Raw genomic sequence first — 121,896 nt, forward strand, 5'->3', positions numbered from 1 at the left:
TCTTGTTGAAGTTCTCGGCGTACTGCTGCTCTCAGATTGCTCATTGACAATCCAAGGTTGCACTCAACGGCTCCTTTAAAGGCAGATTCTTTGGCTAACTTATCAGCTCTATCATGCATTCGGAGGCCAACATGAGATGGATACCACATGAAATGGACTCTGTTACCATCTTTAATAATTTTGTTGTTTTTGTGTCTAGCTTCGGACACGAGCATGTTAGTTATGTCTTAAAGAGTTGAGAGCAATTAAGGATGATAACGAGTCCTTTACAATTAATGTATCAAGTTTGGAGACTTGTACACATTTCAGTGCAAGTTACACGGATCAAGGCAAATATTTCAGTCTGAAGGGTAGAGGCCCAGTTGTTTATACGGACTCCCCACTCAAAGTACAAGCCATCGCCCATTGTCAGAACAACGGCACTTCCAGCTGCACCCGTGGTGCGGTGTAGGGAACCATCAGTGTATATGATTTGAGAGAGAGAATGCTCTGTGGACAGAGCATCAATATGGCTTAAGGCGTTGATCTTTGCCTCAAGACGAAGCTTGGGCTGATCTCTTATTTGCTTCTTGGGTGGAAAGGGAGGGATTAAAACTGGAAAGGGTGTAATCTCCTACGGTGCAGGAAAATGCCATTGTTGTTTCTCTTGGTACAAATTGTGAACCTGATTCATTCTGAGTCGAGTTCCAGTTTTAGTTATCCATTTGGAACAATGCTGATCTTCAATAAAGAAATTCTGGAGGGCTTCTGTGCAAGGGTTAGGATGAGTTAGCCTAAGCATTTTTATACCAATTTGACAGTTAATTTCAGTAACACGATTAACAACGCTCGGAATATTAAGTTCCTTTCTTATATTAAGTATCTTTGTGGTACGAGGGCACCCAAGGATTATCCTCAAGGCTTCATTCTGCAATTTTTCAAGCCCTCCAAGCTTCAATTCCTCAATATATGTACCTATGCCATATACAACTATACCATTGTAATCATTGCTGTTATCTTATATCATGTTATACACATAGTTTATTACCTTGCAATAATCCTCAAATTATGCTACAATGTACCTGTGGATAACCCTTAAATTTACTTTACTGTACCTACTTTGTTTCTGTCAAATTTCTTATACAATGTATTTTTTATACTTTCTTACAATTGCATTTTTATATTTTCTTACAATGTATTTTTATACTTTCTTAAACTGTATTTTTATACTTTCTTACAATGTACCTGTAAACATTTTTTTTTTTAATTTTTTTTCTAGAAATTACCTTCTCAAAATTATATGTTAGATTAAGGATCTGCCCGAAACGCTATGCGTGCTAGTGGCTTTACAAGAAAGTAAAAACTTCAATGCCCTGTATTCTTATAAACCCAATGTACCTTCTTGTATATAAATAAACAAATAAATATATAATCAATTATATATTATATACCAAACGTACAAATTTTGTGTCCGAAATGGTCAAAATGTGTGTGTGTGTGTTGTGGGGCGACTCGTACCCGGCCCCAACACGCTCCTTGTTGTTCCTTAGCTCCGTGAGAGCCGCCAGGAACCCCAGAGCCAGGAACCAGCAGGCTCCTGCACACGCCACACACACCCCTCTTAGTGAGTAACAAGTGACAGTAATAGTGATATATATATTCTCCGTTATAGGGAGGGAATAAGGGGGTAAACCAAGGGAGACGGTCGCCTTATTTATGCCTGCCCTAATGTACACTTCATAAGTCTCATTAACAATAATGTTTCGTATTTTGTGTTCTATACACTCACTATACTGTAAGCATCACAACAATAATGAATAATAGCTATGACCAATTCAAACACTAGAGTTTCGTACATATATTGTTTGCATTTTTTTTATTCTGTTGTGTTAGGTAAAGGGTTAGGTAGGTTTACAAAGATGGTAAACTAGAGCAACCCAACCACTTTGACTGGACAATAGAGCGACGGTCTAGCTTCATGCAGGTCGGCGTTCAATCCCCGACCGTCCAAGTGGTTGGGCACCATTCCTTCCTTTCCCCCCCACGTCCCATCCCAAATCCTTATCCTGAACCCATCCAAGTGCTATATAGTTGTAATGGCTTGGTGCTTTCCCCTGATAATTAAAAAAATTAGAGCAAGACAGTGGATCTACACGATGATACAGTGTAGTTGGTGCCGACAGCCTCGGTCATTATGGACAAAATGGATGAACCTGTTATTTGCCAAAAAAATCTTTGAATACAAGTGCTTATGGATATTTTGTGTGGAAACATGTGTAGTCTTTCTGTCCCCGAAAAAATAAATATATATGACAAAGTGCTTTCTTGACACAATGTGTTTTTATAATACACATTTCTGATATCTCTTCGATGTTCTGCAGATTCAACCTCAAGGTCTAGCTCCAACCATAGTATTACTCTACAACAAATCACTTGAACTGCAGTCTCCGTGGCGTAGTGGTAAGACGCTCGCCTGGCGTTCCGCGAGCGCTTTGTTCCGAGTTCGTATCCTGGCCGGGGAGGATTTACTGGACGCAAATCCTTAACTGTAGCCTCTGTTTAAGTCATCAGTAAAATGGGTACTAGGTTGTAAAAACGATTCTTCGCGGGGGTCGTATTCTAGGGAACATAGAATTAAGGACTTGCCTGAAACGCTACGCGTACTAGTGGCTGTACAAGAATGTAAGAACTCTTGCATATATAAAAAAAAGAAAATCCAAACTTTTTCTGATATTCTAAAATACTGCTAGATAATCCCAGTCTATAAAAGTGGTGATCTCACTGAAGCCAACAAATTTAGACGAATATCAATCCTGAATTTACCTTCCCACCTTATCCAAAATATGTGAAAAACTAATGCTCCAACAACTCTGCTCCTATCTAGCTAAATATAAAATGGTTTAAGACTTTGTAAAAGCACCAGCAATGTTCTCATTAATTTGCTTGACACGATACACTTAACTCTTGACAAAAAAGAGTACTCTGTAGGATTATTTGTTGACCTGCACGAGGTTTTTTTTGACACCGTTAAGCACAATAACCTGAAATGGCAACACTATGGAGTCGAAGGTCAATCTCACGTATGGTATCTGTGCCTGGGGTTCCACTACCCAAAATTAGTACATAGCATTGATGTTTCTACATTCTTGTAAAGCCACTAACATGCATAGTGTTTTGGCAGGTCCTTCATTGAACAGATAATTTTAAGTAGATAATTTGTAGCAAAAGTGAAAAATGTTAATTGGTACATTGTAAGAAAATTTGAAGAAAATTAGTAGGTAACATTATGGTAAAATTTGAAGATTATCAACAGGTACATTGTAGCATAATTTGAGGATGATTTCTGGGTACATTGTAGCATAATTTGAGGATTATTTCTGGGTACATTGTAGTAAAATTTGCATTCAACATAACAACCATGATATAAGATGATAGTAATTACAATAGTGAAAATATATGACTTAAGCACATATACAGTATTGAGGGAGTGGGTTATCTTGAGGTTATCTTGAGATGATTTTGGGACTTTTTAGTGTCCCCACGGCCCGGTCCTCGACCAGGCCTCCACCCCCAGGAAGCAGCCCGTGACAGCTGACTAACACCCAGGTACCTATTTTACTGCTAGGTAACAGGGGCATAGGGTGAAAGAAACTCTGCCCATTGTTTCTTGCCGGCGCCCGTGATCGAACCCGGGACCACAGGATCACAAGTCCAGCGTGCTGTCCGCTCAGCCACTGGTGAGTGGGTAGCACAAGAAAGGAAATGAAATAAAAGAAATGCTTCTAAATGAACAGTTCCAAAGTGTTTGTGAAATATTAGGATTTCAGAGCCAGACCCAATGCCAATTCCAGAAAACACCATAGAGTGCATAGAGGTGTCAAGAGACGAAGTGGAAAGTTTATTGAAGGGGCTTGGAAGAACTAAAGCTGTTGAACCAGATGGAGTTTCACCCTGGGTGTTGAGTGTGTGCAATTGAGCTGAGGATCCTACTCCAATTGATATTTCAGGCATCTTTGTCTACAGGAATCTTAGCAGATATTTGGAAAAAGGCAAACGTGTCTATCTGGACCTGAAAAAGGCTTTTGACAGAGAGTCCCACACCAGAGGTTTTGGAAACTGGAACATGCTGAAGGGGTGACAGGAAGACTTCAGACATGGATGAAATTTTTTTTTTTTTATTGACATGTCCAAACTTGTCTGTCTGTCAAAAGTTGGGATATTCTCGGTTCCAAATATGTGATTAAAACATTGCCAGTTAAATTTATGTGCAAGTTCACAAGTATTTGTGCACTGTCAAAAATTACAAATCACTTTTATAAATCCATTGTTTTGTAACTTTAAATATTGCTTAAATATTTTTGTTTCTCAGGTACAGTAGCTAACATGAGACTGACACCTATTTCATTCACCTCGCTGTATTATATTAACAATGTTCGACCAAAAAATGGAAGAAGACCTGCTCGTAGACCCTTCGCGTTCACCGATGTCCTTCCAATGTTTCTAAGAGATCATGTATCTGGGAAGAATGATAGACAGCAGAGTAAGTGAAAATATATATTCTACAGTACAATAACATATTAAACAATAATAAATAGCATGAGAAAATCAGTGGGATTCTTGATGAACATTTGAACCTATGCTCTGGGTACTCTCAAGCAAATGCCTTTGACCACTACACCACGACATGGTAAAGCATTGCAACCTGGGATTCGACTGAAACCTTTTAGGTTCCTAAGGCTTCCACTAAAACCTAATCATAGGTTTTACACAACTCCCCCATGCACTCTGGCTTGTAGTCTAGGAATTCTACCTCAAATGCTTCTCTACAAATGCACAAAGAAATCACATTACAGTGATGCTTCAGTGAGAAAATCAGGAGCTGTGAGTAGGTAGTTTCATTGTGTGAAATCTTGATTAGGCTTCTTAGGAAGCCTCAGGATCCCTAGAGAATTCAGTTGAATCCCAGGTTGCAATGCTTTTACCATGTCATGGCATAATGGTCTAAGGTGTTTGGTAAGGAGTACCCAGAGCATAGGTTCGAATCCTCCTCATAGCTCCTTCTGATTTTCTTATTGATACATCATGCTAATGGGATTTCTTTGTGCAATAAGTACTATACTGGACTAATAATTGTATTTGTTATGTAAGAATTAAATGTATTGTGTTCCAGGCTGGTTTAGAGCCGAGAGTTACGGAAGAGACACATTGGGTTCTTGACATGTTAATTGTAATTACACAATACTTGTACAGTACCTGTATAAAGAATTTATAGAATTTATATGGTATGGAAGAATTTACTTAAATGTAAATAATGCAAATGAATGTAGTTTAGTATGATTTTCCTTGTGAAAAATATAAAGACAGTATGCTGAAATTCACCTGAGTGTACACACTCTAGTGGCCTTGATGAGGATAGGACACCACCGGCTTGTTAAAGGCCCCCCCCCCCCCATCCATCTGTCCTGATTTTATTGGGCTTGATCTTGAATTGCACCAGTGTTCTGACATCTGTGGCTTTGGATGGTAGTAGGTGGTTACATGGGTTTTATAATCATGTAGATAAAAAAACATGTTTTCTGGCCTACATTTTGGCTTGTTGATTTTTATAGTCTGGGAACACATCCCCTATTTATAGCACATCATCTATGGAATATCTAGTTAAAGAGTTACAGAAGCTCTTTTGGAACTCATCTGATTCTTAAGTTATGGAACTGTCTTTACTACTTTTTTATAGGATATGGTTTAGGGAATGAGTTTATGAAACTAAGGGGGCCTTTAGCTCAAAAAAAAAGTTTGGAAATTGACAGCTTATATTGTATTTCTGTTTGAAAATCAATTTACAGGGGTCACAGCATTGAGCTTATATGCCAACACCTGTATTGTCACTAAGCTTTTTCCTTAAACATATTTCTTGCCATTGACATACTAGAGCTTTGTTCACAGATAGGTCAGAGTCTGCTGATGGTATTGGTTGCTCTTGTCTTTTCTGATCAAACCAATGTGTGTTACCTTCCTCTGGAGACTAGCATCTTCATGATTAAGCTTGTGCAATTTTGTAAACTCCCACCAATTGCTTTTTATGACCCAACATTCTTTTGTTATTATGGTTGATTTTTTCTGTAACCCCATGGCTCTAGTCTTTTAACTTTTCCCATTCTGTGGTGGTCAAAATCCAATAATGGTCTTTTTTCATCTATATTACTTAAATTTAGACAGTCAAATTTTGCTTGGTACCCCAACCATATTGGTGTTCTCTCTAATAAACTTGCAGATACTGCTGCTAAGGGAGTCCACTACGGGCTCACCATACTTAGAACATGGTACTTTTGTTTTGAGTAGCTGAATCTATAACAACAACAACATACTGTTAAGGAGGCCATTCATGCCTGTCTCATCTCCCAAAAAAAGGCTTTTCTTATTTAAATTTCTACCCAATCTTAATACGATTCTTGACTATTGGCATGATAGGTGTTCAGGTATTTCGGATAACAAACTTCCTACTATTAGGCTTGTAACTTGCTCATTGGCCTTCCTCCTGGTACCATAATAGGCAGTGGGAACAACTCTGGCTAGGTTGCACAACAGTCACACATGCTTAACTTATGGAACAAAGGTCTGCTGCTTATTGTTTGAACTGCTTGATCCTGATTTTCAGGATCTTAATTTTTCATGTCTCAATGTTTCCTTAAGTCACTTGTCCCTCAATGATATCTTTGGTGAATTAGATACCTTTGACATTGCTCATATTGGATTTTTTTGGTTTAGTATTGGCATCCTGAGTGACATTTAGGTCTTTTTTTATTATTCTGTAACACAAATAATGCTGAATAATCTTCCTGGCTTGGTGTCTTCTTTTGATAGTTACTTAGTTGGAAGGGGTGAAAAGAGAACTTAAGGTCTGTGGAGTGAATTGTAATTTTCCCCTATATTGTACAATTCTGTTTCTTTTAAGTTTGATTTACACTTCAGCTTTACGCTGATTTCCTGAAAGGCAGACAGAAAGCAATCTGCACAATGGTGTTCTCTGTTAATCAATATTATGTTTAGTGTCTTTGTATCGTATACTATACAGTATTTCTAATTGCAGATGTTGCTTGTCTTCAGGAGATGTCCATTCTGTTTGCTTGTATGAAAAAAAATGAATTCACTCAAGCATTTTGCTCAAAAGAAATTGAAAGCTTTCAAAGTTGTCATAAGGAGTTCATGGTAAATATATTAACTTTTGTTTTTCTTCTTTGTACTACTACAGTAATTTGTCATAATATATTTCAGCTTTGCCACAGCAATGTAAAATAGCACTTTATTTTTTGGTATATCTGTTTGCTATACGCTTGGTAATCTGCATCATAACATGGGGCCCACCCCATCAGTTATCCAACTTTTCTGAAGGGAACCCTATCAGCTTCCTGAAGCTATAACACTAACATGCCATACTACATAGTGCCATCGGTTGTGGAGTTCTGTTTGCCTACCAGGAACCATGAACCAGAACCTGTCCCCTCTTAAGAGAGGTGCAGGGAGTGATGGCTTATGAACACTTTACATTTAAAGGTTATCATCTTGCCACCACCTAGGGAAGGCACCCAGAAAGATAATCAAATCAGAACAGACCACTGCATGGTCAAAAATAACACTGCAGCACAAAAATTGCCAAAAGAACTCCCCAACAATGAAAACAAACGTTTGTGAAACTAGCCCCCTGCTAATTTGCTTCACCTTTTTTCTTGTTTGTGGGGAGGAGGGAGCCTGCCCGAGTCAGCTGGGCTCACCAGCATCAGTTCTATGCTGAAAACACATGCCGGTCTGGGAAAGGGAGGGTGTCAGGGAGCCTCTGGGGCTCCCCAGAACCTGCAGTTTCATTACATTCAACCTTGGTTTTTTACTGGGAACATAAAAAAATTAACAGGTTTGAATTTATCAAAATGTATGAGCTGTAATGTAGTTCTTCCCTCATACCTGATTCTGGCCCAGTGACATATGAGGGTTTCCAGGGTGGGACAGGGTTTAACTTTCAAAACACAAAGAAAACACGACTTCACAAGAAAGAAAAATAAATCTGAACAGGGAGATAGAAGAAATAGAGCAGATGCCGAAGCAATCATACCAGTCTGAGGAATTGGAACAGAAAGCTGTACAAGAAATAAAGAAATCCCCGAATATATTTTCATATATGCAAAATCAAAATATAAAACTCCATCAGTATAGGACCTATACTTACAACTGAAGGATTGTACACAGGATAATAAAGAAATTAGCAAAATCGTAAAGGCCAGTAGGAGGCTATGTTTAGCTGCCCAATAAACAACAAAAGTTGAAGATCCAGACAGCATCTTTATGAATGAGAGGACAGCACGCTGGACTTGTGATCCTGTGGTCCTGGGTTCGATCCCAGGCGCCAGCGAGAAACAATGGGCAGAGTTTCTTTCACCCTATGCCCCTGTTACCTAGCAGTAAAATAAGTACCTGGGTGTTAGTCATCTGTCCTGGGAGTGGAGGCCTGGTCGAGGACCGGGCCGCGGGGACACTAAAGCCCCGAAATCATCTCAAGATAACCTCAAGAATGGGTCCTGACTCATGGAATTCAATATTCATAAAGAAATGTAAAGTAAGTACACTGAGCGCTTGCCAAAAGTGCAAGCGCTCAGTGTAATATGGAGAAAGAGCCTCGATACAGAGGAGATACCAGAAGCATTTAAATCAGGAGATGTAGCTCCACTACACAAGGGAGGTAGTAATGCTTTGGCAAAAAAATATAGACCAGTTACACTAATGCCACACACAATTAAAGTTTTTAAAAGAGTGATTACAACTCAAATCTCCAGTTTTATGGTAAACAATGAACTTCACAATCTAGGTCAACATGGATCAGAGCAGGAAGATCCTGTCTTTCACAGTTATACAACCACTATGACAAAATCATACAAGCATCAAAAGAAAAACAAAATGCAGATGTTGTAGACACAGACTTTGCGAAGGCATTTGATACATGTGAGCATGGAGTGATATAATAATTATAACAACGTACTGGAGTGAACGATATGGAAGAAAATGCAAGATTGAACCAGTGAAGAGCAGAGGTGCCATAGGCACAATCAGAGAGCACTGTATAAACATCAGAGGTCCGCGGTTGTTCAACGTTCTCCCAGCGACTATAAGAAATATTGCCGGAACAACCGTGGACATCTTCAAGAGAAAACTGGACGGTTTTCTAAGAGAAGTTCCGGATCAGCTGGGCTGTGGTGGGTATGTGGCCCTGCGGGCTGCTCCAAGCAACAGCCTGGTGGAACAAACTCTCACAAGTCGAGCCTGGCCTCGGGCCGGGCTTGGGGAGTAGAAGAACTCCCAAAACCCCATCAACTAGGTATCAACCAGGTATCAACCAGATAGCCCATTAAATGAGATCAGTAGGAATACTGTAACGGGTAAAGTGGGGCATTGGATTTTCAACTTTGTCAAACAAAATGCAAAGAGTAACAGTTAATCAAATAATATCAAGTCCAAGGGCAGTGAAAAGCTTTGTACCCCAGGGCACAGTCCTTGGGGGTACAATCCTCTTTCTCATCCTTATCTTGGAAATAGAAAAAATTACTAGTCACAGCTTTATGTCATCCTTTGCAGATGATAGAAAAATCAGCATGAAAATTTCCTCTGTAGAAGACACTGAAAAACAACAAGCCAATATTAATAAAGTCTTTGATTGGACAACAAAAAGTAACATATTTAATTGAGATAAGTTCCAGGTACTTTTTATATGGTGGAAGTGAGCAACGTAAATGAAACAGAGTACAGGACACAATCAGTCATACTTATAGAAGGAAAGCACCATGTGAAAGATCTGGGAATTATGATGTCTTACGATCTGACATTTAGTGAACATAACCTAGCAAATAAAGTGGCAGTCGGGAAAATGATAGGATGGATCCACTAGTTGTTTGGAGCTGGCTGCTCCAAGCAACAGCCTGTTGGACCAAGTTGCGGGCCAGGCGGGAATAGAACTCTACCCCCAGGGTAGCCCTTTCTGATTCTGGCATAGTCAGCTGAGCCTGCTTGTCCTGCCGCGGCATCTGGATATTCCTTTCATCCAGCCTTTCTTCCTTCCTTGGTTGGAAGGAGGGATTCCTGCATAAAACAAATGTAATAGTAATTAACTCAGGTTGTGAGCAACTTTGGCTGGCAGGATACACTGGTGGTTCACACTTCGCTCATCCTGCTGAGGCTGGCCCTCATAGCCATGTGACTCAGGCTGTGTCGGCTTACTTTTAGGACCGGCATAGCCATCCCAGTGCCTGGGTGTCCTGCTTGAGTTTACCTTTTCAGGTCCTGGAAATCCCTTGCGGGTTTTGTGGTCCTATGGATATTCCCCCTGACCCTGAACCTGCTCTCGCTCTGTGAGAGTTTCAGGGTTGCTCGTCATCTGTTCCATGTGGTGACATTAATTCATTCTGCCCTCCACCATGCTGCCTGTTGGGTCACTAACACCTTTGAACCTGGATCCTGTGGGATTTCTCTCCCCATGCGACTCTCTTATTGTCCCACTTGATCAGGTTTGGGCTTACCAGACAGCGACCATTTTAACTTTTTTTTGTTATTTTAGATTGCTGTGGTATGTGTTGTGTTCCTGGTTGGATGTCCCAGAGCTGCCCCATTTGGTGTTTAGGGACTCAGATTGGGAATTTATTGGTGAACTTCGTTGTTTTCATCAATACACCTATGGGTGTGTTTCACACTTTCTCTACTTCCTTCACCCCCTGCTTCTGGCCTGAAGGTTCGGGCATCTGACGGTTTCTGGATTGGGACAGGGTTTAGTTTATGATGTGGCTCAGTCACCATTGGGGGTTACCCCTTCAAACTTGGATGAAGAGGCAGGTGAGCCTGTTGGTCCCACCTGGGTCCCAGGTTGGTCCCACCTGGTCCCTTCTGGGTTTTCCTTTGAAACCTCTCCCTTTGACTTTGCTTGTCTCTCCTGGGTGGTGGGCGAAGACATAGGCTCTGCCCTGGGTCCCCAACTGCAGCTTACAGGGCTTGGAAGGAATCGGGTTTGTGCCCCCTTGGATCTTGTTTTTTGACTATGTGGTTCCTGATTTCCTCTGAGAATGGACTCCTTTTGCAGGGGAAGAGGATTTCTTATCCTTCCTCCCTCTATATGTATGGTTTGTGTGCAGCTCCCACCAGGGATTCAGTTCCGTGTGCCTTTGAGCCTGTCAGGGTTTATCCGGAAGTTTCCTGCCTCTCTGGTCCCACCTGCGGCGGCTCGGGTGGCCCTTATTTTTTACGTACCTCCTGCGAGACCCGATTTCACCTTATTACTGGGCCCTTCCTCTTTGATGTGTGGGTCTTCCTGGCTGGCAGACAGTCCCTCATTTTGATTTGGTGCTTGATACCGTTTTGTCATATCTGCACACTTAGGTGGCATGAGGTGTCGACCATGTTGCAGGTGTTTACTGGAGGGCTCCTTGTTTTGTGCCCTTCCATGTTTGCCTGTTTACTCTTGCTCATTCTCGGGATGTGGGTCTTGTGCAGCTCCATGTCCAGGTTCTCTTGTCAGTGGCGCTTGTGGTGGATGGATGTGCATCTTGTGCAGCTCCATGTCCAGGTTCTCTTGTCATCAGTGTCACTTGTGGTTAATGGCCTTCATACCTATCTACATTTGAGTTCTGTTGTGCATTTTCTGGGTCTCCTTGAGCTACATCCTTGTTGGCTAATGATGGGTGTTAATATGCTCAGCAGGAAAAGGCCACTTGCTGGGTTCTTAACCTCGGCTCTGGGTGCGTTGGTTGTGCTGGCCAAGCTATATGCCCGCTTGCTCAGGAAGGCTACAGCCACATTCTTTGCTGCCCAACTTGCATATCGACAGGCTGTGTTGGCCCACTCTATGGATTTGGCTTGTGCCCTTGCTTCCCTGTCATCCTCTCCTTTTTCTTCGAGTCAGTTAGATGGGGCTTGGGCATCACCTGCTGTTGGTTGAGGTAGGCTAGTCAGATGAAGGGTTGCAAGTGCTTCCCTTCACACTGGGCCTTTTGCAGTTTGTCCCTTTCATGGGATGGTGGGGATGCGACTTCCCCAGTTTGCTGACTCTTGGTACCATGATCTGTGGGCTTTAAGAGTCATTTTCCATGGCCTGCGGTAGAATTGGTCAGTTCTTTCCCCTTCTGGGGGTTTAGATCTTTCTGGGCAAGCATCCTCTTCTAGCCAGTGTCAGGTCATCTTGAAGTGGGTTGTTTCTGTCTTTGTTGGGACAAACTTTGTCACTTTGGTGGAGGTTTTTACCTTTCCCAGTCCTGACACAGGATTTGCTGGACCTTTGATTCAACCTAAATTTTGTTTGGCTGACCCAGTACTTTCCTTGCCCCCTCCTTCCAGATGACCACTTTCACTTGGGTGATTTTCCTGGTCCTGCAGGACATGTATTGGCACGTCCCTGTCCATACTGGGTTCAGGGATTAGTTAGGTTTTGTGGTGGAGCAACAGGCTTACTGCTCTCAGGTTCTCCTGTTTTTTCTGCATCTAGCTCTACACTTATTCACATGCTTTGCTCGAGTCGTTGTGGCTCGTCTTCGGTTGTTGATATTTCTTTTGGCTTATCTCAATGACTGGCTGGTGTTGACTCCTAATCAGTCAATGTGTCTAGCCAAGGTTCTGGTTCTTTCCCAGCTTGCTGGATTCAGATTCCTGGTGAGCTAATGGAAGTTCCATTTGGTTCCGTCCCAGGTTCAGTCTCGACTGGGCCTCGTTTTGAACTCGCGGTTAGCGTCACTTTCCCTGCCTCTGGCGGCCTTGACCCGACTGCAGTAGCACCACCATCTGTTGGTGTCAAGTTGGCCCCTGGTGACCCAATGATTGCTCATGCAGTTGTGTGGGTGCCTGAACATTTCTTCCAACAGTTTCCTATGGGTAGGGGTTTGGCTTTGGGAGCTGTCTGGTATCTCTGGGGCAGCCCCTTTCACTGCCACTGTGATAGTTGGGTGCAGGCCTCATTGGTTCTTTGCCGGCTTTCTCTTGGGGCTTTTTAGGGTCGAGTTCCATGGTGTCTACCTCTGCCCCTCACTCGACGTCATCACTGATGCCTCAGCTCTGTGTTAGGGTTTTGTGACCAGCACTCGCCAAGCTAGTCAGGGTCTTTGGTCTCCTCTCCTTCGTCTGCCTCACAGTACGGACTCAGTGAGGAGGATTCAAACCTATGCTCTGGGTACTCCCAAGAAAATGCCTCAGACCACTGCCCCACAACATGGTCAAAAGCAATGTAACCTGAAATTCAGATGAATCCTCTAGGGGTCCAGAGGCTTCCAACTAAAGCCTAATCAGGGTTTCATGCATTACCCCATGCACTCTGGTCATAGTCTAGGAGTTTTACCTCCAATACTTCTCTTCAGCTGCACAAAGAAATCACATTAATGTTATGTATCAGTAGGATAAAATCTGTAAAAAAATGAGGAGGATGCGAAGCTATGCTCTTGGTACTCACAAGCAAACGCCTTAGACCACTACACCACCACATGGTTAAGAGCACTACCACTTGGGATTCAACTGAATCCTCTTAGAATTCCTAGACTATGACCAGAGTGCATGGGGGCAATGCATGAAACCTTGATTAGGCTTTAGTTGGAAGCCACTGGACTCCCTAGAGGATTCATTTGAATTTCAGATTGCATTGCTTGGGAATATCCAGAGCACAGGTTCGAATCATCCTCATGGTTGCTCCTGATTTTCTCATCGATACATCATGTTATCGCCATTTCTTTGGGCATGTACTGTACTTCACTGAGTCGACTTTCTCCTCCGGTCTTTGCATATGGTGTTTTTTATGTATGTTTCTCACCATCTTTACATGGAACAGGTGGTTCTTTGGTTTCCCACCTGCATTCCTCTTCTTAGCGACAGTTTGTAGTTTTGTGGCACTCCTTTTGCCACTTGCTTTCCCTTCGTTGTTGTTCTTTGGTTTCTGAGTGGGGGGATGCTCCCCCTTCTTTTTTTTTCTCACTACCTGAGTCTGCTTGGACTTTGGGTCACGTTCTTGCGTTTCTTCCTCTCAGTTTATGGTGTCCCCTTTGGTCTGTGATTGTTTATTTACTTTGTTTTTGTTGTTTTTGGGGCACTCCTGCTTTCCTCTGGAGGTAGGGCATTTTGTTCTTTGGCCCTGGTGGGTGTTCTATTTAGCTGTCTCTAGCTTCTTTTCTGGTGAAGACAGAGTCAGTTGGATTACGGGGGGGGGGGGGGGGACGGTTCGGCTGGAGAAGCATTGTGTGTTGTGTTTAGTGTAGGCTGTCTGCCACTACATTCATACTACTGATTCTGCTTTGGGGGCTGCCTCGTGTGTTCATCATCTTTCCTTAGTCCTCTGTTCCAAGTGTTGTCTTTCTTGTGGTGTCTCCTCTTCGTTTTGAATCCTTAAATTCTTCCTCTTTCATGGTGATTTAACATCTGTTTTCCTCCTCCGTGGGTAGTTAGTTTCCACGGAGGAGGAACCCAGCCAAGCCTAACACAGCATAATTTAAGGTAATACACTCTAAACTAATGATATTTAGGGTTTTGACAATCACGTTATCGGACAGTCTAGTGTATGGTTTGACCATATCCCATCTTTCCCCCCATTGGGCCATGCTGACATTTTTATACCATCCTATGCCACCTTGTGGTCATTGTGTGAACGTTTTAGAGCTGCTTGTAATACTGGAGATGGCGGAATGAGTTTGGTTGGAGAATGATGGATGAAAGGGGACTTAGAGGCTGTTTGGATGGACGTGTGTTCATTTAATGGATGTTCATATAAAGGAGATCTTCTGTTTTCAATTTTGTTTCGTAGCCTAGCTATTGACTGGCATCTTTGGAATAACACTAGAATTTATAATAAACTCTTAAAATCATTTTCAGAATTATATTTTATGGAATGTTGAACACACGTTAATTTTCATGGTGATAGGCATAATTGGTATTGTAAAATCTGTCATTAATTTGGTGATGAACAATCCTGAATAACTATCTTAATTTATCACCACAATTTGGAGTCTTTAATAAATGATTCGAGAGATGTGTGGACCCTGTAGCACATGATTTATGTACCAGTGGATTCTCATATTTAATAATAATCAAGAAATTTGATTTATATTTAATACAGTAATACTAAATAAGTAAATTAATACAAAGTGGAATAAGTTTCCACAGATGGTTATCTACAACAAGTAACAAATTATGTACAGTATTGCATTATCAAATGTGGCCTTCCACTTCTTACTGTAAAAGTCTCTGATTAAGTTATTTAATAGCCACACAGTATTAACTCCTGAGCACTTAACAGACCTTCACCGTACTGTCAGAACTGCATTGTTATAGTCAATCATATCCTCGTAGAATGTTCCTTATTTTCTGGATAATTTTGCTTTCCCACTGTACTTTTGAGTCTTATGTCCCTCGCTAACATCCTCTGTGAATCTGACAAACTAATCTGCTCAATGCAATTAATCTGATCTTGTTTTGACATCCTGTATGATGTCTTCAAACTTAAATATTCTGTAGTGCAGACAGTGTTATAAAGCCATCGTGCTGTATATTCAGAAAATTGTGTTAATGATATCAATATATGTAAGTTAGTGAAGTTGAGTGAATTACATCAACAGGTTCAAGGAGAGTATTTTTATGTACCAATACCATTGTAAAAAAAATATAATCTTTTTCTTTGACTTTCTTCTTAGCATTCACAAAGGATGAAGAACGCTCAGGAAAGACAAGGGCTTCTCGTACCTGGTGAGAAGAATCTTTCCCACAAGCAACTTAATGTACTTTTGAAGAAATACCCTCAGCCTAAGTAAGCAATTTGTATAAAGTATTGTACATATAAATAGTATAAATAAAATGTAAACTAGTTTTATTTTCATTGAATTTGTCAGATCATGACTAGAAAGGTCTCCAATCATGAAATGGTTATCATTAAACCATCATGCAACTTAAATATTTGGAAGTAAACATTGTCCGAGTGCATGTTACAGTAATCAAGCTATAAGGTACCTGGGTATGAAATGCAGTACTTTTTTTTGAAAATAATTTCCTCTGAATTGTATGCATAGCTTCTAAATTATCAAAAGAAGGCGAATCAAATTGCCCAAAGGAATTAAATGGGCTGCTCATTGCCTCCTACCGTAACAGTATAGCGAGAGATGTGAAATATTAGGGTTTTTGTTTATTTTGGTCACTTCATTCGGGTACAGTATTATCTCGAGATGATTTCGGGACCTAGCGTCCCCGCGGCCCGGTCCTTGACAGGCTTCCTTTTTGTTACACACCCCCAGGAAGCAGCCCGTAGCAGCTGTCTAACTCCCAGGTACCTACTTACTGTTAGGTAACAGGCATCTGGGTGAATGAAACTCTACCCCATATCTTTCCACCTCCACTGGGGATCGAACCCGGAACCTCAGGACTACGAATCTGAAGCGCTGTCCATTCAGCTGTCAGGCCCCTCAGACAGGTGTGGTAACATAAGTTGCATCTTGATTTTCTGGGGAAGCCCCTTGGTGGTTACATGAAGTTATTTTGCAGAGATTGATCCAAACTATTGGGTCACATCAGTAGCAGGAGTTCTGTTTGGCCTGCTGGGGACCAAAGCCAAAACCTGTTCCCCTCAGAGATGTAGGGAGTGACAATAACCCAACCCACTGGGAAAGCATCCTGAAAGTCAACAAAGTTTTACTGACAACTGCACAGACAATGAAACCTTAAAACCACTAAACTCTGCAAACTATTCAAATGAAACTATTTGGGTTTGAATTACTATATTTTTGAGTGAACCATAGTACCAATAGCCATCACCAGATGGCACTGGCTCTGGCCCAGTGCCAGCTTTCCTGGGACAGTTATGTGGTTGTATCAACATCCTGTAGTGCTGTTGATAATTAGTTTTCACAGCAAACCCTTCTGCTTTCAGCTGCCCATCCTTTGGACTCTCCTGTGGGGGCCATTTGCTAGGGTTTCATCCTTTTTATTGTAGTGCTTGCTTCATAAGACTGTTCTGTGGGCTTGGGTGGTTTTGCACTTCAAGCACTTGTACTCACGGTTTTCTTCACCTGAGTGCTCATTAGTGCTGTCCCAGTGACCCAAGATGCCAGGCCAACGGGATGGAGTGGTTGGAGGATAGGCTATTTCTAAGCTACTCTATCCCTTTGAGATGCATTTTATTGTCTCAATAAGCATACTTGAACTTCAACAGAGTGCTTAGCCTTGGGCTATTTGTGAATCCTCAATTACTTGGGCTCTTGGTTGGGGGCATTCTGATTCATGCTTAGGGTGCGCTGCCCCCATTGCTCCTGTGGGCCCTGATCCCTTTCATCAACTTCCTTTTTCTGTACGGTAGTCGTGCTTGCAAGATTCTCTCGGTTCGTGTTACAGTACCAATATTTCTCCTAGTGCCATTCCATCCTTGCCCCTGTGGAGGGTCCCACTTCTTAAATTTTGCAAAACCTTGACCCACATGGCAAAGGCTTCTACCCCTCCTACCTTCTCCTTGCACACTTTTCTTCATGCTCCCACTCTGTTGCAGTCTTCACAGATAGTAAAAAAAAACAAGTGATTTTTACTATTTTTTACTATGCGAAGAGGCTAATGATGACCACCACGAAGGGTCGAGTGAACGTATTAATTTGGAGGATAGAATGGCCTTGGACCTCGGGGTTGTATTTAATATCCTCATGGCAGTCCGAGTTCTCAATCACCACTACCTGAAGTGTTTTTCTAGAGTTGTTCTACTCCTCGAGCCCAGCCTGGGGCCAGGTTCAACTTGTGATAACTTGGTCCAACAGGCTGTTGCTTGGAGCAGCCTCCAAGCCCACATATCCACTACAGTCTGGTTGGTCCAACACTTCTTGCAAGAACTTGTCCAAGTCCCTCTTAAAGACATCCATCTTTGTTCCAGCAATATTTCTAATGCTTGCCAGGAGGGTATTGAACAGCTGTGGACCCAATGTCAACCAGTAGCAACATGGTGCGGGAGAATAACTGTGCCAATGCTGACAGTTAATGCTGACATTTAACCAGGCATTTTTTTGAGATCCTAACTGCAGTCTAAGCTAGGCAGTTGGCCACTTGGTGAGAAGTGGCTGCAACTACACGTGTTCCAGTATGGGTGGGGTTAAGTGACAACGGTCACTTTTAATTAGATAAACCCATTAGGTGTTTATGGCTGAATAAATCATCAGGACATGCAGGATCAACATGATTGAGATTAAAATACTTAATCCACTTAACAGGATCAAACAAATTCTGGAATGTAGTAAATCGGGAAGGAATCGTGCACGTTGGAGTGTGGTAGCGGCGGCACTGAGCACCCACAGTAAAAATGGGGAGTAGAAGGTGCAGTTGTCACAAGAGATGGAGCCACTCCCAGTGATGAGGTGGTTGCCACTGGGGGCTCGAGGCTCAATCCTGCCACAGGGGTAGGAAGGAAACAGAGGGTCAGTTGGGAGAGTCAGAAGCAGCTTGGTCTGGGCCCAATGTAGCTGGGGCTACAGAGCCCCTCCTTCCACCACAATCCAACTCTGGTAAGCCTGGTTGCGTACCCCACTAGCCTTGGGTAAGAGAAGTCTGTTCAGTACCCATACAGCATTACTTGAAATTTCAAGTGTCTTGGACCCAAGGGATACCACGTACCTTGGAAGTAAGTGGCTAGGGAGGCCGAGCGCTGGCCAGTCCAGGAAGGGGGTGCGTTGTCGCCGATGGTGCTGCCCCTTTTTAACGGAAATCTTACCGCCTCACATTTTCCCACACTGCTGTAAAGACCTCTTTCCCCCCCCCCCCCCCACCTCCTGGACACCCAACCATCCACCAACAGCAGTGCCTCCATGACCCATCATTTGGGTCAATGAACCTTCCTACTCCATGGGAAGGTTCATTGACCCAAATGAGATCCCTATGGGGGTTTACCTTGTCCTTCCTCTATGGGTGTTGTACGTGCTAAGGCAACCCTCACTGGCCCCAGGGAGTCACATGTGAGCCCCCTCAACCACAACAAGGTGACACTTTGGAAGGGCCCTTTAACACAAGCCAGCACCCTAGAGGGCACCTCCTCAATATCCCATTTTAACAACTTTACAATGTTCATTTTGGCTTAGAAATCGCTTCTCAAATACTGACCCAATTATGTTTAGGAGTTTATATAAAACAAGCTTAACTATAAAACTTTTATTCCAACACATACAATTATCCACAAAAAGATTTATATGCAAACCTGATAAGATTACTGGGACTTCTAGCAAACTCTCCAACTGCTAGTCAGTCAGGATACTGGGTTAAATAGTTGAATGAACTGTTTTCCTACACATGGATGTGGCATAAAGTTGAAACTACACAGCTAGCAGTGCTTGTGGCTCAAAACTGTAATGTTGACAATGAGACTACCAAGTAATTTTGCATATTATAGTTGGGGCTACTACCTTATCAGCACTTATCCTGCAACAAAACAGGATGATACAGAAAGCAACCGATACAGATTATTATAACTGGAACAGAATGACAAATTGTTGGTGAAAATTAGGGGCACCTGCCTCCTGAAACTATTGCATAAGCTATTGAGAGACATCAAAATAAACACGTTGCTATGAGGTTTCTTTTCCCCACTCTACATATAGGTACACTTAACAAATTTGCTTCCTAGAAAAGTTAGAACTTTGCAATGTTTTTTTCTGGCCAACAAGGAAAATGGCATTATATAAGTCCTTTATGACCATATAAGGGTTGCTATCAAAATCTATTTGTGTCCTTTGGTTTTCTAGACAGCCAAAGCCTAATCCAGTACCAATCAAGTTCAGTGAATATGATTTACTATTAAGGCTATCCCTGTTTCTCTATTACAGTACTTGGGTCTTTCTTTTTCATGAACAAGAGTGTCCACAGCAACAACTACATGACAGGAATATTTAAATCTAAGGAACTTGGAGAATCACACATTTCAACAACTCTGCAAGCTTGAAAACAATGTTCGGACTGAGGGATATAACGTCTTGAATGGATAAAGCTTTATGTAGTATCTTTAATCTTTATCTGGCTCAATGACCCACAAGCAAATCAAATTCTACTCGAATCACAAACCCATTTAAAGTAACAATTTTAATGTCCAGAAACTGTGTAATGACATAATGCAAGCAAGATGTGTCCTCTTAGCAACACTCCATTACTTTAATTGCCAACACTTTGCTATTATCTTTTCCCAATTAATTGAATGCTTTTGTAGCCACTTTCAAGTCATCAATTCCAAACAATAAAACTCTACCTTTTCTTGGTGTTTTTACTAGTCCTCAAAGTAGGCCCAGAAGCCATAAACACCATTAAATCTAACTTGGCTGTGGCAAGAGTTTCCTAATTAGAACAATACTTAATATTAAGTTATAATTCTACATTACTCTAGAAACAAGCCACAGGTTTGTTGAATCAAGAATCTTTCTACTTGATACATGCCTTGCATTAAGGGTAAGCATTTAATTAAACATTTTTGCAACTAGATCCAAGCAGCACCGTAGTGTGATTACTTCTAAACTTTTCTGAATAAAGTTCTCAATTTTATGATGAAAAAATCCTAAAGCAACTGTAAAAAAAAAAAAGCTGCTAAGCATTTTCTTTTAAACAAGTCATATGCCCGTTTATTCTATCTTACTATTTAAAATACTATACTGTACTGTACACGGTGTGTGTATGTGTATGTGTATGTGTATGTATGTATGTATGTATGTATGTATGTATATATATATATATATATATATATATATATATATATATATATATATATATATATATATATATATATATATATATATATATATATATATATATATATATATATATATATATATATATATATATATATATATATATATATATATATATATATATATATATATATATATATATATATATATATATATATATATATATATATATATATATATATATATATATTCCTTACATGGTTACGTACTGCCTATGTTCAATAAGTATACTATAGAATTTGTTAATGGCTATCAAGATATTAATAAATCTGCAGATATAAATGTGTGTGTTGTAAAGAAGATACAACTACAAAAAATCCAAACTTTGGACCTTCACGGCTGCAATTCAAATATGAACAATCACTAAAAACTAATCTTTAAATCAAACTGCTTGTTGAGTAAAGCATATTAATTTACATATTAAAACAAGCATTTGTATACTTATTGAAATGGATCAATTGTAATTTGATACTCAAAAACTAATCCCTAATTACATTTGTAAACATTAAAAGTGAAGTTGTTGCACATGTTGCACAATAAGTGCACATAGAAAACATTCATTAGTTAGCTTCCAAACAAAAACAAACTTATTTATTAATGAACAGAAACAAGTTTGATACAGCAGATTATTTCAGTATTGATAAACCATGGGTAGATTCACCATTAAGTTGTGCACACACATTACTCTTTCCTTTTAAGTTACTGTCAGTGTTATCAAGAACACAACTTCACAATTCCTGCTTCCAATATAAACACTCCATCCTGGTATGAAGCCAGTGATATGAAAATAACTTGATAAACTTAACTGGCATAATATTTTAAAATACTGTTTGGGCTTGTGCTCACTTACAAAGCTGCAGGTCAATCCACACTAAATTAATGCAAAGAGCAATACAAGCAGACTGATGATTCACAAGTAGGGACCCAAAACCATTCCATCACACCTAATTCACAAATACATACTCAGATTTAAAATCAGCTTACAGCTGCAGAAACTAAATGTTAAAAAGCAAAGTAACAAAATTATGATGCTCCAGTTGTAAATAATTACGCAAGCCAACTCCCATGTATGAAAATGAAGGTCACTTCCTGTTCGTCCTAGACTTTTATCAAACCAAAACTGATGGAAGGCAATAATGCTGGTGAGGCGAGAGGCAAGTAGTGGCGAGGTTAGAAGTGGCAAGGTGAAAAGTGGTGAGGTGAGAAGTGGATAAAGGAAATTAAGAAGACCATTAAGAAAGCCAAGCCAAAGGCAGCTGCTTAATTGAAGTGATCAACAAAGCAAGCAGATAAGGGAAGGATGGCAAACAAATATAACCAATACTTGTATAACTGCTACAAATCTTATATATATGACAAATATTAGCGCACATTTTCATACTCCATCCACCAAGTTAAGAAATTTAACCAAAGAATCTAGTTCTGAATTTCAAGTACTGTATAATTAAAATGCACAAAATTCACATGGTTACACAGAAGTTTGCAAAAGCAAGCAGTTTTCAAAGTACAAAGCCCAAGTATGCAAAATATTATTGTCATGTCTATGATTTTGAGTAAAAAAATTTTTATAATAAAAACAGGAATTTTTTTTTTTTATTTTCACTTACACTTTATGGCAGAGTGGAGAGTAAATATTGGTAAGCACCGAGACTGAACTACTCGTCCAAGTTTAACTTTCAATAGTGTGAATTACTAAGCATGCCGTAGTACCTGATGGGCAAATGTCAAATGCAAGAAATGGTACTTAATTGGTAACTATACAGCAACTGTTCCCTTAACCATCCAACTACTACAATGTTTATAACATCACTTGTTACTCCTGACTGGTATTGACCAGCCATTCACATCTCTTTCATATAGCTCCTATATTTCATTACAGACTACACATTACAACACATTTGCATAGTCACAGGAACCACAACACACAATATTTACCACAGCTTATTTGCTTTAATGCCCTCATAATTCTAATTTCTTTGGAATTTCAAAAATAGCAAGTAAAAAAACTGCATTTTGAAATTAAAAATTTAACAGGCTTCAATTTCAAGACCCAGAAACAGTCATTATTTGTAGAGCCAGATGTGAACAAATTATTATTACTACATACTAAATCAGATCATGATCCCAAGAACACATACACATTATGCACAAAAGTATATAATGTGAACTTCAAATTAGTCCAGATAACTTAATAAAGTCACATATTTTAACAGGGCATTACATTGGGTCATATGAGCTCAACTCAGTGTGGAGAACATCACAACTCTGAGAAACTACAAAAGTTCTTAAAAGGAAAACAGTCTCAACATTTATAAGTTATATATAATTTGTGTTTCCTATTACTCTTAAAACAGCACATTAATGAGGAAATAAGGTTAAGTAAAGAAATCTTACTTCTGCCGTGTACTTCCATTGTGAAAGTCTCAACACTGGGAAAACATCCGCCTGGTGAGAACATGTGTGTCTGTGTGTGTGTGTGTGTGTGTAGTTGCAGTATATTGTATACCATTACTTTCTGGAATACTTCCCCTCTCTTGAATAAGATCTGCAATAGAAAGAACATATCCAAAGCGTAAACAAACAAATCACAGGGAAGACTGAAGTAATAAATATATACTACACCATCTATGTATTTCAATACCCTTTTATCTACATATATATATATCTCTTCAAGATACTAGACATTCAAACACAGAAAAGTACTCCAAATCACAACCATTCAATAAGTAACATTGAATTTTTCTGCAAATTTAATTTACTCCATTTGCTTCAAAGCAAAAAGTGATCAGGGGCCTGAATGTAATTCAAATAGCAAATTTACTAAAAACCAATGATTAACTAATGCAATTAGCAGACTCCAACTCTTGGGTTAATCCTCGATTGTGTTTGTAACCCAAAGGAGTAACCCAAGTCCTTTGGGTTATTCCTCCTACAAGTCAAAGTCTACCAGACCACTGTCCTCATCACTGAGGGGTTTAACAATAGTTAAACTATCAATACACACAATAGCCTTTCTCAACTTTTATTTCATACTAAACACTTCACAAAGTTGTCCATCTTACCAGTTCTCTCATTTTTCAATAAGACCGAGTTTACTTGTATAATACAGTACAGTACAATTCAATTATACATTTACTTGTAAAATTTCCCACCACACTATTCATAAATTATTCTTTACAATTTTCCCCTCCTTGTTGATTTTTTAAACTAAAGTTTCAGAAACCCCATGTTAATCCTGTGGCATCAATTAATGCATACTCGAGTCATACCTGAAATGGTTCCAATATTCGACAGTTCTTCTACTCCCCAAGCCCAGCTTGAGGCCAGGCTTAATTTGTGATAACTTGGTACAACAGACTGTTACTTGTAGTGGACCACAAGCCATGTATTTACTACAGCCCAGTTGGTCCCGTAAATCTTGCACGAACGTGTTTTTCTTGAAGTACTGTTTTTTGCTCAGGCAATATTTCTCATTGTTGCTGGGAGGGTATTTAGTAGCCATAGACCTCTAATTGCCTATGGCACCTCTACTCCCACAGGCTCTATTCTGCATTTCCTACCTTATTATTCACTCCAGTAAGTTGTTATTTTACTGTGTAAATTTGGGACCTGGCCTTCCAGTATCTTCCATGTATATATTATGAGATATTTCCCTTGTTTCCTTTCTAGAGCGCATTTTAAGAGCTTTCAGATGGCCCCAATAGATTAGGTACATTACAATATCTATGCATGCTGTACATATTCTCTGCATTACCTCTATATCAGCAATCTCACCTGCTCTGAAAAGGGAAACAAGTACTGAGCAGTACTCAAGGAGGAACAGCAGAAGTAATTTGAATAGTATGTACATTGTGGATTTGAATGGATTCAAAAGTTGTTATAATCCATCTTGCCATTTTCTTGACTGACACTTATTTGCTTAATTATGCTCGGGAAACATTACAGTTTCCCCAAGTCTGAAAGATCAGACATCCTTTCCCAGGTCCTTTACATATTTTCCTGGTAAATCTTGCAAGACAAGTTACACATTTCTGAAAACAGCAAACACAAAAACAATGTTCCGCAAAATAGGGCTATGGAAAATTAAAACCGTAGTCACTCTGAAAATGTTCACTATTTTTTTCAGGTACAGTAATGTTATTACTATGTTATTCTTCTCCATAATACCACTTGCATAACTATGCTACATACATATTCACTACCCCCCCCTCTCCCCCCATGAAGGGCAGTGCTCTAGTCATACGTGGATGCTATACACGAATTCACTTTAAAGCACATTTTCCTCACGTAGGATAACTAAATAGTTGGTAGGAGAAAGTAGTGTTCGGTGAGGAGTTTATGAAAGCCCAACTTTCTTGCTTGGTCAATCACAGTAAATCATTAATTTGCACGAGGAATAAAATCTGAGCAATCAAAAGATCTAGAGCAAGATCTCCCTCCCATATATGACAGGTAAGCATGCACATCTTTATAGCCCAGGCAAAGGTTTCAACACGCACACACACACACACTATGTTCTGGTGAGCCCCACAACTTAAATATCATGGGTTTTCTGGGCCTCAAGGCCTATGAGGGCCTTCAAGATAATGTTAAGGTTTTGTTAAATTCGATTCGTATCAAGTCACAGGGTCTTTTACAATCATGTGGAACAGTATGATACATTCACTATGAAATGCCTCATCTCTATTCTATTCCCTTTTCTCCATAGCAACAATAACTTCTGCATAAACCTCATCAATGCCTGCGACTTTCCTGTTCTCAGCTTATGCATTGATACATTTCTCTCTTCCACGGATGGATGGGAACGGATGGACGGATGCAAGAGCACATACGCTCGCGCAAAAATAGTAGCCAAGAAGACCCTCTAAATTATAGACCTATGTCATTAACAAATATGGTAGTCAATACACTAGAAAAACTAGTTAAAACCAGATGGGTAGAACACCTGCAGAGTAATGACACAATAGAGTGGTTTTCAAACAGGAAGATCATGTGTAACAAATCAACTTAGTTTTTATGATAGAGCCACAGAGATTCTACAGGAGAGATAATTGGGTTGACTGTCAAAAGTTTTTTTTAGGTCTAGATAGAGTCCCATACAAGAGGTTGTTTTTGGAAACTAGAGACATGCTGGAGAGGTGACAGGAAGACTTCTGACATGAGTGAACCATTTTCTAACAGATAGATGAGGGCAGTAATCAGAGGCAATGTATCTGACTGGAGGAGTGTTACTAGTGGAGTACCACAGGGTTCAGTTCTTGCACCAGTAATGTTCATCTTCTACATAAATGATCTACTAATTTGTGGTCACACTAATTTGTGACAGCCATCCCCCTGTTCTATAAAATATCAATCAGGCACAACTTTCACATATAGACAAGCATTAACTATAAGAAATGATTTATACATACCTTGTTAATGTGGTTATTATGCAGCATCTATGATCAGCAATACATACTCAAACATTACCAAAATTCTTATCACTGTTATTCATACTAGAGAATCTAATGTTACCAAACAATATAGCATAGTTTGACAAAAAATTGACTTTTCATTTTAACATGAAAAAGTTTGAAATTAAATTTGACAGTACAAGACTGTCAAATTTTGACAATACCAGTACTTATAAAATCCCACAATAATTCAAACGTAAACAAAAAATCTAATCTGATCTTTCGAAAGGTATCGAGCACATGTATGTTTCAGAATTAAAAATACTAAAAAAAAAAAAACTATGATGATGAGGCAGTTATTACAAGGGATATAATTTTATTACTAATTCAATTAATAATTTGTAAACAACAGTGAAGAACAGTGGCATTACATTTCAACCATTTAAAAAAGTTTCGAGCATACGGAAGCAATCCACTGGGTGGCACATCTCTTGATACAAACAGAGTGATGTATTAAGTACAGGGGGATGCAAATATTACTAGGTATAATGGGCTCAGGTTCGTGTAATGAATACAGGCTAGCTCAGGCTTGTGTAATGGGCAGAGTAAATGTAATGAGTACAGTATAGAGTTAGAGAAGGCAGTGAGGAAATATAAGCATCAGATGCCAAATTAGGGATGGAGAGTTATTGGTGGTGGTGGTACATGGAGGAAGTGGCAGAAACTGGGTGGTGGTGCTTGCCTAACACTGGCCGAGAAGCAAGGTCTAGCCCTTCATTTCCTGCCTACTAGCTTTGATATACCTAGCATGTTATTTTAACTATAATTTGAATTCTACATTTGTTACATATGTAACAAAGAATCCCGGTAGCACAGCCGGGTTCGTTCTAGACTCTCAATTGAGATTTCCAGGTTCGAATCCCTGGGGGGTCAGAAATGGTTGGGCACATTTCCTATCACCTAATGCCTCTGTTCACCCAGCAGTTAATACTCGGCTTGTTGTGGGGTTGCACCCTGGGCGGGGTCAGTAATTCAACCTAGGGGGTGGGAAGGCCACGATATAAGGCTAACGTGTATGAATACCTAAGGAGTGCCTGTCCCCAGACACAATGAATTACTACTGAATTATGTCCCTAAAATTTGTGGATGAAGGTGGCTTTCAAGACTACTTTTACCCCATACAAGATATAAATATTTCTCTACATATATTTAACTCATTTGGGTTTCTACTTTCCACCTAACCAAGCACTCACGTTTAATGACAAGTTAACCAAATATTGTCTATCCTGTCCTTGTCCATTTTATTTCCCTCCGTATCCTTTATGCAGTGATCATATTCTCCCCGTTCTGTCCTCTAGGGGGTTGTAAGATTTAGTTCCCATCCCCAGTACGTACTTGTAATTTAGCCCTCTTTACTCTGGCACAAATCACATTAAAAGCCTTTCTACATCTTCTATTTGTCCTTTATGAGGCATGGATTAAATGTTGGTGCTGTATTTTACTATTGTCTTAACATAGGCTGTGTTGATCTTCAATGAGTCCTTATTCAGATTTTAAATGCCATTCTAATGTTTGCTAGCTTCCCGTAAGCTGGCAATGTTACTAATTTGTGAACTAGCTGTTAGTATTGAATTACATTCACTTGTGTCTAGCTTACCAATTCCTGTACCTGCATTCCAAAGATTTATGGTTTCTCCCCCTTTCCCTTTCCATATTTTCATTACACTTGTTGTGACTGAACTGAACTATATGTCCTCTTTTGTTATTTGTCAATATACTCCTGTAATTTACTGCAATCTTCCTCAGATGTCACTGCTCTCATTACCTTCACATCATCTATGAGCATTGACATATGAGCTCACTTCCTTGGGTAGTAATTCACAAATTAGGAACATTAATGATTCTATGACTGATCATTGCAGTCAAGCTTGTCGGGTTCTCCCCAGCTCGACCCCACTGATGGTAACATTTGTTTTCTGTCCATCAGTTATTCCCTTGCCCAATTATCCAAGCTCAGCTATCTTGTACACTAACCTTTCATGAGGAACACCATAAATACTTTTTGAATCGAGAATGAGGGTCACTACACACAGAAATGCCAATAGCGTGATGCATCAAATGAACAAATCCATAAGGGCCGTGACGAGGACTCGAACTTACGTCCAAGAGGATCCCAGATGCTGCCTTAATCGACTGAACTACGACATGGTCAAAAGAATTGCAACCAGAAGTTCTACTGAACTTGCTTGGATCCTGCAGCCTCTCTGAGACACAAACCAGGGTTTTACACAATTCCCCCCATGCACTCGAGCTCTATCAATAAGCTGTTCTACCTCTTTGTAAGTTCAGTAGAACAGAAGTAGTTCAGCAGAACTTCTGGTTGCCATTCTTTTGACCATGTCGTAGCTCGGTCGATTAAGGCAGCGTCTGCGATCCTCTCTGACGTAGGTTCGAATCCTCGTCACGGCCCTTGTGGATTTGTTCTCAAGACTGATGGAGTTTACCTAGCCTTCTTCTTTCTTCATATTTTGGTTAACTTGTCATTAAACTTAAGTTGTTAGAAATGACTATCCCTCTAAATCCATGTTACCCTTCCATTACAAAGTTTACACTCTTGAAGTGTTCCATTGTTCTCATCCTGATTATTTTCTCCAGCACTTTACAAGGAATACATGCCACAGACACTAGTTTATAATTTGGTGCTCCCTACGTCTCTTTTTTTTAATATTGTAACTACAATTGTTCCAGATTTCTGGGAGATTGCTCGTCTTGATTCTATATAATTTAAAAAATTTGTAAATACAATGACAAATTACATCTAGCTATTTTCAGCAGCCTTGACACTATTAAGCCTAGCTTCATTGTTTTGTTATATCCAGACCACCTAGTAGTTTCACCTCTACTTTGGCATGGTTCTGGTACATCATCTAATGATGTATCCAGCCAAATATTTTTCCCACCCTTCATGTCTCCACTTTTTTTTTTTTTAAATAAACCACCTTAAATTTGTTTATGCACACCTTGCCACTCAGCCTGAGAATACCCCTGTGTTTCCTCAGCTAGATCACATGGAATAACTGTCTGCTGTTGCAGTTTTTAAGCTGATTCTTGGCTATGATATATTCATGCATGACTTTCTTTCGAGCTTATTTTCCTCTATGCAAAATTTTGTGTTCTTTTTCTATGATCCAGTAGTCTCTTTTTTTCTACTCTGTATTGCCTATTTAATAAAATGTTAACTTTGTTTTTCTAGTCCACTTCCTACCTACCCGTTGCAAATTTCAAGGATCAATGTCCCCACAGCCCAGTCCATGACCAGGCCTCCTGGTTGCTTGTCTGATCAACTAGGCTGTTCAATGCAGCTGTTCGCAGCCTGATATACAAGTCACAGCCTGGTTGATCAGGTATCCTTTGAAGGCGCTTGAAGAGTTCTCTTTTGAACACTGCAAGAGGTCAGCCAGTTATGCCCTATACGTGTAGGGGGAAAAGTGTTGAAGTCTTGGGCCTTTCATGTTGATTGAGTTCTCTCAGCGTGTATATTTCCCCTCTGCTTTTCAGTTGGGCTATTTTGCACATATTAACATGCCTTTTGGTCTTGTGTGGTGTTATTTCTGTGTGCAGATTTGGTACCAGTCCTCCAAATATTTTCCAAATGTAAATTATTATATATCTCTCCTGCCTGCACTCTAAGGAATAAAGATTTAAAATTGTTAGGTTGTCCCAATAATTTAGATGTTTGAGTGGATTTTAGCAGTAAAAGATCTTTGCACACTCGCCAGGTCTGCAATTTCTCCAGCTTTGGATGGGGCTGTTACTGTGCAACAATAATCCTATCTAGAGAGCACTAATGTCTTAAAAAGTATCATTGGCATGGCATCTCTTGCTTGGAAGGTTCTTGTTTTCCAACCTTTGATTTTTCTCAGTTGTGACAGTAACTTTGTCGTGTTCTTTAAAAGTAAGGTCTTCTGACATGATTACTCCTAAATCTTTTACATTGCTTTTTCTTTCAATAGTGTGGTTAGACTCTTACATGCAGTTTCTACTTTGATGTTTGGGTTTTCCATGGCGCAGTACCTGGTATTTATCCTTGTTAAAAATCATGTTATTTTCTGTGGCCCACTGAAAGACTTCATTAACATCGGATTGGAGGTTTGCTGTGCTCTGTATTGTCTACTCTCATGAAAATTCTAGTGTCATCTGCAAAGGATGATACAGTACTATAGTTTGTATCCTTGTCACTGTCTGAAATGAGGATGAGGAAAAGTACCATAACAAGTATGGTAGGAGAGTATATGTCCCAAAAATAACTGGAACCTTCTTTGCACCACTATACTGTACTAGTCTTGCAAAGTTTTTAACTATTACGTGAGGGCGTTCTCCAGATACCATAGACATTGCAAACTCTGGAATTTTTTTTTTTACAAAAGCCTAACACTCCTACTAAGAATATGTAAAAATTATTGACAAACTGAAGTGTCCTACACCCACATTCCTTGACATCCCCCATCACCTTAAACCTGGTTACCTCGACCTGGAGCGGGAACGGGAGCAGGAACGCTGAGACCCTCTCCTCTTCTTACTGGAACGATCCCGTGACCTACAATAACCATCATATATAATGTCTAGTAATTTTGTCAATATAAATTATCCTCTCAAGAGGATTACATGATATTCAAACAAATTTTTTGCTATAATTCAAATTACATTCAATTGAAGTAACAATCCTGTACTCAAATTCACATAACAGCACAACAAATATGCACAACAGTTTACACTAAATATGTATACACTTACTCACAAAACTTCCCTCCCCCAACATTTTTTTTCTTTTTTTTTCTGCACAATCAACATCAGACTGATACTAGAATACAAAAACCAAAATTGAATCTGCACCTTATGAAGCAAAATTGTTTACACAGTAACTCAACTACTGGCCAAATAAAGAGGTCTAAGCAACAATGAAGGTGTAGGGAACCAAATCCAACAATCAAGGAAAGAAGGATAACTGAACAAAAACACTTTTAACCCTCAAACCGCACATGTCATATATAAATGATATCAGTGACAAAACCGAAACCGCGCACATCATTTATATATGATTTCGTGTCTAGCGCTATAATTTAAACGCCCCGCCTGGGATAGGGGCAGCTATAGTACAGCCACAACCGATAGTTGCCAGATGCCACCTAGAAAAAAAATCCAGGCCAACATTCTTGGGTGTTACAGCGTCAGTATTGAGCAAGCCACCAAGGCTGGCGCACGCAGCACGAGCTCACAGCACCGCTGTTCAGCTTGTGACCATAGCATCGCCTACAAATACCATAATATAAATGATACTGCTATTATTTAGCAGTGATAGTATTACTGAAGCCCCCTGACTGTGATAAAACTGACCAGGATTCTGATAATAGCAGGATTGTGGTGATATTTAGCGCTGTGCTCCATGGAGGGAGGAGTAAGGCTGTGGGAAGGAGGGTTGTGGCGTCGTTTTCTGACTCTGTGTGGCCACCATTTATTGACTGCACTCACCATACCAGCTTAGTGGTTCGCCATGGTGAACACAAATGTAGATACTAATATATAACGTGTGTATAGTGTGAGATAACAGCGAGAGGAGTAGGTTGGGAGCCGCCATTTTGGTGAGGGAGGAGCGTCGTCTGCACGACTTGGCATGTTGTTTACTGATGGCCACTATGATCTTTCGGCACCATACCAGCTTATTTGTTCAGGTATGGTGAATAAAACAGGTAGATACTTATATATAATGTGTGTATATAGCGTAATAACACCACAAACAATATTGTTGGAGGACAAATATTAGTGCGTCTGGCCTTGAGGGCGGCCGCCGATCAGCTGATTGTGTGAGTAGCTACGTCTTATGGCCTTTACTCACCATACAAGCCTAGATGTACAGTTATGGTGAACAAAACATGTAAATACGTATATATAACGTCTGTGTATAGTGAATAAATACAGAAAGAGTATTGTGGGGGGTGAATGAGGGTGAGTAAGGTGGTGTTGAGGGAGGGAGTGGCAGTGAGTGGCTCGCTGGTGTGTGGCGGTCACTCCTCGTTGCTTTTTGACTCAAGACCAACTTAGTAGTTCGTTATGGTGTACAAAACATGCAGATACTTATATATAACCTGTGTATATAGTGTAACAACAGCAAAACTTTTTGTTTATTGTTTTATGAAAATAATTGAATCACTAATATGCACACCATAATTTTGAGTACAGCGATGGTTCACACATTTTATAATATAAATATACCACAATTCACTGTATGGAATAATATTACTGCAAAAACACTAAGAAAAAATCAGAAACATTGAAATAATTAGGTAATAATATATTTGTGGCAACTGCCGTCTGACAGCTCGGGCGGAGTAGACCTCGTCTGGCGAAGGCTCTGCCAACGCCCCTTTTTTGCCACACTTCCCTACCCTATTGCGGCTAAAATATGCCACCTACGATTTTTTTTGTTATTTTTTCCGTGATCAGGGAACAAAAATGAACACTTCTATAAGATGAAAGAATTTTTTGGATTTTATTTTTTTGTTGCGCCTGTGGGTGTGAATTCCATTTGGGCCCCTAGCGGTTTGAGGGTTAAGGAATGGACAAGAGTGGGTAAGAACAGTCATTCACAATTTAGAGCAATTAAAACAATAGGATGTGGATGTTTGGAAATGCAGGTAAATCCAAAAAATTAGATTAGGTGCTTGCAAACTGGTCAACAGGTGGAATGCACTGAAAAAATACTGGAAGTCACTGCCTCCACAGCCTCGAGAACAAGTAAAGACTGTTGGCATCTTCCTAGACTGCAAATGCATTAGAGTATCTGACCAACTGGAAATAGGGTATTTACCTCTTGTTGATTATGAGTTCTACATCCACAGCCTGTGTATGTGATCTCTAGTCTCTTTTTCAAGGACTTCAATCTGAGTGTTTTGAGTCAGTAGTACAGTAGTTAAATGCTTCATTGATTCTGTGTGAATAAAGATTCCCTGCACACTTTCCAGCTATACAATCTCACCTGCCTTTACAGGAAACATGAGGACTTAACAATATTATATACCACACAGCATTAGCTTTTTGAAGAAACATCATAATTGGTGTGGTATTCCTTATTTTGAAGTTTTCATTACCCTTTTCATTTTCATGGCTGTTGCAATGTATATATTTTATTTTATTGTGCTCTATAAGCATTAGGTCTTCTGGCATTATTATTATTACAAGACCTTTGTCTTGATTTCTCCTCTTTCTAAGATATGACTTTCTTTAATATTTTATTTCTGTTAAGGTTTTTAGTTTTCCCATACGAAGTAACCACTGTGTCACCACCGAACGTCATTTCCCATTGCCTATTGTAACCCACTGAGACCGTGTTACTACCATTGCCTATTGGAAGACCTTATTACTATCTTATTGTAATTTTTCTGCATCTTTCTCCAAGGCAATTTCCATACTGCCTTTACTTTAGTGTCATTAGCAAAGAATGACACAAAACAAACTTTTTGTTTTCCAGGAGATGTGGAACAGGGCGAGGGCTATACTGTGGAACCCAGCTCCACACCATACTAAAGCTGGATTATCTTGGGTTTACTACCACACGTTAATCTACCCCTCAAAAAATTAAAAACCTACCTCCTAAGTTGTCCTGTTTTTCTCTTGGCTCTCATTTTATGGGCTATTATTACAAGATCACACGTATCAAATGCATCTGCAAAATCTGTATTTCAATTTACTTGTAATGCCTCTAATTTTGTCAGTGATTAAGTAGTTGGAAAAAACCAGCATTGAATGTAATGAAACACCAATTTCTGGGGGTCCTTTGTGACTTCCTGAAGCTACAATGCTGATAGTGCCAAACTACTGGGTTCCATCAGTCGTGGAATTCTTTTAGGCCTACCAGGGACCACGAGCCAGAACCTGGTCCCCTGTCTAATGAAATGCAGAGAACAATGGCACTATGATAAAATTGTCAGTGAGTTTTAATCATATCCACTACCAACGGGGAAGCACCCACAGTCAAAACAGACCACTACTGGTTACAAAAAAATATTAACACCTGAAAATCACAAAACTCCCCAAAAATGTAAACAAACGATCGAAAACTCGTGAAACTAGCACTAGCTCATTCACCCCACCTCCCCTCCTCTTGTTTGGGGTAGGAGGAAGACAGTAGGTCAACCGGCTGCTCCACCCTCGGTTCTATGATAGGAACCCCCCCCCCCACCGACTCCCTGGGAAAAGGAGGGTGTCATGGAGCCCCCAGGGGCTCACCCAGACATTGGCATTTCATTATATTCAATGCTGGTACCCACGAAGCTACCTACTCACGAAGAAAAGAAATGAACTCACCAGGGAGGAGGAAACACCACAGGTATCTTAAAGAAGAAAATGCAAGCTGCAACACATGACCCAAGGTCACACAAGGCCAACAATGAGGAGGAAAAAGAGGGAAGATACCTGGCTGCCAGGACCCTGCCTGACCGCCAAAATCCCCACACCCGTTTACCGGCCCAAGATACAATAGCAAACACAGCTGAGTGAGCGACAAATTTGTCAATGTCATGGGCATGAGGATAGACTGCAGGCTGGCTAGACTTAATACTGCATGCAGATGACTTAAGAAACATGAGCTCTGGAACAGGGGACCAGGAAACGGGATCAACCTACGAGGAGTCCACCAAAGCAGCAGTAGTGGCATGAAAATCGCAGTGCAGAGCCACCACTGGACTCGGCACACAATGCACCCCAGCCGAGCCAAGCAAGCATCCACCACCAAAGGACTCCTTCAAAAGCCAACCGACTCATTCTTTACCAGAAAAGGAGGAGCCGGCAGCAGACAACCAAAATGACCCCAGGGCTGAAAGAACAAAAACTCTGGCATCAAAGGAGAGTATGAAGGCCACCCACATGACAACCGGAGGCGAGGAAGCAAAAGAGCCATACGAAAGCAATCATGGTCCGAAGAAGACACCATAAAATGAGAAGAAAAGAACATGGTGCAGGCTCAGGAAATGCATGAGCAGGCCGGAGAATTAATAGTGCCCGAGAAAGCTTACAAAACGGACCCAAGGAAATATCGACCCCAAATGGAAGCAGCAACAGCAGCTCTGTCAGTGTGACAATACAAGTTTGACAAGTACAGTATTTGGCAAAAGATGCAGATTAAAAAAACAAAAAACAAAACAAAACAAAAAGAGGACAACTGAATCCGACACTGAAGAGGAACGACAGAGTGGCAAAAAGCACGCCAGGAGACTTCAGTCACAGAGAGGAGGAATACAAGAGGGACACCAACAAACCAGCCACCTGATCACTATAAAAATGGCAATAAACATGTGTCAAAAACTCCAGATACGAAGATCAGAAAAGGCAGAACCAGCAAAGTGTGTCACTGGACCGATCTTCTGATAGAGGTGGAGCTGCAAAAAAATGGCCAGGTCCAGACACCAAACACGCAGCGCCTGAAACCAAGCCAAGCCAGTCACCAGGGAGCCAGAAGGCCCACCCTCCCCTGAAGGACTAATTTCACCAGGACCGAGTAGAAGCTGTACCTGGGATAAGAAGTACAGAAACCCCACCTCAACTAATACAGTAAAAAGGCATCCACAAGCCATACAGTCTGGGAACAGTGCTGCGGAAAGGAAGGCACTGACCAAGCCGATGTGAAGAGGTTCACGTTTGGGCATCCGAATGTCCGGCAAAGCCAAAAGGAGGAGTTGGTGTCGACGATCCACTTCGTGGAGATGGGACGGAACCATGACAGACAACCAACCAAGACACTGGACACACCCTGGATGTGAGCAGCACAGAGCGAAACCCCAAGAAACCAGAAGACGAACTACATGTAGAGTCCAGCTCCAAAGACATGGACCGCAGAGAATCCTCTCGGGTGAGACAACAAACCATAGGGGGAGAGTTCGAAAGAAGCCAGACTAAAGAGTTCAGAGGGACCCAAATCCTCTTCAACACATGCCACACTGCCACAAACACCCGCACAGTACTGTAAGCCTGACGAAGGGAAAAGGACCATGGCCCCCCTGACCAGCTTGGTAAACACTTGTTACAAAGCCCCAACCGAGGTCGAGGCATTCGTGAAGATGGTGAGCGAAGGCATGGTAAGGTACCAGGGAACCAAACCCCCCGAAAAACGAAGAGGAAGCCAGCAACGTAGCAACCAACGACAGGCATCCTGAGTCTGCACCCACCAATCGCAACAGCAGCGGAAAGCCGCCCGCACACAAACCAAAACACTCGAGCAACTGGCGAGCCACCTGGTGCCCACTTGACACCAACAGACGACTGTATTAATAGTGTAGCTGATCACGAAGGAACCTGAACATGGATCTGCAACAATCCCTTGGAAGAGTGGGGAAAAACGGAGAAAATGCCAAGAAATCAACCCCCAGAAACCTGTAACATGGAAGCTGCATGCCACTCAAGTGAGTGCAAACGACAAAACCAAGCCCAGCTCCCAGATGAAAATTAATGTAATAATTTTTTTATTTATTTATTTAGTATCTCAATAGAAGAGAAAAAGGGGAGCCTGCGAGTCAGGATGACTCCAGAACCTCACAGTGCATCCAACCATGATCAAGGCAAAACCCAAGTCAAACAGGAGGTATGCACACAGCCTCCTGAGCCTCCACTGGGTAAAGTGGGAAGCCAGAACTTCCGAAAAGATGAATCTAAGAAACCTAAGGGCACCCAGAAATGAGTCGTGGGGAAAGCCGCACACAAAGCACATCACAGATCCCACTGCCGGCAGAAACAGATGTGAAGAGTTTCTTTCACCCTGCTGCCCCTGTTACCTAGCAGTAAATAGGTACCTGGGAGTTAGACGGCTGTTACGGGCTGCTTCCTGGGGAGGGGGGGGGGGGGGTTTGTATGGGGGAAAAAAGTTAGTAGTAGTTAGTATAAGTTGACTGACAGTTGAGAGGCGGGCCAAAAGAGCAGAGCTCAACCCCCGCAAGCACAACTAGGTAAATACAGAAGGAACATGCATCCTCAAAGGATCAAAAGGACCCAAGGGCATATGGCTGAACTCCCCCCCCCCACCTCCCCCAAGCCCTGGGAACCATAGCAAAGGGCCCCGAAGGCAGATCCATGCCCATTGCCCAGTATAGAGAAGTGGAGTCCAAGGAACAGGATTTGATCAGTCTGTTAATATCCTTATGCAGATTTGTAATGACCTCCCTCTAACAACTTTTCCAGTTCACAGTGTATCATAAATCAGGTGTAATCATAAACTTCATAAACTGCAACACGCAAACAAATTCAATTCCTCCTTGCAAACTGTATCCATCCAATCATGTCCCATACTATATCCTGTGTTATTTACACTTGCTCCAAACATTCTCTTCTTAAAGGAGATTTACGTCTTAAATAATAATAAACTTGATATTGTTTCTCTCTTAATTCACTCTCTCATGGTTGACTGATCACCTTGCATAGCCTTTCACTCACCTCACTCCCATTTTCTTATTGCCCTTTTCCATTCACTTTTCATCCTCAAAATTAAATTGTTGTGCACCACCACCACCACTCTGGCCACTTCATCTCACAAAGTAGTTCTTCATTCTTCCACCAGCTTGTGCAACTCCGAACACTGTCTTGGTATGCTTCTCCAAATTTGTCTGACATACTTTGCCGTCAACTCTTATTTTCCCTCACTCAACCTAATTTCTTACTATTCAGTATCTTCCACTCAGCTCCCCCTCCTCATTTAAGATATAAGTAATCACTTTTTATCAAATTTTTTATTTGCAAAATGTTATTTAAACACCAGAAGTTCCCATTGAAATTATATCTGCAATACAAAATTAATGAGACTTAAATGTTCATGAGCTATGTACATATACAGAGTATATAAATGCACTACAAATATCACTGAAAATTTTCTAACATGATAAAAAAATGTCAAAAGTTTCAAAATTATGCAGTAATGTACAGCACTTTGCCATTTTCAAGTTACGTTAAAAGTGTAGCTAAATGTGAGTGCCAAGAGATAAGCTGTGGTAATGAAGCACCATTAATGGTATGGGCACCATTACTTCTAGCTTGTGTTTGCTCAGGTGCAGTGCGCGCACACATCATAAATGGCACAAAGTGCAGGTACTAGCTCTTTCAAGTTTATTCATCTCTATTTCCTGTAACTATAATAAATCAACTGAATGAGCTTTGAAAATACGATTAGAAACCTAGTATCAATTCTTTATCTGAATGTATGTAGACCTTCCCCCCCATGTTTCACATTGGCCAGGTCTACTCTGAAATACAAACTTCGGCCATTTATTGAGCAGCGTATTATGTTTACACAAGATACAGTCGACTATTCCTTACCTACTGTACCACCCAATCCTCCTCTTTAGGTAGTACTTGTAGCAATTAGAAATCAGTACTATTGAATTTGGAGAAACCGGAAAAGTTTTGTACTGATGTTGCATAGAAAACTTAACCTAACCCAACCTTCCCAGGCCTCAGATACATGCTACCTCAGGCCTAATATAGTACATATATATGCTATACTAGGCCTAGGAATACTGTATTTAAATATGGTCTTTAGCTTTATTTTTTTTTGGTCTATAAAATGAATAGTGCCAAATTCTACCATCTATTGTCCAATAGATGTCCAATAGATTATACCATGTATTGTCCAATACATCACCACATGTATAATGGTTCACATCGTTACAAAAGGTACTAATCTAAACAGGAGGCTGGGTTGCAATGTCAACAAAATGTCACTAATTTCATTATGACCCATTTAACCCTTGATATAATTACTAGTATAGCTATTATTATTGAGAGTCAAGACCAAGCCCTAACCTGACAGCTATTCAGCACTTATAATGCCAATAGAGCATTATACATTACTGAATTATATATGTATCACTATATAGGTATAATATTAGGCATTACGCACACAAAAAATTCAAATGCTGTACAGAAATGAAAATCCATACCTCGTGTCTGGTATTCGGGAGAAAAATAATCCAATACATAAAGAAATACTTTTAGAAGTGATATTAACCTTTTACCCTAGTTACCCTTTTACCTTGACCTAGATCCCCGTCTCCTCAATTTGGGGGACCGAGATCTTGATTTGGAGTTGCTCGGCCTACGCCGCGACCGCGACCACGACCGTGAAGACCTAGTAGATCTGAAATATAATTGGTTTAAAAGCCTTAATAAATTTTATATACATTAAAAAAAAAAGTTGACATTGCACAACACATTAAGTGAAGTTTCAAAGCCATAAAAAATACATCTCTCTTATTGGGAACTTCACTTACACAAGCCATAATTTTGCACCGCCTTATAATTCACTTCCATACACATCTTTTTAATCAATTAATCTTTAAGCTTTTATGTCTCCATTAGAATTGTGCACGTTGCACAAGATTTACAGCCATATAATTACCAAGTCCATATTGAAAACAATTATAATTAACACTTGTAAATTTTTGCGTACAAGACAATTGGCTGAAACAATCAAAATGTTACATATCAAAATATGAGTTATAAATAAATTACCAATTAAACCCATTAAAAGTGTGTATTTATAAATTACCCAATAAACCCATTAAATGTATTTATAAATTACCACTGAAGTGAAAAAATACATTTATTTAACACAATCTTTAAAATGTTTCCCACTTTGAGGGAACGGAGAAAATTAACCCCTCGGCTACAAAACTGATTATACCATATGTGTATAAAATTAAAAAAATCTAAATTTTTTCTCTTCTAAAAATGTTAAAATGCATTCCCTCACCACAGCAAAAATAAGGAAAACACCAAATCCATTAACCATGGGTGTAGCAGGGCTGACAAATGTGGCCATGATGTCGGCACAATATGCTGGCTCAAGCAGTGAGCATACCATGCACGTCACACACGCCACTCAAATATCACCACTTGCCATAATAAATTTGTTATTTGTTTACATCATATTTCACACATTTTGCTCAAATTTTTCATACAAATTGTTCAGTGTTGTCACTTGATGTTCTAATATAAGAAAACGTGCAGAACATGGCTACCACACATTACTGGTGTGCATCAGTGTTTTGTTTTACAGTAAATTTCATGGCAAATAATAATATTTTACACTTATGCACACTCGCTCACTCATTATTGACATGTTTATGCTGCACTATATAAGACTCAGAAGTTGGAGTGAGAGTCAGTGAAGCAGTCCACATAACAGAGGGATGATCTACTACAGGGAGCTTCTGGACCTACCATACACATAAAATGGCAGCCACCCAGAGGTGAGTCAAATGATCTGCCACAAACTGTTAAGTGAAGAGCATAGCCTGACTTACATAAAGCTGCCAAGTGCCCAGATCATGGGGTGGGGCTGATTCATGCTAGCAGGAATCCACCCAGTCTTAAGACAAACCACCCAAAAATAAAAAAAACAGAAAACTGACGCCTTCTAATATCACTCAAGCAAAAAACGACCCAAACTCAAAAGAGGCCTAATCCATCAGAGGCACAATCACAGGTGTGTAACAAAAACTGTACAAGTCCATTTGCACAGCCCATTCCAACCCACCAGGTGGTAATCCATGCTCTATACAATACAAACACAACCTTCACTGCATAGAACCTTGCCATTACCTCAGATTGACTTAGAAATTTTAGTCCTTGGAAATTTGGATTTCTTATCCCACACTAACTGAACTTTTAGTTTTTTTTCAATTGCAAATCTAAATTTACTACCATCTGTTGATGGAAAACAGCATTTGAAGGCTTAACAAATAGCATATACAGATAACAGGCAAGAGGTGTCAATAGGTTTGAAGCTGAAAAAAAACAAATTAAGAGAAACATGGAAAAAGTAGAGCAAGAAATACTAACCTGGACCTAGAACCCGATGATCTGGAAGAAGCCGAGGATCTCGAGACAGACCTGGAGCTATGCCTGCCTCGGGAATATGAGCGTGATCTTGACTTTGATCGAGATCGTTTAAGGGACCGGGATCGTGACCTTGATACTGTTCCACTCTTACGAGGAGAGTCCTCGGCTTTACCATTTTTTTTCTAAAATGTAAAAAACAAATTAGAAACTAGCTATATAGTTAAGCCTCAGTAAAATAAAGTTGAATTTTATAGTCAAAATCATCATTACAGAATATTTCCTTTAAGGAAAGGTACCACCCATTATCTTATAAAATTTGAAGTGCTGTTGAAGCCTTTCTGAACATGTTTAAAAGCATCTAATTAATAAGAAAGACACACACACTTGCCTTGTCATCTTTCACATCATTTTTATCATCATCGTTTTCATCCACATCATTCCAAATATCATATTTAGAAAGATCTCCATCGTCATCGTCATCATCATCGTCGTCGTCATCCTCTTCAGTCACCTTCTCTGCCACTACTTTCTGTACTACAGGTTCCTAGGGGGGGGGGAAAGAAAAAAGCTAACTTGCCATTTCTAATCTTTACTTTAAATTTTGAAGATTTAAGTATAGACACAAGAGGTTATATCTAATGTGTATTTTGTGCCACACACTATTGTGGCTGCACACTTTCCTCCTCAATTATCAACCTTAAAACTTCAATCACACAACCAGGATATCAGTAAACCAAAACCCTTACTTGGCTCCTTTGGACCCTCCCTTACCCAACAAGGACCCACCGGAGAGAAGAATTTCATAACGTTTAATGCTGGTTTTGTGGGAGGGCTACATGGTGCCTCGGTGGTGCTGTCACCCTGGTGACACACACCAAAGGGGTACTCACAGGGGCTGAGGAGAACTGCAGAACATAGCCCCCCCCCCCTCCAGGAAGTATAAATTAAGAGTTAACTGCCCTGAAAGTCACACAAGCCTGGTGCAGTTAAAGAATATTTACTAAATGAGCCACCTGCACCCTGTTGGACAGCTAAAACCTCACTGCCCAAATATCCACTCAAGACATTCTGAGACACTACAAAAAATTTGCAACCTTACGATCCTCATGGACCTGAGGGTAGATCACAGGCTGGCTAATCGTTATGACATTGCAGACAACCCGAGACAAATGACCCTGGAACAAGAAACCAGGGACAATGGACCCGCAAACGGTGCATTCCCTCGAGCACCATAAATGGCACAGCAGTAACAGTTTCCTTTTAACCAGAAAGGGGGGGAAAAAAAAGGGGAGGGCTGTAAATGAAGAAAATGACCTGCAGGGCCAAAAGAAGAAAACCACCATTTCTGGAAAAAGAGCATGAAGCTTGCCAATCCGACAACCAAAAGCGAGGGTGGAAAAAAAAGCCTTGCAGAAACAATCGCAGACTGAGCGAACAACATAAAATTGAGAAGGGAAGAGAATACCAAAACCATGTCCAAAGACCAGGATGGGACAGGAGAAGCATGAGAAGGCTACAGGTGAACAAATGCAAGTGAACTTATGAAACAAGGCCAACCAAACATTGGCAATGAATGATGACAGCATCATCTCCACCAAAGCCAAAGGATATGAGGAGACAGTTTTTGGCATAAGCAGCTAAACACAAACAACCAAGACAAAAATGAGAGAACCACAGGTACAGAAACCAAGGAAAAGTGATGGAGAAGAAAAAAAAGAGGGAGTGTGCCAAGAAACTTCAAACTGCTGTCACGATGAAACCGACAGCTAATATACCAAAAGGTTGGCCACCTGTGGCCAACCTTTTAAAGTCAAGGGTTAAAGTCATTGACTGTAAAAGAAGCAATATACAGGTCAAATGTGTAGATTGATAATGAGCCTCAAAACAACATGAAATATCTCTAGACTGATCATTGAAAGGAGCAGAAAATGAAACTGGCCCAAAAGGATAGAAATCCAAGGCAGGGATTTAGCCAGAAGGGAGCAAACAGAAGAACCCTGTTGGAGAACTTCTCCAATCTGGACAGAACCTGGAGCAACATGCCAAACCAGAGGGAGGAGATAAAGAAACTCCCACCAACCCCAGTCCAGCCAAAATGCATCCAAAATGCATCCAAAACAAGAGCCTTGCAATCAGGAAATTGAGCCCCGTAAATTAAAGTCACCTATTCCATGCCGATGTGAAAGGGTTCATCTCAAGAGCAGCTGAATTTTTCATAAAGCCAATGGAAGTTTGCATCACTGACGGTCCACTGCGTGGCAATGAGGTAAAAATTAGAAACCCCATTATCCGAACATTGGACATGTCCTAAATATGACCTGCGTAAATCATGAGAAAAATCCCAAGAAGCTAGAAGACAAGCTACCCATGGCATCCAGCTCCTCAAGGGAAGAGACCAAAGCAACCCTATACAACCAAGCTCCCCAGTAGACAATGAACTACCGGGGAGCAGTTTGAGTGGGGTCAGACCACGTGGCCCGCTAGAGATAAATCTTTCCACTACATGACATGGCTGGGGATAATCTTGCTATTAAACTGCACGATACCATTGGGGAAGGTTTAAAGTACTGCACTGCTAAAGATTTAAAACTCCCGCAGATATATGGTGTTTACATCTGCTATCTAAGGCCTCCAGTAAACAAACATGATCTTTTAATATTTGTTCACCTCACTCTGGGTGCATAGGCAGGGCATAACAAAAATTATTAATTTGTATGCAAAATTTATGAACACACAAAAATAAGTGAATATTTATCGTTTCATTGGGTGGAGGCACTCTGCAAGGCTGTGTTTGGCACTTGTCAATGCCTGGTGCTTGACTTTGCCGACGCTTTGTGTGTTATGTTTCACGGGTGTTCACCGATTGTTTTATCACTTTTTCCTTTATTTACATCCAAACAGATTATATCCATATTTGCATCACATACGTAAACCCCAGGCAATAATTGTTTAAATCGTTGTATGACGATAACCGCATTACCCCGTAAACCAAAGAATGATGATAACCACTGTCTAAGGGATAAATAGTCATATGATGATAAACGCAGTGCCCTAGGGATCGTAAATACTAGAAGATAATCACAGCCAAAGGGTTAAAGTTTGATTTGGAATCTTCTTAAATCCTTGAGAAACAAATTAATGTGTTACAGTAATATCATTGCTCTACTCGAACATTTCAGCTAGCTATGTTAATTCGTTGAGGGCCGAGAGTGGCCCTTTAGTTTGGATATTGAGCGAGACTAGTATAGGCAGATTATTATTTTTAATATGTATACTTTTCTCTGTAAATGTTATAAATTTGAAACATTGTGTTTCTGTTATGCTTCTATTTAATCTATACCATGCTTTGACCTATATGGAAGCCCCTAAACACTATCGCGCGCGCCGCAGAAATAACGTCATGCGCCGTTTGGTGCAGGCGAGCATGCCCGACACCAAAAAATGTATACTTGTTTCAGTTTTCTCACCTTAATTCTCACTCTACGTCGTTCATTTTGGTATTGTGTTCGCAATAGAATTCTCTACAGGGGTATAAGCATATAAGGTCTAAAAGCCCGGTGTGACTCCCCACAGCAAAGCCTAAAAACAAGTCCACTTTCAAAGGAAAAGGCTAAATATTAAGAAAGATATGAAAAATTATTTTATTCAAAATATGGGAGATTGGTATCAACATTACACGCCGCTCTGCGTTGATAGTTTTTACGAGGACATGGTCGAGAACATAGAGAAATTAGTACAGAGGGAAAATAACGGGGGCAGGGGAAGCAAGACGCACGGACCTAAGAAATTTAAATATTCCAATGATCAGCAAGTCAAGGGATGGGAGAGAATGCTACGGGGTGCGCATAAAGCATGGTTAAAAAATGGAATGAGGGATGAAGAGAAAAATACAATGTTGGAAGTGGCTAGGGAATGCAGTCAGGTGAGGAAGGAGGCGCGGGACAGATACTGGCAAGACTTTGCTCAGGCCATTGGTAATACTAAGAACCTTAAAGACATATGGAGAGCAGTAAATAAAGTCAGGGGTTGTAAGACTAAATTCATTGCTCACTCAGATCCAGGGAAAGTTGCTAATGAGTTAGTAGATAAATGGGCAAGTGCTGCTGGTATGGAGTCCTTACCTGCAGACACGAGAGTCACCATTGAGTCATGGGAAAATATTAGAAATGGAGTAACTTTATGTGCCTTAAATACAAGATCTATAGCATGCACTGAGATAACCCACGATGAGCTACTGGATGCTATAAAAAGTGGCAGCTCCACTGCTCCGGGAAAAGATGGAGTAACGTATGACATACTTAATTATTTAGCCGGTATGAAACCTAATCCCTTACTTGATTTGTTTAATATGAGTTATAGAGAGGGAAAGTTACCAAGAAAATGGAAAGAGGCTGTCATCATTCCTATCCCTAAGTCAAACGGAGGCTACAGACCTGTCTCCTTAATATCCTGCTTTTGTAAAATGATGGAAAGGATTTTGTTAAATAGGCTACTCTACCTTGTAGGTGATAACATGTCCAATAATCTCTTTGGTTTTATCAAAGGCAAAAGTACTGCGGATTGTCTCTTAAAGTGTTTGTCTAATGTGGATGACAATTGTAGAGTTTTTGTTGATCTACAAGGAGCGTTTGATAAAGCCAATGGGGAAGTAATCTTATACGAATTAGCCAATCTGGGAATAACAGGGAGATTGCTACACTGGATAAGGGATTACCTGCAAGGCAGAAAAGGTCAGGTGTATTACCAGGGATACATGTCTGAGGAACGGAGGTTTCAGTTAGGTACCCCACAAGGGGGAGTATTAAGTCCCACCTTATTCAATGTATTAATGAACAGATTAGCATCAGAGATGTATCCTCCAGGGGTCACGACGATCATATATGCTGATGACATTCTTATACAAGGCACTTCTGGGAACAAAATTCAAGATGCTCTTAACATACTTGGTACAACCTGTCACAAGTTAGGCTTAGTTATAAATGCAGATAAAACCAAATACGAGTATAGGAAACGAAGAAATATAACACTTACTCTAAATGGTGTGGAACTGAGCCGTGTACAGAAGTACAAGTATCTGGGCATGTATGTTGGATACACATGTGAGAGTAAAAATGCTGAAATAAATCATATCAGCACCTTATGTAAAGCCCGTCTGCATCCTCTAAAAGCACTGGCTTTTTCTGGTAAAGGTGTTGGGGTACCTATCTTGCGGATGTTATACATAAGCACTGTTCGATCCCTGATAGACTACGCAGCACCCGTATTGTCTTACACAGGCCAAGGCAGAATTCAAAAAATAGAGCTGATACAGAACGAGGCTATGAGGATTATTCTTGGATGTCAAAGAAATGCAATGATTGAAATAATGAGAATGGAATTCAATTTACAGAGTGTGTGTGATAGAGTCCGTGACATTAACACTAGAGTATCTATTCGTTTCATGCGGAGAAAAGGAGGGGATAAGCTGTTTGAGAGCGTTCAGACCTGCTTGAGTGACGTACACACTTCCAGGAAACTGAGGGAGACTCGCTATACGAGAGGATTAGCTCATGACCTCAGGGAATACGACGTATTTGACTGCTGTAAACCCTCTCGAAAGTGTAATATGTCTGCTCCCTGGAAAGTACAGAAAATAGACGTCGAAATTGTACCCCTCAAGGTGAAAAAGATTCATCATGAACCGGGACAATTACGGTGTTTGTATGGAAGCATGATATCTCGGTTACCAAGAGGCAACAGTTTACATGTATATTGCGACGGGTCGGTGGCGGAGGATGGCAGGGCAGGGTGTGGTGTCCTAATAAGGGATTATACGGAGTTTGGTACTGTGGACAGGATAATTGAACTCCGGCTTAGTAATTATATATCATCCACACAAGCTGAACTGCAGGCCATTCTGGCGTGTTTGGAGGAAGTACGTCATGACGACAAAAATGTTTTTGTATTTGTCGATAGCCGAGGAGCACTGGAGTCCTTAACCCCTTAACTGCGTTGCCTCCAAATGTGACACCCCCGCAGTGCGCAGGAAATAAATTCTCTGGAAAAAATTCTTTTTTCTTTTTAAAGTGTCAAAAACCCTTCCCTCAGTATGGGTATGTAAAAAAAAAGTCGAGATTGTACTTACTTTGGCTGCTATGGGGTCCGGAAGTTGGGGCGTGACGTCATCATTCCCCGTGCGCCCGTGCCGTAAGCTCTTGGGGGCGGTGGGGCGCTCGGGGCGGGGCGCACGAGTTGCCGCGAATATATTTTCGTTCATTTTTTCCGCACCTTTCCAAATACAATTTCATCGTTTTTATGTGCCAATCCAATGTATAATGAACACGTACACTATAATATCGCAGTACAACATCCGTACTGTCCGTCGACACTGTGTTACGTGCATGAAACTTGTGTACACATATGCAGCACATATTTACTATATACCATGCTAATTTGTGTATATATACAATCTATTTACACACTATACACTGTCACACACTATATACATTCACCATCAACACATTCAGAACACCGCGTAGCAGCTGCTTCGTATGAGCCAATAGCAGCTGCCTCGTATGGGCCAATATCAGCTGCCTCGTATGGGCCAATAGCAGCTTCCCCGTATGGGCCAAGAGCAGCTGCCTCGTATGGGCCAATAGCAGTTGCCTCGCATGGGCCAATAGCAGTTGCCTCGTATGGGCCAATATCAGCTGCCTCGTATGGGCCAATATCAGCTGCCTCGTATGGGCCAATAGCAGCTGCCCCGTATGGGCCAATAGCAGCTGCCTCGTATGGGCCAATAGCAGCTACCTCGTATGGGCCAATATCAGCTGCCCCGTATGGGCCAATAGCAGCTACCTCGTATGGGCCAACATCAGCTGCCTCGTATGGGCCAATATCAGTTGCCTCGTATGGGCCAATATCAGCTGCCTCGTATGGGCCAATAGCAGCTACCTCGTATGGGCCAATATCATCTGCCTCGTATGGGCCAATATCAGCTGCCTCGTATGGGCCAATAGCAGGTGCCCCGTATGGGCCAATAGCAGCTGTCCCATATGGGCCAATAGCAGCTGCCCCGTATGGGCCAATAGCAGCTGCCTCATATGGGCCAATAGCAGCATTTGGCCATGAACACATTCAGAACACCTCGAGTGAGAGCAGCCACACCCAGCCAGTCTCCCTCACTCCAACATCTTACTCGCCAACATTGCTCCTCCCACCATATTGTTATAGCTCTTATTACACATGTTCTATATACCTATCTACATGTTTTATTTACCAGAACTATGCAAGTAAGCCGGTATTGTGTCCAAACAGTACAGTGGCCACCATACACTGCATGAAAAATCACACAGCAGACGACGCTACGATTACGTCACCTCCCTCACCAAAATAGCTCCTCTCAACATTCTCCGGTTGCTGTTCTTACTCTATATACACACACTATATATACCCATGTACATATGTGTTGCCCATAGCGAACCACTAAGCTAGTATGGTGAGCAAAACAAGAGTGGCAGCCACACACACGATGAGGCTACCTCAATTCTCGCCCTCCCTCCCTCATCAAAATTCCTCCTTCCACAATACTACGCACAACGCTAATTATAGCCACAATCCTGCTATTATCACAATCCTGGTCACTAATTCCTGTAAATGAATAATTGACCACACGTTTATTTTGAAAAGGAACCTAAGAAATCATTTGAAGATTCCTAGATGAACGAAATAATGCTGTGGCTAGAGCTGTGAACATCGTGAACAGCATTGAATCACTGATATTTGAACATTGTACCCAGTCATTATCACACTCGGGCTCTAATATAACACTATCATAGCTAAATAATACAAGTTATATATATATTTTGACATTATTTGGCGATGCTGTGGTCACATGCTGAACAGCAGTGCTGTGCGCTCATGCTGCGAGCGCCAGCCTTGGTTGCTCACACACTACTGAGGCTCCCACACCCGGGAATGTGGACCACGATTTTTTTTAAAGATGGCGTCTGTTTACAAGAGCCCTGAGGAAGCTGATGTGAACCCCATGTAGCCGCGGGAGTTTTGAATGGAACGTGAAAAATACAAATACCCGGAGGCGCGTTGCGCAAACCAGACGTGAGCCTGCAGGCGCGTTGCGCAGTTTAAGGGTTAAACAGTAGAAACCCAGTCTTCATGTCTATAGTGGAGGACTGTAAGAGAAGAATAACTGAGATACAGCTGAAAGGTTATAGTGTGAAATTCATGTGGATTCCATCTCATGTTGGAATAGTGCTCAACGAGGTGGCGGATGACTTGGCCAAACGTGCCACATCAAAACCACAAGTTGACATTGAATGTGAATTCACAATGAGACAAATAAGAAGCAAAATCAGAAATATTCAGGCACAGGCGGGAGTGGAGAGGAGAGAGATAATGTATGAGAGTAGTCAAACCATGCAACACTACATGTATGTGAGTCAAAACACCCATTTCACTTATGGTAAAAGGAGAAATGCTTGGAGTGACTCTGTGTACATGCGGCTCAGGCTTGGGTACAAATATTACTGGGAATATGGGATAGATGTTCATGGTAATGACACGAAGTGTAAACTATGTGGTATGTTAAGGTCTCACACCCTTGCCCATTATATTCTTGATTGTCCGTTGATTAGTGTATATAGAAACACTGAGATAAGGACTGTTCCTGAACAAATAGCCTGGATGTGTCACAACGGAAAGGTTGATGATATTCTTGAGAGATATAAGAATTTTGCACCAAGATTGTAATATTTTGTTGAATTATCTGCAGGTGTCTTGCAAATTGTCTATACAGTATACCTAGGTCATAAAAGTATTTGTGTGTACGTCTGATACCATACTCCTTGTGAGGGAGGAAATGTATATTTTTACCTCTCAGAATGTTTGGTAATATGTTTATTTGTGATGTGTGTATATGTATATATTAACACGTTGTACTGAACGGGGTGAGAATAGCTTGAGCTACCTCATCCCTTTGTGTGTATTTTACCTCAATAAACTTATTTCAATTTCAATTTCAATTTCAAGCCTAAAGTCGGCTCAGTTACCAGTGAACGATCACCAATTGGCACACCTGCAGACTAATGTATACTCTCGTTCAGTTTGATAACAAATTTGTGTGTTACGTGTTTCATTTTAGTATCAAATTGTTTGCAAAATAAAGGTGAGTATTTTAAAACTAGTCCCATAATATTAGAACAATAAATGGAATTTTAAATATTTTAACTTTTGGACGCTCATCACCACAAAATTATTTATATCTTTCCAGTGTCCTGACAAATTTTCGTGTTACGTCTTTCATTTTTGGTATCAAATTGTGCACAATTTAAAGGCACTTGTTTTGAAACCACTCCCAGATTGATCGGATAAAATTAAAATTTTTAACTAATATTTTAACGAGTGACTACAGACCTCGTCACCCGAGACGTCTCGAGGGAAAAATGAGTGAAGACGGGCATAGGCAACAGAGTGCGATAGTGTTAATGGAAATACATTAAACACTGAGTAAAGATGATTCAAGGTTGAAGGTATCTATGACCATAGCCTCAAATTATTTTGAGGGTATGGTGGACCGGTCGGTCCACCGGTATAGGGAGCCGGTCGGCCGAGCGGACAGCACGCTGGACTTGTGATCCTGTGGTCCTGGGTTCGATCCCAGGCGCTGGCGAGAAACATTGGGCAGAGTTTCTTTCACCCTATGCCCCTGTTACCTAGCAGTAAAATAGGTACCTGGGTGTTAGTCAGCTGTCACGGGCTGCTTCCTGGGGGTGGAGGCCTAGTCGAGGACCGGGCCGCGGGGACACTAAAAACCCCCGAAATCATCTCAAGATACTGACCACCAGTGTGACCTGGTGGACATTATTGCCACTGGTACTCGCCTTCTCAATGCCACACGTTCTACCTTACCACCCTCCAGGGACAGTGTGAATGCCTGGAAAGTCCTTAGGGGAGTTGCTAAGGTCGCTGTGTTTCTCTGGTGCACATTGGGGTCAATTGTTGATTTCGATATGGGGACTAGAGGAGTGTGTGAGGGAGCATCATGAGGCCCCCCCCCCCACCCCCAGGTAACACAGACAAACCAATAATCAATTGAAACATTATCATGAATTATGTGATTTATCAAGTTACACAACACACACACTTATAAATACAGAGAAACAAGTGATAATCAATGAAACATCCAAGGAGGACACAATAATTCTATAATGAATTTTTTTCTAGAATTTGTGTATCTTTTGCGCGTAGGCAGGTATAACCATTTTCTCATGGCCACTGTCCAATGGTTAAGAAACCTTTCTAGAATGCATTCCACTGATACATTACTACTACTGTATATATAAGACTGATTCTGGAAACTGCCACTAGAAACTATACTATCCACTTTCAATGAGAATTTTTTTATTAAATACAAGTTATCATCCAGAAAGAAATCTGAAGGAAAAATTAACAAATACAAATAAAAAAGCATCCACAACCCTTAACAGGTATTTCTAACCTTTTTTGTTTCACTGGACGACACTGGAATTTTATTCCTAAATTTCTTTTTCTTCCTTCCAAACTCGTCATATTCATCATCCGATTCTTCACGGTGGATGTATTCAACACCCTCTCTTTCATTAAAGCCACCTCCGTAACCTGTGCGCTCCTCTAAATCACCAAATTTTGGAGCATTGCACATGTTGCAAGTTTGTCGTCGCGCCCAGTTGACATTGCCACACCTTGGAAGAATAAAAATATTAATTTTAAATTACTGCAGAAGTAAGGAGGGGAAAGAGTTGCATCAGTGTGGAGGGGGTGTTTGGAAAGGAAAAAAGGTTGTTTGGGAAGGGTGTGTGTGTGTGTGTGTAATATAAAGTTGGTCAGCCTACAGCAGGAACAAATCACGCATGGCTATGTATGGATACACGAAGTCTCGGGCATTTGTAGCAGCAGTCTTTTCAGTGTATATCTGATAAATTAGTTCTGTATATTTACGTTTCGTGCATGATACTACGAAATTTGTTTTAGCTCTATAATAAATGTGATCAAAATATACATAATGAAGACTACAATGGTGAAAAAAAATATATATAGAGAGTTGCAAACCTTGAATAAGAAAAATTGCTAATACCAAGGATGTTATACATTGTACTAATCATAAATTTATTGTAATACCTGTACAATAAATTCATTGTATTACTACTGTACTATATTATTATTATTTTAATTTTCTCTGGAATACAAAATTTATTCTTTACCCATTAGATGTCATTCCAATAATTTTATATTATTTTGTTGAATTTGTTGAATAATACTTACGCAACACTTTACATAACCCCCCCCCCCCCAAGACCTCCCGCCAAGCCAGCTGCTACATCAAGAAGCTCAAAAAACAAACCAAACTACCAAAGTATTGTAGAACATGTTGAGCACCGTGAGTCATGTCCTAAACAATCATGGAGCTTGAGGGAATTTAAAAAAAAAAAAAGACGATAAAGCAAATATGCAAAAGTGAGTGAAATATTTGGACAGGTATAGTTGTTATTTCAAAACAAAAGCAGTGTAAGTAACAAAGATGGTGGTTGCCATATGGAAGGACAACAGGTGTTAATTTCAAGGGTTTCACTGTGGATGAGCAGTGAAACGCCGTGGATGAACAGTGAAACGCTGTGGATGAACAGTGAAACGCCGTGGATGAACAGTGAAACGCCGTGGATGAACAGTGAAACGCCGTGGATGAACAGTGAAACGCCGTGGATGAACAGTGAAACGCCGTGGATGAACAGTGAAGCGCCATGGATGAACAAATGAAAACACTATGGATGAAGAAAAGAAAGGAGGTTTTCTTGCAGGTTTTGCAGTAGGATAAGGAAATTAACTGACTGACAAAGTGGAGGTACAAATCAAAGAACTAGAGAAAGAAATGAGATGGAAAATAAAAGGGACAGTGGTGAATGTGAAGAAATGATAGGAAAATATTTGTATGGAGAACTTGGAGCAACCTTACAGGATAGCTAAAATGAAGTTCGGCAAAGATATAACACAAACTTCATTGACAGCTCAAATGGAGGGGGAAGGGGGAAGAGTGAGCGAGAAATTTGTAGCAGGTATGATAAGACGAAAATGGATAGGGAGTTAGACGAGCGATGGTTAGAAAGGAGGGGTTCACGAGTTTACAGCTTAATCCTGCAGGCATATAGTAAATACACCCCACCTCACCACCCACATATAAGATGGCTAAGCAACAAAGTACAGGCAGTACGGAGAAACTACAGAAATAACAGGACACACAGAGCAGAGGAAGATACCAGAGGGCCAGGAGTGAGTACCTCAAGGGGAGAAGAGAAGCAGAGTGAAAAACGACATAGCTAAAAAAGCAAACCCAACCCAAATTGTTGCAGACATATCAGCAGGAAAACAACAGTGAAGGAACAGGTAAAGAAACTGAGAATAGGGGCACACAGGTTCACTACAAATGACAAAGCGTACGAAGAACTCGATAAAAGATTCCAGGAAGTTTTCACGATACAGTAATGAGAAGTTCCTGAACTAAGAGAGGGGAAATGTCTTACCAGGCACCACTGGACCAGTTCAAGAGTATCAGTGGGGAGGTGAGGAAGCATTTGCTTGAATGTGATGTGGCAAAGGCTGTGACCAACATGGAATCTCACCATAGATATAAAAAGAGTACAGAAGCACTATGCCTACCATTCTCAATGGTATATAACAAGTCACTGGTAACAGGAGAACTGCCAAAAATTTGGAAGATGGCTAATGTGGTCCCAATATACAAGGAAGACAGACAGGAGGCACTGAAGTTAGGCCTGTGTCCCTAACTTTCATACCATGCAAGGTGATGAAGATCACTAGAAAAAACTAGTAGAAACATCTGGAGAGAAAGAACTTTACAACACATCACCAGAATGGGTTCAGGGATGGCAAATCTTGCTTTACAGGTTTAACAGAATTCTATGAACAGGTGACAAAAATTTGACACGAGAAGGGTGGGCACACTGCATATTTTTTGGGATTGCCAGAAAGTCTGACAGTACCCCATAAGATACACAAGTGCATAAGTTGAAAATGCATGCAGCAATAACATGGAAGAAACTCCAGTGGATAAGGGAGTACCTAAGCAGAAGAAAACAGTGAGTCACTGTCAAGGGCAAGGTCTCAGAGTGGTGAGATGAGATTAGTGGAGTCCCACAGGTTCCAATTCTTGGACCTATCCTGTTTCTGATACCTGTACTGTATATGTAAATGATCTCCCAGAGGGAATAGACTCATTCCTTTCAACATTTGCTGATGATGCAAAAATTATGAGGCAGATTAAGACAGGAAGATAGCAAGAGGCTACAAGATGACCTGGACAAGCTTAAAGAATAGTTCAACAAATGTCTAATAGAGTTTAACTCAAATAAGTGTAAAGTAATGAAGCTAGGTGGAGAGAGGCGGCAGCCAGACACAAGGTACCAAATGGGAAACAAAATCCAACATGAAATGGACAGAGAGAAGGATCTAGGTGTTGATATCACACCAAACCTGTCTCCTGAAGCCAACATATAAATGATACCAACAGCAGCACATATGAGACTGGCTACCATCAAAACTGCCTTTAGTAATTTGTGTAAGGAATCATTTAGAATGTTGTATACCCCATGTCAGACCAATTCTAGAGTGCGAGGCTCCAGTATGAAGTCCATATCTTGTCAAGCATAAGATGAAGTTGGAGAAGGTCCAAAAGTTTGCCACTAGACTAGTTCCATAACTACTAGGTATGAGTTACAAGAAAAGGATACATGAATTGCATCTCACGTCGCTAGAAGACAAGAGTTTGGGCGAGACATGATTACCACATACAAAATTATCTGGGGAATTGATTGGGTAGAGAATAACATTATTTAACACAGGTAGTACAAGAGGATGGGTGGAAATTGAAAACAAAATTAGCCACAAAGATATTAGAATTTTTTTTCAGTGTCAGAGCAGTAAATAAATGGAATGCATTAGGAAGTGATGTGGTGGAGGCTGACTCCAAACACAGTTTTAAATGTAGATATGATAGAGTCCAATAGGCTCAGGAATCTGTACACCAGTTGACTGACAGTCAAGAGGCAGGACCAAAGAACTAAAGCTCAACCTCTGCAAGCAGAATTTGGTAAGTACAGGGTACACCCCACCTCACCATCCATGTCATCCTTTAATATGTGGTCAGTTAAGAGGCTTCTAGAGCCACATGATCTCTGACACCAGCAGGAATAGGGCCACAGCACTCATACCCCAGGCAGAGCAGGACTAGTGGGTGTACCCAAGATTTGATCTGTTTCTTACAATAAATCAAGCCTACGAAGATATCCATATTTATCTCCAGTTCCTCACCTGTAGATGTAACAACTACAGTATCAACAAGAATGTATTACCTACATTGCTTGATACCTGCTTGATCGGGTTCTGGGAGTCCTTCTACTCCCCAAGCCCAGCCTGAGGCCAGGCTTGACTTGCGAGAGCTTGGTCCACTAGGCTGTTGCTTGGAGCGGCCCGCAGGCCCACATATCCACCACAGCCTGGTTGGTCCAGCACACCTTGGAAAAAATTATCTAGTTTTCTCTTGAAGATGTCCACAGTTGTTCCAGCAATATTTCTTATACTCGTTGGGAGGATGTTGAACAACTGTGGACCTCTGATGTTTATACAATGTTGTCTGATTGTGCCTATGGCACCCCTGCTCTTCACTGGTTCTATTCTTCATTTTCTTCCACACTGTTCATTCCAGTATGTTCTTATTTTACTGTGTAGATTTTGGGACCTGGCCCTCCAGTATTTTCAATGTGTATATTATTTGATATTTTTCTCGTCTCCTTTCTAGTAAGTACATTTGGAGAGCTTTGAGATGATCCCAATAATTTAGGTACTTTATCGCGTCTGTATGCCGTATATGTTCTCTGAATTCCCTCCATTTCGGCAATCTGCCCTCCTATGAAGGGTTGAGTGAGTACTGAGCAATACCCAAGATGGGACTGCACAAGTAATTTGTATAGTACAACCATTGTGATGGGATCCCTGGATTTGAAAGTTCTTGTAATCCATCCTATCATTTTTCACATTATTCCCAAGTCCTTTACATGTTGCTTTCCTACTATTGATGGTATTTTGTACCTTGTATTATATTTAAGGTCCTCATTTTTACCATACCTGAGTACCTGGAATTCACTGTTAAACATCAGGTTATTTTCTGTTGCCCAGTCGAAAACGAAAACACTCCCCCCTCCTCACCAACACAGCCTACCGCTCCAACACCTTCACCACCCTCACCATCATCCTTTCCACTATACACCATACTCTCTCCACACCTACATCAAACCCAACTGGCTATTTGCTAAATCCAGCTCCGTCACAAACCTTATATGAACAAATCCACAAGGGCCGTGACAAGGATTCGAACCTACGTCTGAAAGCATCCTAGACGCTACCTTAATCGACTGAGCTACGACATGGTGTAAGAATTGCAACCAGAAATTCAACTGAATTTACTTGGATTTGTTCATTTGATGCATCACGCTATCGTGATTTCTGTGTGTAATGAAGTGAGGGCGAAGAGGTTGAACGGCCTATTGACATAGCTCGAGTGCACGGGGAAATTGTGTAAAATCCTGGTTTGTGTCTCGGAGAGGCTGCAGGATCCAAGTAAATTCAGTAGAATTTCTGGTTGCAATTCTTACACCATGTCGTAGCTCAGTCGATTAAAGCAGCGTCTGGGATGCTCTCGGACGTAGGTTCGAATCCTCGTCACGGCCCTTGTGGATTTGTTCATTTGATGCATCACGCTATTGTGATTTCTGTGTGTAAACATCATATTCCATACTGCAGCCCTAATTTTAATGCCAAAACATAGTCAACAGCAAGAAAATATATTGTAACATGACTTGCAATTCAAATTTATTTTATATAGGCAATGCACATATTAACAAAATTATATAAAAAATCAATTTTTGTGCAAATTAATCTTACTTGCTACACTGCCAGTCATCTGCACTAAACAAGCCATGTGACTTTTCTGCCGCAGCTTTGCCAATTTCTATGCCCAGCTGACGCTTTTTTTCTGCCGCTGCTGCTGCTGCTGCCGCTGCTGCAGAGCCTGATCCACTACGATCTGAAATTGTATTTGATCACAGGTGATCGAGAAAGGTATTACCAGTCCCTGATGCCAATCATATTGCAATACAAATAAAAATGAAACCCCTAAAAATACAAATGCTGTACTGTACATTGCATTCTGCCCTCAATCCCCACTTTCTTCCTACATAAACTATATACATGTGTATATAGTTTTACACCTCACATGTATACATATGGGGTGTCTGGGGTGTCTGGAGTGTCAGTGAGGGGTAGTACCTCTGACAGGGAACAATTGTACCTTTGGATGATTTGTCTGCTCTGGTCCCCACCTGCGCTCAACTCTCACCTGTGGCTCCTAGTAGCTGTTTGCATACAACAGTGGCCACACTCCAGTAAACTGCTCCAACTGGCGGGCAAAACCAGGTGAGGGATACTGCGTGGAGGAAACCATCAGAATTGTTCAACAGGCAGGCAGGCAGGCAGGCAGGTGGACCCAGCAAAGCATTGTGGAGTACAACTAGGGTGCAGTGAGGGGGGACAGGACACTGCTGGTCATCCACTGCATCCTAACCTATCTCCCGCCATTTCGACTTGTCTTGCTGCTGGACCCAAATAGGTTGGGACGAGAGATTGATGCTGATGATTTGCGCAAGTTATGCCTTCAACCCATACTGTATATTGAAGTCGTGGTCATCTTCAACGACACAGGTATAGGTAAAGGACGATCGCCGCCATGATCCGGAAAATTTCTTTAGAAAGGTTAGGTGTAACACAAACAAGGAGCAATGGTTTCAAGGTCAACAAGCCATAATGTAGGACTGAGAACAGAAGATGCTTTTTCACCCACAGGGTTATTAACCCATGGAACAGCCTACCCGCTGAAGCCGTTAATGCCAAAGCTCTATTGGGTTTTAAAGTACAGACGGAAAAGACCATCAAGGGAAATGGGGGGGGGGGACCTTCGACAAGCCTCCGGCTTCTTGTCCTCGTTGAAGGCCACTAGTGTTAGTGGCTCTTGGGTAAACTCAGATAAACATGTAATATGAGCATGTACACAGAAAATGGGTGTGAACAGATGTTCTTTTGAGTTCTTGCCTTCATTTAAGCAAGAACATTTATTGGGCAACTTCATTACAGGATAAATTTCCTACACTATTAGTATTATCTTGCCAACTTTTGAAGCTGTGAATTGCATTTGCATCATCTACTACACTTCCTTCAGATCATTGCATATTCACTACACAAACTGAAAATAGTGTACTGTACTTAAATTATATTCCTGGGGCCTATTTCCAGTTTTAACTAATGTCCTCTATGTAATATCACCAACTGGAACCGTCTGTCCTAGTTCATTTTGTGATTTACGAGCATTGCAACCATGTCATCTCTCTTCCCTCTAGTGTTTAAAGGTTCAAATTCTGAATGTTCTCGAAAGCTGGGTAACATTTCTGCCGTCGCCCATGTGACAAATCTATAGACCTCAGTTTAATTTGTTTCATTTTACTCGAGTGTGTAATTACCTAAGTGTTGTTACATGGATGAGAGCTATGCTTATTGTGTCCCATCTTCCCAGTACACTGTCACATAACACTTTGAAACTACTAACGGGTTTGGCCACCACCACTTTCTCATTTTACTTTTCTAACCGTCCACCACAGTTACAAAAAACGAGCGTTGAATGTAATGAAATGCCAGTTTCTGGGAGTCACGGAGGTTCCCCTGAAGCTAATCTCACTGATATAGTGCTATCGTATTTGGGATCACCTGTGTCAGAGTTCTTGTTGCCTACCAGGGACCAGAGCCAGAACCTGGCCCCCCTCCCTCAGAGGTGCATAGGTGCATGGCCTATTAACAGTTTACATTTAAAGTATATCATACTTACCATCAACCAGGGAAGACAGCCAGAGATATCGGCAAATCAAAACAGACCACTGTCTGGTTGAAAATTGTGATCTACATCCTCAAAAGAGCAAAAGAACTCCTCCAGAAAGAAAGTCTTCACCCAACTAGCCCTTCGCTCGTTAATCCGGCTACCACTCCCCGCAGCCCAGGTGAGCCGGCAACCCACCAATTTAGTTCTTGAATGATTAATGTCACTGACCAGAGGGAGGGAAGGTGTCAGGGAGCCTCCGAGGCTCACCCAGAAACTGCCGTTTTATTACATTCAATGCTGGTTTTCTGTGGGGAGCCCCTGTCTGCTTCCTAAAGCTAACTACCCACAGAGAACAAAAAACAGGGACATACCAGGGAGGCAGCTGCACCGCAGGTCTCAACGCGAGGAAGAGACAGGCGGCCGCAACAGGTGCCCCAAGCAACACAAGCAAATATCGTCCCGAGACATATTGCCAAAAGCAGCCGAAAGAGTGGCATAATTCCGAACATCATGGGCACATGGGTAGACCACCAGCTGGCGAGTCTTTAGTACACTGAAGACAACGAGACACACACGAGCCTGGAACATGGGAACCAGAGAAACTAGAGCAACTCAGAGCACTTCCACCAACACAGAACTGGTGGCCCTCAGGTAACGCTGTAAAGCCGCCACCGGACACTGCATATGATGCACCCCCGGCCTAACCTCCCAAGCAGCCACAAGCAATGGAAGCCTGCCGTCTCATTCGTCACCAGAAAAGGAGTTGGCCACAAATGAACAAAATGACCAACAGGCCCAAACAAACAAAACCAAATAAACAAAACCGCTAAAACAATTAATGCTATTATTCAGCATTATCTTGCCCTTGTAAGGTCCCCATTTAGATTATACAGTTCAGTTTTGGGCAACCAACAAAAAAATTCTAGAAAGCATACAGAAGGATAAAAGTTATCCCTGGTATTAGGAACTCCAGGGCAAGAAGGATATAATCCAAGCACAGAACAGAACCTGTATACAACCATTCCATTCACCTGGGCTCTAGGAGACTCGAACCGCAGACCCCACGCGTGACGCCGAAGCTATCGACCGAGCTATTGAGTAGTCTTAATAAGGAAAGTTTCCAGAAGCAGCATCCTGCTCCAAACTGGAATTTTCTACTTTCCCTGACTACTAATGAAGCCCAGAAGAATTAAGTGATCCACACTCACGGCACAAATATTTCCATGGAATGTTTATTTCCACGGAAATGTGGATGACAATTTTTCTTTATACAACCACGAATTAAATACGAAACTATACAAACGAATTAAATTACAATATAATAAGATAAATATTAATAGGACACGCACTAAATACACAAAAGACCACCTCAACAAAATATATCAAATTATATAAAAATATATCCACAAATAACACACAACAACGAATAAAAACTGAACAAGTTACCTTGATCATACCTTGATTCATACCTTGATCATAAGTTAGATTCAGAAGACTTTGGTAATCACTAGTTTAAAAATAGTGTTGAAGATTTATAGAACTGATTACCACATAATAGATGTGGGATTGTTGGGACTTCCATGTGAAGGTTAGACAGGAGCAAATGTGGTTGGGAATAAATTATAGCTGCAGGCGATGAGTCACAATAACGTGGCTGCAGAACGTTGACCAGACCACACACTGGAAGGTGAACGGACGACGACGTTTCGTTCCGTCCTGGACCATTCTCAAGTCGATTGTGACTTGTGTGGTCTGGGTGTGGTCTGGTCAACATAAATTATAGCTGCTTTGCATGAGCCAATAAGCCTTCTGCTGTTTCATATGTTCTATCCAAGAGGTAACGTCTTTCATTCCATAAAACCCATGACTTTTACTCTATGGGCATCCCCCTTGCTGTTACCATGATATGATGGTAACTGGGCGAGGCAGTGAAAGGTGGTGTGTTCGTGCGTGTTAACACTACTGTAAAGATATATCCATTCTATAAAACAGGCCAGAACTGGGAATGAATAGAGCATGCCTGGAAAGTCAAGACAAACCCTTTGCAACGCCCAGGAGTTTGCCCTATTGTACTGCATAACGTTATTACCTATCATTTGGAGGGACTAAAACCAATCCAGCACCCACATCTTGCCTCAATCCAGTCTTACACAAATTGAGAGTTAATGCTGATGGATGGAATACTTATTACCATAAAGTAACATTAATTAGGAATTTAACCTGACCACCATTACCTAGAAGTTCAACGATGCCATCACGACCACTGGGCGTTCCGCCTCCTGAGTACACAAAAAAACATAGATAAGTGGTTAAACATCTTTGTCTAGAAAACACAGTTGGCCACCAAATAGCAAGGGAATATTCCGTTAAGCCAATTTTTAGCAGTTAGCAATGGACATGTAAGCCGTAACAACCGGGGCAGGGATAAGTATAATACCAATTTGATACACTATGTGAATTACAATTTTAACAAAATGCTTACCAAGACACCTTCTCCAGAGTGTATTCTGTTTTATCAACTTGTCAACACATTATACATGCATTTGAAACCGACTTCAAATTTTCAAGTCAGTCTCAAAACTGAGTTGAAACTTAAATTTTCAAGTCAGCATTATGCAAATGCTGACTTGCATAATGTGCATTTTTCAAAACTCATTATGCAAGTCAGTCATCATGTATAATGATGACTGACTGTACTGTGTTAATATTATCAAGACCTTGTTACCTATCATTTTTGTACAGTACAATCATTTTAAGTGATTTACTTACCTCTGCCACATCTGTTGCATGTATTTCTTCGAGCAAAATTCACGTTGGCACATCTGGAAAATAAATGAAGATCATTTATTTACAAAGCTAATACCATTTCACTTTCAGTTCCATTACCATATTTTTGTTTTCATTATTTTGTTTATTCAACCTAGTAGAACTGTGTTTATGGAGGATATGAGCCTTTTTGTATACTGCTAGCTGATAATATACTTCTTATAGCCACAACAAACAGTTGTCAGCAAAACTTGTATCATCCTGTAGCACAATGACTTATGTCTTCGGCTCACAATCAAGGGACCAGGGTTCCATCCACGGTCAGAACAAAGAGTTTCATCTGATGCCATTGGTCAACTACCAGTAAAATAGGTACCCAGTAGGGAAAGGAACTATCAGGAGAAAGCGTTAAACCATTATGACTATATAGCACTTGAGGTACCCAGGTGTTAGGCAACAATTGATCTGCACCTTAGAAAAGGTCAGTAGATGGCTTAGGTGACTTCAATAAACCTAAATACAAGCTTCCCATCCCCAACTGGAATAATCCAACTACATACATGCTTAAAATGCACTGTGTAAATAGTTTTTTTTAAACATATACAGTACCCACTATATATATTCACAGTACTGTAATTGCCCTCTATTTTTAATAACTAATGATTATTATTACTACTGATGCACAGACAAATTACATTAACATGATATATACTATATATATATATTAATGAGAAATCCACTAGGGCAGTAAGATGGGCATGAACCTACAACCCCGGCATTGCCAGCCACATACTCTACCACTAGACCACTGCCGACTTGTAAAAAAAAAAAACATACAACGGGGTTTCTAATGAAAACACAGGTATTCTGGAGATCCCTACTGAACCCAGTCCAAGTGTTTACGCATGACCCACAAGAACTTGGGTGGAAGGGCAGTAGTATCCCAAACCTTACACCCCAACTTCAAAAACACACAGAAATCACATTAACGTGATATTTATCAATGAGAAAATATTTTTTTTTCATTGAGGAAGATTTGTACCTACACTTTGGGTACTCCCAAGCACACGCCCATAAACCACTGGACCACGATACGCTAAGTATTTTAACCTATTATTCAACTAAATCCACTATGAGTCCCGATACATTGCCCTGATACCAAATCAAGGTTTCACACATTACCCACATACGCAGTGTGGTATATATAGAAATTCCACCCCCAAAGCCTCCCTTCAAATGCACAAAGAAATCATATTAATATAACTTATCAATACATCACATTAACCACTCTGCTGCATTGGCATTAAATATAACAAGTAGTAGATACAGAGAAAAAAATCTCACCTGCCCCCCTCCCCAACTTTTTTCCCTCTTATATTGTTAAAATGCATTCAACATCATGGGAAACTACAAAAAACCAGCGTTGAATGTAATGAAACGCCATTTTCTGGGTGAGTCCCGGAGGCTCCCCGGAGCTATCCCAGGCTGATATGCTAATGTCAGACTTTGGCATCAGTCATGTGTATGGAGTTCTTAGGCCTACCGGGGACCACGGCCAGAACCGGGCCCCCTCAGAGAGGCAAGGGGAGCAATGGCCTATAGAAGCCCCCGTGTAGTTGGAAGCATTCTATGTCTGCCATCGACCGGAACAGGCACCCAGAAAGGTAAGCGCCCCAAAACAAACCCCTATTCTGGTTAAAATTGCTACCTAATACCGAACTAGTGGATAGAACTCCCCAACCGAAAACAAGCAAATTAGTGTGACGTCACACACTGCCGCGCCGCTGTCTGCGCAGCTCCCCCCTCCCCGGGAGGGGGAAGGGGGAGCCCCAGACCCCCCGCGCCGGCTACCCACACCTCAGTTCTTGAGGCTGGATGTCAAAAACGCGAAAAACCGCCGACCGGAGGGAGGGAGGGATGCCGGGGAGCCTCCGGGACTCACCCAGAAAATGGCGTTTCATTACATTCAACGCTGGTTTTCTGGGGGGAGCCCCGTCGGCTCCCCGGAGCTAACTACGCACAGACAGAAAAAGAGGGACCAACAAGTCCGACATCGGACGACAAGCCGCCGACGCAGCCTGAATAAACTGCGCCACGGCCGACTCCCCAAACAGGAGAGGACAAAAAGGTGAAGAACGCCTAAGAGCCAGAGCCCAAGCAGATTCCACGGAGGAACCCAGCACCGCCTGCCGACACGCGAGACGGGAAGCATAGAACAGGGAAACCGCATCCCGCAAAATCGGCGTGAACAGCTTCAACAAGGCAGCCGACGAACGCGCAGCCGAGGACAAGGTGCCGGACCCCGGGACGGACCCAAGCGTCCCCACATCCTCCACGAGCTAATCCGAAGACAGCTCCAGGAGGGAAAAGAACCGCAAGGCCGAACACAAAAGGCCCCGAGCGCGCAAGTCCTCCGCCACGAGCGCCGCCGAAAGGGAGGGAACCTGCACATGGAGCTGAATAACGCCCACATCGCGGGGAAGGGCAGGGGCAAACAAGCACTCATTCAGGTACTCAAGGTCACCCCCCAGGAAAACCTGAAGCACCGTGGAAGCTTCCCGCCACTCCAGCGTGCGGGAACGACAGAAGGAATGCCAGGAATCCAGACCAAACAAGGGGCAGTCTGCTAGCCAGGATGACTCCGGAACCTCGTAACGGAGCCAGAAAGGGAACGAAGTCCCAAACCTGAACGTGGACGGATCCATTTCCGAGGCATAATCCGGGTCACGCAGGAGGTAAGCTGCAAAGGCCGCTCGCACCACACCAGGTTGGATGCGATAAGCCGAAAACCTCCGGAAGGACGGAACCGACGTACCCGGGGAGGGGCCGACACCAAATCCAACTCGTACGCAGAGGGGGGGAAAGAAAACCCCACTCCTTGTAACAATAAGCCCCGCTCAGTGGGAAGAAAAACCCAGGCGGGGTCCAGCGGGGCCCAAGGCCCCCAAGTCAGCCCCTCCCCAGCCTCGAGGTCCGTCACCACAGGACCCGAGGCCGAGTCCTCTCCCCAAGCCCCGACCCCACAAGACAAGGACGGAGCAGCCGGAAAAGCTGGAGGAAGGGGGGCCCACTGGTCAGACCCTGAAGCTTCGGCCGGGAGACAAGACTCGAATGCCTCTGCCGCCCCCCCGGAAGGGGCAACCCCCGAAGCTGCCCGAGTCTCGAGATCAAGTAACCCCTGCTCCGACCCCGAAACCCTCAGACGCTTCGGGGCCGGAAGCAGGGGCGGGGGACCAGAACGAACAGAAGGGGAAGGACGAGGAGGTGCGGACTGAACCAGGATCGAAGCGACCCCCACCCCCAAGTCCGGGTCTCGAAAAGCAAAGCGGGGCAGCCCCGGGGCATCCGGGGAAGCAACCAACCGAGCGCGTTGCAACAGACGAAACCTAGACTGCAACGCACGTGCCGCCTGTACCCGAATAGAATCATCAGAGGATTGGGTAAATTGAGTCACAAGCAAGCAGCAACACTCACAGGACTCGGGGTCGAAAGTATCACCGACCCAACAGGCAGCGTGGCAGAGGCAAAAACAATGAGGGTCACCCTGAGACAAGGGGACCGAGCAACCCTCAAACTCGCACACAGCGAGTGGGGACTCCGGGGTCACATCCATCGGACCCACGCGCCCCCTAGGGGATTCCCAGGGTCCTGAGCGTTTACTTGAAGAGGACTCGCGCTCAGGTAGTCCCAGGCAGGGTGCTGCAAACCGGCGCCCAAAACTACCAAGCAAACTTCTAAAGCTGAACCCCAGGGACGTGTACACTCACGGGGACCTAGCAGGGGGCGCCACCGAGGAGAACAGTGGAAGGGCAAAAACAAACTGAATAAAATGACAGAACCCCCCACCAGGCAAAAAGAAAAAGAAAAATAAAACCCCGCAAGAGGACAGCGAACCCCAAGGAACAGAGCCGGCCGCGATGTCGGGAATTACAAGCTGAGCAGCACCCTGCGCCCCTACCAGTGCAAACTGCCTCTTACCTGCCGGTAACAAGGGAGAACAGAACACCCAAGAGCCCAACAGGCGGCCGAAAAACCGAAAGGTAAAACGGACCAGCAGAGGCAGACCCCGAGGAGCCTGTGGAAGGTGGCCCCAAGCCCCAAGGGCAGTACTTACAGGGCACCTAGGGAAGGCAGCCCTAGGCGCATGCAGCCCGAGTACTGAAGATAACTCCTGGCTCTCGCACCCACAAAACTAACACCACACTCAAAGCACAGTGCAGTAGCGACACCGGAGCCAGAGCACACGACCATCGCCTATAGCATCAGCCTCAAGAACTGAGGTGTGGGTAGCCGGCGCGGGGGGTCTGGGGCTCCCCCTTCCCCCTCCCGGGGAGGGGGGAGCTGCGCAGACAGCGGCGCGGCAGTGTGTGACGTCACACTAATTTGCTTGTTTTCGGTTGGGGAGTTCTATCCACTAGTTCGGTATTAGGTAGCAATTTTAACCAGAATAGGGGTTTGTTTTGGGGCGCTTACCTTTCTGGGTGCCTGTTCCGGTCGATGGCAGACATAGAATGCTTCCAACTACACGGGGGCTTCTATAGGCCATTGCTCCCCTTGCCTCTCTGAGGGGGCCCGGTTCTGGCCGTGGTCCCCGGTAGGCCTAAGAACTCCATACACATGACTGATGCCAAAGTCTGACATTAGCATATCAGCCTGGGATAGCTCCGGGGAGCCGACGGGGCTCCCCCCAGAAAATTATATATTGCATGCGACACATTTTGGCCATGATGCATAATCAAGACTGGATGCAATTCCGTTGAAACAACAATGGCTACACAAAGCACCCCTGAACACCCACCACATTCAAGGCCTTGAGGTTATCTTGAGATGATTTCGGGGCTTTAGTGTCCCCGCGGCCCGGTCCTCGACCAGGCCTCCACCCCCAGTAAGCAACTCGTGACAGCTGACTAACACCCAGGTACCTATTTTACGGCTAGGTAACAGGGGGCATAGGGTGAAAAACTCTGCCCATTGTTTCTCGCCTCAAGATGAAGTCCTTCAGGAATCAGAAAGAGAAAGATCTGGGGGTTGTTATCACACCAGAGCTGTCTCCTGAAGCCCACACCAAAAGGATATCATCAGTGGTATAATCAAAGCTGGCAAACATAAGAATGGCCTTTAGAAACCTGTGTAAGGAATCATTCAGAACCTTGTATATCTCATGTCAGACCAATACTGGAATATGCAGCTCCAGCATGGAGTCCATTCTAGGCAAACACAAAACGAAGTTAGAAAAGGTTCAGAGGTATGCCACCTGGCTAGTCCCCAAGCTGAGGGTATAAGCTACGAGGAAAGACGCCTGGACCTAAACCTCCCAACACTGGAAGACACAAGTTAGTAGGGACATGATCATCACCTTTAAAATTTTCAGAGGAATTGACAGGGTAGATAAAAATAAACTATTTAGCACAGGTGGTATGTGAACAAGGGGACACTGGTGAAAACTTGGTACCAAAATGAGCCACAAATATTAAAAAGAACTTTCAGTATCAGGATAGTTAGCAAAGGGACATTAGGACATGATGAGGTGGAGGCAGACTCCATACACAGTTTCAAATCTAGATATGATAAGAGCCCAATAGGCCGGCTTCAGGGTGGGGTCAGCCTCTACATCAGACACACTCATCTGTACTGAGCTGGTAAACACCTCAAATGATATGGTGGAAGTGCTGATAATCAAAATAGAGATTTTAAATGTAGTTATTGTCCTCGTATATAAGTCACCGGAGGCAAACCCTCAGCAGTTTAAAGACCAACTAATGAAAATAGAACACTGCTTGGAAAACCTCACAAATCCAGCTCCGAACATCATCCTGCTTGGGGACTTTAACCTACGGCACCTTTAATGGAAGCACCTGGCTAATACAGTAATATCAGAAAGAATACCAGGAAGTAGCTTAAATGAACAGGCACATGCAAATGACCTGCTACGGATGTGCGACAGGTTTGCCTTAAACCAGCAAATAGTAGAACCAACTAGGAAGGAGAACACGCTGGACCTCATTTTCACTAATAATGATGAATTGATCAGGAACATAATGATTACAAATACTGTACCTGTTACTCAGATCACAACTTAATTGAAGTTATGACAACCATGGGGAGTAGACCTTCAAAACCAGTCCAGATTCCCGGTGGAGGAGATTTCAGCAAATTCAACTTCAATAATAAACAGATAAACTGGGAGCAAATAAACCAGGACTTCACAGAAATAAACTGGGAAGAACAGCTAGAAAATGCAAACCTGAACCAGTGCCTGGAAAAAATAAGCTCAGTAGCACTAGAAATATGTTCAAACCGCATACCTCTAAGAAAAAAGAGGAAGAGATGCAGATTGGAACGGGAACGTCGTTCCCTATATAGGCGAAGAAAACGAATCGCGGAACAACTTGAGAGTCGCACCCTATCTCAAGAACGGCGAAGAAGGTTAGGTAGAGAAATAGAAACAATTGAACGGAAGCTACAAGAATCATACAAAACCCAGGAGAGGCAAAGAGAGCAAAAGGCCATCAGTGAAATAGAAAGAAATCCGAAATATTTTTTCTCCTATGCAAAATCAAGATCAAAAACCACATCTAGTATCGGGCCCCTGCGAAAGGGAGATGGAACTTTCACCGATGACAACAAAGAAATGAGCGAGCTACTGAGGACGCAGTACGACTCTGTTTTCAGCGAGCCATTAAACACACTAAAGATTGATAACCGAAATGAATTTTTCATGGATACGATACCAACATCAAATCATATATCAGACGTCACCCTATCCCCACTGGATTTTGAAGAAGCCATAAACAGTATGCCTATGCACTCTGCACCAGGCCCGGATTCTTGGAACTCCATATTCATAAAGAACTGTAAAAAAACACTATCGCAGGCCCTCCACATTCTGTGGAGACAAAGCCTAGATACTGGCGTTATTCCTGATATACTAAAAACAGCAGAGATAGCACCACTTCATAAAGGAGGAAATAAGGCAGAGGCAAAAAATTACAGACCGATAGCGCTAACATCGCATATCATAAAAATTTTTGAGAGAGTGCTAAGAAGTAAAATCACAAAATACATGGAATCACAGCAACTCCATAACCCCGGACAACATGGTTTCAGAACAGGGCGCTCTTGCCTGTCGCAGTTGCTGGACCACTATGATATTGCATTAGATGCTATGGAAGACAAACATAACGCGGATGTAATTTACACAGATTTCGCAAAAGCTTTTGATAAATGTGACCATGGTGTTATTGCACATAAAATGCGTTCAAAAGGAATTACCAGAAAAATAGGCAGATGGATCTACAATTTCCTGACCAACAGAACCCAATGTGTAATAGTCAACAAAATAAAATCCAGCCCATCAACCGTGAAGAGCTCAGTCCCCCAGGGTACTGTGCTTGCTCCAGTACTTTTTCTCATCCTCATTTCGGACATAGACAAGAACACAACCTATAGCACTGTATCATCCTTTGCAGATGACACTAGGATCTTTATGAGAGTAGGCAACATAGAGGACACGGCGAACCTCCAGTCAGATGTAGATCAGGTCTTTCTATGGGCTACAGAAAATAATATGGTGTTTAACGAAGATAAGTTCCAGCTCATGCGCTATGGAAAAAATGAAAATATAAAAACGGAAACCACGTACAAAACTCAGGCAAATCATAACATAGAACGAAAAGGCAATGTAAAGGATCTGGGTGTACTCATGTCGGAAGACCTTACCTTTAAAGAACACAATAAAGTAGCCGTCACAACTGCAAGAAAAATGACAGGTTGGATAACAAGAACTTTTCACACTAGAGATGCTATACCGATGATGATACTTTTCAAAACGCTTGTGCTCTCTAGAGTGGAGTACTGCTGCACAATGACAGCACCTTTCAAAGCTGGAGAAATTACTGAACTGGAGAGCGTGCAGAGATCCTTTACTGCTAGAATCCACTCAGTAAAACATCTAAACTATTGGGACCGACTAAAGAGCCTAAAACTGTACTCCCTTGAGCGCAGGCGGGAGAGGTACATAATAATTTACACGTGGAAAATATTAGAGGGGCTGGTCCCAAACCTGCACACAGAAATAACATCACATGAGACCAGAAGACATGGCAGGATGTGCAGAATACCCCCGTTGAAAAACAGAGGTGCAACTAGTACTCTGAGAGAGAACTATCAACATCAGAGGTCCGAGACTGTTCAACACGCTTCCACTACACATAAGGGGCATAACTGGCCGACCCCTCACAGTGTTCAAGAGAGAACTGGATAAGCACCTCCAAAGGATACCTGATCAACCAGGCTGTGACTCGTACGTCAGGCTGCGAGCAGCCGCGTCCAACATCCTGGTTGATCAGTCCGGCAACCAGGAGGCCTGGTCGACGACCGGGCCGCGGGGACGCTAAGCCCCGGAAGCACCTCAAGGTAACCTCAAGGTAAGGCTCTGAAACCTGTACACCAGTTGATTGACAGTTGAGAGGCGGGACCAAAGAGCCAAAGCTCAACACCTGCAAGCACAACTAGGCGAGTACATGGTCGATACCACCATGCATACGACGCACCACCACTGGGGTGTTTCCACCCGAGTCTTGTGTACACAGGGCAGCATCACCCACATTGCTCACAGACTTGAGACCGTCCTTGCCATCCATGTTGACACGAACATCAGTAACCCATGTGGGAAAGGAGGACTCCTTAAAGATGTTCACCCAAGCCACTGTATCCACCTAGCAGGCACACAACAAGGTGCCCCAAGGATCCACACTGAAAGCAAGTCTGGGGCTGCACAGGTGCCGTTAAATAAACCCTTGCTTGGCCAAATGTTATCTTGTTCCACCAAATGTGCAATACATGTACCTTTATACATTGCTTAGAAGATTTGCAAGAACCACATCAAGCATTTTGAGCACAGTCATGTTATGCATCACTGAACCACAGTAATACACCATGTCATAATAATGACATATGTCATCATTATGAGGAGATTCCAAGTGGTCACCGTTCCTGCCCCATCAGGTAATGGAAAGGATTTACCATCACAACAACCTAGGAATGCTTTAAAGATACAATCCATCTGGAACTTCACCACATCCGGCTTCTCCTGCAGAATTTGAATACCCATGAGATCCTCCATCCAGATATTTTATATATCAACAAATGCAGTACCAATAATTATGTAGCCTATTCATGTAGAAAACTATAGGCCTACACAAGCAGATTGCTTTACTGGAGGAGCACAAGTGACCACATCTGTAACACGAACTCTGCACCAAGCAGGGCACAAACACTGAGACTTGCAGCGAACACAACTGGCCTGGGTGAGAAGCATCAACTGTCAAGCAAAATGGAACAACCGTTGCCTCTGACAGCCAACAGCCAAATCCTAGATTGACCAGTTTAAATTTATCCGAGGGCCACTAGTGGCCTCGAAGAGGACTGGAAGCTGGCAATTTGTCAAAGGTTCCTCCAATTGCCCTGATCTAGTTGGATCTTAAAACTGAACAGTTTTGGCATGAACTGCTTCATTGGGAAGGCAGATTTATGGGTTTACAACCCTGTTCCCCTGTTCCCAGTCTTACATTGTTGCTTGCTGAGCTTGAAACTATTGCTTATTGTTTGTGTTACATCTAACCTTTTCAAGAAATTGTCCAAATCAACATCCTCCAAATTATTCAATATTTTAAAAGTTTCAATGAGATCCACCCTGTCATGCTTGGTTTGTAGTGTTGTTAGCCCTGTGGTCCTCAACCGTTCCTGATACAAGAGTTGACTTAGCTCTGGAATGATTTTTGTTGCCCGGTGTTACTTTCTCTACAGCAGCTATGTTTCCTGTAGATGAAATCTCCATACTTGGATACAGTAATCCAAATGGGGCACACCAGAGATTTATATAACTGAATCACTACCTTCTTTTTCTTAGTCAAAGGTACACCTGATTATTCCAAGGACTTTTTGAGTATCTTGAGGTTATCGAGTTGATTTTGGGGCTTAGTGTCCCCGTGGCCCGGTCCTCGACCAAGCCTCCACCCCCAGGAAGCAGCCTGTAACAGCTGACTAACTCCCAGGTACCTATTTACTGCTAGGTAACAGGGCATAGGGTAAAAGAAACTCTGCCCATCGTTTCTCGCCAGCGCCCGGGATCGAACTCGAGACCACAGGATCACGTGTCCAGTGTGCTGTCCGCTCAGCCGGACGGGGTTAGTTATCTTTTATTATTATTTTAGTTGGTTTAGATTATACCAGCTTTAATAATAAAAATACTGTCATTTAAATAAATGAGATAATCAAATTGCACACACACAATTCATGCAAATCCCATTTTAATTAAAACTATATATATAGGCTGGACAAGGTACGTATGCTTCACTGGTAGGTTTCAAAAGCAAAAAATTTGTTGAACTGTCAAATAAGCAAAATACTGTACATGTAAACTGCATCCAGTGAGGTGTCCCTTTGAACAGGAGACAGTTTGTAAATAGATCTTACAATTAACCCTGGCCTAACCCACGGTACTGGGTGTTTGTGAGCAGCAAAAATAAAATTAAAGGAAAAAAAAAATGGCTTTTAATATGAGCATTTCTCGACAAAATGACTGCCAAAACAAGTACTGTATTGTACTGTATTGTCAAAATAATGAAATGACTGTACCCCCCACGAGATGCTCGTCTAGCGTCGATATAATTCACTTCGTACACAAGTCAATTCATCTGACCCACAACATGAGATACATAGTGTACAGTGATTATGTACAATAAACTATAATTTGGAATTTACAAGTTATGGAGGAAACACACAACGCATGTGTACAATATAACAAAGTATGAGATCAGACCCCACCAAGCACCTCCTGTGAGAAGTCCACATTACCCCACTACATTATGTAGTGTGACAACCCCTCCAGGCCTGCGACAACCCCTCCAGGCCCGCGACAACCCCTCCAGGCCTTCCACAACCCCTCCAGGCCTTCCACAACCCCTCCAGGCCTGCCACAACCCCTTCAGGCCTGCCACAACCCCTTCAGGCCTGCCACAACCCCTCCAAGCCTGCCACAATCCCTCCAAGCCTGCCACAACCCCTACAAGCCTGCCACAACCCTTCCAGGCCTGCCACAACCCCTACAGGCCTGCCACAACCCCTACAGGCCTGCCACAACCCCTCCAAGTCTTCCACAATCCCTCCAAGCCTGCCACAACCCCTACAAGCCTGCCACAACCCCTACAAGCCTGCCACAACCCCTACAAGCCTGCCACAACCCCTCCAGGCCTGCCACAACCCCTCCAAGCCTTCCACAATCCCTCCAAGCCTGCCACAACCCCTACAAGCCTGCAACAACCCCTCCAAGCCTGGCCTTGGAGTAAAAAAAACAATGTATTTACTGAACTGTCACTAACTGCAAGCGCCCAGCTGTAGGTCCTAATTGTACAACAGAACTAATTAATCCTGACCATTACCGACTACAAAATATAGTTCAGTTCTAAATAGTGAAGCGAACATTGGAGAGACGTCTTAAGAGTGGCCATAAAGGGGGGCCCATGTAAGGTTAAGAGAGATGAGGAAGGGTGGAGGCGGCCACAGCACTGCCATCACCACTACACCCCTCGAGTGACACCAGGCTTACTTCGGCTCCCCGCACACCCAGTCGCCCTCAGAAGCCTTATACTTGGTGGCCATGACGTCGGTTGCCCCGGCAGGAGCGAGGGAGGCCACGGCAGGGGGCAGAGAGAGACACACACAAGGAGTGTAGAGCTCCTGGCGGCTGGTGGAGCAGTGTGCGACGCCCGTCCCGACCCCGGCTTCGACCCCCTCCTCCTCCTCCTCCCGCTTCGCTCTCACACTTCACTATACCCTTGTGTGTGTCCCTCACACTCCACCACCGTCACATATTGGTCATATTTAACGGGTGTTTGCTCCGTGTTGGTTGGCAGGACGTGTGGTGGCAGGGGTGAGGGAGGCAGAGGGCGGCGGAGTGAGCCCCGGCCCGAACTCTGGCTCACGCTGCTCAAGGCTCACAAGCTTCACTTCCAACTTGTAGATCAATATTTTCGAGGGAATAACAAATCAAAATAAATTATAAAGCAATAAAATTTACAAATAAATATGTTTGAGCAGCAACGCGATCAATGACTTACACGTTTATTACAGGAAATATTATACTCTATCACAATATTTCCCAAAATTGGTAAAATTAAAGGTCGTATGTTTACTGAATTTACCTGTAGCCCGCTATCTCCCTGTGGACAGGAAGCCGTCTGCTTGTCAAAGGTCCCTCCATTGTTCCTGAGATTTTCTATAGGAATTTTAAACTAAAATAATGACTTGACATTAAAGGCGTTTTCAAGCAGTTGCAATAAAACTATGACAAAAATTGTTTACATAAATTTACCTGAGGTACACAACACTCCAGTGGCCTCGACTAGGACTGGAAGCCGGTGTCTTGTCCATAGAACCAGAACCATGCTATATCCCCAGATATATGGCTTCATGCATGGAAGGAGTGTGCATCATTGCATCACCACCTTTCTTACCCTGCACACTGAAAAGTCATATACAACCTTCCTAGATCTCAAGTCTGCTTTTGATATTGCAAGTCGACATGTTATCTTGAGTGAACTTGCAAGAATGAATACTGGTGGTCGGCGGCTTTGTTGGATCAGAGGTTACTTATCCAACAGGAAGTCATCTGTATTTTTCCAGGGGCATAGGAGTGTAACAAGAGACTTTGAACTAGGTACCCCGCAGGGAGGTGTCCTCAGTCCTACCTTATTTAATATCTTAATAAACAAGCTGTTAAACTCTATACCGAGCAAACCCAACGTCCACATCATTAGCTATGCTGATGATATAATGATACACACCATTGGGTATGCTAACATGCAGAACACTCCTAACTCTGTATTAGACTCATGTCAGGACCTAGGTTTAGTCATCTCAGCAGAGAAAACAAAGATACTAAATCGGCGTCCACCCAGACAGGGAGGAGCTGTTCGCAAGATGCAACTGCCTGATGGCTCCCAGCTTGACTATGTAAACAGATTCAAATATCTTGGCCTTGAGGTGCCACTGTATGGTCCTGTTGTATTCAGACTGTCGTCAGTATAAAGAGAGGCTCCGAGCTCTTAATTAAGGCTTTACTGGCTCACCATAGCCCGTGCTACATGGACGTTTCGTTCTGAGTAGCTAAATCTAAAACAACAATAACTCTCAAGGCTGTTGCAGGTTATCACTCAGGCTATGGTGTCAATATCAAAATTGTCAAAATGATGTACCTTGCATACATTAGATCTTTAGTGGATTATGCTGCACCTCTGCTTGTTGTGATGCCTGAAAGAAAGCTTGGAGGGCTTCAAAAATTGCAGAACGAAACCCTGAGGATAATACTTGGGTGCCCTCGTACTACAAAGATACTTAACAAGAGAAAGGAACTTAATATTCCGAGCGTTGTTGATCGTGTTACTGAAATTAACTGTCAAATTGGTATAAAAAGGCTTAGGCTAACTCATCCTAACCCTTGCACAGAAGCCCTCCAGAATTTCTTTATTGAAGGTCAGCATTGTTCCAAATAAATAATAAATAAATGTTTATTTAGGTAAGGTACATACATACAAGAGATTTTACAAAGTTTGTTGGATTAATAGATAGAGCTAGTACATACAATGCCTAAAGCCACTATTACGCAGAGCGTTTCGGGCAGGAAAAACATTAATGACTAAAGCTTAATACTAATGGGTATAAAGAATAAAATGTGTTGAGAACAAATAAAAATAGAGGTAAAAGAGGGGGGAGCATGGCTGAAAAAGCAGCACAAATACAATTACAAATTATTACAGACAATTACATTCAAACAGCGTTGTTTTGAAAGAAAAACAGACATGGGTTGACAACAGGGGGGTAAGGTAGGTTACAGGGAATTTATTAGGTAGTGCTTCGTTTTTATCTTAAACTGGTTGAGAGAGGTACAGTCTTTAACATGGTTGGGAAGGTCATTCCACATTCTGGGTCCCTTGATTTGAAGAGCATTTCTAGTTTGATTAAGTCGTACTCTAGGAAAATCAAAACTGTATTTATTTCTGGTATGGTGCTCATGGGTTCTGTTACAACCCATGAGCAATGAATCAATGAATCTTTTGAGGTCAGGATTGGAATTACAGTTCAGCGTTTTATATATGTATAATACACATGAGAGAATGTGCAGTGACTTAATATCTAACATATTCAGAGATTTGAGTAGGGGTACCGAGTGATGTCTGGGGCTAGAGTTGGATATTGTCCTAATAGCAGCTTTGTGTTGAGTAATTAGAGGACGTAAATGATTTTGGGTAGTAGAACCCCAAGCACAAATACCATAGTTGAGATATGGATAGATGAGGGAGTAATAGAGAGTCACCAGGGCAGGGCGGGGTACAAAATATCTGATCTTAGAAAGAATGCCAACAGTTTTTGAAACTTTTTTTGATATATTTAGAATGTGTCCCTGGAAATTCAGCTTGTGGTCGATGAGAACGCCAAGGAATTTGCCATCTAATTTGTTACAAATTTGGGTATTGTTTATTTTGAGATTTATTTGATTAGAGGATTTATTGCCAAACAGAATATAGAACGTTTTGTCAATGTTAAGGGTGAGTCTGTTGGCAGTTAGCCAAAGATGGACTTTCTTTAGCTCAGTATTTACTGTGGCATTTAGAGCAAGGGGGTCAGGACTGGAGTAAATGAAGGTTGTGTCGTCAGCAAATAGAATTGGTTTGAGGTGTTGGGAGGCATTTGGAAGGTCATTAATGTAGATGAGAAAGAGGAGAGGGCCAAGTATGCTGCCCTGAGGAACACCAATGTTGATGGGTAGGGTGGGAGTAATTGTATTATTCACAGAAACATACTGGAGCCTGTTAGTAAGGTAAGATTTGAGGTATTGCAGGGAGTGTCCTCTGACTCCATAATGATGTAATTTAAGAAGAAGGTTTTGGTGGTTAACAGTGTCAAAAGCCTTTTGCAGGTCCACAAATAACCCAACATTGAACTCCTTTTTATCAAGAGCTGCGTGAATCAAGTTAATCATACTAATAAGTGCATCGTTAGTGCTTTTTTTGGGTCTGAAGCCGTATTGACAAGAGCTAAGTATATTGTGTTTGGCTAGATAAGAGTAAAGCTGCTTGTAGATTAGTTTTTCAAATATTTTTGACAAGTTAGGCAGGATTGATATACAGTAGGTCTGTAGTTGTTAACATCTGTGAAATCACCACATTTGTGGACAGGGGTTACTCTTGCTTTTTTTTAGAATGTCTGGAAAGGTTTGGAATTCAAGTGACTTGTTGAAGAGCAATGCAATAGCAGGGGCTAAACATCTAGAGGCTTTTTTGTAAATTAAAGTTGGTATCTCCTCGAGGGCACTAGACTTGGTTTTTAGGGAAAGGATTATCTCATTGACATCAGTGGAATTAGTAGGCTTTAGGTACAGAGACTGTGGATAGTTACCTGTAAGATAGTCCTTAACATCAGTACTGGAAGATGGAATATCATTTGCAAGGGATGACCCAATGGAAGAGAAGAACCTATTGAACTCAATAGCAGAATCAGAGGCTGAAAGCTGACCAAAGTTATTGGACAGGATTGTTGGTTTGTTATTTAAAATCTTCTTTGATCCCAATATTTGTGAAATTGTGCTCCAAGTTTTTTTAATGTTGCTCTTTATTTGGGTAAATTTATCTTCATTGTATTTAGTTTTGGCTCGTCTAATTATTTTAGATAGCAATAACGAGTAATTCTTTGAGAATTCTTTGGAGACAATTCCTAACCTATACTTCTTCTCAAGGTCATGTTTTTTGTTAATGGATTTAAGTATTCCCTTTGTAAGCCAAGGATTGTTAAGCCTTTTGTTTGTGACTTGTTTTGTAAGCATAGGACAGTGGGTGTTATAAAGGCTAAGAGTTGTTTGAAGAAAAGATTGCACTGCTAGGTTGATGTCCCCTATGTTACCTAATTCGGACTCCCAGTTGACATTAGCAGCAGCAGTTATAAAATTGTTTATAGCAGTTTCATTGTGCAGCCTAAAGCTTAACTCCCTTGACTCAAGAGGTGGTTTGCTAATGTTAGTTAAGAGAAATGTGGGGTAATGGTCTGTAGTGCTATCGGTGATTATACCTCAAGTAAGCGGAGAGGTTATGTTTGTCCAGATGTGATCTAGAGTCGTGGCAGTACTATCAGTGATTCTAGTTGGTCTAGTGATTAAGGGTATGAGGAAGCAGGAATTCATACAGTTGAGGAAGCTAACAGCAGTAGGGTGTTCAGGCTCGCAGAGGTCAATATTAAAGTCCCCTGCGATAATTAGATGGTTTTTGTTCAGTCTGTTATCTAGTATTAGATTTCTAAGGTTTGAATTGAATTCGGACACATCAGTGTTAGGAATTCTATAGACTGCACCCACAGACAGGACAGACTCGGTACCCTTGACTCTGAAGCTGGCGAAGATATACTCCCCACAGCAGTCTCTAGTTCTAATTACTTTTAAGCATGTTAGTTCTTGGTGGTAGTAAAGAGCAGTGCCACCACCTCTCTGAAGTTGACGACAGTTGTGAATTGCCGAGTAGTTAGGCATGTTAAAGAGTTGAGTAGTATCCTCTTTCAACCATGTTTCAGTGAGTATAATAAAAGAGAATTTGTTGTCAATAGTTTCAATCAAGGCACTAACATCATCGAAGTGTTTACCTAGGGATCTAACATTAAAGTTGATTACAGAGATATTGTGATTATGTGTTAATACATTGTTTACATCATGTGCTGTAAAATATCTGCAATTTTGATCATTGAAGTGATAATTGTCATAGATAGTGGATAAGAGGTTTAGTTCTGGGTCTATACTTGTCTGCATAAAAAGGCTGGTTGCAGGAAAACAAGGCAAGAATGGCAAATTACAAAATAGAAAACAAAGAAAAAGTAGAATAAAAATTCTAAAGTAATCTAAACTTAATGGTAATTTTAAGTAAAAAAAACTTAATGGGAACTAGGAATGTAAAAAATTAACTAGAATAATTAATAACAATAGATGACCAAAAAAGTAAAAAAGCAATTATGAAATCTATAAAATGAAAAGCTTGCTTACTATACTATTATAAGTAAATGGATAAATGGATACTAGAACTGGAAATGAACTCAAAATGTATCAGGTTTATAATTTGTACCAAGAGAAACAACAACGGCACTTTCCTGCACTGTGGGAGGTTACACCCTTTCCAATTTTAATCCCTCCCTTTCCACCCAAGAAGCAAATAAGAGATCAGCCCAAGCTTCGTCTTGAGGCGAAGCTCAACGCCTTAAGCCATATTGATGCTCTGTCCACAGAGCATTCTCTCTCTCAAATCATATACACTGATGGTTCCCTACACCGCACCACGGGTGCAGCTGGAAGTGCAGTTGTCCTGACAATGGGCGATGGCCTATACTTTGAGTGGGGAGTCCGTATAAACAACTGGGCCTCTACCCTTTAGACCGAACTATTTGCCTTGATCCTTGCACTGAAATGTGTACAAGTCTCCAAACTTGATACATTAATTGTAAGTGACTCCTTATCATCCTTAATTGCTCTCAACTCTTTAAGACATAACTAACATGCTCGTGTCCGAAGCTAGACACAAATACAACAAAATTATTAAAGATGGTAACAGAGTCCATTTCATGTGGTCTCCATCTCATGTTGGCCTCCGAATGCATGATAGAGCTGATAAGTTAGCCAAAGAATCTGCCTTTAAGGGAGACGTTGAGTGCAATCTTGGATTGTCAATGAGCAATCTGAGAGCAGCAGTACACCGAGAACTTCAACAAAATCTTGTAGATCTGAGGCAAAGTGATATCGACACCAGTAATTCCATCTATCATCATACTATCATGCAAGAGGAGCCACACATCTATGGTTCATCCAATAAAACCAGCAGACTTCTAGATGTTACTACTGCTCGGCTTAGTCTCGGTTACAAGTATCTCAAATCAAATCAAATCAAATATTTATTCAGGTAAAGTACATACATACAAGGTGAGATACAAAACGTTGATGAATTTATAGATAGAGCTAGTACATACAATGCCTAAAGCCACTATTACGCAAAGCGTTTCGGGCAGGAAAAACACTAAAGACTAAAACTTAATACTAATTGAGATTAAAGTATAAAATGTGTTGAGACAATATAAAAATAAAAAAGGGGAGAACATGGCAGAAAAACAGCAAAAATACAATTTAGTCGACAAACAGCATTGTTTAAAAATAACAGACATGGGTTGACATTATAGGGGTGAGGTAGGTTACAGGGAGTTAATTAGGTAGTACTTTGTTTTTATCTTAAACTGGTTGAGAGAGGTACAGTCTTTAACATGATTGGGAAGGTCATTCCACATTCTGGGTCCCTTGATTTGTAGAGTATTTCTAGTTTGATTAAGTCGTACTCTTGGAATATCAAATAGGTATTTGCTTCTGGTGTGGTGCTCATGGGTTCTGTTACAACCTTCTAGGAAGCTTTTAAGGTCAGGATTGGCATTACAGTTCAGCGTTTTAAATATATAGAGTACACACGAGAGGATGTGCAGTGACTTAATATCTAACATATTCAGAAATTTGAGTAGGGGTACCGAGTGCTGTCTGGGGCCAGAGTTAGATATTGTTCTAATAGCAGCTTTGTGTTGAGTAATTAGAGGACGTAAATGATTTTGGGTTATCTTGAGGTTATCTTGAGATGATTTCGGGGCTTTATATAGTGTCCCCTCGACCAGGCCTCCACCCCCAGGAAGCAGCCCGTGACAGCTGACTAACACCCAGGTACCTATTGTACTGCTAGGTAACAGGGGCATAGGGTGAAAGAAACTCTGCCCAATGTTTCTCGCCGGCGCCTGGGATCGAACCCAGGACCACAGGATCACTGTCGTGACGCTGAACCCCGGTTCATTCCGAACACAGCGATTACACAACACATAACACCTTGCCTCAGCAACCGTTACTACCACCGTGTACTCCTACACACACCAGACCCTTGAGGCGTACCACTAGGTTTGTACTGGAACACAATGAATGAACATATCGAAGGTATTTAAAGGCCGTCGGGTTTTGTCATTTAATTACAAAGAATAGACTCTGACAAATAATACTATATTAATTAACATACTCTATTAGGTCAATACACTTCCAATACCCATAGACCACTTGACCTCCGCGATCACCACACACACTCGTAACTTCCGCCTAAGTCCCTAATACGGAATGATTACTACAACGCTCCACACCCGGTTAGTCTTACATTCAATACTCACATACTGCAGACTTAACTTGGTCACTAAGATCACAACAGGCTCTCGCATAGCTGTCTGCTACACTTCGCTGCTGCCACAAACGGAGACCTCCGAGGACTTGCTAGTTCCACTTCCACAACCAGACTGACTCCAGTCAGCCATGCCCTCAAACATTTCACCACTCCTCTCAAGGAAGGTATAATCCGATTAACCTTATCCCTAGAGCGGTAATCTTGTTCCTAGAAGCCTGACGAAGAATAATTCCTCTTTCCAGGAATTATTAATTTGGCTAAACAGCTTCGGTCTTAATCCATTGACCTTTCTTAGATATGTGATCCATAGTCTGTCTAATTCCTACTAACTTGTGGATTACAACACCACTCCCCTCCTTAAACACGCATATGTCCCCATATGCATCATTGCAATGGTTCCATTAGTGCAAGGACCTGGAGGATGCACCCACCATATGTGTACAACTAAAAAATCATCCCATAAGTTCATCATACACACAATGAAATAAATTAAAAATTTCCCCGACATGACTCACAACACTTCTCCAACATATACATTATATTCACATCATAGCACAGGTAAAATAGTCTGTAATAATTTTTCCCATCTCCAACAATGCACATATACCTAAACTGCCGACATATAATTACATACAAACATAACCATAAAATTACATGGACCAGAATGCTGGCACTTAAACAGAAATGACACTAGTCATTAATATATACACAACACATATATATCTAAGGTTCTTCATCCTTAGTAATTATAATTTAACATCTTGCCCTGTACTGTTGACATAAGGGCTTACAATGATCACACAATGTTTCACTGGCCTCCTCCACAATTGGCAGCATCACTTCTCTTGTCTTCGTGTCCCATGGTTGCTAGGTCATAGATCCTCCATGACCCAGACAAAACCCAGGCTGTCCAGCCTGGTGAATGTTGTCAATGTCCCATCGTTGCTCTGAGGTAACGTGATCCTGGCCTCCAGAGCAACGGAGATTCCTACCCCAGGGTCATGTTCCCTTGGGTCTGTGCTGCCCTCTCGTTCCAGGGCGCCAACCCCAGAACGCTGTAGATACCTCACAGCTCTCTGGTCTAGGCCCATCCGCCCAGAGTGTGTCCACCTGTATTCACACCTTCCCGACCGCTGTACCTGCAAAATATTCCCTCGGAGCCCCCTGGCTCAATCCCATTATCACGTAACCCCCTCGGCTCCTTACTCTCTCCCCGTATATAGCCTGAGCGCAGCTGCAAAACCATTGCAGCTGGCCCTTATCCCTGCTTTGATGTCAGGGGGCGAATTTCGCCTATAACGTCACGTTGGCTTCACTTCCTCCCCCTTTTTTTTTCTAGAATTACTGAGTGTAGCCTCATAGCTTCCCTTCTACTCTACCTGAAGCTCTGTGACATGATCCCGGGGGACCTTCTCAAGCCTAACACTCAGTAATGGTGCCGATGAGGTAATATACAGTATATACATACACAAACATTATCACAATAAATACCTCATTAAAATAATTTCACACTTATGTCACTAAAACATCATACTGCCACTGGCTCGCCTCTAGCGAGATTCCTGTAACAACTTAATAAGAAATTAGTATATCTACTTCGCTCGTCCACTGCAACCACCAACACCTGAAATTTTGAAATTCTACATTGTAATCTTATCCCTAAGACTTACCCACTCCGACACAATTAATGAAAATTTTAATGAGAATAATGAATTTTTATTAGTCTTTTATGAGTGTTGCTAGATATATCGACTTGGCTCGCCTAGTGCAGCCACCAACTCGGCAATTATCCACATTTCATCTTATCCATAAGACTTACCCACTCCGACACACCATTACCTCTGGTCATCCCAACCACTGATGACCTCAATATAACGCCACACATCCCCACAACCACTTCCTGCGTCCTAACGCACCGACCTTGCTACGCCAATACTCACCTTACCGACCACTACCTGGCGCCCCTGCGCCACCATATACTCCACAACACCACACTCCATACCAGGCGTCCAAACGCCACTACACTAAACCACCCAATGGCGTCCCCAACGCCCTCAACACAACACCCGGCGTCCCTCACGCCCTCAACACAACACACGGCGTCCCCTACGCCCTCAACACAACACCCGGCGTCCCCCACGCCCTCAACACAACACACGGCGTCCCCAACGCCCTCAACACAACACACGGCGTCCCCAACGCCCTCAACACAACACCCGGCGTCCAAACGCCCTCAACACAACACCCGGCGTCCAAACGCCCTCAACACAACACCCGGCGTCCCCAACGCCCTCAACACAACACACGGCGTCCCCAACGCCCTCAACACAACACACGGCGTCCCCAACGCCCTCAACACAACACACGGCGTCCCCAACGCCCTCAACACAACACACGGCGTCCCCAACGCCCTCAACACAACACCCGGCGTCACCAACGCCATCAACACAACACCCGGCGTCCCCAACGCCATCAACACAACACAGCGTCCCCAACGCCATCAACACAACACCCGGCGTCACCAACGCCATCAACACAACACCCGGCGTCCCCAACGCCATCAACACAACACCCGGCGTCCCCAACGCCCTCAACACAACACACACGGCGTCCCCCAACACCATTACCACCACAGGCATGTGCCTTGCGCCAGAGCGCATCAAAACACCGCGAGACGTCACCACCAATAACACCACCAATGAGTAACCAGACGCCACACACACTCCCTTTTCTCTCGTAATCCATTAATTACCTGACCAACACTCGTCAGGCATAATTTCTTGTGTAGTGGCCACCCGCCACACTCTACCACCTGCGTTAACATACTTCAACGCTAATGTCTACAATACACCCGGTGTTACAACACCCAGTTATGCTACACATGCTACACCTTGGCGCTACAATGCCAACAATGTCATGCACTATACTACATCCATGATATCCACAGTGAAAACATGCACATTTCACTACAGTAAATACTATGCATTACGCTGGCGTCTAATAAGCCACTACACATGCATTACACTACACACCACATGCATTACACTACACACCCCGGCGTACAAACGCCAATACACAACCATGCACTACACCCGGCGCCACACACCCCCACCAACGGGACATGCTCCCCGTGTCCCACGGTAACACTCTCCATAATGGAAAGGCTTGGGTATGGGGTGTGGGCCGGTCTTGGAGCGAGACATGAACCCAGCGATAGGTGACTTAAATGGGGATTTCGATGTGGATTCAATATATAACTTATTTAAGAATATTCTAAACAAAGCACAGGAACGTAGTATACCATACAAATTGAATAGATCGTATACTAATGACCCAAAGTGGATAACAAAGAATTTGAAGAACCTTATAGGTAAAAAGAGAGCTTGGTACAAAAGGATTAAAAATGGGGAGGTCACTTTAGAACAGGAATTCGTACAACTGGTTAGAAATGTTAAAAAAGAGATAAGGAAAGCAAAAAGAAACTATGAAGTTCGCATAGCAGGGCAAGCAAAGACAAATCCTAAAGGGTTTTTTCAGTTATATCGTACTAAGACTAGGGAAAGGATAGGTCCATTAAAAACTGAGACAGGTCAAATAACAGATAGTGATGAAGAGATGAGTAGTATTTTTAATAAATATTTTGTATCTGTATTTACTAAAGAGGAACTTAACAATATGCCTTCAGCCGAACAAGTCTATGTGGGTGGGGACGAGGACAGGTTGACGAGTTTAGCAGTTACCAGGGAGGATGTTCTTAAACAAATAGTAAAACTCAAACCAAACAAATCCCCAGGGCCGGATGAAGTGTTTGCTAGGGTGCTTAAAGAATGCAAAGAGGAGCTTTGTGACCCACTGTCAACCATATTTAATAAATCAATAGAGTCAGGCAGAGTGCCAGAGTTTTGGAAAGTTGCTAATGTGATACCAGTTTTTAAGAAAGGAGATAGATCACTTGCGTCTAACTATCGACCAATTAGCCTAACGTCTATTGTGGGAAAGTTACTCGAATCTATAATAAGAACATAAGAACATAAGAACAAAGGTAACTGCAGAAGGCCTATTGGCCCATACGAGGCAGCTCCTATTCTATGACCACCCAATCCCACTCATATACTTGTCCAACCCGTGCTTGAAACAATCGAGGGACCCCACCTCCACAATGTTACGCGGCAATTGGTTCCACAAATCAACAACCCTGTTACTGAACCAGTATTTACCCAAGTCTTTCCTAAATCTAAACTTATCCAATTTATATCCAAATATAATAGCAAATAAAATTCGTCTTCATCTTGAAAAACATAAATTAATAATTGAGTCGCAACATGGTTTTATAAATGGCCGTTCATGTTTAACAAATTTGTTATCTTTTTATTCTAGCATTGTTGAGGCAGTTGATAGTGGTAAGGATTGCGATGTTGTATACCTTGACTTTAGCAAAGCTTTTGATACAGTGCCACATGAAAGACTGATTAAAAAAATAGAGTCTCATGGTATTGGGGGTGCTATATTAAGCTGGATTAGGGCATGGCTATACCAAAGGAAACAGAGAGTTAGTATAAATGGAATCAAGTCAGAGTGGGAAAATGTTGTAAGTGGAGTGCCTCAAGGCTCTGTCCTGGGACCTCTGTTGTTTATAATATATATAAATGATTTAGATTCAGGTTTGAGTAGCAACATTTGCAAATTTGCCGATGATACGAAAATCGGTAGGGAAATTAATTCGGAGGAGGACTCACTATCACTTCAAGTTGATCTAGATAGGGTTTTGAAATGGTCAAAGGATTGGCTGATGCAGTTTAATGCTGATAAATGTAAAGTTCTGAGGTTAGGTAATGATGATAGAGTTACAAGATACGAGCTAGATGGTGTTGTGATTGCGAAGTCGGATTGCGAAAGGGATCTGGGAGTTATGATTAGTAAGAATTTAAAACAAAAGGATCAATGCATAAATGTTCGTAATAAGGCAAATCGGACACTTGGATTTATTAATCGCAGCGTTAGTAACAAGACACCTGGTGTGGTTCTCAAGCTATATCTTGCTCTAGTTAGGCCCCATTTAGATTATGCAGTTCAGTTTTGGTCGCCATATTATAGAATGGATATAAATTCACTTGAACGTGTCCAGCGTAGGATGACTAAGTTAATTCCCCAAATTAGAAATCTTTCATATGAAGAAAGATTAACAAAGCTTAAGTTGCATTCACTGGAAAGGCGAAGAGTTAGGGGTGACATGATAGAGGTTTACAAGTGGATGAATGGACATAACCGGGGGGATATTAATAGGGTATTAAAAGTATCAACACAGGACAGAACACGAAACAATGGATATAAATTGGATAAGTTTAGATTTAGGAAAGACTTGGGTAAATACTGGTTCAGTAACAGGGTTGTTGATTTGTGGAACCAATTGCCGCGTAACATTGTGGAGGTGGGGTCCCTCGATTGTTTCAAGCACGGGTTGGACAAGTATATGAGTGGGATTGGGTGGTTATAGAATAGGAGCTGCCTCGTATGGGCCAATAGGCCTTCTGCAGTTACCTTTGTTCTTATGTTCTTATAATGCTACCTGCACCCACAAAAAAATCTCCATGGCCCTCTCCAGGGTACAGTAGACGGCGAACCCCAGACGTCAAATTACGCGTCGCTCGCTATGCCAAGGCGTCCATAATTCACTGCGCCTATTTTCTGTATCTACACCTGACAACGCCGGAACTCGCACAGTACTTTAGGTAATATTTCATTATCCTTAAAATATTCGATTTACACGTTACATGAAATTTAATTAACTTTAAATTACGTAGTTTACACGATTAATTTCACCTTAGCAACGGTTTCTTACTATTTCCGCCTTACCAACGATATAAAACAAGCTCCAAGGTGCGGCTCGCTTGGCCCACCCATCGCTTGGCCCGCACATGGCCGCACATGGCCCACGCTGGCCCACATTCACCCGCGCTAGTTTACCTCGCCACGCTGTATAATCCGCACTACGAACACTGTATAATCCACACTACGAACACTGTATAATCCGCACTACGAACACTGCACTTGTTTTGGATCCCGATGCTTCAGTGGTCCAGACTTGCCTCTTAGCCGTCTCTCGTTGTGGGAATCTGGAAAGAAAGAAATAAACCCCACATGTGCCCCACAATGGCCTAGTCCCTTTAATTAACTAACTCCTCTGCCCTGGTCTCACCTGACCCTTCTTTCCTCCGTCTAGTAACCCCCATTCTCACCACAACCCGACGTCTACCATTCCCCGAACATTCCCTCACCAACTAAACCAGAACCACACTTTCTTCATCTCGCACAGTGTTCCAAAACCTGTTTGCGCTGCCACCAAATATGTCGTGACGCTGAACCCCGGTTCATTCCGAACACAGCGATTACACAACACATAACACCTTGCCTCAGCAACCGTTACTACCACCGTGTACTCCTACACACACCAGACCCTTGAGGCGTACCACTAGGTTTGTACTGGAACACAATGAATGAACATATCGAAGGTATTTAAAGGCCGTCGGGTTTTGTCATTTAATTACAAAGAATAGACTCTGACAAATAATGCTATATTAATTAACATACTCTATTAGGTCAATACACTTCCAATACCCATAGACCACTTGACCTCCGCGATCACCACACACACTCGTAACTTCCGCCTAAGTCCCTAATACGGAATGATTACTACAACGCTCCACACCCGGTTAGTCTTACATTCAATACTCACATACTGCAGACTTAACTTGGTCACTAAGATCACAACAGGCTCTCGCATAGCTGTCTGCTACACTTCGCTGCTGCCACAAACGGAGACCTCCGAGGACTTGCTAGTTCCACTTCCACAACCAGACTGACTCCAGTCAGCCATGCCCTCAAACATTTCACCACTCCTCTCAAGGAAGGTATAATCCGATTAACCTTATCCCTAGAGCGGTAATCTTGTTCCTAGAAGCCTGACGAAGAATAATTCCTCTTTCCAGGAATTATTAATTTGGCTAAACAGCTTCGGTCTTAATCCATTGACCTTTCTTAGATATGTGATCCATAGTCTGTCTACTTACATGTACTTTCAATCATCATTGGTTAAGTGTTGTAGTAATGATCCTCTAGCTAATAATTCCTACTAACTTGTGGATTACAACATCACAAGTCCAGCGTGCTGTCCGCTCGGCCGACCGGCTCCCCTTCTACTGGGTAGTAGAACCCCAAGCACAAATACCATAGTTGAGATAAGGATAGATGAGGGAGTAATAGAGTGTCACCAGGGCAGGGCGAGGTACATAATAGCTGATCTTAGAAAGAATGCCAACAGATTTTGAAACTTTTATTGATATATTTAGAATGTGTCCCTGGAAATTTAGCTTGTGGTCAATGAGAACGCCAAGGAATTTGCCATCTACTTTGTTACTAATTTGGATGTTGTTTATTCTTAGATTAATTTAATCTGAGGATTTATTTCCAAACAAAATATAAAAAGTTTTGTCAATGTTAAGGGTGAGTTTGTTGGCAGTTAGCCAAAGATGGACTTTATTTAGCTCAGTATTTACTGTGGCATTTATAGCAAGGGGGTCAGGACTGGAGTAAATGAAGGTCGTGTCGTCAGCAAATAGAATTGGTTTGAGGTGTTGAGAGGCATTTGGAAGGTCATTAATGTAGATGAGAAAGAGGAGAGAGCCAAGTATGCTGCCCTGTGGAACACCAGTGTTGATGGGTAGGGTGGGAGAAATGGAATTATTAACAGAAGCATACTGCAGCCTGTCAGTAAGGTAAGACTGAAGATATTGGAGAGAGTGACCTCTGACTCCATAATGATCTAATTTAAGAAGAAGGTTTTGGTGGTTGACAGTGTCAAAAGCCTTACTAAAAGATAAAAACTAAGCACTACCTAATAAATTCCCTGTAACCTACCTTACCCCTATATTGTCAACCCATGTCGGTTTTTTTTAAACAACGCTGTTTGTCGACCTAATTGTATTTGTGCTGCTTTTTCTGCCATGTTCCCCCCTTTTTTATTTTTATTTTTAATTGTTCTCAACACATTTTATACTTTAATCTCAATTAGTATTAAGTTTTAGTCTTTAATGTTTTTCCTGCCCGAAACGCTTTGCGTAATAGTGGCTTTAGGCATTGTATGTACTAGCTCTATCTATAAATCTATCAATTTTTGTAAAACCTCTTGTATGTATGTACCTTACCTGAATAAACATTTATTTATTTATTACGCAGGTCCACAAATAACCCAACAGGGAACTCATTTTTATCAAGAGCTGTATGTATCTAGTTAATCATACTAATTAGTGCATCGGTAGTGCTTTTTTGGGTCTGAAGCCATATTGACAAGAGCAAAGTATATTGTGTTTGGCTAGATAAGAGTAAAGCTGCTTGTAGATTAGTTTTTCAAATATTTTTGACAAGGTTGGCAGAATTGATATAGGTCTGAAATTGTTGACAGCAGTGAGATCACCACATTTGTGGACTGGGGTTACTCTCGCTTTTTTTTTTAGAATATCCACAAAGGTTTGGAGTTCAAGTGATTTGTTGTAGAGCAATACAATAGCAGGGGCTAAAGATCTGGAGACTTTTTTGTAAATTAGAGTTGGTATCTCAGCAAGGGCACTAGACTGTGTTTTAAGGGGAAAGGATTATCTCATTAACATCAGTGGAATTGGCGGGAGTTAGGTACAGAGACTCTGGATAGTTACCTGTAAGGTAGTCCTTAACATTAGTTAGGGAGGATGGAATATCATTAGCAAGGGATGTTCCAATGGATGAGAAGAACTTATTGAATTCAATAGCAGTGTCAGAGGCTGAGAGCACACCATTGTCACTGGATAGGAGTATTTGTTTTTTATTCAAAAATTTTTTTATCCCAATATTTGGGAAATAGTGCTCAATGTTTTCTTACTGTTGCACTTAATTTGGGTAAATTTATTTTCGTAGTATTTTATTTTGGCTCTCCTAATATTTTTAGACAGCATTGATGAGTAAATCTTTGAAAATTCTCTGGAGACGAGTCCTAACTTATACTTCTTCTCGAGGTCATGTTTTTTATTAATAGATTTAAGTATACCCTTTGTAAGCCATGGATTGTTTAATCTTTTAGTTTTGTCTTGTTTAGTTAGCATAGGACAGTAGATGTTATAGAGGCTCAGAGTCTTCTGAAGAAAAGTTTACACTGCAAGGTTGATGGTCACTAAGTTACCCAATTCAGTCCCCCAGTTGATATTAGCAGCAGCAGCAGCAGCAGCAGCAGCAGCAGCAGCAGCAGCAGCAGCAGCAGCAGCAGCAGCAGCAGCAGCAGCAGCAGCAGCAATAAAATTGCTTATAGAAGTTTCATTGTGCAGCCTTAAGCTTATCTTCATTGTATCTAGAGGTGATTTATTAATGTTGGTTAGAAGAAATGTGGGGTAATGGTCTGTGGTCTATCAATGATTATTCCTGAAGTAAGTGGAGAGGTTATGTTAGTCCAGATGTGGTCACGAGCAGAGGCAGTCGCATCAGTGATTCTAGTAGGCTTAGTGATTAAGGGTATGAGGAAGCAGGGACTCATACAGTTGAGAAAACTAGTAGCAAGGAGGGTTATCAGGCTCGTAGAGGTTAATATTAAAGTCCCCCGAAATTATTAGATGGTTTTTGTTCAGTCTGCTAGTTTTATATGTCTAAGGTTAGAATTGAATTCAGACACATCAATGTTAGGAATTCTGTAGACTGCTCCTACAGTCAGGACAGTCTCGGCACCCTTGACTCTGAAACTGGCAAAGATATACTTCCCACAGGAGTCTCTAGTTCTGCCAAGTCTCTAGTCGGACCTCCCAAATCTTTTAACTACCAAGTACCCATTCACTGCTGGGTGAACAGAGGCTACAGTTAAGGATTGGAGCCCAGTCAATCCTCTCCGGCCAGGATACGAACCTAGGCCAAAGCACTCATGGAGCGCCAGGTGAGTGCTCTACCACTGCGCGGCCCATTCTCCAAAGAAAGACCCAAAAGTGATTCCATGTACCTGACAAACCCCCTGTTTATGAACGAAAAACTGTTAACACACGACTTACAACTGATGATGTTCGAACACTTCCGAAACAAGTGCTTCACTGACGAAGTTTGTTTGAACCACAATGCTATAAATGCTTCACCCACGTACTACAAATACAAATAATCGCCAACAGAACCTAAACACCTAACCTAACCTATGGCTATACAATGCACTACACACAGAAATCATAATATCTATGCCTATATATGCTGTTATGACCCCATGTAGCCGGGGTGGAAAGAGAGTCTACCTTAGGAGAGTTATTCTGCCTTCCGGACCTGATTGAGAGGTCAGAGGAAAAATGTATATATTAAATATATAATAAACGTCAGTGAATAATTTAAAAATATGAGCAGCGGATGAGCATTTAAATAAGTGACATGAAATGAGATGTCGATACTTTGGAGATATGACGTGACGCTAGTAGGACGTCGTGACCTCACTCGAGCTACAGCAGTCTTCAGAGATGGATGTACTTTGTTGATTTCCTGGAAGGAGGTAGAATATAGTTCCCTATGTCAGTGCTGGAGTGAAGGTTACTTGTTTGCAAGTGTGAGGAAGCCGTTGGGGACTTAGTACATCATTTCTCTGTGAGTTTGATAATTAGAGGCTGCCTGGAAGTGTATGTCAGTCGCGCCTTTGTGGAACTCTAATTGTGTTGCTTCTTCAAGAGGAAGGAAGCAAGCAGGCGTTTCTGCTGTGGAGCCTGCTGGACGACTCCGTGTACTCAAGTCAGGAGCAGAAGAGCTGTAAGGCAGTCTTAAAGAAGCTTGGTTGACCGTCTTAGAGGACGCCATCCTGGAGGGCCGGAGTTGAATACCCTCGAGCTACGAATTCTGCCGCAGTGCAAGGTGAGAGGTTGATGTTTGTTTTACAGTTGGGGGTATATGAATATTTTTGTACCCTGTATTTCAGCCCAAAGCAGTGAAGGATGCAGAAGGTTGTCAGTTGAGGAATGGGCAGCAACCTAGTACCGATATAGGATGAAGACTTAGGGGAATATTGGAGTGTTATCAGTAGGTAGCAGCCTAAGGAGTTCTATAGTAATATCGCTATTCTTGTATATATATATATATATATATATATATATATATATATATATATATATATATATATATATATATATATATATATATATATATATTCGCACATATATATATATATATATATATATATATATATATATATGTGCGAATAAGCCTGAATGGGCCCCAGGACTATATGCGACTGAAAACTCACACCCCAGAAGTGACTCGAACCCATACTCCCAGGAGCAACGCAAATGGTAACTACAGGACGCCTTAATCCGCTTGACCATCACGACCGGACATAAGGAAGTGATAGCCGAAGCTATTTGAGCCACTTCCCCGCCGGCACTCGGATAGTAATCTTGGGCATAGCATTTTATCAAATCACCTCATTCTTTGGGGCACACGTGAGGAACACAAATGCGAATAAGCCTGAATGGGCCCCAGGACTATATGTGACTGAAAACTCACACCCCAGAAGTGACTCGAACCCATACTCCCAGGAGCAACGCAATTGGTAACTACAGGACGCCTTAATCCGCTTGACCATCATGACCGGACATAAGGAAGTGATAGCCGAAGCTATTTGAGCCACTTCCCCGCCGGCACTCGGATAGTAATCTTGGGCATAGCATTTTATCGAATCACCTCATTCTTTGGGGCACACGTGAGGAACACAAATACGAATAAGCCTGAATGGGCCCCAGGACTATATGCGACTGAAAACTCACACCCCAGAAGTGACTCGAACCCATACTCCCAGGAGCAACGCAACTGGTAACTACAGGACGCCTTAATCCGCTTGACCATCACGACCGGACATAAGGAAGTGATAGCCGAAGCTATTTGAGCCACTTCCCCGCCGGCACTCGGATAGTAATCTTGGGCATAGCATTTTATCAAATCACCTCATTCTTTGGGGCACACGTGAGGAACACAAAATTATAAAATGCTATGCCCAAGATTACTATCCGAGTGCCGCTCTATAGTGGCTCTAGAGCGGGTGTGTACTCATGACAACTAGGCAGTGTGAGCCGCACCCCTGAATAATGGTGACTCTGAACCCCTCTCCCAGAACCAGACGCTTACCTGGGTGATCTCCCAAATAATTTCATGCACTCCAGTGTCCCTTGCTGGTCGACCGACGGTAGCGGGAGTGTGGCTGCCGAGGTCGGCTGTTGGTTCTATCAGGGAGTGGTTGGGGGAGTGTGTCTGTTTGACGGTAAGCCAGCATCAGGTTGGTTCACATAACCAAGTTTCATTGTATAACTCCCCCCCCCCCTGATAATGCACAATATTATAATATATTATAATATTAACTTATATTTGAGAAAATTCCCATTTTCAATGAACCGCATGTTAAAATGTATGAATGCGTCTGTGGGGTCGACCGCTGGATGTAATGAACTTGATTCGAGGACAGTTTGACGTATAAGTGACTTGAGTTGGAAATAAATAAATGACGTTTCGCATGGTCTATTGGCTTCCTGCAGTTTATTATGTTGTGACACTTTAGGGGCAGTTGGTCTGATCAGTTGGCTCCAGCTTGGAGAGAGAGAGGCCGCGCGCCCGGATGAGGTTCTTCACATAATACAGCAGCTGGGGGTCTGGCTTGGGCGTCCTCCACAGTATCCACAGGATCTCTGAAACCAAAACATTCTTAGTGATGCATGGTAACCATTAAAGTTTTAGCAATGCATGATAGCCACTACATTCTTAGTGATGCATGATAACCACTACATTCTTAGTGATGCATGATAGCCACTACATTCTTAGTGATGCATGATAGCCACTACATTCTTAGTGATGCATGATAGCCACTACATTCTTAGTGATGCATGGTAACCACTACATTCTTAGTGATGCATGATAGCCACTACATTCTTAGTGATGCATGATAGCCACTACATTCTTAGTGATGCATGATAACCACTACATTCTTAGTGATGCATGATAGCCACTACATTCTTAGTGATGCATGGTAACCACTACAATCTTAGTGATGCATGATAACCACTACATTCTTAGTGATGCATGATAACAACTACATTCTTAGTGATGCATGGTAACCATTAAAGTTTTAGCAATGCATGATAACTACTACATTCTTAGTGATGCATGATAACCACTACAATCTTAGTGATGCATGATAACCACTACATTCTTAGTGATGCATGATAACCACTACATTCTTAGTGATGCATGATAACCACTACATTCTTAGTGATGCATGATAGCCACTACATTCTTAGTGATGCATGATAACCACTACATTCTTAGTGATGCATGGTAACCACTACATTCTTAGTGATGCATGATAACCACTACATTCTTAGTGATGCATGATAACCACTACATTCTCAGTGATGCATGGTAACCATTAAAGTTTTAGCAATGCATGATAACCACTACATTCTTAGTGATGCATGATAACCACTACAATCTTAGTAATGCATGATAACCACTACATTCTTAGTGATGCATGATAACCACTACATTCTTAGTGATGCATGATAACCACTACATTCTTAGTGATGCATGATAGCCACTACATTCTTAGTGATGCATGATAACCACTACATTCTTAGTGATGCATGATAACCACTACATTCTTAGTGATGCATGATAACCACTACATTCTTAGTGATGCATGATAACCACTACATTCTTAGTGATGCATGATAGCCACTACATTCTTAGTGATGCATGATAACCACTACATTCTTAGTGATGCATGATAGCCACTACATTCTTAGTGATGCATGATAACCACTACATTGTTAGTGATGCATGATAACCACTACATTCTTAGTGATGCATGATAACCACTACATTCTTAGTGATGCATGGTAACCACTACATTCTTAGTGATGCATGATAACCACTACATTCTTAGTGATGCATGGTAACCACTACAATCTTAGTGATGCATGATAACCACTACATTCTTAGTGATGCATGATAACAACTACATTCTTAGTGATGCATGGTAACCATTAAAGTTTTAGCAATGCATGATAACTACTACATTCTTAGTGATGCATGATAACCACTACAATCTTAGTGATGCATGATAACCACTACATTCTTAGTGATGCATGATAACCACTACATTCTTAGTGATGCATGATAGCCACTACATTCTTAGTGATTCATGATAACCACTACATTCTTAGTGATGCATGATAACCACTACATTCTTAGTGATGCATGATAACCACTACATTCTTAGTGATGCATGATAACCACTACATTCTTAGTGATGCATGATAACCACTACATTCTTAGTGATGCATGATAACCACTACATTCTTAGTGATGCATGATAACCACTACATTCTTAGTGATGCATGATAACCACTACATTCTTAGTGATGCATGATAACCACTACATTCTTAGTGATGCATGATAACCACTACATTCTTAGTGATGCATGATAACCACTACATTCTTAGTGATGCATGATAGCCACTACATTCTTAGTGATGCATGATAACTACTACATTCTTAGTGATGCATGATAACCACTACATTCTTAGTGATGCATGATAACTACTACATTCTTAGTGATGCATGATAACCATTAAATTTTTAGTGATTCATGAAAACCATTACATTCTTAGTGATGCATGATAACTACTACATTCTTAGTGATGTATGATAACCACTACATTCTTAGTGATGTATGATAACTACTACATTCTTAGTGATGTATGATAACTACTACATTCTTAGTGATGCATGATAACCTTCGATTTGAAGGTGTACCATTACTTTTTTTTTTTTACATGCAAGCATGCAAGGGAAATACAATAAATACAATAAAACAAGCGAAATATAACAAAACAAAACAAGAAACCGCCGGCCAGAAGGACCGACGGCCCAGTACAACAATTTACAAAACATGAGAAGGCAACAAGGTATACATGGAAAACACACATCAAGACACAAAACATGAGAAGGCAACAAGGTATACATGGAAAACACACATCAAGACACAAAACATGAGAAGGCAACAAGGTATACATGGAAAACACACATCAAGACACAAAACATGAGAAGGCAACAAGGTATACATGGAAAACACACATCAAGACACAAAACATGAGAAGGCAACAAGGTATACATGGAAAACACACATCAAGACACAAAACATGAGAAGGCAACAAGGTATACATGGAAAACACACATCAAGACACAAAACATGAGAAGGCAACAAGGTATACATGGAAAACACACATCAAGACACAAAACATGTGAAGGCAACAAGGTATACATGGAAAACACACATCAAGAAACAAAACAAAAAAACAAATAGAAACAGGCAAACAAAGCAAGCAAAACAATAAAACAGAGTAACAGTATAAAACATCATAATATTATAGAACAAAAACAAAATCACCGGCCTGAAGGACCGACAAACAAAGTACATCAGCATGAACAGCATGAAATACAACAAAAAAGCACAGCAGACAACAAACAAGCACAACACGTGAAGCATAAATAGAACACAGTGCAAAATAATAACACAACAACAAACACATGAATAAAAACACTCACACCAAACCACCAACCACCTGCCTCGCCCCAAACAAGGGGAGAGGCACGGGCACAAACTACAAGAGGGCAATCAAAAGCCAGAAGGGCATACAGTACAAAAGTAAGCACAGAAATAGGAAATCAGTGAACATACTTGCCCGGAAACATGTCCCGAGGGAACCGTACATTAAACGCTTCCCAAAGCAACCACCGCCATGGGCCTGAACCATCCACCGTGGACGCCATTTCATCTGGCACCTGGGCAACAAACACCTGTAAACACGGGACCCAGACGATATCACTCCTGACGCGAGTGATCGTCACACGCACCCACACCATGGGACTCGCCCCATCATGAAAGTCCCTCGGGGTCCTTGAAGAGCATTAACTCTGCAATCCGTGACCAGTGACCCAGCGGCATCACGGACGCCGGCAACACGTCCTCCAGACCTCCAATGCACACCCCCATAGGAGGGACCCGGACAGAGGGTACCACTACAGGGTCACCAACGTCCACGGATCCACTACTGGACGACCGCCGGGAACCCGATCGGCGCGCATCCTTCCTTAAGGTCACCACCAGGCCACGCCCATCACCAGTATCCCCACCATCCATGGCAGCAGAAGCCACCACACCCCACCGCAGAGAGGCTCCTGGTGGAGAGGGAACAGAAGGCACACCCGTGACACGGTCACCATCACCAGCAGGCACATGTACCTCCACTTCCACTAACCGCAGAGCCAACGACGCATCCTTGTCCACACCATCGACACCCGAAGACCCACAGTCACTGAATTCCCCAACCTCGGCCCAGGCAGGCGACGAACGCCTGGAACGTTTGGGCATCGGCCGGAGATCGTCAGAGCCGGAAGCAGACCCAGAAACATGGGCACCACCAGCCGAACGAACAGGTGCCCGACGCAGAACGGCAGCAGCCTCTACTACAGGGGGAACCAGGCCACACGAAGACGAGTGAGAAGTCAGCGACGCCTCACAGGGAACACCAGGAAGGCGCATGGGAGCAACAGGGCCAATGACAGGAGCAGGGGAATCATCCGACGGCACCGCAACATCCGGAGGAGGGTCTGCGACAACTGGGGGAACGACGGGCGATGCTCGGGGAGCCTCATCAGCTAACGGGACATTCACCTCCTCACCCCCGGAGTCCTCCTCCAGAGGGAGCGGCGGGAAATCCTCTTCACGGAACAAATTTACTGGAGCAACCGGATCAGCAGTGCACCCGGCAGCCTGATGCCCCAACATGCCACACCGGAAACAAGTACTTGTTTCCGGTGTGGTTGTCGGGCATAAAACACCTGCATGTAGTACCCTAAAAGCCAGACAGAGGATGGAACGTCCGACCTCAGTCGCATCCCGAGGGTATGAACGTTGGTCTTCACACTCGAATATTTCCCAGAAGACAGCGAGATCATCCGCACACTGACAACGGGGCCATACCTCTGGAAGAAACGCCGGAGGAGGATCTCAGAAAACTCCATGGGGGCGCCATGGGCACTCACATATGTCACAGCACCACTTCGGTCCGAAATGGCCACAGACCCGTTGCCGTCCTGCAGCTGCAAAGTACGCCCCTCGTACCGTTGGAGAAAGTCACGGTACACTGCCTCACCCACAAACTTGATAATCACATGGTGAGCAGTGACCAGCTCGACACCGTACACATCCATGACCGGGACCTTGAGCATGTCGCTTGTTACGACCCTGGGTTCCTCAGTGGAAACCAGAGGTCAAAATTGAGCTAAATAAACTGCCTTTTAGTAGAGGGATGCATGGCGAGATGCATTTGTTTGTATCTTCCCTGCCAGACGTAAGACTATTCTTGTTTCTCAAAGAGCAGTTAAAGACTGAGCTTGGGGTTGATTATTAAATAATAAAATAGGCACCAACTATGTTTACTAATACTTTCTAATCATTTGTAAAGTAAACCTGAGTAAACTTGGGATAGGAATGCTGTACGATTAGTTGAGTAGTCTGCTGGCAGCGAGTGAACTGAGGGAGGAGAGTGGAGATGCTGTCTCTTCTGTGACTGGCGTTCGTGGGGATCAAGACTTTTCTGAGCTGCTCTGCACTCCTCTACCCTTCCTCTTACTTATTTCCCTTACCTTAAGTTCCTGTACCATTAAGTTAAGTCCTGTGTTTTTTAAGTGTGCCTACTCTGGGTTTGTAAGATTGGGGGAGACCTTGGGGTAGTATTTGCCAGTTTTGGGTACCCATTAGTGTTGTGTTGTGTTAAGGTACCACGTGGGCTCACTACCCCCTAAGCTGCCCAAGCTTCAAGTGCTTCACTAGTAGTACTTTACCCTAGCTTGTTCTCAGTGTAAACCTTGTATCCTGCTTATGTGGACCAAGGCTTTTAACGTAAGATAGTGTGGTAAAGTAATTATTATTATTATTGTTATTGGTGTGAATGTATATGGGGGTTGTTAAGGGGTTAATAAATAAGTAAGTTAGCAAAGGAGTATCCATTCTTCCTGTGTAGGAGATCTATGATCAACCTCTAGACTGACATTGTGTAGCCAATTAATATTCACTGTGAATATTTTACTTGGGGGCCGGGCCTTTTAGATCTCCCATATTTGATAATTCTTAATGCTAACTACTGTCCTTACATACATTTGTACTAGATCCCCCATAGTACAGACTCCCATTTTTAACATCACTCAAGACCAAATACATGAGCTGGTAACCCGCACGGCCAGTAAACTCCAATTCTATGGAATGGACTCTCACGACAGGGGGAAGATGGCCGCCCATCGCAAAAGTGCCACGTCCACACCACCAGGAACAGCAGGGAGGGTAGAGACACCCACACCCCCAGATAATTTTGGATAGTAGAACCTCAAGCACAGATGCCATATGCGAGAGAGTAATAAAGCGTTACCAGAGTAGGGCAAGGTACATAATATCTAATTTTAGAAAGAATGCCAACTGTTTTAGAATTTGTTTAGCTATATTTTGAATATGGCACTGAAAATTCAACTTCATGTCAATGAGAACACCAAGGAATTTATCATCTGCTTTGATACTGTTACGGACCCGAGTCCAGCGTCCGAGCACGGAGCAGTGACGACATCGCCATCTGTGAGTCTGCTCCCGAAACCCCCTCCAAAGGGACAGCGCCATCTAGCGAGGACGGAATATACCGGCCACAGGGGCTGGTTTCCCGTCTTAATCAGCTCGTAATGTAGCCGCTGCTGACCTCTGGTGAGGTGGCGCTTAGACAGCAACGCCATCTATGGAGTGGATAGGTGGACGTTTGTGTCTAAGCCTGTAAGTGAGGTGCCCTAGAGTGTCCCTAGTACTAATGACGTGTCTGATTACAGAGTCGACCTGGGACTGCTGTATTGGACAATGGATCAGTCTACCCAAGGCAGCCAAAGTCTCTCCACGTGTTTGCTGCAGAAGCTATGAGTCTACCCCGGACGAACACTGTTGAGTGTGTTAGCCTGCCTGTGACGTGGCAGTACCAGGAATTGTCTTATCTGGGGGCTGGCTGATGGAAGAGACTAGCCACTGTGGTGCGGAGAGAGGAGAGTGATCTGCGGAATCACACGAGGCTCCTGCCTAGGGCTCGCAACCCTAGTATCGGTCGTGGAGTGGCCTACACAGCAGAGCTGATCGGAACCTGCCAGCTACAGGCTAGATTTGTGGTTGAAGGCCTCCACGACGGTGCACCCAGTGGGACTGTGATTTGGCTGGCCTGTGGCCAGGGTAGATTCGCCGAGAGGATCAGAAGATTCATCGTGGGCCACGAAGAAGAGAACCAGGGCTACTCATCTTGAGCACCGTGGAGCATCCTGTGTCTTCAGAGGAAGACTAATTTGTATATAATAAGTGTAGTTATAGCAACCCCGCGTGTGACTGTGATATATTTATGGTGGTGGTAGCAATATATATGCAAAGCAGTGCATTGGTATCCCTTTCCCTTTAATTTAACTTGCGTTACAGAACACACCCCCTTGAAAGCCACTACTAACTTGGGGCCGGATACCCAAACTCTAATAACATCAGAGAAGAACCCAGTTGCGACCCAATAGGGCCGTAACAGACACTAATTTAAATATTGTTAATTCTAATGATAATTTGATCAGTGCATTTATTACCAAACAAAATATAGAAGGTTTTATCAATGTTAAGGGTGAGTTTGTTAGCAGTTAGCCAAATATGTACTTTATTTAGTTCAGTATTCACTGTGTCATTCAGAATAAGAGAACTAGGACTGGAGAAAATCAAGGTTGTGTCATCACCAAACAGAATTGGTTTGAGTTGTTGAGAAGAATTAGGAAGGTCACTGATGTCAATGAGAAAGAGGAGAGGAACAAGTATGCTGCCCTGTGGAACACCCATAAGGTGTTTCATTCTTTCTTCTCACTGAAGAGGATCCTGATTTGGGCTCGAAATATTTAGTCTACATTTCCTTGTGGCTTCAAAATAGTGGGTTATTATTTCCATATATATATGTATATATATGCACAATAAAATCACAGCAGTTCAACCTCCAACGTTTCTCTTCAAATTCATAATTAAATCACATTAAAGTGATGTATCAATGAGAAAATCAGTAAGAGCCGGAGGAGGATTCGAACCCATGCACTTGGTACTCCCAAGCACGAATGCGTCATAATTAACCAATTTCAGCATTCTGTATAGGCCCATATATAGGGTATGTAGGGCTTATTCAACCCCTGGATGGCAGGCGTTGGGTTTTCAAATCTGTTAAACCCAAGAAAAGCAACACAATTTTCTGCTTTTCAATGACTTTAAATCTTACCTTTGTCCATGAGGTCAACTTTTGTATAGCTAGAGACTGATATAAGCACTGACGTTGTTGTTGTTATAGATTCAGCTACTGGGAACCAAAAAGTCCAGGTAGCACGGACTATGGTGAGCCCGTAGTGGACTTACCTGGCACAGGAGCGTATATATACACACTGACATACGCGCTGCGTTTCATGCACATGTATGGTGAGGTGAATGTACACTCACGTTTATTCACTGCGACCAAATCTTGACAGGACCACACGACGGAGTAGTTCTGGTAGTCGGTCTCCAACACCCAGTAATTGCCCGCACCTCCTACAGGACCCATGCCGGCCCCTGTGTATCACAGTACATGTTTACAACAGTATACATATGTAGTACTTCAGGTACATAGTGGTACAGGTATATAATAGTACAGGTACATAATAGTAGTAGTAGGCATCCATCAGCCTCAGGAGACTATGGAGTTGCGCTCTGGTTGGGGGGTATATAATAGTACAGGTATACCTGTACTATTATATATCTGTATAATAGTACAGGTATACCTGTACTATTATATACTGTACTTGTATAATAGTACAGGTATATAATAGTACAGGTATATAATAGTACAGGTATACCTGTACTATTATATATCTGTATAATAGTACAGGTATACCTGTACTATTATATACTGTACTTGTATAATAGTACAGGTATATAATAGTACAGGTATATAATAGTACAGGTATATAATAGTATAGGTATATAATAGTACAGGTATATAATAGTACAGGTATATAATAGTACAAGAATACAAAATAATATGGCAGGGATATATCAGTACAGGTTATAATTTCTCACAATTGCCTTAATTGTTGATGATAATGTTGAATGAATGCGTTAGCTGAATGCACCTTACGTAGCACTTCACGGGTCAGCAGGAGCTAGGAGTGCTACTGGGAGTTCCAGTGCTCCAAAGGAACACTGCAAGTGTGACTTGGGTCGACGTCACACTTGCAGTGACAGTCAGTCAAGTCGAAGTCAGTCAACAGTCAAAATTAACCAAAGACGACAAACGTTGCCAAATAAGATACTTACATTTTTTGTATCGCATGATAACCTTTACATTGTGTCAAAATCTATAATTTCTTTGATTACACGTGTTGAAAATATAATAAAAGAACACATTAATTTGAGCATTAATTTGGTTGTGGATTTTTATGTGTATAAAAATGCTAAATTTAATTAAGATGCGTGTGGAGGGAAAATATATCGAAATTTTCACGATATGAAGACCTGGAATTAATGGCATAAAAAAGACTAAAAATAAATATGAATTAAAAGTAAAAATCCGAGGAGTGCTGGGTGACAGTGACAGTGAGAACCTCAAGCAGTGATAGAGGGCTGGGTGACAAGGTCACACAGTGATGGAGGGCTGGGTGACAAGGTCACACAGTGATGGAGGGCTGGGTGACAAGGTCATACAGTGATGGAGGGCTGGGTGACAAGGTCACACAGTGATGGAGGGCTGGGTGACAAGGTCACACAGTGATGGAGGGCTGGGTGACAAGGTCACACAGTGATGGAGGGCTGGGTGACAAGGTCACACAGTGATGGAGGGCTGGGTGACAAGGTCACACAGTGATGGAGGGCTGGGTGACAAGGTCACACAGTGAGAGTGGGAATATGTTACTCACACAAGAAGTTGTCGAAAGACACAGACAGCTTGGCCTCACCGCTCTGGAGGTTCACAAACTGCGCCGTGCCCACAATATTGTTGGGAATGTTGCCAAACCTGAAACACGCCATTGTTACACATAAGTAATTGACAGGATAACAAAATCATACTGTCTCACACCCTCCTTGTCTCCCCCTCATACACTCCCTTTCTTTCCCTACACATAACCCACCTCATCTTCCCTCCTCACACACACATCCAACCCATCCTATCTCCCTTCACAAGCAACCTAACCATTTTCCCCAAACACATCCTCTCCCATCTCTCCCACATACACCCTGCCAGTCTCCAACCACATACACCCACCCAGTCTCCAACCACATACACCCACCCAGTCTCCAACCACATACACCCACCCAGTCTCCAACCACATACACCCACCCAGTCTCCAACCACATACACCCACCCAGTCTCCAACCACATACACCCACCCAGTCTCCAACCACATACACCCACCCAGTCTCCAACCACATACACCCACCCAGTCTCCAACCACATACACCCACCCAGTCTCCAACCACATACACCCACCCAGTCTCCAACCACATACACCCACCCAGTCTCCAACCACATACACCCACCCAGTCTCCAACCACATACACCCACCCAGTCTCCAACCACATACACCCACCCAGTCTCCAACCACATACACCCACCCAGTCTCCAACCACATACACCCACCCAGTCTCCAACCACATACACCCACCCAGTCTCCAACCACATACACCCACCCAGTCTCCAACCACATACACCCACCCAGTCTCCAACCACATACACCCTGCCACTGTGGAGGATAATTCAATGTAAATCCTAAAAATTAAACATTAGAAGGACATATTGTTTACAGAATGGGTAATGAGTATTAAATAAAATCTGTTCATCCAATACTAATAAAATGTTTGAGAGATTATACAATTTATTATAAGACTTGATGAACTTTAAGTAAAAATGCACAAAGTGCTTAAATAACTATCTTTAACAAATATTCCTATAAAATGGACAAAATAACAATCTTTAACAAAATCCTCTGAAAATGCATTAACTCCCATGTTTAACAAAAATCCTTTTGAAAATTTAACAAATGTATATATAACATAGACTGACAAACGTGAATGTCCAGCAATATAATCATAAAATATTAAGTAGCATAGATTATGGAAGGATTGGGGATTAGGTAAAAACCATACCTACTTAATAAAGGACATAGCCTAACAGTGATAATATGACTACGTTCCTAAAGATTACCTTCACTTGCCTACTTTTTTCATACTAAAATAGACCTTGCTTACACTAATGTTATAATTCCATCATTGCATCTCTGATCTGAATTTTTAGAACTTACATGGTCTTACTTCTTCTTTCTTTCGCATTATCCCTTCCTCCACATCTCTATGCATTTTTGCATCCCTACTTTCTTTAAATTCTACTTTGGCATAGGCATTCCTTAGTTCCTCCAATGACCTTACAGTATTTCATTTGGCTTGGCTTATAGCTCTGGGTGTTCCCTTTCCTGAGGGAAAGGGAATTGTTTTCCTCCTGTCCCTGCCTTTCCCACTCTTTACTTTCCCATTTTATTTTTCTCTTAGTTGTTCCTTATCACTCCAATAATTCCAAAATGAGCTGCAAGTGTGTCAATATTGCGAGTGTCAGTAGCGTATAGGAATAGTTTGTGTCAATAGTGTGTCAGTGAAGGGAATAAATCAAGCGTGTTTCACTTGATTCACTATGACATAGTGTCAACAGTGTGGGAGTGTCCATATGACAGGCCATGTTGTGTCCACTCATATATGTAAAATGGGATTAAAACTGTTCATAGTTAGACACTAATATAACACTAACACACTTATCTGTTCGTTGAGCACCCGGATCTTGTTGTTGCCTTTATCAGAGTAAGTTGCAGTGATGCAACGGCCACCAAGCTCGAAAATGGCGAAGTACTTCTCGAGCTCATACCACTTGCCAAGGTACTGTAAACAAGGGAGAGAAAGGCTGTTTATCAGACTGAACTTGCTCAGGTACTCCAGAGAAGTGCTCGCTGCCTTGTACTGTGTGGCATGCAGTGAACATGGTAAGTCTATACACCAGGGGCCAGATTCACGAAGCAGTTACGCAAGCACTTACGAACGTGTACATCTTTCCTCAATCTTTGACGGCTTTGGTTACATTTATTAAACAGTTTACAAGCATGAAAACTTGCCAATCAACTGTTGTCATTGTTATAAACAGCCGCCTGGTGCTTCGGAGCTCATTAACTGTGTAATAATTGTAAACAAAGCCGCTAAAGATTGAGGAAAGATGTACAGGTTCGTAAGCGTTTGCGTAAGTGCTTTCGTGAATCTGGCTCCTGATGTATGATAGTTCAAATTACCTAATGGTGTCAAGTTGCATATATATTGAGTCGTTACTGAACCGTTAGCTCCGAGCCGCTAGTACCGTGGAGAATGGACGAGTATCAATGGCCGAGAGGCAAAGTAGGAGGGTGTCGATGGGTGGGGAGCACAGTGGGTGGGGAGCACGGTGGGTGGGGAGCACGGTGGGTGGGGAGCACAGTGGGTGCGGAGCACAGTGGGTGGGAAGCACAGTGGGTGGGAAGCACAATGGGTGGGGAGCACAGTGGGTGGGGAACACGGTGGGTGGGGAGCACAGTGGGTGGGAAGCATAGTGGGTGGGAAGCACAGTGGGTGGGGAGCACAGTGGGTGGGAAGCACAATGCGTGGGGGAGCACAGTGCGTGGGGAACACGATGGGTGGGGAGCACAGTGGGTGGGGAGGACAGTGGGTGGGAAGCACAATGGGTGGGAAGCACAGTGGGTGGGGAGCACAGTGGGTGGGGAGGACAGTGGGTGGGGAGGACAGTGGGTGGGAAGCACAATGGGTGGGAAGCACAATGGGTGGGAAGCACAGTGGGTGGGGAGCACAATGGTTGGGGAGCACAGTGGGTGGGGAGCACAGTGGGTGGGGAGCACAATGGGTAGAAAGCATAGTGGGTGGGGAGCACGGTGGGTGGGAAGCATAGTGGGTGGGGAGCACAGTGGGTGGGGAACACAGTGGGTGGGGAGCACGGTGGGTGGGAAGCATAGTGGGTGGGGAGCACGGTGGGTGGGGAACACAGTGGGTGGGGAGCACAGTGGGTGGGGAGCACGGTGGGTGGGAAGCATAGTGGGTGGGGAGCACAGTGGGTGGGGAACACAGTGGGTGGGGAGCACGGTGGGTGGGGAGCACAGTGGGTGGGGAGCACAATGGGTAGGAAGCATAATGGGTGGGGAGCACGGTGGGTGGGGAGCACAGTGGGTGGGGAGCACAGTGGGTGGGGAGCACGGTGGGTGGGGAACACAGTGGGTGGGGAGCACAGTGGGTGGGAAGCATAGTGGGTGGGGAGCACAGTGGGTAGGGAGCACGGTGGGTGGGGAACACAGTGGGTGGGGAGCACGGTGGGTGGGGAGCACAGTGGGTGGGGAGCACAATGGGTAGGAAGCATAGTGGGTGGGGAGCACGGTGGGTGGGGAGCACAGTGGGTGGGGAGCACAGTGGGTGGGGAGCACAGTGGGTGGGGAGCACGGTGGGTGGGGAACACAGTGGGTGGGGAGCACAGTGGGTGGGAAGCATAGTGGGTGGGGAGCACAGTGGGTGGGGAGCACGGTGGGTGGGGAACACAGTGGGTGGGGAGCACGGTGGGTGGGGAGCACGGTGGGTGGGGAGCACAGTGGGTGGAACACAACACCTGGGGTACCTACACTGGTGACGTCAAAGTTCTGGACGACGTTCTGTGCGGGACATGAGCCAATAAAGGCCACCTGAGATGCGGCGGCCTGGAGCACCGCCGCCGCCACCACCACCCGTACACCGCCCGACACCATCATGGCTGCAACATAACACCAACATTTATTGTCCTCCCGGTCTCTGATATATATATATATATATATATATATATATATATATATATATATATATATATATATATATATATATATATATATATATATATATATATATATATATATATATATATATATATATATATATATATATATATATATATATATATATATATATATATATATATATATATATATATATATATATTGTTAAATATGACCGAAAAAGTAAGATTAATAATTCTAACGCGAATTTTCACAATATTTCTTATGTTTCTTTTAATTGAAAAATCAATTCTCCAAAATTCATTTTTATTTCTAGTCTGACGCGACACTTGAGCTGAAGGAGGCATTTGACCTGCCCGAAACGCTTTGCGTAATAGTGGCTTTAGGCATTGTATGTACTAGCTCTATCTATTAACCCAACAAACTTTGTAAAATCTCTTTATGTATGTACCTTACCTAAATAAAAATTATTATTATTATTATTATTATTATTATTGAGCGGAATTCTGTGTTGCGTTTCACTTACGAGATGGAGAAGGATGGGAAGCTGCCCTTTCTAGATGTAACAGTCATGGAAAGGAGCGGAGGTTTCCACACTGCAGTCTACACTAAGGAAACAAACATAGGAATGTGCCTCAATGCCAACAGTGACTGTCCAGACAGGTACAAGAGGAGTGTTGTTAACGCTTATGTCGACCGTGCTCTCACCCACAGCTCAGGATGGAAGCAAGTCGATGAAGAACTCAGTAGGGTAAGGCAGGTCCTAGTCAACAACGGCTTCTCCAATGGTTTCGTTGAAGACATCATAAGAAGGAAGGTGAAACGCCATGCAACCTCTGAAGAGACAACTAACACAACACCTGTACCCCTTATTAGACTCTTTTACAGGAACTTCTTTTCCACAGCTCATAAAACGGAGGAAAGGGTCCTGAAAGATATTGTTAATAGAAACGTTATCCCTACAGACAAAAATCAGAAGATACAATTGACGATCTACTATAAAACCAAGAAAACGGCCAACCTACTCATGAGAAACTCTCCAGACACAAAGCAGAACGCTTTTAAAGAGACCAATGTCGTCTATGCCTTCAAATGCCCACTTGGGGACTGTAAGCCTCAAAGAATTCAGTATATAGGCAAGACAACAACATCTCTTTCCAGGCGATTAACGATGCATAAGCAACAGGGCTCCATTAAGGAACATATAATCTCTTCCCACAGCCAGACCATCACCAGAGAAGTCTTAACAAAAAACACGGAAATCATCGATAGATACAGCGATATCAGGCGGCTAGATATCTGCGAGGCACTACACATTAAGAAGTCGACACCAGCAATCAACAGCCAATTAATGCACAACTATATTCTACCCAGTTCAAGACTCCGCACCAATATAGAAGCATCAAGAAATATGGGCCAATAGGCCCTTTGCAGTTACTTCCACTCTTCCCTTTAACTTACAAAATATTATACCCATTGTTTCGTGTTCTGTCTTGTGTTGAAAGTTTGTTTTCACCTCATCCAAAACTGTTGTAACATATCACCTCACCCAAATGCAGGTATAAAATCGAAGATGTTTAAGCTCTGTTCAGTTATAGTTGTGTGTTTGTAAACTAAAGTCTTTGAAAATGTAATAAGTTTTACGAAACGCGCTCAAGTGTCGCGTCAGACTAGAAAGAAAAAAGAATTTTGGAGAATTGATCTTTGAATTACCATCAACAGTGAAAAGAAACATAAGAAAGATAGAGAAAATTCGTGTTAGAATTATTAATCTTACTTTTTCGGTCATATTTAATAATATATATATATATAAAAGTTTGTGAGGGTACCACCTCTGGTGCCAATGTGGGGACCCATAGCCTCGGAGAAGAGGATATAAAGGAAAGGAGGATATATATATATATATATATATATATATATATATATATATATATATATATATATATATATATATATATATATATATATATATATATATATATATATATAACCTTGAATGGTCCCCAAGCTAACATGGTGGACGGTTAGTAACCTTGAAGTAGCGAAATGGTCGGTCAGTAACCCAGATATAACGTTAAGGGTAGACATGTACAGTTGCACAGGTGAGGTGAAGCATAATAATGTCCCTTTTTATATGCTGGATGGTACTGGAGAAGAGGGGTGGGCGGAGGGGTGGGCGGAGGGTAGAGGGAAGGAGAAGTGTGTCAGAAGGTTATGTGAGGGCGTCCCTACCCACCCCGCCGCCTCCTCCACCCTCATAAACCGAAAGGATGAACACTATTGCTCATAAATGTGTAGGTGCAAGTTCAGGCCACTCAGGAGGGCGCCGGACGAGACTAGCAACGTCGCTGGGGTCAACAGGCGATGTAGGGCTGGATTGGAGAGGAGCAGATAAGCATGGGGGGGGGGGAGTACAGAGGACTATATAGGAACTGAAGTCGCAAGAGACATTATAGGGAGCCTGAAGTGAGTACAGCAGTCAGGAGAGGCGCTGGACGACAATTAGAGAACGACACTGCAGCAAGAGCTAAGCACCAACTCATCTATCAACCCGTCTTCCTACAAATAACGTCGTTTTTCGCTCGTATGCGTTACATGAGACAAAAAATTGTCGTACTAGAAAATGGAAGCGGCTCACGAAAGTGACGTACTGTCTCGTGTTCTGTTTTGGGTTCTCTGGTAGGTTAGGAGAGGACACTTGAAATTGACCGTTTTCTTGACGCTGGGAAACCTTAGCAGCGCGGGCTGCAGTCAGAGAAGAGGGTTCCACATGGAGAATTCTTACAGGTGGAGTTCACCAAGGGCCGGTCCACGGGCCTGTACCGTTCTTACTTTAAGTGAATGACCCATTCGAGGGAGCGAGATTGTACATGTCAATGTTTGTAGACAACTCAAAGCTAATAAGAAAATAAATACCAACGACGATGGCAGAAACTTACAGGATGATGTTGACAAAATCCAAGAGTGGGCAAACAAATGGTTGCTGAAGCTCAACCCCAAAACGTGTAAGGTAATGAAGATAGGAAAGGGAGACCAAGATGTGTCTACACCATTAGGGAAAGGCAACTACAGGAGTCGGAGAGAGAAAAGGGAGAGGATATAGTTTCAACACTCAGAAGGCACACAATGACATTGTAACATCAGCAGCATATGGGAAGCTGACAAACACTGGAACATTTTTTATGAACCTAAACCAGGACTCTTTCAAGGCAAACTATATAGCCTTTGTCAGACGAATATTGGAATATTCAGGACCGGACTGGAATCCGCACCTTGTGAAGCATAACACCATGTTTCAAAAATACATATTGTTGCAACAAGATTATTGTCAGAGCTAAGAGGTCTATTATATAATGATAGGTTCCAGGAACTAGACCTCATAACCTTTTGAGGAAAAAGGAACAGAGGACATAATCGCAGCATACAAGATACTGTAAGGAACAGACAAGATAGACAAGGGCAGCCTTATTAAACTGAAAGAAAGTAGAAGAAGAGAAAATAGGAAGAAACTGGAAGCGCAAATCAGTTGAAAAAATGTAAGGAAATTCTCATAGCTTGTAAGAGTGGTCGACAAGTGGAACCCTTCCCCCATCACCACAACACTATACACACACACCCACCACAACACCATACACACCCACCACCACAACACCATACACACCCACCACCAACACCATACACACCCACCACCAACACCATACACACACACACCCACCACAACACTATATACACACACCCACCACAACACCATACACACACACCCACCACAACACCATACACACACACCCACCACAACACCATACACACCCACCCACCACAACACCATACACACACACCCACCACAACACTATATACACACACCCACCACAACACTATACACACACACCCACCACCAACACCATACACACACACCCATTACAACACTATATACACACACCCACCACAACACCATACACACACACCCACCACAACACTATATACACACACCCACCACAACACCATACACACACACCCACCACCACCATGATATACACACACCCACCACCAACACCATACACACACACCCACCACAACACTATACACACACACCCACCACAACACTATACACACACACCCACCACAACACTATACACACACACCCACCACAACACCATACACACACACCCACCACAACACTATACACACACCCACCACAACACCATACACACACACCCACCACAACACCATACATACACACCCACCACAACACCATACACACACACCCACCACAACACTATACACACACCCACCACAACACCATACACACACACCCACCACAACACTATACACACACACCCACCACAACACTATATACACACACCCACCACAACACTATACACACACACCCACCACAACACCATACACACACACCCACCACAACACTATACACACACACCCACCACAACACCATACACACACACCCACCACAACACCATACACACACACCCACCACAACACTATACACACACACCCACCACAACACTATACACACACCCACCACAACACCATACACACACACCCACCACAACACTATACACACACACCCACCACAACACCATACACACACACACCCACCACAACACTATACACACACACCCACCACAACACTATACACACACACCCACCACCAACACCATACACACACACCCACCACAACACCATACACACACACCCACCACAACACTATATACACACACCCACCACAACACCATACACACACACCCACCACAACACTATATACACACACCCACCACAACACCATACACACACACCCACCACAACACCATACACACACACCCACCACAACACTATACACACACACCCACCACCAACACCCCCCCACCACCACAACACTATACTCACCCTTCCTCATTACCAACGCAATATACACACTCTGCCCCATCACCATACACACTCCCTGCCCCTCCCCATCACCATACACACAGCCTCCCCATCACCATACACACAGCCTCCCCATCATAAATTCATATTTATCTAGCATTAAATATTGCCCTCGGTGGCAAGATCCCTTAACCAATTCACACACGCCAATTTGAATATTTTATGACAAAGTTCTTAAACGTTTGTTTCTACTGGCCCAGCATATCTTGAGAGGTTATCGTGAGATGATTTCGGGGCTTTTTAGTGTCCCCGCGGCCCGGTCCTCGACCAGGCCTCCACCCCCAGGAAGCAGCCCGTGAGAGCTGACTAACACCCAGGTACCTGTTTTACTGCTAGGTAACAGGGGCATAGGGTGAAAGAAACTCTGCCCACTTTTTCTCGCCGGCGCCTGGGATCGAACCCAGGACCACAGATTCACAAATCTAGCGTGCTGTCCGCTCGGCCGACCGGCTCCATAAGGTACAGTTTTGACCACCACTCGCTAAAACACAACATAAACATTACCTTCATAATCCGTAATTATATAAGAGTTGTTAACATCTCTAACATCAGGTCGTTAGTGTTATTAGTCGTTCACACTACTGTCGGTGCTCATCACATTAGTGAAATTATTCATTGTTTCATTTTAAGTTTACCGTAGCGACGAGGACGTGGACTACTGTGGCAGGTCCAGGTGAAGAGGGTCCTATGAAGAGGGTCCTGTGAAGAGGTTCCTGTGAAGTGGTTCCTGTGAAGAGGTTCCTGTGAAGAGGTTCCTGTGAAGACGTTCCTGTGAAGAGGTTCCTGTGAAGAGGGTCCTGTGAAGAGGTTCCTGTAAAGAGGTTCCTGTGAAGAGGTTCCTGTGAAGAGGCTCCTGTGAAGAGGCTCCTGTAAAGAGGTTCCTGTAAAGAGGCTCCTGTAAAGAGGTTCCTGTAAAGAGGCTCCTGTGAAGAGGCTCCTGTGAAGAGGTTCCTGTGAAGAGGTTCCTGTGAAGAGGCTCCTGTGAAGAGGCTCTTGTGAAGAGGTTCCTGTGAAGAGGTTCCTGTGAAGAGGCTCCTGTGAAGAGGCTCCTGTGAAGAGGTTCCTGTGAAGAGGTTCCTGTAAAGAGGCTCCTGTGAAGAGGCTCCTGTGAAGAGGTTCCTGTGAAGAGGTTCCTGTGAAGAGGCTCCTGTGAAGAGGTTCCTGTGAAGAGGTTCCTGTGAAGAGGTTCCTGTGAAGAGGCTCCTGTGAAGAGGCTCTTGTGAAGAGGTTCCTGTGAAGAGGTTCCTGTGAAGAGGTTCCTGTGAAGAGGCTCTTGTGAAGAGGTTCCTGTGAAGAGGTTCCTGTGAAGACGTTCCTGTGAAGAGGTTCCTGTGAAGAGGCTCTTGTGAAGACGTTCCTGTGAAGAGGTTCCTGTGAAGAGGTTCCAGTGAAGAGGCTCCTGTGAAGAGGTTCCTGTGAAGAGGTTCCTGTGAAGAGGTTCCTGTGAAGAGGCTCCTGTGAAGAGGTTCCTGTGAAGACGTTCCTGTGAAGAGGCTCCTGTGAAGAGGCTCTTGTGAAGACGTTCCTGTGAAGAGGTTCCTGTGAAGAGGCTCCTGTGAAGAGGTTCCTGTGAAGAGGTTCCTGTGAAGAGGTTCCTGTGAAGAGGTTCCTGTGAAGAGGTTCCTGTGAAGAGGCTCCTGTGAAGAGGCTCCTGTGAAGAGGTTCCTGTGAAGAGGTTCCTGTGAAGAGGCTCCTGTGAAGAGGTTCCTGTGAAGAGGCTCTTGTGAAGAGGTTCCTGTGAAGAGGTTCCTGTGAAGAGGCTCCTGTGAAGAGGTTCCTGTGAAGAGGTTCCTGTGAAGAGGCTCCTGTGAAGAGGTTCCTGTGAAGAGGTTCCTGTGAAGAGGCTCCTGTGAAGAGGCTCCTGTGAAGAGGCTCCTGTGAAGAGGTTCCTGTGAAGAGGCTCTTGTGAAGAGGTTCCTGTGAAGAGGTTCCTGTGAAGAGGCTCCTGTGAAGAGGTTCCTGTGAAGAGGTTCCAGTGAAGAGGTTCCTGTGAAGAGGTTCCTGTGAAGAGGGTCCTGTGCTGAGCGCTGGTCTCAGCTCACCCCAGCAACCTACTGGACGACGTTGACATGCGCAGCGCACAGATATGTTACGCGGTCAGCCGCCACCTGCCTGCACGCTAGACTGTCTTCCGGGAGACACCCCCGACCGTCTCTCCTTCACCGGTGACACCACACTGAGCCCCCTTCACCGGCCACCCTCCCAAACATGCACACCATCCTCACCCCCCCACCCCCCCCCCATCCCCAGACACATAACACCCTTCCCTCCCCCCCCCCCTTGTTTCACACAACTCACCCGCACACTGTCATTCACCAATTCACACATACACACACACAGGGACACTCACTCCCACACACATTTTTACTCTCAAACAAACACACTCACACACTTGTGTAAGGAATCATTCGGAATCTTGTATGCCACGTATGTCAGACCAATCCTGAAGTATGCAGCTCCAGCCTGGAGTTCATACCTAGTTAACCACAAAACAAAGTTAGAGAAGAGTCAGAGGTATGTCACCAAACTAGTCCCAGAACAGAGCGGTTTGAACTACGAGGAAAGGCTGCGAGAGCTAAACCTCACGTCGCTGGAAGACAGAAGAGTAAAGAGAGACATGATCACCACCTACAAAATTCTCAGGGGAATTAACAGGGTGGACAAAAACAAACTATTTAGCACGGGTGGAACCCGGACAGAAGGACACATGTGGAAATTGAGTACCCAGATGAGCCACAGAAACAATAGAAATAATTTTTCAGTGTCAGAGTAGTTAACGGATGGAATGCATTAGGCAGTGATGTGGTGGAGGCTGACTCCATACACAGTTTCAAGTGTAGATATGATAGAGCCCAGTAGGCTCAGGAACCTGTACACCAGTTGATTGACAGTTGAGAGGCGGGACCAAAGAGTCAAAGCTCAACCCCCGCAAGCACAACTAGGTGAGTACACAGATGTATCATATGGCTGCGAGAACAGTGTTCGGGAGTCGGAGGCCAGGAGCCCGAGTTAGCAGCTCGTTCTTATCAATGAAGGCCAAATGCTCGTTAATCCCTTTGTGTATGAGGACGGGTTGTGCAGCCTGTCATCAGAAACAAGAGCCAAAGTCTATTCCATCCACCCGCCAAACCCCCCCCACTGTTTATGAATGAAAAACGGTTTACACACGACTCACAACTGATGACCTTCGAATACCTCCCTAATAAGTGCTTCACTGACGACTTTTGTTCGAACCACAACGCTGTAAATGATAATAATAATAATAATAATAATAATAATAATAATAATAATAATAATAATAATAATAATAATAATAATAATAATAATAATAATTTATTTAGCAACAGTATATACATAGTTGCAGCGTTACAGTACAAACATTCTGTTTGATTTAAAGATAGAGGGAGTACATACAATACCTAAAGCCACTAGTACGCATAGCGTTTCGGGATAGGGCTTCGAAATGCTTCTTTCATGTACTACAAATACAAATACCGAACCTTAACATCTAACCTAACCTAACCAATGCCTAAATATGCACAGTATGCTAATATATATCACTATTAATTGATGTTTGAGAAAATTCCAATTTTGAATGAACAGCGTGTTAAATTGATGAATGTGTCTTCGGGGTCGACAGCTGGATGGAATGGACTTGATCTGAGGACGGTTTTTTTTCCCATTATGAATTATTCTTAGTAATCCGGAACCCCCCCCCCCCAGTCTACCACAGGCTGCGACACTACTCCGGTCACGGCCGTACACCCATGGCGAGTGGGGAAATCCAGCCTTACCTCTGTCGCTCCCGGCTGAAATTTGGCCGCCGCAACACTGGGAAAACAGAGGTGAATTCCTGCCACTTCATCCCTCAGTCAAGGTCGCCAGCTGGGTACCTGTATTCGCGTCCCAGCAACACCTCTCAGTGGTCTTGTTAATCATTATAAGCCAGGGACTCAGTGCCAGATATAATGCAGGGCAATATTAAATAATTGACTCAACTCGCCCTAGAGATGGAAGGCTCACTCAAACACAATGGTAAAAGTAATGATAAGTTTACTGGAGGAAACTACAGTGAATCCGCAAGGTAAATAATAGATGTAGACGGCGGCAGCACTCCTCACTCCGCCTCTGGCAACACAGTCACCTGGACGATTTAAATGCTTCACTCCTCTTGAAACCAGTCACTTCCTCTAGTTGCCACATAATGTCACTATACCCACACACATAAATTAGCTCATGTATATATGTATAACCTGGTACATAGCCTAATCCTACCACACTGGAAGTGATAGTAAAGACAATGATCACGACATGAATGATACTCCAGCTCACCTAGACCAAGGGGAAATGGGAGGGAATTTATCTACCTTAATTCTCTCTGCTACAAAGTCGACATTTCCTCTGGCGATGGTTGCTGAGGTTCCCTGTCCTGGTGGTCGGTGCTCTGTTGATCAAGGTCCGGCACACACAAGGTCTTTATGTGACTTGTAGAGGCGCGTCCTCTCCGTGCTCACTCCCTGAAGGCAGGTCCTCGTCCTCCTTGGCACTGATGGCAGGTCCTCGTCCTCCTTGGCACTGATGGCAGGTCCTCGTCCTCCTTGGCACTGATGGCAGGTCCTCGTCCTCCTTGGCACTGATGGCAGGTCCTCGTCCTCCTTGGCACTGATGGCAGGTCCTCGTCCTCCTTGGCACTGATGGCAGGTCCTCGTCCTCCTTGGCACTGATGGCAGGTCCTCGTCCTCCTTGGCACTGATGGCAGGTCCTCGTCCTCCTTGGCACTGATGGCAGGTCCTCGTCCTCCTTGGCACTGATGGCAGGTCCCTGCGCACGTCGTCTTCCTCCTCTCACACTGGAACTGTAGACAAACTTATTGCAGTCAGGTTCGGTGTTCCCTTCTTGATTTTCCAGTGGACTTGACCCGGTCACAGCAGCTCGCTTGGTGTGTGTGAAGGCGGCCCGCTGGCCGTCCACACGACCCACCGCCAACGTTCACCTCCGCCACAGACTATCAGCAAAGCGCTCTTGGCGCTCTAACACCAACTGAGCCCGGCTTCCATGTACTCCCCAGGAGTCAACTAATCTTCCTCGACGTCTGTGGTATCAATACGGCTGCTTGGATTCACTGGCTGGAGCTTCCTAGCCTTCAAACTGGGAGCTCACTTGAGCGTGTCCGCGCTCAATGATGGGCCGTGACTCTCTGAGCGCCGCAGGGCATCGGACGACGGACCGGCACGACGACGACGGCACGACGGATCCTTCCGCACTGTGACGTCACACCGCCCAAGGGCACAGCGCTATTAGTCAATCCGGTCACTTGACCTTAACTGGCCAATCACCAGGCCGCTGGCGTCAGGCTACTTTGGCGGGAACATCTTCACCCCGGCGCCATTTTGTGATACTAAAGGACGTAAGCCACCTGCATACCAAAACTAAATAGGCAAATTCACCTCACATATAATAATTTTAAATACCTTTATATATATCGAAATGTTCCCTGAGCATCAGAGAAGGTGCAGGTTGAAGAGATATATGACGCTATTACACAGAAATCACAAAAGCGTGATGCATCAAATGAACAAACCTTCGCCACGGCCATTGTGGATTTGTTCATTTGTTCAGATATGACTCTATGCCGGAATAGGAAAGATGTAGGATGGGATACCGTCACACCAGGTAACGGGTGTCCAGAGTGGTTAGTGGTGTCCAGTTAACTGGTGCCTAGAGTGGTTAGTGGTGTCCAGGTAACGGATGTCAAGAAGGGGGTTAGTAGTAGTGGAAATGGTCCCAATTAATACGGTGCAATTTTCATTTTTCCGACTGCACCGAATTGAGGCTTTTTTTTCATGAATCCATGACGGCTTCGAATTGGAGCACATATATGTTTTTGTTCAGTCATCCTCTGTGAATGTACCGAATTGGCGCATATATATTTTGGGTCGGTTTCTGTGACTGTACCGAATTGGCACGCTAACTTTTTCCATGGGGGATTAAACAGCTCCCTTCCCTCTCTTACTATTTTTTCTCCAAAGTGATTAAACTGTAAACTTCTGGCACACTAGAATTTCCCAAGGAGATTAAATGGCCGTCTCTCGTCATCCGTAAACTTGCTCACCTTGGTAATACACACAGGTACAGCTAGCCCTGTCCGTCTGTGATAATCATTAGTCAGCTAGTCCTCAACTTCCTCAATAAGTCCGTTTTCTGTAATTACATATTTAACTCCATTTTCTGTGGTTAGGTATTTAATCCCATTTTCACAAATTTAATATTTAATCCTATGTTCACAGATTATTTCTGGTTAAAGGATTGTTAATTAAATATAAGCATGAAACTGTAGGAGGCCTTTTTTTTTGAGACGCCATACAGCATCCCCTATATATTTCCACCCATGTTGGGGCCAATCATTAACGAATGCAATGAAATGTAATATACTACAGAAGGCCTATACAAAAGAAGTAAGGAATTAGCACAATGTACACACACTGGTAGTTACTCATGTCTTATCTAACGTATAATAAAATATCCTAATTAATACCCCTTTTCTTAACCATTTATCCACTTATACCCTTCAATCATGTTAAATATATAACACTGCAAAAGACCCTATTAATACCCCATTTAATACCCCCTTCATTCTCTCTTCATCTAACTATAGAATGACTCATATGCTCGCATACTTTTATTGTAGACTTTTTAAATCGCGAGAAAGATTGTTCGTGCCCCCAGCTTACTTATCTATATCTAATATTGGTATTGTCTTTCCAAAGAGCGTTTATTGAGCACATGAATGAACGAAACAACCTACCATCGACTTGAGAATGGTCCAGGACGGACCGAAACGTCGTCGTCCCTTCACCTTCTAGTGTGTGGTCTGGTGAGCCTACCACCCTCTACCACCAGTTATGTTCTGCCCTCTCTACCACTCCTAATGGTGGGAAGAAAGGCAGAGTGAGGAAGAAATAAGTAAGAAGGAAGTGAAGAGGAGTATTGGGTGAGGAGAGGGAATGGGTAGAAAACGGGGACACGGAAGGGGGAACTGCAAAAAGTTACAGCCCCGCTCCTTTTTTTTTTTTTTTTTGAGATATATACAAGAGTTGTTACATTCTTGTACAGCCACTAGTACGCGTAGCGTTTCGGGCAAGTCCTTAATCCTATGGTCCCTGGAATACGATCCCCTGCCGCGAAGAATCGTTTTTTCATCCAAGTACACATTTTACTGTTGCGTTAAACAGAGGCTACAGTTAAGGAATTGCGCCCAGTAAATCCTCCCCGGCCAGGATACGAACCCATGACATAGCGCTCGCGGAACGCCAGGCGAGTGTCTTACCACTACACCACGGAGACTGCCTAAATACACCACGGAGACTGCCTCCTGTGCCAGGTACGTCCACAACGGGTTCACCATAGCCCGTGCTACTTGGAACTTTTTGTTCCAAGTAGCGAATCTTAAACAGCAACAGGGGGGAACTGAGGTAGAGTGAGGTGGGCGAAGATAGAAAACAGGGAGCGAACGGGAAGAGGGAAGGTCGGAAGAAGAGAAGGATGGAAGAGAAGATAGGAGTAGAGAGAGTGACTCTTGATGTTAAATACTCTAATCCTTAATACTAATGCTGGCACCATCCTGTCATTCTACAACAAATTTTCACACCTACTGAACAGTGCAGCAGGAAGCACCCTTTACTGATTCTTTCTGAATAAATTCCTGAGTGGCCACCCCTGCATGTAGCCTGTAGAGGGGCAGGGGAAGTACTGCCTCGAGGGCCACACCTCTCCTCCACTCGCCTCACCTCACAACTCACGTCTCGTCTCTTTGTCGGATGGTAATTTTGAGGGCCAGCGCCCATTACTTTATTCTATCTCTCTCTATTGATGGAATATCAATGAAAGGAATGAACAAAACTCATGATTGTTATTCTACACTTAGATTTTAATGCACCGAAATTATTTCCATTTTTAGCAATTTAACTCTAGTTCTGCACTTCTGAACACTTTGCAAATTTAGTATATTAACACTGAATTAATTAAAGACGGGGGAATCGAACACCCAACACATCCTCAACTATACCTGGCTTCCTGGCACAGACTACACTAAGAAACTAAAACTCCAGAGTCAAGACAGACATTACTGACACTCTTACCTCAGAGGTGGACGTCTTCCCCCAAGGTGGGCGAGTGAGTGACTGACTAGTTGGCGAGTGCGAGAGGGGCGGCTGGTGGAGTCCCTCGGTGTGCCAGACTCCGCCCTGACTGATCCCAAAATGATCCTTCCCACTAGTTCCTTGCCGGAAGGTTGTACCCCCTCACCTCTTGACCATATAGGGAGTAGGAGATGCTAAACTGGGGCCAGATTCACGAAAGAACTTACGCAAGCACTTACGGACCTGTACATCTTTTCTCAATCTTTGGCGGCTTTGTTTCCAATTATTAAACAGCTAATGAGCTCCGAAGCACTAAAACACTGTTTATAACAATAACAACAGTTGAATGGGAAGTTTTCATGCTTGTAAACTGTTTAATAAATGTAACCAAAGCCGTCAAAGATTGAGGAAAGATGTACACGTTTGTAAGTGCTTGCGTAAGTTCTTTCGTGAATCTGGCCCCTCATCCCTACAGCCCCACGCTGGCCAGCCAGTACATCCCATTCATATTAAACAGAGGAGACAACACAGAATCTGAACGGACAAGTGTCTCACTCGTTTATCATGACTATCTCCAAGCCTCGACGGCAAAGATCATGACACAGTGGACGGGTGACATCTCTAAACCAAAGCCCCAACAACACATATATTTTAAAATATACAATTCTCGAAACAACCCGAATCGTCGCTCAGGTGTTTCATGATATCTTCCCGTATTGTTATGATATCTTTCCGTATTGTTATGATATCTTCCCGTATTGTTATGATATCTTCCCGTATTGTTATGATATCTTCCCGTATTGTTATGATATCTTCCCGTATTGTTATGATATCTTCCCGTATTGTTATGATATCTTCCCGTATTGCTAGTCCCAAACACACACCTCATTAACGCCCAAAACATTCCCCACAATATAGCATACCATCATAAATCTATCTCCTCCACATTACACACACACACACACACACACACACACACACACACACACACACACACACACACACACACACACACACACACACACACACACACTGGTTGCACACCTGGAGAACATTAGGTTTGTGAACAAACATCAACATGGGTTCTGGACAGGGAAATCGTGCCTAACAAACCTTCTGGAATTCTATGATAAAATAACGAGGATAAGACAGGACAGAGATGGTTGGGCAGACTGCATATTTCTGGACTGCCAAAAAGCCTTTGATACAGTACCGCACATGAGACTGCTGTTCAAGCTCGAGAGGCAGGCGGGGGTGGGGGGAAAGGTCCTAGAATGGATAAGGAACTACCTAACAGGAAGGAGCCAAAGAGTTACGGTAAGGGGAGAGAAGTCGGACTGGCGAACAGTAACAAGTGGAGTACCACAAGGATCGGTGCTGGGACCAATTCTATTTCTTGTATATGTTAACGACATGTTTACAGGCGTAGAGTCCTACATGTCGATGTTTGCGGATGATGCAAAGTTGATGAGAAGATTTGTGACAGATGAGGATTGCAGGATCCTCCAAGAGGACCTGAACAGATTGCAGAGATGGTCAGAGAAATGGCTACTAGAATTCAACACGAGCAAATGTAAAGTTATGGAAATGGGACTAGGAGATAGGAGACCAAAGGGACAGTACACAATGAAGGGGAACAGCCTACCTGTAACGACGCGTGAAAGAGACCTGGGGGTGGACGTAACACCTAATCTATCTCCTGAGGCACATACTAATAGGATAACGACAGCAGCGTACTCTACACTGGCAAAAGTTAGAACATCATTCAGAAACCTAAGTAAGGAGGCATTTAGGGCGCTTTACACTGCCTATGTAAGGCC

General features: G+C 42.7%; 3 protein-coding genes across 10 annotated transcripts; 1 reads left to right on the forward strand and 2 right to left on the reverse strand.

Moving 5' to 3' along the window:
• Positions 1 to 1,440: 1,440 nt before the first annotated feature.
• Positions 1,441 to 15,832, forward strand: LOC123764044 (small ribosomal subunit protein mS37). The gene is made up of 4 exons (XM_045751527.2): positions 1,441 to 1,603; positions 4,349 to 4,519; positions 7,067 to 7,185; positions 15,666 to 15,832. Exons 1-4 carry the CDS (start codon positions 1,456 to 1,458, stop codon positions 15,780 to 15,782), a joined length of 555 nt encoding a protein of 184 aa, XP_045607483.2. The 5' UTR covers positions 1,441 to 1,455; the 3' UTR covers positions 15,783 to 15,832.
• Positions 15,833 to 22,300: 6,468 nt separating this feature from the next.
• LOC123764045 (zinc finger Ran-binding domain-containing protein 2) lies at positions 22,301 to 73,742 on the reverse strand. 6 transcript variants are annotated; one of them, XR_006773520.2, is made up of 10 exons: positions 73,333 to 73,708; positions 61,728 to 61,780; positions 61,193 to 61,237; positions 56,978 to 57,119; positions 51,486 to 51,708; positions 41,379 to 41,534; positions 40,991 to 41,172; positions 39,156 to 39,284; positions 30,639 to 30,710; positions 22,301 to 23,265 (listed from the first exon to the last, which is right to left on the reverse strand). XR_006773520.2 is itself a non-coding variant. In XM_045751528.2 (10 exons), exons 1-10 carry the CDS (start codon positions 73,383 to 73,385, stop codon positions 23,229 to 23,231), a joined length of 1,068 nt encoding a protein of 355 aa, XP_045607484.1. In that variant the 5' UTR covers positions 73,386 to 73,715; the 3' UTR covers positions 22,301 to 23,228. The 6 variants fall into 6 exon arrangements, 4 of the variants coding, with proteins under 4 accessions (XP_045607484.1, XP_045607487.1, XP_045607486.1 ...); XM_045751528.2 differs by having other exon boundaries at positions 39,180 to 39,284; positions 73,333 to 73,715; XM_045751530.2 differs by having other exon boundaries at positions 23,126 to 23,265; positions 30,624 to 30,710; positions 39,180 to 39,284; positions 73,333 to 73,528.
• A 19,811-nt stretch (positions 73,743 to 93,553) lies between these two features.
• On the reverse strand, positions 93,554 to 120,213 carry LOC123764126 (apolipoprotein D). 3 transcript variants are annotated; one of them, XM_069329860.1, is made up of 6 exons: positions 120,077 to 120,213; positions 106,851 to 106,978; positions 104,957 to 105,084; positions 103,077 to 103,174; positions 101,623 to 101,733; positions 93,554 to 93,717 (listed from the first exon to the last, which is right to left on the reverse strand). In XM_069329860.1, exons 2-6 carry the CDS (start codon positions 106,974 to 106,976, stop codon positions 93,587 to 93,589), a joined length of 594 nt encoding a protein of 197 aa, XP_069185961.1. In that variant the 5' UTR covers positions 106,977 to 106,978; positions 120,077 to 120,213; the 3' UTR covers positions 93,554 to 93,586. The 3 variants fall into 3 exon arrangements, with proteins under 3 accessions (XP_069185961.1, XP_069185962.1, XP_045607637.2); XM_069329861.1 differs by lacking the exon at positions 120,077 to 120,213 and adding an exon at positions 116,306 to 117,103; XM_045751681.2 differs by lacking the exon at positions 120,077 to 120,213 and adding an exon at positions 112,574 to 112,968.
• Between the last annotated feature and the right edge of the window lie 1,683 nt (positions 120,214 to 121,896).

Source organism: Procambarus clarkii, chromosome 23, assembly GCF_040958095.1.
Source record: "Procambarus clarkii isolate CNS0578487 chromosome 23, FALCON_Pclarkii_2.0, whole genome shotgun sequence".
NCBI lineage: Eukaryota > Metazoa > Arthropoda > Malacostraca > Decapoda > Cambaridae > Procambarus > Procambarus clarkii.

Coding starts and splice junctions, on each gene's coding strand:
- LOC123764044 (XM_045751527.2), top strand. CDS start 1,456: ATGGTCAAAATGTGTGTGTGTGTGTTGTGGGGCGACTCGTACCCGGCC. Junction 1,604..4,348: donor CGCCACACACACCCCTCTTA/GTGAGTAACAAG, acceptor TTTGTTTCTCAG/GTACAGTAGCTAACATGAGA. Junction 4,520..7,066: donor GAAGAATGATAGACAGCAGA/GTAAGTGAAAAT, acceptor TTCTAATTGCAG/ATGTTGCTTGTCTTCAGGAG.
- LOC123764045 (XM_045751528.2), bottom strand. CDS start 73,385: ATGGCCACCAAGTATAAGGCTTCTGAGGGCGACTGGGTGTGCGGGGAG. Junction 61,238..61,727: donor ATGCAACAGATGTGGCAGAG/GTAAGTAAATCA, acceptor TTGTGTACTCAG/GAGGCGGAACGCCCAGTGGT. Junction 39,285..40,990: donor TCATCGGGTTCTAGGTCCAG/GTTAGTATTTCT, acceptor ATTATATTTCAG/ATCTACTAGGTCTTCACGGT.
- LOC123764126 (XM_069329860.1), bottom strand. CDS start 106,976: ATGATGGTGTCGGGCGGTGTACGGGTGGTGGTGGCGGCGGCGGTGCTC. Junction 105,085..106,850: donor AGAACTTTGACGTCACCAGT/GTAGGTACCCCA, acceptor CCTTGTTTACAG/TACCTTGGCAAGTGGTATGA. Junction 93,718..101,622: donor TTTGGTCGCAGTGAATAAAC/GTGAGTGTACAT, acceptor TTTTGGTTTCAG/AGATCCTGTGGATACTGTGG.